Source organism: Micrasema longulum, unplaced genomic scaffold (genome assembly GCF_059751315.1).
Source record: "Micrasema longulum isolate JH-2025_06_02 unplaced genomic scaffold, ASM5975131v1 h1tg001413l, whole genome shotgun sequence".
Lineage (NCBI taxonomy): Eukaryota > Metazoa > Arthropoda > Insecta > Trichoptera > Brachycentridae > Micrasema > Micrasema longulum.
In genome coordinates, this window is record NW_028278599.1 from 36,993 (window position 1) to 181,171 (window position 144,179).

The window sequence follows — 144,179 nt, forward strand, 5'->3', positions numbered from 1 at the left end:
AAAAAGAAATCGAAAACTTCCGAACTTCCTCATTGGCTGCTTATAAATGATTTTGTTAAAGAGGCTTTGTGGCTAGAATATATATACAGGATGTTCTTTAAACCCCGTCACATCCGAAACCACGATGATCAGTATGAGCAAGAAGACATATTGGCAAATTAAATATATTTTTTAGAAATAATAAAATTTCAAAAAAAAAAAAATGAAAAAAGCAAATGGTTGCTAACTTCTGCAGGGGAGAAACGAGGAGTGGGGAGGGGGGAATCTGATACTGCGCCGCGCTCTCCTCACTTCTCCCTTGCAGAAGTAAGCAACCATTTGTTTTTTTCAATATTTTATTTCGGAAAATTTTCTTGGTTTTAAATATTTTTTTAAATATGCAAAAGTTGATAGGTCCATAAAACATGTTATGGAGTCATTGCAATTTTAAAGTTTAACATTCTGACTGAAAAAAATGTTTGGTGATATTGCAATGTTTTGTCAGTAAAGATACATGCCAATTTTGGCTTGTTCATTGCCTAAGTTAATATTGTAAGTGTTTTTACAAACTTCTTCCTGTTTGATAGTAAAAAAAACTGGACTTGTGATATTTTCCTTTAAAAAGTATAAGCCTTAAAACTGCTTTACTGAGGTTGAAGGAGTTAGAAACTTTTTTCCAGGCAAAGATATTCACGTGGAAGTCCATAACCTAAAATGTAGACTTTCCAACTTTTGGCAGTAACCGACATGGATTAAGTAAGTACATTCATAGATATCTTTAGTCTGTGCATTTAAAAAGCAATATTAATAGTTATTCCACCTATTCAGCAAAACATCAGCAACAAAAAATAAATAGGTGCTTACTCGTACATGGATGCCAAAAATATTAAAACGTTTTGCTACATAGTGCTGAAATACGCAATTTTTAACGTAAAGAAATACATGTCATGTACACATATATGGAACAAAAACAACGTACTACCTAATAATAAAATAAAATTTATCATATAATAATAAACACACTTTTAATGTCAGCTTCGTGGTGTAATGGTTAGTGCGTTTGCCTACCATGCAAGAGGTTTCGGGTTCGATTCCTGGCATGGTTGATATGAAATATCTACTTAAAAAATTATGTTTTTCGTTAAAATATTTCATATGCCCTGGACTACCTTTATGTAACAAAAATAATCAAGATACGCAGCAATTGATGTATCATTGCAGTGCTCTATGCACCATTAGATGCTTATGGGAATGATGATGCAAAATTACATGTGTTGACAGATATAAAAACATTGAGAAAAAAAAGCTGTAAGGTAAAAAAACAGTAAAGTGTAAAACGAATACCCTTATTTGCAAATAACCAAACCTTTTAATGAAAACATAAATCATTGATTTGTATTTGCATTGTAAAAAATGTTACATTTTCATACAAATAAAATATTGATTTTTATCGGGCAATGCGGTTGTTTTTTCTAATTTGTGGTATTTCTGTTGTCTGTGTACCGTATGATCTATGGTGGATCTAATTTTCTATGCTTTGTTCAGCTTTCTTACTTCATTTCTATGGATGTAATTTGTGACTAACTTCGTCATTGACAATTTACATTCGTTTGTGACTTGTGTGATGCGTGCAGATTTGTCGGCTTTTACATAGTTGCGATCCATAATAATATTTATATTATAGTTTAATTATTTCAATCTGCCTCGAGGTTAAATCCTAAGTTCTTTAGCATCTTGAATCTTGACGATTTTGACACACTATTGTTGCGAAAATATTTCCTGTTATCAATCTTTGGTGGTTTGTTATTGAGCATTTGAGAAGTTCTATAATATCGTTGTTGGATTGTGAGTAAATATTCGAGTTTAGTAACGAACCGCGACGATGAATAAAACGTTATTTATTGTTATTTTTATGTGCCTTGTGCATGCAACCTTTTCAAGGAAGCATAGATTGTATATTTCTGTGAGTATTGTATTTCTATTACCTCGACAAAATGTCAACGACTTACAGTAAATAAAACGTGGATTCTTGATATTCCACAGAATGACGAAAGACGGTATATCGCATTGAGCAAGTTTGGTTTCTATCAAGGAGGGATATTGGATATTAAATTGGAAAACTTCCAGCTTCCAGAAAATGGAGAAAATGGCATTGTTAGTATTAGTAATATTTTTATAAATTAATTTTTACTGTAAAACACCAACTGGTTTTGTATTAAATGAAATTATGTATCACAATATTTATACCCAGTTTCCATTACACTTAACATGGACTATTAAGGTAATGTATTTATTGATTCTAATAAATTTAAGTGGCAGTTTGTGTTGATTGACAAGTAAAACAAAAGTTCTAGGGGTTATCAATATGTATCTTTTTTGGGTGATCCCGTATAAGTTAGATTCGTTCCCGGTTCATTGCAGGAGTAATCTTACGCCGTCCTCTTTAGGGTAAACTGTGTGTTTTGTAGACAAAATATATGTTCATGTACTATTAGTTTGTGCACTGTTATTTCTAGGTTCATGTAAAATCTTTGATCCAAAGGCGAAAAGATATCCTGTGTCTATAAAGTGTTCGGCTATTGTAGATTTTTCAGGGTGCCCAATTTTATTAGCGCTTTTATGTTTGCCAATTCTTTTCTTCGCTGTACGCCTTGTTTTTCCAATATACACTTTATCACATCTTAGTCTTTAGTTTTTTGATAAATGGTCTTATATTTTTCCCACAGCCCCAAATGTTGTTAAAATATTTTCTTTTTTAAGTACTTTGGCTTTCCTGTCAGTAATGTCTTTTCGCTTTCGAATGAAAGATTTTGCATAAAACTAGAAATTACAGTGCACGAATAATAAAAGAGGCAACTGAAGTACACAAACTCCCAAATAACATAAACAAAGATGACAGGTGTACAAAAATCAATGAACAGAAAAAGTCTCCAAAACAACTCTGGCGAAGCCTTCAATCTGTTCGTGGTGACTGTATAGCAGAGACATCTAACACAAGCGCTACTGCCACTGATTTTGCCGACTTTTTTACAAATAAAGTCGAAAAAATCAGACTGGCGTGTAGTTCAGCGAAAAAACCTGTAATTTTAGATAATGCCCTTCAAAAATTCAGTAAATTTGAACCAACGTCTATAAATGAGGTTAAAAGGATTGTTGCGGCATTACCCTACAAACAATGTATATTAGATCCGATGCCAACATGGCTTTTGAAAAAATGCATTAACGTATTAGCTCCATTTTTAACAGATTTATTTAATACATCCATGGAGCGCAGCATTGTTCCGAGAGCCATAAAAAAAGCAAATGTAACTCCACTTTTAAAAAATTCTCAACTAGATGTGGAAGATCTTTCCAGTTTTCGCCCTATTTCAAATCTTCCCATCGTATCAAAAATACTAGAAAAAATAGTTTCTCACAGGCTCGTTAACTATATCGAGCGGAATTCTTTATTTTCGGTAAGGCAATCGGCATACCGACGTTTTCATTCCACGGAGACGGGAGTGATAAGAGTACTGTCTGACATTATAACGTCGGTGGACTCTGGTAATCTGGTGTTGATGGCTCTTCTGGACATGAGCGCTGCATTTGATACTGTAGACCATAATATTTTGCTTGAACGTCTGGAGAAAACTTATGGTATCCGTGATCAGGCACATATGTGGTTCAGTTCATATCTTAATAAAAGAGAATATGCAGTCGTGTTCCAGGGTAAAAGCTCAACCAACTTTCGAGTGTCTACAGGAGTGCCTCAAGGGTCAGTACTCGGACCACTTCTCTATCTCCTTTACACTAAAGATATAGAGAACATTATCAAAGAATGTGGATTGTGGTCGCACTGCTATGCAGATGATACGCAGATTTATTTTTATTGCAAACCAGGCGAGAGAAGTGTGCTTGTCAATTTAATTGATGGATGCATCAAGAAAATAGGAAACTGGATGGCTGAAAACAGACTAACATTAAACCCATCAAAAACTGAACAACTGTGGGTGGCTTCAGCCAGACGACAGAATTTGATCCAGGATACGGCTCTACCCAATGTAGGGAGTGCCGTACCCACCGTTAAACTACTGGGAGTTTTACTCAATTCTGACCTATCTCTTGACGCTCAAATAAGTAGAACGATAAGTTCATGCTTCTACCAGCTGAGACAAATTAAATGCATACGCAAAAATTTGCCGGTTGATGCCGCCCGTCAATTAATAAATGCGTTTGTAGTGTCTAGAGTCGATTATTGTAATGGTATCTATGCAGGTCTACCAATGAACAAAATGACTCGCCTACAATCTGTATTGAATGCCGCAGCGAGACTTATTTTCGGAATCTCTAAGTTCAGTCATATCACTCCACTACTTCGGGAACTACACTGGCTACGTTTTCCACAGAGGGTCGAATACAAACTCTGTTGGCTTATGTATAAGTCACTGCACAACTCGGCTCCGGAATATCTAAGGGAACTATGCATTCCAGATGAACTAGCTGACAGGCGTCTCACGCTTAGATCAGCTACGTCTACGGCGAGAGGAAAAGTTATTATACCTCTACGCAAACAGCGCACTAAATTTGGTGAGCGCGCATTTGCGGTCGCAGGCCCTATGGCATGGAATGCTCTCCCAGCAGAGGTGCGAGGCTGTGAAAGTGATGTGATGTTTCGGAAAAAACTTAAAACCCACTTGTTCTCTAAATCATTTGAATAAATCCGTAGCACGTGACAACAAAATAAATTATTTTATATTAAATTACAAATTTAAAAGCTTCAATTAAATTAACTTAACAATAGAATCATAATGTAAAGCGCCCTTGAGGTATTTTATTACGAAAATGGCGCTATATAAGTTATCCACAATAAATAAATAAATAAGACAGGCTGAAATTAAACTCAGCATGGTTCCTGGCACTACACACTGCAAAAATGACATGGAATGTGCCTACTGCTGACTGCGACACGGTACCAATTACTAGTAAATAAACACATATTTTTTCTACAAAACGGAGTTTACCCTGCAATGATAGCCAAAACGTCGGAATAAATCCAACTTACCAGGATCACCTATTAAAGATACATATTGATTACAGTGACTTACACACCTATGCTCTAGGGCTATTTTATGAATTAAAATTATTATAACCGAAACCCCGCTTGATTGATAGCATACAAAATTGGCATTTAAAATAAATAATTAACAAAACCTTATTCGTTTCATTAATGGTACACTAAGCCGTTCTTCCAATTTATTTTTAATATGATGAAATTCTTTCTTATTTTAGTATGGATTTACTTTGGATCGGACTATAAGTGACGCTTTAAGTCCATATTTAGATTCCCATACAGACACATGTCCTTTGGAGAATCCTTTAAATGTTGCTTCTGTTCCACAACATCCCGCAATTGTTTATTTAAAAATGAATTTAAACAAGCTAAGGTAATATCTTAAATAATTTTGTTCTATTTATAATTTTTTTGTAATTTTTCATTATAAGACGTTAATGATAACTGTTGGCTTAAAAATAAATTATAAACCATTAGAACTCTGTTTATCCAAACTCCAGTCATCCGGATTGCCAATTATCTAGATCGATATCAGGAATATCAAAAAAAATATCAGGAATATCAAAAATAAAAGAGATGTTATGGAAATAATTAAAAAAGGTTAAATGAGTTTCTTCATCAAAGCAATTAACTTTGCTGGACATGTTTAAGTAAGCTTTTAATGTGATTCCAATTGCTTTATTATGTCAAAAGCAATAAAAAAATGCTCTTAGAGTAATTTTATGTTTTCTTTCAAAAAAATATTGCCTCAACTTAGGCAATTTGGTTAGTCCGATTATCTGGTTTTCTGCATATCCGGATGTCTGGCACTCATTTATCCGGATAGTTAGAATTAAACTGTTTATTAATATATCTGGATTGAATCTGAAAGTGCCAATGGTGTAAATCACAATTTTACAACAAAGTTATACTGTAATTTTTCAGCTACTGTATGACAGAGAAATTAACAGTTTGATACTAAAATCAGTAAAAAAACTGCCAAGTACAGTAATTTCACACAGCTATGGCCTAAAAGTACGCTTCTTTTGGGGAAATTTTGTTACAGCATTGAAAATAAAACTTTGCAAAAGATTATTTTTTGCTGATATTACACGCAGGAAGACCATAAATTAGTATTAAAGTGTTTAGTTAATATGTATGTAACATAAATATATTTTTTAAACTTTGGGCCATAGTTGTGTTAATAAATCGATAAAGAACAAAAGTTGTTCGACTGGTTTGCAAATATATTATAGGGTAGTCAATAATCTTTAACACAGAAATAAGAAGTCTGCCTTAAAAAGTATTTATTTAGTAATTTTAACACTAATTACACTATATAAGAAATTAGTGCTATTTAAATTCTCGTCACCTTACTCCCTCAATCTCGTATCCGAGAAAAAATGTTTTTTCTTGTTTTATTCTTTTGGCTACTTTAATAGACGCCTCAAAATTGTAGTGAACTTATATTTAAATAACAATTCAAATTTAGCCGAAAACAACAATGCAAGTCCCTCGCATCTCACTCCCTTAATATTTGTTAACTGCAAGAAACTCGTAACGCGCAGTTAAAAACCATAATTTAATTATTGGTTGTTACACCTGAAGATTGTGTTTTTTTTAATTATCTATGAGATGGCATTCACGCACATTTAATTTTTAAAATCCGTAGGAAAATAGGTAGTTTTTCCTCCTACTGTAAACCTAATTAAAATTGGATATGAGTTTGGGAAAGTAAGGCGATATTGTATTACATCTACATCAAAATTAAGTGAAAATCAAGGCTAATATATTATTTTCCAAAATTGAACGTTCTCGTATAAATCACTAATTTGAGTTGTAATATGGCTTTGAGTTTATGCACTTGGAAAGGCTCTCTGGTGGTGCTTTTCTGCTTTGACTTACTTATGGATAGTTTGATATCCTCTTTAGAATAAAAAATGAAATCTTCATGATGATGAAAATATATATATTTTTTTATTTGCTTAATGTCAAAAAAAATAATTTAATGTTTTTTCCAATCAATAATGTGCTTTGTCTAGATTAACTGTTAATAGTTTTGGGCAGACATTAAATTGTTTTCATTATTTCTTAAATCTTACTTTACATGTAAATTATTTTATTAATTAGTTTTTCAATAGTCTATAAATGTTTTTTTTTTTACCAATTTCGTTTTTTTAATATTAGTAACGAAACTTTTAGAATTGAAGTATCCTGTGGTAAAAATTTTGGTCCTCTGCATTTATACACAAACAGAACACAAATTCCTGGTGAAAGATCTAAAAGACAATCATTTTTGCTCGTACATCGCAGGAAACGAGCTGCTACAGGTTTGTATAGTCATCACCTTAGCAATGAACTGTATTAAATAATGCATATAAAGTATTTTGTATTATATTAAATTCTAGTTTGCTCTGCATTTAAAAATACATAATATTGGTTTTCATCTTTTTGTTGCATACTCTGATGTTGATGCCAAAATAATAATGATATTGTTTATGTTCTAATATTTTTAATCGATTATGATGACTTTTTTGATAGATAGATATTTTTAAAAAGATGAAAAACGAAAATAGAAATCCGTGTATTATTAATTATTCTGTTTTAACATCCATATTTCTTCTTATCTTCTAATGCTAAATCCTAAATTTTATGGCAAAGTATTTTCAATACTACTCACCTTTTGTGTTATTTTTTAAAAGGACATAACCCTTTTTTTATATAATTTCTTATCCCTAATATGCATTTATGTAATCAGGTCAAAAATTGGATGCAAATTCACCAGAGAAAACTAATCAAGATTTAGATACACCTTGTTCAAACACAATTTTACCAATCACCAAGGAAACTAAAAATGGTATCACCTACTTTAATACAAGTGTAAGTTTTTTCATCCCAATATCTTAGTTACATGCATATCTAACTTATCGGAAATCATATTATTCCCACTTTCATTTGTATCATCACTGAGAAACTTCACATTTTTAACTGATTGTCATATTTTTATGTTTGATTGTTAATTCCTTTGAATCCTTTTTACAATATCCAGTACCAGCGTTATCAAAAGAGGCTGCATATGTCTTTAAAAATAATAATTTATTATAATTATTTATAATTAGAATCATAAATCATAAATCATAATTGATTTTAAAAAATTAAATAATATGTATTTTGCTCTGTTACTTTATTACCTGTGGTGGCAAAATTTATTATACCGCATCTAAACCTATTACATTTATCAAATGCTTTGAGTGAGTGAAATACCTACCTACTGATCCACTTTATACGTAAGTTAGCAGTTATTTTTATTCTAAAGTTAACAAATAAATATCTTGTTGATTTCAGTTTGCTATGTATGTGGCTTCAGTTGAAGAAGAAGGATTCTATAACCTTTATTTTCATAATTGTCTGTCTTCACCAAATCCGCTTGATTTTGTGGTAAGTTAAGTTGAATCTGGCATAATGCAGTTAGAGTAAAACACATTTTTGAAAAAGCTAGAATGCGGCACTTAAATTAGTGATTGGTATATTCGTTTTTTTTCCTATTTTGAATGATTTTATTTTTATTTTACTCAGTTGTAATTTCAAAAGTAAAAACATATTTATTTGTTGCAGGGACTAAATTATTCTGTTTTTTAAAACAGAAATTAATTTAATAGATAAAAAAATTAAATTAAACTTTGAGAATTAAATTGTTTTGAATAACATCCATACCTCAATTTTTTTTTGCTCTTTGTCAATATTTTATAATAATTTTAAAATTTATGTAAACATTTAATTTAGGCATTTTAATAATTCAAGAGTATACTTATATTAGCGATACTGAAAATAATATTCACCATTACATTAAGTAAAACACAGGTGAAAATAATAATAAATCATTAAATTAAAAAAAATATTTATGCAATGCGAACAATTAAAATTAAATTTAATATTGCATAAAATATAAACTATATTTTTTTCTCAAAGTTGGGAATGTTTTGAATACGGAATCTCTATAAACATCCGAAAAAGGCATATACTTGTCATCACGGAAACCCTTTTTTTAGCTTATCCACAAGTTATTCAAATTGTTATTTATTTTCTTCACAGTAGGTTATAATAAATGCTGCAACCGTTCTATAACAACATTTTAAAACTTTCTGCATTTCAATTTATAAAAAAGGTTTCAAAATGCAAACGACAACCAGATTGAGCAAAATCAGAAAGTCAAGTCTCAGAGTGATGGGGGAGTAGTGGTGGGGGAATTTCAGTTCTCGTAAAATACTACTGAGATTTTTTAAAAATGTATCAGTCTTTATTATAATTTTTATTCTGTGTTAGATTAATTTGAGTATATAAATTTAACTTTCCAGGTGGAAATATACGAGAGCAATGGAGGCAATTTCTTATCAGCAGGGGATCTCCCACTGCCTGCCCTTTACACAATGATGTCGTTGTTATTTGTTTTAAGTGCTGGTTTTTGGTGTTTCTTACTTCGAAAAAGTCGTCACCCAGTGTACAAAATACATATCATAATGTGTGTTTTAGTGTTTCTGAAATCTCTATCATTGGCTCTGCACGGAGTCAATTATCATTTCATACAAACAAGAGGAGAACATGTTCCTGCATGGGCCATACTTTACTACATTACGCATCTGTACGTATTTAGTCATAATTTTTCCTTATTTTCATAAACAAGAAGCCATATTAAGAACAATTTAATTTAAACGTACCTTGAATAATTCATATACAGTTAATTGGCGCTGTATCTTAATAAGGTTTCAAATATAGCTTTGTTTTTCTTCTATATTGCGTTGATTAAATTATTATTTTTATTTTTTGTGCTATTAAAATTGCGTTTTATAAACAATGAGCGTAATATGAGTTGTCTGTTTCCAACACCATCACCCCCACCACCTAAAAATCTTTAGCGCTAAGTCAAAAATTGGTAATCTTAATATGTGCGGAACTGCGAAAATAAATATTTAAATTAATTTTTAAAAGCTCGTGTATAGAGACAACAAGTATTTCAAATAGACTACTCATATCGTGAGCATACAAAGAAAACTGATTAAGTCACAATTTTTGTTTGTTGGCAAATCAATGAAGATTGAAGTTTTTACATAGTCACAAACTAATAGTTTTGTTTTTTAGTACACTTTTGATTTTGTCAATATTTTCTGTAGCACAGCAGTTCCCAACCTTTTACTATGCCTCCTATTTTTAATATGCTGTTTATTTTTAGAGCCGTCGTGCCCTCCTGTGGGTCACTCTACGTCCTCCAAGTGAGGTGCTCTCCACTGGTTGGGAACCTGTGCTGTAGCAGATGTTCATAGGCTAACTAGAATAGTATACAATTATCAATTTTGTAAAAAACTTTGAGATTTAAGTGGGGTTGGTTTTTTTTCAGTAAAAGATCTAAAACTTGGTGAGCAAATCACAAAATTGCAAAAATTTGACTAGGTCAGTTTTCCTTGTATGCTCATGATATAGTAGATTGTAAAAAGTATTATCTTGAAAAAATATGTCATTAAATATTTAAAAAATTATAATACTTTTAAAAAATATCTGCTTACTATCAATATATTAATTAAGCATATTTAGAATAAATTTTAGGGCGAAATGTATTTCTTATTTTGTAACATTCTTTGTTCTTTCTTACTTTTGTAAAAACTTTTGTTTTTAACATTTACATTTATCAAGTACAAAGACATAGCTTACAGTGGCAATATAATCAGGAATGACTCATGCCTGTAAACTGGCCCCGACTCACTAGAAAATTTATGTTGAGTCGGGGCACTGTAATGCATTCATAAACATACATTAACATGCATATACATACATTTAAATACACATCCACATTTTATTTATTTTATTAATATACTTAATTTGACATCTCTATATTACTTTCCATTTCCATTCAAACGAAACAATTACTCAACTCAAGATAGTATAATATGTATGTTTCTTTTCAGTTTAAAAGGAGCAGTGTTATTCGTTACTATTGTTCTAGTTGGGACAGGGTGGAATTTTATAAAATATGTGTTGGCAGACAGAGACAAGAAGCTTTTCATGATTGTCATTCCTCTTCAGGTATTAAAATAAATCAATTTGCAGTATTAAATAATAGTTAATGATTAATTAAATTTATGGACAACCTCAAGGTCGATTAAAGTATATTTTTGGTGACTTGGTGGCTACAATCTACAGTAAGCATTTTGGTTTTCGCTTTGTTAATCTTTAGACCCATTTTTTGCTTTCTTCCTCAACTCTTGATAGCTGTTTGGCCATTTCAATTTCTGCTGTAAAAATCAGTGTTGTATAATCGGCTTATCTCAGATTAGTTAAAAGTTTTCTTCTTTTCTTCACCGTTCCAGTTTGCAAGTGCTTTTCTCAAGATAGAATACATCCTTGTTTAACTCCTTTACGCACTGAGAACTTTCCCGATGAGATAGAGTTGACCTGTACTATTGCCGAACTGTTAAGATACAGGTTTTTGATGAGTTATGCAATATGTGTTGGTACTCTCATTGCTAATTCACATAATCAAAGGCCTTTTTGTAATCTATGAAACATAGAAGGATTTGAATCTGGAACTCTCTACTCTTTTCTATTAGTTGTCTAATGTTAAGAATTTGTTCCTTTACCTTTCACAAATCCTGCTTGTTTTTGGGGGATTTGCTAGTTCGTGTAGTACTTTAGGTGTTCTTTGATGATATGTAGGAGTATTTTATTGACTTGTGAAATCATTGCGATTGTTCTGTAGTTATCACATTTTTTGTAAGAACTTTTTTTTGTGTATTAGGATGAAAGTTGACTCCCATTCTTTTGGCGATTGTCTGCTTCTCCATATCTTACCGCATATCTCATGCAAACTTTTTGTATCTTTTTTACCGAGGTGTTTTGAAATTTCTGTTGGTTTGCCATCACATCCTGAAGATTTATAATTAAAAAGTCTATTAATTACTTTTAAAAGGTAGTGTGAATGTTTATAATACTGTAAAAGTGTGTTTGTTCTATTATGGCCAGATTAGCCTCTCTCTGGTTTCAATCCTCTAATATAGATTGGTTTTTAGCAAAGCTCTGCATCCCCTCTGCGCCTGTGGTCTGTTCTGTGCGACCCTCTTTAGGTCTTCATATGACCTGTAACTCCTATCTTTGCATAAATCCTCAAAGTATTCTCAGCGAGGGCGCCCCCTGTAGTTTGTCCCCTCAGACATCCCCCCTATTACCTCATGTGCGTGACGCACTAAGAGTCCAATTCATCTAGCACGTTTTTTGGAAATGGTCTTAAGCAGGTGCCTTCCTTCTTTGATTCTACTAAGGACCTCGCCATTCGTGATGCGGTCTCTAGGAAGTTCCTAGAATTCTATAGGACCACATTGCAAAACTATTTAGTCTTAGTCTCTTTTTGCCTCCTGCGTTGTGCAGCTGTACATTAAGATACTCCACACATAGGTCTTGATAAGGAGCTTGCATAGTTACAGATTTAATTTTTTTTATTTTTAAAATTTAGATGGTCTGTTAAACGCCAGTCTTGCCTGATGTATACAGCTGTTAACCTCTCTTTATTATCCCAGATTTGGATCGTACTCCCAAGATAAACAAACTCCTTTGCATTCTTTAATGGAACTGCTCATATCATTATTCTCATTTGCTGCTCATTTCGGGCCACGGCTATTACCTTAGTTTTGTCTTAATTATAATGTTATTTTCTCTCTCCTGGCAGATTAGTAAATGTTTAGAAATCTATCCTGCCCCTAAATGATTTCAAATAATGTGCAATAATAATGTAGCTGTCTTTTTTTAAATGTTTATTAATTTAATAGGTGGTAGCCAATGTAGCAGAAATAATATTAGAAGAGAGTGAAGAGGGCGCAGCAGAACACAATGCATGGAGATATGTATTTATACTAGTTGACCTTCTATGCTGTGGGGCCATATTATTCCCTGTAGTTTGGTAAGTTTTTATTTATTTTATAAAAATATTTTTTTTCATGAAATATCTAACAATGAAGAGTGATAACTCTAAAATAAATTGATATACATACAATACAAATTTATGAAAAAGAAAAACAAAAGTTAAATACAATTAAGTGATGAACCGTTTAATAATATTTTGATTTTGTCCAAATGTTTGTGAACAAGGGCCCTTGATAACACCCCCCTAGGGAGTGTTATCAAGGTCAACATTATTTAGTTGATTAAACTAACAGGTCTAAAATAAAGTATAAACATTGAAAAGTATTTTCAGGCATTGCCAAGTAGGTGAAATAATTCAGTGAAATGAATCTCACTCACATCAATAAAGGTTTCAGCTCTTTTACCTTACAAAAGTTAATAGATGGAAAAGTTGAGGTAATATAATATGGATGTTCAGTCATAATATGAACATAATGACAGAATGGTGAATGTTATTACACAGTATGTAAAAGTGCTTAAACCAACCAATGACAGGTCATAAACCCTGTATACCTAGACTTCCATATTCCCTTTTCAAAAATGTTTTTCCTCTCATTTGCAATAAATTTGATGAGCTGAATGAGCTTTCAGCAAATGTAGTTAGTATCTATTAGTATCATTTTTCTTAGTTACATTTGTTACAATAATTATACACAATTGCTTTAAGGTCGATTCGCCACCTGCAAGATGCATCAACAACTGACGGAAAAGCTCTGATAAGCCTGAAAAAACTTAAACTTTTCCGTCATTTTTATATAATGGTTGTGTGTTATATTTATTCCACACGAATCATTGCATATTTGCTCAAAGTAAGTTTACAAATGTTTTACTTTATTCATTAGAAATAAATATTTTTTTTCTACATTTGCAGAAAAAAGTGCATACATACCTCTTATAGCTGTTATTAAACCAAAATTTATAGCTTAATTAATTTACCCTGCATATAATTTATTTTATGTTTTGAGCTGGCTTACATAATTTCAAATTAAATAACTTTCATCTTATTGGCTTGTCAATACTAAGTTCGTGTCTTTTTGTTTTATTTTGCAGAAAACCGTGGCATTCCAGTATTCATGGCTGGATGAAATGTTTAGAGAAATGGCAACCTTTGTTTTCTTTGTATTGACTGGATACAAATTCAGACCTGCTTCAGCTAATCCCTATTTTACAGCCAAAGATACAGATGATGTAGAACCACAAGTGTAAGTTTCGTTTCATTTTACAATAGTAAGGTAAAAAAAACAGTCAACAATGCATATACATATATAATTATATAATATGTATAGTATAATTAATGTGTATATATAAAGTTTTATGTGAAATAAATAAATAATTAGCCCAGTGGACACAAAAGACTCAAAGTAATGGATAATAGAGGTTGGTTGTGCACGGATTGATAAGTGGATCAGGTCAAATACGTAAAAAAATATTTTTATATTTAAGTTTTCATAGGATTTTATTATGATTATAATATGTATTTAGGGCGTGTTTAAAAATAATGTAAAATGGGATACCCCGTGTAACAGACGCGGCGGATCACTGGCTTCCGTAGCAATCGCGCCAGCCACAAGAACTGTATACTGTAGGCGCTAATGTCAATGCAGAGTGGCCGGGCGTAGGCAGGCCCCGGCCGACGAACGATAAGCTCTGGGGGAGGTATCCCTGCCTAGAGATCCCTTGCGGGATCGCTAGTGAGTAGCACTGGCGGCCGTAATCCTGAAGCAGGCAACCGGGTTGTAAGGCCAGTATCTCTCCGTCGGCGGGAACGGCGGGGTGTGTTCCGGGGAAGTAGCCAAGGGTCCAATTTATCCGGGGTCCAAAATCCAATCCAAAGAGTATCCGAGTTCCAAGTCCAGGGGTAGCGGCGGTCGAATATTCCAGGTGGCGGCGAGGTCCAGTTGAAGTGAGGCAGGGAGACGAAGTGGAGAGTAAAAGCCCTTAGTGGTGTGACGATTTGACTGATTTATTATTTGCCAGGCGGGGCTATATATACAATACATTTTGCCGTGCGGCGGCGATGCTAGGCCAATAGCGGGCGGTACTAGGTTGACCAATCACGCGGCGAGAGAGATAGCGAGCACATTCGCCCGCTCTATCGGTCTCTCGCGCCACGTATAAGGACGCCCCGCTACCCGGCCGCAGTTCCCCGCCGACCGCGCGGCGATCAACATTCGAACAGAATAATGAACAAGTTTATTTTTATGATACATTAAATAGCATAGAAGGCAGTCAATAATATTATATTAAATGATTCCTAGTCTATACATGCTTCAGTATGGTGATGACCACCCCCGAAAGCGACAAATACTGGTCTTTATTGGGGAGGTAGTACCTCGCTTACACATACTGAAATCCCTATGTTAAAATTATATCGAAAGGCCCCAGGAAGGGCTGCCAAGTTGACATATGCCGCGTTACGTCGGCAACACCCTATGAGAAACATAATTTTTTATGTAAAAAAAATAAAAATAAAAGAACTGTAAAAGAATAAATAAATGAATAAAATATATACTGAGTTGGTGCATACTTGCCCTATATGGGGGGCAACTCGTATATAAGTTGCATATTATTGTCGGCCTCGTATTGTAATGATCAGCGCGTTTTCCTACCATGCAAGAGGTCTCGGGTTCGATTCCTGACATGGTTGATGTAAAATATTTATTTAAAAGGGTGTTTTTCCACTAAAAAATATTTCATAGTCCCTGGACTGGTACCTGAAGCATGAAACTGATCATCTTACCTTCATGTAACAAAAAATGATCAAGATACGCTTCCGGAGGGTAACTGTTGAAATAGCAGTTACATTTTTTTCATTACCTATAGGTTACGTGGTATTGCATGATCACCGACAATATGTATAAAATCTTCACGAAATTCACACATGGAGACCGGCACATGCTTATAAGTATTCTTATATTCTTTGTTTTATATGAAATACATTTTTTTGAAAATTTTCTAAATTTATATTTCATTATATTAATTTTAAACGCCCCAGCGGGCTTTTAAATTACGAAAAATATACATGGTAGATTTAAACTGCATAGTGATAATCAGCATAAATGAAATGAACACAAAAATACAAATGGAAATATAATGAATTAAATAAAAGCACAACAACAATAATGGGACTTGAAACACAAAATTGCTAAATGACCCAATAAATTATTCTACCATTAACAAATGTCTTTCTTTACATAAAAACATTTTTATGTAAATATTTTGAATAGATGATCACAGGTAATTTGTCAATTTTTAATACAAGAATTTTTTTTTTTGTTGGTGATTTGATTAACTTGTCAAATTTGGATCTGTATTTATAAAAAAGTACTCGAATAATTAATAGTGCTCTTCGTAGAAAGTATATTTTTTACTTTAACACTTTGTATCCCGGAGCCGTGTAAACACATGATTATATGACCACGCGTTGCGTCCCAGTCCAGTGTTTTCACGTGGTTCACCAGCTGTCTAAAAATGTGCATTTTATTGACATCTAGTGACTTTTATTAGTATTTTTTTGTTGCTGGTAAACCACGTGAAAACACGGGACCAGTATACAACGCGTGGTTATTATAATCACGTGTTTACACGGCTCCGGGATACAAAGCACAAAAAAGGAACGAGACCGTGTATACGTGCGAACATTGCAATTTGGCACTCCATAAAGGCCAGTGTTGGCAAACCGTGGTGTAGTGGTCAAGACGCTTGACTCACACACGGAAGGTTCCGGGTTCGATTCCCGGTGAGAACACAAAAATTAAAATGTGATTTTTCTCAAGCCTGGGTGCTCTGTGATGTAATTCACCACTATAATTAGGCCTCCTGGCCTGTTGTGGTGCAAAAAAAAAAATGTAAAAAAAAAAAAAAAAAACTATCATACAAAAATGACTCATCAAATTGTTTTATACAAAAATGAGAAGTTTCAATTGATTTAACCCAGTGTGTTCATAATTATGACACTTTAGAAACCCTCCACAAAGCATGAAATTTCACAAAAATGGGCCGGGCACAGGGTAAAGTCTATGTGTATTCGGCCGGTACTCAAAGTGTTAATTATTTGTACAACTGTTTTAATCTTGATTATTTAGTTGAGCTTCTAAATATTGTATTTTATAAATGCATGCTTATCTTTTATTTTGATAAAATATCAAATTACCTGTTACATAATGTAGTTGTATTACTGTATATTATAATATACAGTTATACAACTACGCTCATCATTACAAATGACAAGATTCACCTTTATGAATTAGATCTATTTTTTATTTTCAGGTTAACTGAATGTGCTCTATATGAAGGAGTATCCAAGTTATCCAAGAGGAATGAATCGGTGAAAGAGGATCAGCAACCTCTCATCCAAGAAAGTAGTCACGATTATGATTGATATAATGATTTAACACGTTCACAAAAACAGGGTTTATGGATGTCATACTTTGTTGAATGTGTTGATACAGAACGCCCATAAAAAAAATGCATGGAGTTTATGGTATTATGGTTGTAGCTAAATATAATATATCAACATCTGACTTAAGCATCAATTAAAATTACTTTTCTTAAAACTAAATAAATGCCTTAAGTTTTGTAATTCAAGATGCATGATACAGATATATAAAATGTTATATCTTGTGTTTATTAAATAAAGATAAATTGTTTCTATAAACATACATACTAGATAGTGTGAACATTTATAGTGAGGTAATTTAAATTACTTGAAATATTTTCAAAATTACATTATTTAATTAAATTATTATTAAATTAAGATTCAAAACTCCTTTTTTCTGCTTTAAAATCCTACTTGGAAAGTTCTATATCCTGGCTTCATAATATTAGTAAGTACATAATATATGTAAATAAGGCTTGAAATATAAAATAAAAGTTGTTTATTTAAAAATACCTACACCTCTATAAATAATTGTAATATGTAGTCTTAAAGAAATCTCATGTTTAAAAATTTGTTGAGTTTAAACCTTTCACAGTTCTACATATTAAATGTTCTCAATAAAATGTGACTTAAAATTATTGAAATATTTATGTTGTTAATTTATCGTGACACAAAATGTGAAATGTAATACATAGTAATAAAAAGATGGCTTTATTTAAAAAAGAAACATCTAAAATATCAAACAGATCCAATTAAGGCATGAATGTTAGGCCTTTGCAATGTCATTGAAATATATTTAAAAAAATAAGAGTCAATTACGAAAATTGTAAAAAAATATTAATCGTATTATTCAAATATATTTTTTTGGGATTATTTACCTATATATAGTCATTTAACCCATTAAAATTTACACTTATGTTGGTTGTCAGAAACACACAAAACTGTTTTTTTTGTTTTTCAAGATTAAAATATATTTCACTGAAATTAAACTAATTTGATTAAACATATCCTCATCAAACAAGTAAAAGTGACCATTTGCTAAAATGACCAAATTGAGATTATTGACTATTTCACATAGTATTAGCATTAGGGTGGTCCTTAATTTTGAATTTTTGACAGGGCACTATTTTATTTGATTTTCTACCCTTTTTTATTAAAACCCTGTATTAATCAGTAATTTTGTTTATTTATATAAAACGTTTTCACGCAAAATAAATGGTTAGATTACAAATAAGGATACTGAAAAAATACCAATACAAAGTTGCTACCAAGGTTAGAATTTGGCAAAATTGGCAAACTATCTACAGTTTCATGACCACTTATATCTTCAATTAACTTGCTATCCCAATGAATCGTTAATGGCAAATCACGTTTGAACTCCCTTCTAAGAGACTGCTATCGATTTTTCAAACGCTGCCGACGAATAGAAGATCTATTAACATGAACTTCTAAAGGGTCACATCCTGCACTTTTCAAAGTAGATGCTACAACAACAGCAGCTTGCAGCTTTTCTATCACTTAATTTAGAAACATCAAGGCTAGCAGCTAAGTGGCTATTCATTGTGTCTTTTTGAGCTCTATTTTTTGGAGGTTGAGCTTTTAAACATTCTGGCCGATAAGACAAATATTGGTTTTAATTCTCGTTAATAAACTCCTGCCACGACTTGTGGATGCCACGAAAAATTAAAACAAGTACGAATGGTTGGAAAAATAAAATGCATGTGCTCTTGTTAATGACTGCATTCGAGCTGAGGTGCGAATCTCGATGCGTAGGCACAGGAAAGAAGTTGGAAAGGGAGAGAGGTTATAACTGTAAAGAGTTAATGAGTTTTCTGTATGATATTTCACTTCAAAATAGGGTAATAAACATGCCAGAGTCAATAAGCCGGATCCATAGTTAAGTGGCCATACAATGTTTTTTTTCTGAATTTTTGACTTATGGTAGCGACCTCTAAAAACTATAAAACAAAAACGCTATCATTATTTTAGGGTAGAAAATCATATGACGGGGTGCCCATTCAATTTTTTAAAAGTCGGAAAATAAGGACTACCCTAATTAGCATAATGCTTAGCAGGTAAAAATGCCCCGTTGATACACTAAAAAAAAATTTAGTTTTTGAAAAATATGAACATTTGATGGCATCCCATAGACTTTAGACAAGCAAAACTGACCAACATGCATAGTCACTTTTAGTTATTACTTAAGGTTCCAGAAAAAAATATGTATTGACCAAGTGAGAGTTAGTAAAGTTTAGTTGTCGGTAGATGTCACATATGAAGACTTCGTAATGATTTAGCTTGACCAGCGTTACGTGGCAGTTGACTAATTTTATAACCTCTCACCATTAACTTAGTATCAAGCAGTCATTCGGGGTGAACATGCATCATTTCTATATTTACTTCCTATAATTCATTGAATAATATTGTAAACAAAAGGAGGATCTATCTCATTTAATAAAACTCGCAGTTCTTAAAACACAGTTTATTTCAACAAGAGAAAAGATGGGCGGAGCAACACAAAAACGATGCGTACGCGGTGAATTCTACAGGGGGAGAGGGAGGGTAGAGCTTCGGCTTCAGTTGCTGACCCTTGTGGCGGTGGAAGTCCTAGTGTTGCCATCGTTATACTCGGCCATCCTGCATCTTGTTTGTGACCTCACAACATAAAGCAAACAAAATAGTTAGTTCAACTTAAAAAATAAGAAGGGGTACTGAAAAGTAACCAGAATAACACAAATAACAGCCACTTATTAGCGACACATAACACAGTGCTATTCTGATAACATTTCAGTTCTGGTGATGTGCACATACTATGCAGCTCCTACTAGATGGGACATCATATTGCTGTTTCACACAGTCAGCTCATATCTGCGCTCACCTTCTCTCGAAACTACACATACAATGGGAGATAGCATCATATAGCTATTTCACACAGTTAGCTCATATGTGCGTATTCCAACAATGCGCAAGGTGGGATATTCCATCATATAGCTGTTTCACACAGAAAGCTCATATGTGCGCTCATCACCTTATTAAACTCTACATACAATGGGGTCTATCATCATATAGCCAGTTCACACAGAAAGCTCATATGTGCCCTCATCATTGCAATCCAATAACAGACAACATGGGGTCCTGGATCATATTACCGCCACATACTGCGAGATATCATATACGTGCCCCCACCATATTGTACAATATATATTAAATACAGGGGTTCGGTAAATCGTTGAACATACGAAAATGGGGAGTAGGAGGGGTCATCTGCTACCTACTCGGCCCTAGGATTTGACCTAGGCCCCAAGATTTTTTAAAACTATTTTTTATGTTTGAGGGTCCATAACTTTGTTTCTAGCAATAACATGGAACAAATATTAATTTTAAAAGTACCTACCAACCATTAAGATTCTAATAATAAATAAAAATCAGATCTGCCCATAAAAAAAGTTATAGAAGCTAAAGGTATGAAAGTTATGAAATTCCAAAACAAAAAAAATCTTGGGGCCGAGGTCAAATCTTTGGGGCTGAGTAGGTAGCAGATGACCCCACCTACTCCCTATTTTCGTATATTCAACGTTCTGCTGAACAACCTGTATATAATTAAATGCATAAAATATATTTATCTTTAAAGTTTATTTATCTCATATAGTGTCCATGCGGCTCGACTGTGGAATCATCTCCCATCCACCATCAAAGATGTTACTACATTATCTCTATTTAAATCACGTCTGAAGAAGCATCTCCTTTCTCTTCCTTAATCTCTCCTCCTTTCCTCTTTTTTCCTTTTTCCCATTGAGTAATAGTTTTGATTTAAGGTAATTTACAAACAAATACATTTATGTTCTATTTTTATATATCTTAAGCTTTTTAATTTTATTTATTTATTTATTTCATTAATTTTTCACGTCCATAAGGCTTTTACATACATGAAAGTTATACAAAATATGAGTATATAAACAACATTAAATTTAAAAAATACCATATAAAGCAACAAAAGATAGAACAGTGTTTAGAATTTAGAAGGTGACTGTAACAGACACGGCAGGTCACTTTCTCCCTCTTAACGATCGCGCCTGTCTCTAGGCACTGTATACTGTAGGCGTAGGTGTCACCACATAATAATCAGGCGTTAGGTAGCCGCAGCCGGCGTAATAAGCTCCTAAAAAGATTACCACTGTCTAGAGACCCCTTGCAGGCTCGCTAGTAGGTAGTACTGGCGGCTGCAACCTGAATCAGGCAACCAGGGTGTAAGGTCAGTACCACTTTGTCAGCGGAAACGGCGTTGTGTTCCAGGGGTAGCCAAGGTCCAATTTGTCCAGGGTCCAAAATCTAGTCCAGTGAATATTTTTTTTAAGTCCAGGAGGGTAGCGGCAGTCGAATATTCCAAGTAGCGGGGGGGTCCGGTTTGAAGTGAAGTCGGGAGAGACGTAATGGAGAGTAAAAGCCTGTAGTGAGGTTGAAGATGAACTGACTAATTATTTGGCCATTGGCCCTGTTTATACAGTAAAGTAAATTTGTCCACGCAGGTTGCTCCACTCGACCAATAGCGGGTGATGCTAGGCCAGAGGGAGAGTGAGTGCATTTACCTACTCTATTCATCCATCCCTCTCGCGCCACGTATAAAGACGCCCCCGCCCTGCTACCTGGTCACATTTCAGCGGAAACCGTGCGGCAGTTAACATTCAGACAGAAATAATATGTTAGACAGCAAATAAAAGTATTTTATTTTATATATCTAATAGTATGTATCTATTCTCTGTGCTTCGGTATGGCAACGACCACACCTAAAAGTGACAAATGCTAGTCTTAGTTCTCTGTTAAAAGGTCCCAGTAAGGGTCGCTAGGTTTTCAATATGCGGCGTTACGTCGGCAATAGCGATGTTAAAACTAGGCACGGGTACCTCATTTTTGAACCAGTTCCATAAGACAGTCTGAATGTTCTAAACTGTTGAGCTGCAGTTCAAATTTCTAATAGACGGCTCACAGCAGTACATTGTAAGTTTCATTCTAATCATACGTGTACACGACGCTTTACAGAAAATTAAATATGAGGTAAGCTGACTCACTACGTTTACGGTGATTCTGTGAACCATACATTTATTTGAAATTAAGTAAATATAACATTTATTTTTTAATTAATTTAAACTCTTTTCATTCCTCATACATTCCGGTATCTCTTTATACATTTTTGACATGGCAGTGTTGGCATCCGCTTTAACTCTGAATGTAATTGATGCATTTTTTCGTAAATACTTTGTATCCTACAGTGATGGTAAAATGAATGAATTTTAATAGTTTTATCAGTAGTATTTATGACTAATATTAATGCTTTTCCTTCCTTATCAACTTTAGTTAACGCGTTAGATACTTTTACACTTTTAATAATTTCAAAGTCTAGTATTATCCCTTCAGCTACTTCAGGATTGCAAGTTTTGATTTAAAGAAATACTTCCGATCTAGGTTTAAGTTAATAGATACATAATTATTTTATTATTTAAAGTAATGCTAATGTCATCAGATAAAATTAATAGATTTTTATGTTAATCAATTCTAGATCTATTATCCATAAGAAAATTATTTCCGATTATTCTGACATATTTAAGGTTTACATCCTTAACAAGATGAAATTTAAATCGAATATTGTTCAAATTAAATTTTATATTGATTGATCCTTCAGTTACGCAATCGATGTCAGATTTATTTTATCGCTTTTATCGTTTTAATGAATCTTTATTTTATTTAATAAGAGAAATGTTGGCACCAATGTCAATAAAAACATCATAATTTATAGAATACTTATCATCATCATAATAAGGCAATGTTCCGAATCTAGTTTAATCCAATTTAATATTATAAATGGGTAATAAATGAGTATATTTTACAAATATCTGCATCTTAAAATATTCCTTTATCCTATCGTTAAGATGCACAACATGGAATTGGTAGCATTTTAATGTTGAATATTCTTTTGATTTTTGTCTCCATTTTTATTTTTCAAAAAAGCCTCTCTTTCATGTGGATACTTAACAAAGCAATTATCAATGACATGACCTTTCTTTTTACAAAAATTGGAAAATAGAGTAGTTTTGTTTCCTAACCCGTTATTTCCATTAGGTTGTACATTTAAAACATTTTTAGTACTTTTAAAGCAATTACTGGATAAATGTTCTAGTTTGCCACACGCATAGTTTTTTACAGGTTGTATGTTCTTATTAGAACTTTGCAAATATCTAGTAATTTTTTCTTCATTGATAGCTATTTGACAAGCTTCTTAGAAGGTAGGAGGTGCTCTAATTCTGAGTAAATCAGAAAGCTTTGGATTAACTCCAAATATAAATGATTGCAATGCAAGATCATCAGCACCGCATATCTACCTTCTAATTTGATTTTAATTGCAGTGGATAGATGTTTTTAGGTTTTTTAGACGAGTATCCTAAAGATATAATTAGTAATATTTTCTGTACTTCCTTGCTTGCAATTAAGTAAATCTAATGAAAGATGTTGAGTTTTACTTTCTTCAAAATTTTGTTTTAAAAAAGATTTTAGTTGTTCCCAATTTTTGAAAATTTCATTACTACACGCTGTTTGAGCTTTGTCAGTAAGTCTCGATTGAATAAACTCTAATATAGGGTATTTCTGAATTTCACTAGCCAATTTTAGTGATCTTTCTCAGTTTATGAATAAGGGTGTTAATTTATTTCTATTTCCATTACAAGGAGTAATGAAATCTTTAAGAGCAGAGAATGAAAATGTCATTTTTTCACTTTCACTACTGCTTGCTTTGTTCATTGTTATATTAAAAAAAATTAATATTAATTTAATCTAACAAAAAATTAAAATATAAAGGAAGAAGTGGTCGAAATTATAAGACAATTATAGACTTACAAAAATATTTCAGAAGTTGACATTCCTGGTCAAATTCAGCTGGAGCACGGCGAGTTGATCAGTCTCGATGCCTTGTGGTACAGCTGCTACACCTTTTGTTGGATCTTTTCATCCCGATGAGGCAACTCTTCCTGGGAAGACGGTGAAAGCCAGATTCGCAATACAGCAAAGAGGATCCAAAGAACAAATGCCCAAAAGGAGATCCACTCAGCGATGAAGAAGTCCCTTTTTAAAGAAATATTTTTCTTTAAGTCTCTTCTATCGTGTCTTGTAGTTTCTTGTGGTGGTAGTTTTCTTGATTTTATATTCACTTCTGCCAATAAGTCATGAGCGTTAACCTGATAATTGTAAGAAACTTAGAAGCAGGCTATGTTAGGGGTAGTCTTCTTCCTCAGGATTGTCCATAAATGAATACACTTATGCAAATACTTCAATTTATTTATTAAGAAGGAAAATGGCAAGTATAAATATATTTGTATTCGTACAACTGCTGAATAATAATGATACTGCTGGGATGTGCAATGCCTTTTCACAGTTTCTTGTTTCTTATTGCATAGTTTTCTAGAATTTGCTAATGCGTATTTTTAATATGTCAACAAGATAAAGTTATCAATTAAATATACAATTAGCTCGCTTTCCAGAATTTACTAATGCGTATTAAATTAACCACAAGATGACAACAGAGGGAAGTCCAATTGATAATTATGTCATAGGTTATAACAGAGCGAAGTCAATATCACTAAAAACGTTGTCATTGTAAGGTCAAATTCTATAACTTTCAAAGGCTTTCTTTCTTGGCCTTTTCTACAGATGCCACCTTGGAGTAGGCAGAACCAAATATTTAAGTTACTTGGAATTGTGTGATGGTTCGGCCAGGGTTAGTGACTTGCCAGTTATCATAAGCTGCGGAATACGCTTTTTTTAAGGGCCCAAAAAAGCCAGTATCTAGACTGCAGTTTATGAGTGGTGTGCGGTAAGCTCAAGAGAACATCTCCAGATTATATAGCCATTTCATAAGCGGCTAAGCTTAAATATAGTGGTTGTTAAAAATGAATAAAACAACAGGTGTTTCTTTAGCAACGTGAAACATCATAAAAAATGTTGAAGCTATTCTAAGAATAATTTACAGTTCATGTACCCTGAATCGGACACAGAAGTAAAGAATCCTTTGGAGCTCCTTGCATCAATTCAATCTTCATGCGCTTGCGGGGAAAAATCAATGCTGGGAAAGCAAATATTCCAGTAGAGCATTCATGCAACAAACTATTGTTTGACCTCTTTCAGCGGAAACAATTATACTGACTATTTTTTTCCCTTGTTTCTTGGGCATAAACTTTTGGCAACTTGTTTGGAACTGCCTGCAACCCAGTTTCGTTCATGTTAAAAATATGTCTGCCGACAAATTGATGAGTAGCAATCAACATTTCAAATTTTAAAAAAATCTGTCTACTTGCACTCTGTTAAACCCAGCAGCACGTGCTAAACTTGTTTTCTCTGGTTGCCCGAGACTTAGTTTATGTCTTCACGAGAACTCTTCCACCCATGTTTTACAGGCCTGTTTGCTTCGTTTGTTAAATCACTGATCGAGTCCAGTTTCTTAGCAAGTTCAACTGCGAATCATACCAATTATTTTATTGTTACTCCATTAAAATAATTGTCCAGTTCTTTACAGTGATTGGCTAATGCCTCTTCCATTTCAGTAGTAAAAACCTTTTACAATCTACCTGGAATCAAACTTAATTTAAGTGTTTTACGAAGCGTAGCTTCATGTATGCCAATAGATTTTGCAATAGATCTTTGTCTTTCCCCTCATTAATTATTTTTTACATTTTTAAAAATATTTTCCTCATTAAGAATAATTTTTTGTTTTTTTTTTTTGTATTTTTTCCCATTTTCTGCAATTAAAGAGATAACACTGTAAGTAATTTAGTACCAAAATAATATGCTGATATTTTCATACAAGCTAAGAATATGCATGCATACTGTTTGGGTGTGTACTCTTTGCTTTAGCACCAATTTAGATTAGATCAGATTGATTTATTTATGACAAAATACATCATTTTAACTTTACATATTACATTATATTACATATTTTATTTGTACTATATATTCCCAATCAGCCAAAGTGCTGGTATGAGGGGATATAATATATTATGACACAATAGTTTTAATAAAAAGTCGATAAAATAACATCACATATCACTCAATTAGCAGACATAATCAAAATTATTTATAAAATAAAAACTAGTAACAAAACAAATACTCTTGAAAATAGTTCAATGATCACTAAACAAAATAAAATAAAACTCACTGTTGCTTTAATAGCCTGTGAAACAGATGATTTGATTTTATGGGTTTTAATATCAAAACCACAAAAAAAATAGTTAACGGTTTTTATAAGAAATGCAATCAAACACTTAATGTGAATGACCATAGACAACTGATTAAACTCGCAGTGTTACCAACTTTGAAAATGTGTTTTAAATAAATCGCAATGCGTACTCTTTGCTAGTGCATACTCTTTCATGCTTTACTGTATTTATTTTCTCATTTCATCCTGTGTATATACAGAACGAAGCATCTTATTAGAATTATCTACCACATATGTTATGTGAATTTGCAAAACAATCATGAGATCTTTGATTCGGAAATTGCGTATTAGAAAGGTGGGTAAGGAAATACAAACGTTTCTTTGGATTCTTTATTTCTTTTATATACAAATTACGGCTATTTGACAGTTTTGTTGAGTCATCATTTCTTTATTTGCCCTCAGGGCACTAAATTGATCTAATTGTAATGTTTCTTCATTAATATATAAGATCAGTCTTACGCTTCAAATCCCAGTCCAAGGATTATGAAATATTAAAGTGAAATCCACTTCAATTGATTATTAAACGTTGACTTTACTGGGAATCAAACCCGGACCTCAGGTATAATAGGCAAACACACTAGCCATCACACCACGAATGCTTATAACCACTCGATTTTCCTTTTTTAGGATTTTTACCTGATAGTAACCATCAAATTGAGAACACTAATTGTTCAGGGTTAGAGATGTTTCCTTGGAGAGATTATACATTAAATAAATAAGTATTGCAAAGGTTTTATTCACACATCAACATCATATTACATAAATAATATTTAATAAATATCTAAGGCCATACAGGGAAAAAAGATCAAGTCAAATTGTACGATTTTTATATTTTTTTACTGTTTTAGTGCTAGACGGTATCTTAACTGACGGTATCTTAATATCAAAAGTGTACTAAATAGCAAATGTATGAGTTTATGTATATGTAAAAAATTCCCTCTTGATTTTTCAGCAAACGAGAATTCCGACTTGGCCAGTTTTTATTGTATGCTCACGATATGTTAACGCAATTTAATACTACCGAATAAGCGAATACGCATAAAATACGCTTTAAAATTTATGCAAATTAAAAATTTAACCTAAAATAATAGCTTTCGATAATTTAGATAAACGGGGATACATTTAAGATGTGAAGTAGGGTACTTTGTTTGAATTTATACAAATCACAAGAATCCGCTCGCTTAAATTAGGATAATTAATAAGGCAAATCATTTCAATCTTTGTTTGAACAAAAATACATAATATATTATAAGTTGAGTTAACAATGCCCAATAGTTTCACAGGAAAGTATAATAAAGATACCAACCTGTAAAACTCAACATATTTTTTACTGAATTTCAATTTAAAAAATTGAGAGATGATTGATGTCCTATTGATTTCTCAAAAGATTTATTATAATTATCATCATTGAGAAAGTTGAATTTATAAACATATGCAATATAGCTGGTTAAGATCTCAAGAAGGGTTCTAAGAAAATAATGCCGAACAAATACAAGATAGTAATAAAATGCTGACGCTTCCCTAGCATGCAAAAAAATCTAAATTATTTCATTAATTTATCTGAACGCATGGTGGTAACATAGTTTATTGAAATGCAAAATAAATAAATGTATTTACGTAATATCAGTAATTAGATTTCATTTTTCAGATTTCTCCTTAGTTGCTTTCATGAGTTCATATAGCTGAGCTATTTGTTCATCTCTCATATGTTCCAGCAAATGTGGATCCAGGTCTTTCCCAAATTCGTTAGAGTTGGCAAGGTGAGGGTTCATGTTTTTGGTAGTGAATTGATCCTTTAAATTAATCGCGTAGTCCTGAAATGATGAAACAAAAACAATTCAATAGCTGGTTTAAAAATTACACTTTGATCAAAGATCAGATGTCGCATAGTAACAAAGTAACCCTTTATTTAGTTATGTCACCTGGCAATAAGTCCTTTTGTGTGTTAAACGTAATTGTAAGAAAACATCCTCATATGAATGACATCAATATAAGTGTGAGTTCTTACTGAGATATATTAATAAAGAGAGATAAATCAGAAGTGTAACAAACATGTTTTAGGTAACAGAATTTCCAGAATATTCATTTAAAACCTAAAGTGCAATAGTACTGAATATTTGACCACGAGGCAGACAAAATATCATATTATGGTCAAAATATACAAATTAAGCATGTATTATAATTAACACTCGAATATATTTTAAAATATATTGTTAATTGGTTATCGCCTTGTTTCTGTGAGATACACGATAAAGTTTTCAGGTCTGCCTTTTACAAAAATAAGAAACTGATCTGAAAAATATTTATATTTCTCGTATTTTCAAAGTGTCTTTTTTTAGTATCGCGTAGTAAAAAAACTGAACATTGAAATAATATATTTAATAAGTTATGGTGCGTGTTTTTTAGAAATTGATTTTTTAAGTGTTCTTTTTAAGTTCCCAAAATTTAAAATGTCGGGTCCCGGTCTTAGCAGCGATGAAATTTTGAATAATTTAGAATCAATAGACTCAGATTTTGAAATGACTGAGAGTGAAAATAGTACTGAAGCTGTTGAACCGATAACTATGATTCCGATACTGAAATCACTGTCGAGGAAGGTGATGATGCCTCGTGGATTGCAGGCCCTTTTGTACCTATAATACACGAATTCGATGATTTCGCATCAGGTATTAATCCTACTACAATGTTAACTGAAGATTCCGTAGAACTAGACTTTTTTGAACATTTTTTGAATAGAGAAATTATGACAAAAATAGTTAACGAATCCAATAAGTTTTATCAGTACAAAATGAGCACTGTTTATTTTACGGAAAAGGCGAGAATTCACAAATGGGTGGACACAACAGTTTCGGAAATGTATGTTTTCATGGCTATAACTTTCGCAATGACGAGGACTAAGCGTTTGACGATAGAAGAATATTGGAGTACAAACTTTATACTTCACACTCCGTTTTTTGGAATGACGATGTCCAGAGACAGGTACCAATTATTGTTGCAAATGCTCCATTTTAGTGATAGTAATGTCCAAACACCGACTGACAAACTTTATAAAATTAGATTTCTTCTTGACCATACCAGAACAATTTTTAAAGCAACCATGATGCCTCATGAAAATCTATGTATCGACAAAAGCATTATTGTTTTCAAAGGTCATTTATTATTTATACATTCCTACAACAATACATTCCTTCGAAACGTCACAGGTTTGGCATAAAAATGTTTGTTTTGTGCGACGTTACAACGGGTTTTATTTTCGATTTTATTATATACGTCGGAGCTGAAACTGAAATCGATAATACGCACGGTCTCGGTATTACAGGTGCTGTAGTAACCACACTGTTATCGGACTATTTTGGAAATGGTCATAATTTATGGTGCGATAACTGGTATACCAGTCCCCAGTTATTTAAGTATCTTCACGACCAAAAAACCAACGCCTGTGGCACCGTCCGAAAAAACAGAAAAGATATGCCAATTTTCGAAAAACTGAAAAAAGGAGAAGTGCAATCAAAGTCTCAGTCTCCATTACTAGCAATAAAATGGCACGATAAACGCGAAGTACACATGCTTACAACACTTCACGATGAATCTATGGCATCATCGGGGAAAACCAATAGGACAACAGGAGAACCTATTTTACAACCTCAATGAGTATTAGATTACAATCAAAACATGGGGCTGGTTGACAAAGCAGACATGATGCTTAGCAACTTGAATTGCACGAGAAAATCAGTTAAGTGGTATAGAAAAGTTGCTTTTCATATTATCGACCTTTATTTGTTAAATGCACATATTATGTTTCAAACAATAAAATCAAAAAAAATTAGCTTGGCCGATTTCCAATTGGCAGTGATTGAACAATTAGTGAAAAAATATCACAAAGTTGTACCCCATATTTTCCATCCGACAACATCAAGCGATAACTCACTTCGAGCATCCTCGTCAATAACGAATAAACATATACTCGTTAAAATTCTTCCAACAGAAAAAGTGCCAAACCCCCGTCGAAGGTGTCGTGTCTGTGCCACTTCTAAACTAAAACCGAAAATGAGAAAACAAACTTAATTTGTGTGCGCTGAGTGTAATGTACCGCTGTGCGTTGACAAATGTTTTCAAATTTATCATGACAAAAAAAAAAACTGATTTCTGTGACAGATATAATAATAGAAAACATTTCGTTGTTTATGTATTTTTAAGTGTTTTATTTTTAATCTAAGACCTTTTCAAGTGTTTACTATAAAAACTATAACGACGCCCGGCGGTGTAGTCTGCTGCGGTACCCGCGCATGGCTCTGTTATGCGGTACGTATTATTATATACTATATGCACGCATCTACTTATGTAGTCTAGCTATGGCGACGCTGGCCTTGTATGGGAGATTATTTTCGATGATTTATCGAGTTTTAGTAATGTTTGAGGTGTTTATTTACATTTAGAAACGTACTTCAGAATCTTTGTGATGATTTCATTAACACAAGATGTTAAAATATGAGCGTTATTATTGTTTAAAGTCATAAATAAGATTAGGCAAAAGGACTGCCGCGTGTGAACGTAGCAGGGGATATTTTTGTCGCCTCGAATAGGTTAAGTACCCTAATATAAATTAAAAATAATGTGTTCAATACATAATGACAAAAACATCAGAGTTTTACTAGGGCTGGCTGTTTTCTGTAAAATGCACATCTTATGTTGTGTGGTCAGCCAGACTTTTAAAATCATTAAAACTGGTCAAATACATGATTTAATATTTTTTTTGTATTATTAAAAAAAACCTACGCATTATTTATCATCTATCAAAGCAAAAGAATATTACAACTGTTGCGTAGATTTGATTTTTTACTCTTTTCAGAAAGGTGCTTATTTATTAGCTCAGTGTCACTTTTCTATTGCTGGATGTATTCTGCATAACTACGCTCAATTTTTGCTGACTATGTTTTCAAAAAATAAATATGAAATGGTTTGTCAAAATTATTTTACCAAAATTGATTTTGAAGTTGTAAGAGAATATGCCAAAATGTTATGTTCATAAATTTAAAAAAAACATTTATTTGTAATGGTAAATTATGATCGGAATTAAAAAGGTCCTCAAGAACAAGACAGATAAACCGACGAATTAAGTTACTATCGCAATAATATTAAGGCCAATTCGATTACTTAAGGCGAAAACTTTATTACTTGTTCAGTACTTAAATACCAAAATGTAATTTCATTATACATACACATATTTATACCAGAAAGTACACAATAACTTTAAATTGTTATTCGAGTATCATCTTACCGTCCATTCATTCAAAAACATAACTGCTTCAGTTTCACTACACTTTTTATGTCTTTTAAATTCTTCTCTGGCGTATTCATTTCCTAGCGATCTCAATTCTACGGGGAGACTTCTGTGTAGTCGAAGTATGGTTTTATACAATGTTCTTACATGTTTAACTCGCTCCATGTTTAATTTTATTTAAAAATTGAAGGTTTTTAAGAATGTGTCCGGTGACAACACTGCCCAAACCGTTCAGTAATATCTAAGTTGTTTTAAGTTTTTATTTAAAATGATAGGGTTATGTAAACTCCGTAGAAAGCAACTGTCATTTGTAACTGTCGTCACCATAGATAATATTTCGAGGAAAAGATACCTATAAAAATTTATGTAGTTAATTTTATAAGTTAAGTACTCTGAGTTATTAGTAACCTAAACCTCTATCAGCAGTTTTTTATGTTTTTTATTGCAGATTAAATTGTTTGTTCTACGTGGAGAATACATATTTTTATTTTGTTGCAATATTTATACAATTTGTTACAACTTGTAATTACGGTTTATGGGGGTTTATCGATTTATTTTATAAAAGATTTTTGAACAGCAAGTAATGTACATTGGTAAATGGTGTAATAAGGTTAATAAAAATAATCATTTGAAAAATTCAAACATAGAGGTTTCTGAAATAAAATTAAAGTGGAAAATTTCAAACCGCACTTAAAAAAAATAAAAAAAGGTGGATTGACAAATTAAAAAAAAGAATAATAATAAAAAACATGCGATTTGTTGCTGATAGCTATTTAATATATATCTAAATTAGTTACTATTTTAAATAAAAAAGGAAAAAAACTTTTTTTTAAAAAAACGTCAACGTCACCGTGAATTATTTTTATAAAATTTAATAAAACAAAAAAATATTTAATATTAACGCACGTAGCTTTTTTAATTAATTAAAATAGGTCGATCCCAACGTGCTGCCGCCGATGGCGATTATGGAATACTCTGGAAATAATAATTTAAACACGATAATGTGCCAATTCGTTCTTGAATGTATTCGTAAAATATTGCTGTGCAAATACCTTACAAAAATGTACAGTAGAATTCCAAATATCCATTCGCAAAACGGATAATTGTTTTTTTTTCCGAAAAAGGGGTCTATTTGGTTATATGTTGAGAATGAAAATAAATGATTGGAAATGAAGAATGACCTCTTGATTATTGAAATGAAAAGGCAAAACTTTTCCATGTTAAGCGTAGTTACAAATGTTGTACATTACTACGGTATGTACGTATCGTAGGTACTGTAAATGAAATTCATTGCTTGTTGAACATTTTGGTCAAAACAAGCTGTTTGACTGTCATCATCCGTTTTTGGACAGCCAAGTTGTTATTTTGCGAATCGCAGTACGTTTCCGTCTTCATTTTTTTGTCTGTATTTATCTACCGATTGATTACAAAGCCGGCTCCTTTAACGTCTCGATACCTACACTCAGAAATATAGTAAAACAGATGGAAAAATATAATAACTAATTATTATATTAGAGTGGCAACTTTCGTTCGCCTAGATACTCTTATATAAGATTCTGATACTCTTACATTAGATTCTGCCCTGTTAACATATGTTAATTAGCCGCTCGTTTTCAAAACTAACAGTTATGTCAGAATTTAAGTCGACTTTTAAATTGACTTATTTCACTCTCATATTTTAATCAGATTTTAAGCAAAAAGGTGACTACCTCGGAACGATTAAAAATTGAAATATATCGTAGTCAAAGGAAAACTTGCTCGGTGGGACAAAACTTTTGTCACATTTTGTACGTCGGTACAAACTGATGTACTTACATTAAAACTTGGTGAGGGGATCGGTAGTGTATTTTCGTAATTGGTCGGGAGAGTTTTATCTTCGACTATGACGTCATACTGAAGCTATGTCATTTTAGTGGGTAGATATGTGTACCGTGACGCATGCTTTCCCTTATTTCATATCCATATACCCACCCAAAACTTGAAAGTGGGGGGTGGGTAGTGTATCTTTGTGATCGCTAGAGAGAATTTATCTTCAACTATACCGTCAAGGCCTTTATTTTCCCATCATAATCGAGGACCTGAAATGCTTCTCGTAGGGTAGTGGTAAAACTTTTCAAAGAACATAAATATGTACTTACTTCAAATACGCAAATCCTGTGATGTTTCCAAAATGTGTAGGGAGGGTTTTTCTTCTTTAGATGTTTGATTGTTTTGTTTGTATTTTTATGTTCTTGTTCCTTTCGAAGAGAGTGGTGGTGTCACAGGGAAACTAGATTATGTGGTTGCGCGAGTGGTTGGTGGGATTGAGTAGTTTGTAGCTGGATGGACCGCCAGTGGATGAAGGTCCACCTATCCTACCCATCCTGTGATCTCCTAACTTTCAACGTTTGTTATTCTCCTCGTCTCTATGGCCATGGGTAGCTACGGTTGCTATGGGAACAATTTTACATATCCATGCACACATTTTTTCTTCTTGATAATTTCTGCCAACTACCGCATGTTCATAATTTTATCTGCCTGCATCTGCTTGTCCTGTAATCATCTGCCCGCATCTGAACAACTTTACATTTTCTGACTGTCGCTCCGCCACATTCATCTTTATATTTTGCAAATAACTTTAGTGAAAGTGCTGTGTTCACCAAAAAAGGAAAAAAACTACCCAGAAGCCAGGACTTGGAGATAACATCCGGATTCCTCTCCCTGATTCCCTTTCCTGTCTTCCTAAAGGTAGGATTTTTGCTTGCTGTGGTTTGTTTAGCCGCATATTGTTCGTTTCCGCATTTACCATCTCCGCGCAACGCATCATTTCTTTCCCCGCAAAAATTAACACAGATTAACAATTCAGTCAAATAATATATACGCAACTTATAATCGCCACTCCAATATGTATGGTGAATGTACTGACCTTGTACATACGTACGTATTTGATTGATCGCAATTTGTGATCAATTATTATTTTAATTGACTATATTGCAGTGATGATTAGGTACAATGGATGCTTTTAAACTTTATAAGTTTTGTTATATTTTGCGTTAGTTGTATTTTTTTTTATGTTCGCTAAATTAGTATTATATAACAGTTTCAGTAAAATATTTAGAAGATGAGTTGACTTAATTATGTAATAGTTTAGCAGTGTACACCAAGTATTTTCTAATAAAAAAAACAAAACTTAAGTAGACATGCATTATGCGTATACAGCGGCCTCCGTGGTGTAGTGGTCAAGACGATTGACTCACACACGGAAGGTTCCGGGTTCGATTCCCGGTGAGAACACTAAAAAACAAACGTGATTTTTCTCAAGCCTGGGTGTTCTGTGATATAATTCACAACTGTTATTATGCCTCCTGGCCTGTTGTTGTGCAAAAAAAAATTAAATTAAAAATTTCGCAACGATATTACAATATTCATAATACTATCGTCATTCGATGACAGCTCCATAGTTAGATCATATGGGGTCCACAAATAACCTCCGGGTATCTCTGTCAGCTGCCAGCTCCTGCGATGAACTACAAAGAGTACCCAACTAAAAAAAGTTAAATGCATACCTCATATAATTTTTTTACAAAAAAAATATGCGTTTTTAAAAACATGAACTAAATAGTGGAACACATAAAAAAACTTTTTAGGAGAGGGTCGCGGACTTTGAGTTACAAAATATAGGTACATAGGCGTGAGTTCAGTGGTTTAAATTTATTTTTATTTTTATTAGACTGTTAAAGTAAGCCAAAATTTTTTTTGTAATTTTTATATATCGTGTTATCAGCGGAACGATTTTTTAAAGTTTTGTATTTCTGAAATAACTCCGCGTGTGACGTCAGAGGTTCTTTTCCGGTTATTCTCGATCAGTTCTTCCCATTGGTCCATCCACGGCAAGCAAACCGGAAGTCTTCCATAACTCTTATATAATATCATATAAACCAGCGACGTTATTCAAAGTAGTTGCTTTTTATTAGAATGTTTTTTATTATTTTTTTCGTACGTTTTCAGGAAAGTTTGCCGTAGGTACATTTAAATACTAAATTTTTTACCGCGCGCAAGAAAACATTTTTTGTATCGAGTTTCCCGTAGGGCCGAAGTTCCTCATTTCACATAATATTAACCGTGTAAATACTTTCAAATATGCATTATCAAACTCAAATCAAAATATGTTATACTGAAAATAACGGTTAAATTTTGGTTTTACAAAACAAAAAAACATAAAAAAAACATGAGGTCTTATTCAATTTTTAAGTGAATTAGAAAAAAATGTTCATATGACTTTGATAAGATTATACAAAAGAGAGAGTATACAAAAATAAAAATAAATAAAATAATTTTTATTTTCATCTTGCTAAGGTTTTGCATTTATATCGGAAGTATATTTACATAAATTGGGCATGCTCTCTTTTTGTTAATTTATTTAAATAGACATTACGCAGCTTGCGTTTAACGTTTTACCATTAGTAAATCATAATGAGTATAATATTACAAAAAAGCTTATATTATATTTGTTAATTAATATAGTATATATTTCTGCTTAATTCTATCTTTATTGTTGTCTTATTGATTAAATGAGGGAGTTTAGTGCTATTCCAAACGATTTAAAAAATATTTTCTGACATGATAACAATGAGTACATATAAAGCATTTCATTGTATGGCGAAACACATTGTTAACGCATATTAAAGTGTCATCCCGTTTAATTATGATTACCCGTGTATGGCATAATCGAACGAACCAACCTTCGTGGGATGAAAGGTAATATCACGTTTTTGACGTCATCACTCTTGGTACTAAAAAAGCCAATTAAAAATACGTAAAAAATCTTCAAAAAAAATAAAAAATAATTAGTTTGAAATCTTCCTCTCTATTTACATCCGTAGAGCTTAAAATATGTGTCATATAACAAATTAACGAAAACCAATAAAACCATACATTTGAACAAATATTGTAGATCGAAAACAGGTTTTCATATTATATAATACAGTAAAACTCCAATCATACGGATTAATTAGTACCAGACATTATCACATAAAAACTTACTTAAACATGTTCAGCATGTGCTTTGACGACGAAACGCGCCGGCCGCCTGCGCCCTTTTATATTTTTTATTATAACACCTCCATTATTTTTTATTTGCTGATAACGATCGGGTTATTTGGCAATCCAGATGACGAGTCCGGATAAACGGAGCTCTAATATATTACGTTATATTAAGAAAAACGAAAAATACATTTTTATTATTTTCTTTTCCCATACAGTACTTAAAATATTCTCCAATAAAAGCAGGTAAATTAACATAATTTAATGAAAGTGGTCTGCGTTTTTTGATTTCAACTTATTATTTCAGAGGATAACTTGTAGAACTCTATGTTAATTATTGAATCAAAGAACCACATGTTTTTGGTTTTGATGATATACGTATTATAACTTTTCACATCAGCACATAAGAGAATTATCCAATTATAAGAGAATCGACTGCCAGCAAAGCGCTTGGAGTATTTTAAAATTTAAAAGTTAGAAACTAGGAGACAAATTATAGATATGATGTACTTGTATAATATAATTCACAATAATGTTGATTTAGTGTTTTGTATTGAAAATGTGTCGTTGTACGTTCCCCGTGGGCGTTTAAAATCACCTGATACATTTTACCTTCCAATTTTTACAAACAATATGACACATTTTAACCCTCTTGCAAGTATGTTAAGATTCTATAACAAAATAGAAAAAAAAGTTAACATTGACATTTGACATTGACATTTGATTATAAAAAAAATATTATTATGTGTCTTAAATCAAATGCCCAATCTTTATTTTTGTGTATGTAAATTAATTTTAGTCTATTTTATTACATCGTATGTTTTTATTTTCTCTTTTCTTTTCTTAAAAAAAAATGTAGTTTCTTATGTTTAACTCAATTTTATTTCTTTAACTTAATCTTTATTTGTATCTTTCACTAAACCTAATCTTTATTATTACTAAAATTGATTTTACACCTTTATTTCATATAATTTATGAAAGATGGTGGAGTTCTATAATTAAGGATATATATAAAGAATGTTAGTAATGCTTACTTAAAAAATGTACCTATTTTATGTATCCTTGTTGAACTTCCAAATAAATAAAATTTTAAAAAAGGTAAATAAAACCGAAGTTTTGTTTTAAAATTGAGTAGATTTTTCAAAACAAATTTTAATTAATTAGCAAAACGCATAACCAAACAATGGACAATAATGCTAAACTAATGATAAAACGGCTGCTTTCAAAAAATCTTAAGAAGACTCAGGAATATGCTACTAGACGTTACCTTATATAAAACAATCATAGGTCATAATATTCATATTAAGACTCAAGTTTTCCTGGTGGCCCATTTTTTCCATCACAGGAAGGTTCCAACTTTTGGTCCAAAGTCCCTTTTGGTCCTACTATTCATGCTCTATCTCTCTCTCTCTCCCTGGCTCCTGCTCTTAGAGGACTGTGGTTCGTCAAATCGTCGACCCCGGCTCGTCCTGGCCCAAGACCTGCCACGCCGTCAGTTTGCGGAGAATCCACCTTCATTGGACATCGAAGATAGGACACCCTGCTGGTTTGCATGAGTCTTTGAAGCTGATCACCCTAGGAGACCCAGTCCAGCTTCAGGGAGCTGCACTACTTGGACCCGAACAGCGCATAGTAAGCGCATTGAAACCCATTCTTTTATCGTATTGTTAGGAACTGATTAATTGCACACCATTTTACCTTTTGTCTATATATCAATAGATCTAGATTGCAAACTTTTATATCCTCTGGCTGTTAAGCCCGCTAGATTTGAATAACTGAATTCAGATTAGTATATCCCTCCTAAGTATTGGAAATTTTTATATTAATGTTCCGTGGGATTATGTAATATTGTAAATTTGTTTTAGTAATACTTATGTATTTTTAAATAATACCTTACCGGTGACAAACCATATAAAACTAATTTGCTATATTTCCTCGTCCTTCAATAATCTCAAACAAATTATCATATAATCTTATGTTTAATCTGTCCATGATTTTTTACTCACTCATAACCTGTCTGAATGATTAATGAAATATATTTATTTCTTTCGTTACACTTTTTTTTAAATAAGTAGTTTTTAGTCCCTGCCGTTTTCAGAGACACACACATAAAATATTACGACGTGGTAACTAGCCCAAAAAAACTCAAATTTTTATGTAGTTTTTTGGGTAAAACGTATTTCTATTTTATGATTACATTTTTTTTCCACCCAGCCGAGAGTAAGCAGTTTCACTTACCTAATTTTAATATTTCTCACAATATCATTTGGTTATAATGTATTACTCACTAGGGACTTCCGTGCCGAAGAACACAGTTTTTTTAAATTATATAAATTCATAATAAATGCAATCTAGGAATACATTGGGTTAGTGAGCTGTTATTAGTTGGTTTGAATCACGTTATGGCTACGTTTTAACATCAAAATAATGTTTTGTTCCAATGACCAAAACAAGAATATCTTTATTTCCCGTATGGTTTAGTAAAGAATTGATTGATCTCTTTTCCAAGAGAAAAACAGCACATAAAATCTATAAATGTCTAGAAAACGGTTTGATTATATCATTTTTCAAAAACTTAGATACGAATGTAAAAAGTTTTCTCTTAGTTGCCATAATAAATATATAAATAGTTTGAAAATTCAGTAAGCGATGTTAAAAAAGTATTTAATAATTCTAAAACTCTTGAAAACGGCATTACTTCTCGATCATATGTTATGCACTATTCTTTAAAAACTGTAAGCAATTTAAAAGAAAAAGTTAATTTTTTTAGGAAAATTTTTTAATAGTGTATACGAACAAATTAGTCAGCAAACCAATTTAACTGTGATTAAAAGTTATGCAAATTTGGACCTGTCCTGTCTTAATATTGAAGTGTCAGATATAGAAAAAAGCATTCAACAATTAAAATCTAAATGTAGTTATGGACCCGATAAAATACCATGCATATTTATTAAAAAATGTATTTATTTTCTTCTACATCAACTTCATATAATTTTTAATAAATCTTTGTCTGAGGGATATTTTCCTGAACTGTGGAAAAAAAGTTTTTTAACCCCGATTTTTAAGAATGAAGATAGAAGTGATATTACAAATTACAGACCAATATGTATACAATCCGCTATTCCATAACTTTTTGAAAAGATTATCTTGAGTAAATCTTCTTGTGTTAGCCAGATAGTAACCACTTCTCAACATGGATTTAGTCATCTAGATCAACTCTAAGTAACCTTATTTTATACGAACATATTATTTCAGATACTTTTATAAAACGAAAACAGTTTGACTCGATCTGTACTGATTTTAGTAAAGCCTTTGATAAGGTATGTCTAAAAATTCTTGTGCATAAATTATCAAGCTTGGGTATAAGTGGACCTATGCTAAATTGGTTTACTAGTTATTTAACTGGTAGAATACTTACTGTAAAAAAATTATGACATTCAATCTGATTCCTTCTTTGCCACAAGTGGTGTTCTCCAGGGATCCCACTTGGGTCCAATACTGTTCATTATCTTTGTAAATGATGTAATAGACATATTTAATGATGTAGAGGTATTGTTGTTGGCTGACGATATAAAAAGGTTTAAAGTAATAAAACCTGTAAATGATTGTTTAACTCTTCAGAAAAATTTAGACAAATAATTTATTTGGTGTTCGACTAATAAGCTGCAACTAAACATTAAAAAATGTCAGGTCATGCGATTTTTCAGAACAAATAATCCTATCGAATTTGATTATTCGATTGGGAACAACAAACTTCTTGCTGTTTCTGAAGTGCGAGATCTAGGTGTCATTTTTGATCGAAAGTTCTTTCATCAGTCACATAAACTGCATAGCCAATAAATCCTTAAAAATGTTAGGATTTATTTTGCGAGTGACAGAGGACTTTACAAATATTAATACTTTGAAATTGATGTATACAGCTTTTGGCCAATTGGAATACAACTCAACTAGGTATGTGGACTCCGTATTATAGTTCACACCAATATACTCTTGAAAGAGTTCAAAATAAATTTTTAAGATACGTTAATTTTAAACTCGGAATTCGATGTGAATTTTTTAACTATGATTTCCTTTTAAATACTTTGAACTTGTTAAAACTAACTGAGAGAAGAAAAATTATAGATTTATTGAATTTATTTAAGATTGTCAACTTTACATGGGACTGCCGAAATCTAATAGCGCTCATTAACTTCAAGGAACCCGGACGAATGACTCGTCAAGTACCTCCGTTTAGTTGCAACAATTCACGTACAGTATACTCGTATAATGCTATTATGAATCGACTCCTTGTTCTCGGCAATAACTATTCCGACGTTGCTGATATTTTTCACTTATAGCTTATACCAGCGTTTTTCAACCTTTTTCATGACACGACCCCCCTAGTGTCAAAAAATATTTCGCGACCCCCCAACCCTTTTTTCCATGTATGTTAAAAATATATAATACTTACAAAAATTTTAGACGTTTGCGTTATTTGCAATCTGATATAAACATATAATTAAGTATTAAGTACGTAAAACACATAATTTTAAATTGAATACGTGGCCAATTGATAACTAACAAACAAATACAAACATATTAGATGTATATAAATTAATAAAATATATCGTTAGGGTTAGACTTCCAGCGCCATCTGTTGGTTTAATTAATTTTTAACCTAGACCAGTTGATTGATTTTTCTTAATCAAACAAAGAAAAAATTAGTTATACTGTGCGTAAAGCGATCACTTGAACCTGGGATGCTATTCTAAACCACTCTCGCAGCACGAGAAAACAGTTTTTTTCGTGTATTTTGTGTGTAAATACACGAGATAATACGGCCGCGAGAGCGTTTGGAAAACCAGCCCTGCCTATAGCATATCCTAAGCCCTGTAAACACCCATACTTCCATATATTATTGCCCTACAGTTGAAATTTCTACATGTCTTGGAAAACTCCGCAGGGGGGCAAAATACAGTTAAAACATTAGGACACATTTAAAATACGGTTTTTAATAATCAATTTAAAAAGTTAAGTGTGTTGGCAAATCCATATTGGTCACGGAACGTGGCGGGCAATTTGTTGTTTTTGCTGTCAGTCCTTTTTTCAGTAGTTTCGATTTCCGCTGCTTACTTTTTTTCTCAAACATTTTGTCGACAGCTTCTGTAGACAAAAAAAAACATTTAGTAAAAAAATACATTTGTCCATGCGTTTTGTAGCTGCAAGATGTTTGGTAATCTACTCGTAGCTTCCACAGTGTACGTGTTATGACTTATAAAATTATTTCATACTTAAATTTCATAATACGGGCTAGAATACCAACCGCCCATACGCTCTGTAGCTGCAGGACGAGTAATTTAGTTCATATTTTTAAACGATACGTACAAAAAAAAAAATATAAATTTTGATTAATTTTTAAAATCATGTAAAGAGGGACTAGATTTTTTATCGGGTATGCGCTATGTAGTTGAAAGACGTGTTCGGTTATTTAATCTACAACGCTCTTGGCACTATACAACATTATTAATATAGTATATATTTTATATAAAAGTAATAAAAATAACATAAACGTAGGTACCTAATTGGTAAATAAGTAAATATGAGATAGCTTTGATATTTAAAGAGAAAATTGGTTATAAGTAAACAGGGGATCGCTATAATAAGTAAAGAGGAGATTACTCTAGTAAGTAAGTAAAGGGAGGATTGCTATAATACGTAAGGAAGAGATTGCTACGATACGAAAAGAAGGGATTGCTATAATAAGCTATGATCGGTAGAAAACTGCTATAATAAATAAATATAGTTACCTTGCAGGACTTTTACGTCGTCTACCTGCGACTTGTATAATTGAACGACGTCGTCTAGGCATTTTACTGTTGGTTCGTTCAGCGACTTCATGTCTGCAATTAATACTGTATCCGAAGAAGCGTTATCATCATCCTGCATAAAAATAAGACAAAATAATATTCGTGATAGCGATGACGTTTCTAGCGATTATGGTGATGTTAAGTCAATATTTTGTTTATTTATTGTTTTCTTTTCATTTTCATTTTTTTTGTTCTTAATTAGTACTTTATGCCCAAAACCCGCAAGATTTTTGCTCTAAGGCTCCTTTATCGCACCGAGAGTGTATATTATTTTAGAAGAGCGTGTTAACTTTCCAAAGAAATATTCAGGACTGGATATCTCTTTAGGGGTGCAATTTCAGTTGCAAACTTTTAGATGATATTCAATGGTATAATATATTAGTGTTTAAAATTAAAAGTCATTATAACTGATTTTAAAAAATATTTTGTGGATGATGTTTGTTGTACCGTTTTTCTATTCGTCCCAGCTCGATAGAGCACTTCAATTCTATTTAGTTGGCTTGTGACCGCATAATGTAAAAAAGGATAATTTGGAAATTAATGAAATAAAATCAGTATGTGAAAATATAGCCGCTATTTAAACATTAAAATCGTTATTAATAAAAAATTTAACTGTAAATAAAGGCTGAAATTGACAAAACCAATTGTTCTAAAAAGAAGAAAAAGATAGGCAGATGTTTAACGCCTGCACAAAAGGCAGTTCGCCTAGCAAGAGCAAACGTGTTAAAATACTTATTTACAACAAGCAAGCTACAAAATTTGGTATTTTTTTGTGAAATTTTTTTTACGGTTCAGCAATATGTAAACAAACAAAACGATCGTGTATGGTAACAATGCAAATTAAAAGACAATTTAGACCAGCGAATTGCTCTGCAAAAGCAAACACCCGCATCAGTGATGGTTTGGGCCGCGGTAACTGCCGCAGGACCCTCACCTCTCGTTTTTATTGAACAAGGCATAAAGGTAAATCAGCAAATCTACCGTGTAAAAAGATTTTAAATTATGGCCTTAGACACGTAAAAAAAATGATAAAAATCCATTGGACATTTCAACAAGACTTGGCACCATCCATAAAGCTTGTAAAACCCAACGTTTTTTACAAGATATAGTTCCCTGCTTCATTTCATCACAATAGTGGCCTCCATATTCCCCAGACTTAAACCCAATGGACTTTTCCATCTGGTCCATTCTAGAGGCCAAAGTATCAGCTAAAAAAAATGAGACGGTCGACGCCTTAAAGATTGCTCTTCGCCGAGAGTGGGACAAAATACTATGTGCCCACATTCGTGCAGCGTGTGAAGCCTTCTTGGACAAACTTGATGCTTTTATCCGCGCTAAAGGTGGCTTCATCGGACAATAACATACTTTAAACCAATTTAACCAAATAACAGATTTTAAAGTAAACGAGAAAAGTCTTTCATGTTGAAAACGATATTCGAAAAATTGTTGTTTCCATATATGCCACGGAAAACTCCGATATTGACCGACGATAAATTCACTTTTATTATTTTATGTATAGAATCTTAAAATCATAAGCATTAGTATTTTTATTTTAACAATAAAAACAACATAAATATGAGTTTTGCTCCTCGCGCAATCTTGAAATCTGAATCGATGCGATGTTTAAAAAATAAAATAATAAAAATTAGGACATAGTATTGGAGGAATTTTGAACAAACAATGATCTTGTTTGTTGAGTTATATTATAAGCAAATGCGTTCAATATTTAATTTTAGAACGTAAACAGTAAAATTACTGTGCTTAATATCCGTATGCAGAGACAAAACTTAAGGTGAGGAAAGTACATTCTAATTTCAAATACGGAGAATAACCCGAAGGTGAAGACAATAGAATGTACTCTCCTCACCTTAAGGTTTGTCTTTGCATACGGGTATAAATGTCTCCGCGCTGTGTCCCATCAACACATTCATAAACACGAGTGAGTACTTGTAGTATAATGCTAGATCTCTGTTCACAAATCGGTTAGAACACTTTTATTTGATTGATTATTGATGTAATTTATTTGTGTACACATTAAAACTTATTTGATTATTGAAGTTCAAGTATTTGGGAAGATAACCAAACGATAAATTATACGGATAAATGCCTTTGTCTCCTATAACTAAACTCTCAATCCGTGATTTTTAGCGCTTAAAAATATGCCGCCGCGTACGGGTGTCGATAAACGTAATCTATGCTGAGCGGTGAAAGAGTTAAGAAAAAATTTAAATGTTTTTACGATATACTACAGTTTTTTAATTCAAAAATCCAAATTGTTAAAATTACAAAATTTTTAATAGGTAACACTTCGATCGCCGACCTCTGTATATACATATACCTACTCGAAAATATTAAAAAATAAAATATTACAGGACTCAACACGCCAATTTATATGCCTTGTTGGTGAATATTATTTACATTAAAACATATGATAATGATAATAATATCTTTATTGGGAATTAAGAAAAAAAAAACATTTACATCTGAAAAATAATATTAATACAATGCGTATTAAAAAACATTCATATATAATCCCTAAGACTATAATGTTGTCTATATATTTCCAATATCATGATTTTTTTGTTGCATCTATCTGTGTAGGTAAACCCGTACCAAGATAGATGCAAGTTGTAACATTATGGTGTGGTAACGGTAGGGTATCGCATCCACAGGCAGCTCAGCAAGAAGCGACAGCAAGGCGATCTACGGTCACTCGTTTTAATATTTTTTATTTCTCTATAATAAGATTCTTTGCATGATCTTATTACCAATTTGCAAATATTACGGTAGTGTACATATTTTCTCTTGAGCTCGATATCGTGGGGATGTTTTTGAATGAGCTGTATAATTTATCTCTCTTTTTTAAACATTTGGGGATGCCACCCGTTATCCATGGATTGAGTTTAATTTTACGGTGAGGTATAATTTTAGAAGATGTATTATTTGAACAAGGTTTCTATAAATTTGTTAAATGCAGAATTAATGCATTCATCAGAAAAAACTTCATTCCATGTTTAAGAAGCTAAATTATTTCCTAAAATATCGTAATCAGTATATTTTACACTTTTATTAATTAAGTCCCTTCTGCGATTTATGTAATGTTATTTTTTTATAAGGATTCCAGTTGTATAATGATCCGTTATATCTTTTTGAATGACAAACGTATGAACGTGATTAAAGCCTTTTGTAAATACATGATCGAGGCAAGTCCCGGATTTCGGTCTAATAGGTACATTTAAATTATTTATGAAACCATTTTTAGCGAGCAAACATAGATAGGTAAGTATTTACACGCGTATTCAAATGTTTTAGCAAATCGAGTTCCATATCCCCGAGAAGCACAGCATTAGACTTATTTGTTTCTAAAATATAACCAAGGGTGTCAAAGAACTTTGACACGTTATGTTTTGATGGTGATCTATACATGCAGTACCTACAGAACAATGTGTTCAATCGTTCTCTTTAAACAATTAGCTTTAATATGGGTTATTTCTACAATATTTTTTATATTTTTTTTTATTTAATTTTTTGTATGAAATGTTATTTGTACATGGGCTTATTGCCAAATGGCAATTTCTTCCAACCAACCAATAAAATAAAAGTTTTATTTTTATAATTCAAGTTACAGAACATATTCAACAGAAAAAAAAAGATTAAAAAGTTAATAATATATAAAAATAGAAATAAACGTATTTGTTTAAAAATTACCTTAAATCAAAACTATTACTTAATGGGAAAAAGGAAAAAAGAGGAAAAAGGAAAGGAGGGTTTTGCTATAGATTTAATACTTATATGGACTAATACACCATCATTTTGCAGTTTGTTATTTTGTGTATAGTGCACTGTGTAGGATAGTAGGTTTATTAGGACGAACTGTACTGTATTACTTCTGCATTCAGAGAATATAAGTACCTAGTAGGTATGTCAAAATGAGAGGTAAGTTCGTTTGTAACTGCCAGAAAATTGACCAACTTTTTATTTATGCAATGTATATTTTGATGAATAACACGCAATGATATATTATTTGTGTTGAGTAATGAATTGTTAAATTCAGTAATGTTTTTGTAAGTTGAAAAGGAGTTTTGTGTGATTGAGTCAATATCATCTTTATCTTCAAAAGTCATAGTAGAAAAGTATAAAATGTGTTCCTATTGTTAATCTTCCAATGAAGCCTGTGTTAATGTAAAAATGTATTATCCCAATGACACATAAAAAAGTAGTGCAACCCAGACGAAACAAGTATAATAAAAATATAGTAAAGTTGCTAATCGGAAGAATGTTTACAATAAAAACAAAAACTTTCATATACTTGTCATACCTAGTTACATATAAGATTTCATTTAAGAAACAAGTGACATTTGAGGAATGCCGAAAAACGACATCAGAAAAATATAAAGAGTAAATTAAAGGTATTTGGGATAAATATACTCCATACAAAATAACCATACAGAGTCTGTCATAATATATACTACGATTTTATCGTAGTGCATGCAATACAAACCATTATTTGTTGTTAAATCCTGATTAACTAAACTTTTTCTTTTAAAATGTAGTTTTCGGGATGTTAAAGTCTTAAAATCACCAACGTATTTCCCTCTTAAGCAAGAACGACATCTATTATTTTTTTGGTATACCAAAATGTTTGAATTTATTGAGTCAAAATTTAATAGTTTATTTTTAAATGCCATAGGTGGCGGGAGTGCTGTTAAAGCAGTTTTCTATAATGTGTTAATATTAGAACATAAAAGAACTGTTTTATCGATTTGACATAATTAATTAAACCATGATTTGTAAATTTACAGATAAAAACATTAAAAACGTGTAGTTTTATCAGACTGAAATTAGTATTTAGACTATTTAGGCTTAGGTTTTTACTTGAATAAAGACGCCTTCTACATATGGCTATTGAAATATAAATGATAAACTGCATTATAAATTTGACAGAAATAATAAAACGATGTTTTGTATAAGTATTTACAAAAACATAAAAATCGTGTTTTTTTGGATTGATATTAGTTTTTACGGCATAGTTTGGGGTAAGTTTTTTTTTAAAAATAAGGAAATGAAAATAATATGCAGTTTTGTTAAATTCGTAAATAGTTAATATTATACTACTATAACAATTATTGCAGATAAAAATGTGACGTTTCAATGAAATCACAAAGTTTGGTTTCCTATAATACAATTAGCAAGTAAAAATATACTTTTTTATGGGGATTACAGGTATGATGAAACTTAATTTTCCAAAATGTGCCTAAATAAAAAAGCACTCAAAGGTAACCTGTTACAGTTTCTGAAGTTTTTCTTCGGAATCGATCCAAATAATTGGAGTCCCAGCATCCTTTCGCCGGAATACTCTCCCATTCTTCGTCCAGACAAATTTGAAGGGTTTATTTTGACTTGTTTGTCTCGCGAGATAGTACCTAAAGGCGTTTCTCTTGAAAAGTTAGGTGTTCCGTGACAAATATGGGTGTGGATCTATCCAGTCCGATTTTCGACGAGTTGAGCTTATCTTTGTTCGCATTAAATTTCTTTTCATCTTTAATAAACTCTTCTCGCATTAATTTGTTTTTGAGTTTTGTAATGATCGACTTAGGATATTTATCATCCTTTCTTGTCTTTGTTCAATAAGCAGCTTCTACGCCCTCTATACATATTGTAGTTTTTATCGTTGGAGAAGTAAATATCCTTCAAATTTTCGTTTTTTACTTCCTGTTATCCTCTAATTTCTATATTACATTTGATGTTGTCTCTAGTGCGGTTTTCTTTTGTATTTTTACTCTGGCCTCCAATTCAATATTTTTATTAGTTAATTTTACAATTGTTTTATCGGCCAAACTAAGTTTTTTTTTAAACTGAGTCCTCTAGTCACTAGCTTTACTTATATATTTTTTTCAAGAATTAACGGTACAAGTACCTTTTACATTTCATACATACAAAAGTATTTACAGTGGAGTATATACAGTAACAACTTTTTTAATGCTTACTTAGAAAGAACATAATTAAAATATTGATTCCACACTAAAATGTTTTACAAGTAATTGTTTATAAGCTGGAAATTTCAATAAAAATATGTCACCTAAATCCGAATGTTTATTACCCAGCGCATGTAGACGATTCAGTACTGAATTGCTAGAATATATTGAGATATGATTGTTGCAGTGATAAAGTTGAACTAGCCTAGTCACTCTGACTGGTACTTTAAAACCAATAAGGGCCAAAATTTCAGGGCTGTCCAATACTGAATTAACGATTTAAAATAGAACTCATAAATCATTAATAGTTCTCCTGTCCCTTAATTTAATCAAATTTAATATATTTAATACATAATCATAGTTACGAAATTCATTACGTATTCCTAATTTAAAATTAACATATCTCAAAAACTTATTCTGAACTCTTTCTATGGTAATTTGGTGAGAGGCATAATAAGGGCTCCATATTATAGAATTATACTCCAAGATGCTTCTCACCAAGGAGGTGTATAAATTTTTTAAAGTGTTTATATTTTTAAAGTACTTAGTGATGCGCAAAATAAACCCAAGCGTCTTCAAAGATATACTACTTATATCATTAATGTGACTGATAAAAGACAAATTCTGATCAAAAATCACACCCAAATCCCGCATCTCAGTAACTGAATCTAATGCAGTGTTACCGATTGAGTAGTCAAATAAAAAAGGATTTTTTATCCTGAAAAATCTCATGATATGGCATTTTTTTTATATGCAATTGAAGGTTGTTAATAGAACACCATACATATAACTTATCTAAATTATTTTGCAATATAGCACAATCATCAACATTGTTAATAGTCCTAAAAATCTTCATGTCACCTGCAAACAATAATACTTCGACTCCTTCAAATATGCCAACTGTATCATTTATAAATATTAAAAACAATAATGGGCCCCGGTGCGATCCCTGTGAAACCCCGCTGGTAGCAAGAAAAAGATTTGACAAAGTATCACAAATTTTCACTGTATAGATAGATACACTTTAAGCTCGTCATAACCATATTTTAATCGTTGCATTTCTGTTTAAAGGTTTGCAATAGTATTGCTCACCTCGAGGTTAGCCGAAAACGGGATTGCGGTGTAGACGGAAGATTTGTGACTTTTTTTTGAGCCATAGTGATGTTATAGGAATGTTAAAATGAAAAAATATTTCACTTACAAAAACAGATATTTTGAAGCAGATCACTTAAGAAAATATACTTTTTTCTATACACTTATTACTTCTTGTATTATAAACTTCCACTCGCTTGCTTATTTATTATTTTAAAGCGGTTTTATTTATTTATAAATGCTTTTTTCGGCTATTTATTTCATTAGATACCTACTTGTTTTCGTTGTTATTGTTACGTTCATATGATAACAGTATTTGTATAATAAATACAAAACAGGAATACCAAAATTGAAAGTAAAAATGTTAAAATTTAAAGAAAAACATTATTTCTATAAGTTTTATTTTATTCATACAAAAAATTCTGATCGAATTGCCTTTCTCTTATTTTTCTCTTGGCTCTTTTAGTAGTGTCATTTCTAAGATCGTTCGGCAACAAATTCAACACAACCCTAACCACATATTTTAGAGTTCTTTTTACATATTTGTTGCATGTCTTTGGGATCATTTAACCTTCATTATGTGTAAATCTAGTATTATAACAATATTCTAATATATTTGTGAATTCATCGCATTTTCTTTGTTCTGAAACGATACAGAATCACAGAATTCCTCGAACCGGCAGCGCCTTAATATATCAATATAGTGCAGTTTTATTTCTCCTCATTTTGTAGATTTAATTAGAGATTATTTTTTTAACGATACTGTAAACTTTGTATTATTTTTATATTTGTGATTGATGAGCGATCCCATGCTTTGAAACCATATCTTATTACAGCCTCCACCAACGAAAAATAAATAATTTTCTATGTACTTTTAGGCAGAATATAAGATAACTTATAAAAAGTGCTAACTAGAGTCTGCAATCGATCACAAAGGTTGATTTTGACAATTTCACTTAAAATACCAATATATTCCTAAATATTTATATTCTCTTTCCAATTTGATAATATCGCAGTTAAAGAAAATTGGAATTTTATTATGTGTAAAATGTATTTTTAATACAATCACAGAAAAAAACTAATAATCTCGTCTACTATAAATTTAAAAAACTCCTTTGAACAGACAAAAACGAGCATAATGCAGAAATAGTCACATTATTGGCTGTTTTCTTATTAATACCCTTTCTACGGGTAAAAAATGTCATTTTCCTTTCTGTGACATGTCGAAATCCACTGAAAAGTGCTCGGACCACTAATGCCACGCTATAAGCAGAATGGTCAATGTTATACTCTTACATCTGTACTCTAAACTCTAAGGTAAAGTCATTGTATAATCCAGCCGGTCACAGATCGTAAGGTCTATACCAGTAACGAGTACGTCCATATTTTCAACAGCTTCATCTATATTGAAAAATATATTTGACAAATATATGAACCTTTGGTTAGTGTGAAAAAAATAAACAAATGAACTCAAGAATTTTAAAACATTCAAAAAAAACTTCATTCTTGTAACCAAACTGAGAAAAAACAAATATAATATGTAAATTATGTTTTTTTATTATTTCATATAGTAAAGATTGGCTCTGCACTATAAGCTATTTTACTAGAATAAAAAATATTTTTATATTTTTTTATTAAATAAATAAAACACTAATTTCATCGTATTTTCGATACTTACGGTTTTATTTATGACGCTCAGTTCTATGCATTCTTTTTTTTTATCCTTTTTCTGTGAGCATTTGAATATCCCAAATATCTAAAAAGACAAAAAAAAAAACAAGTTTTATAATGACATAAAAGTAAATACCTCATCATGTTATACCTTTTATTTACCAAATATTTTTATTTATTACTTTTTATTTTAAAATTTCATTGATAAACCCTGACGGGTTACATACATTTGATAACATATTTTTACTTTTAAAATTCACATTCTATTGTTAATGATAATATGTTTAACATCTTTTGTAAAGGTTGTCTGAGTTTTTTTGCTTAGGTTTGTCTGGTAGTTTATTGTATAATTTCATCCCATGGTTTATTAGTCTCGACTGTCCTTGTCTCGTTTAAGAAGGTTATATATGGTATTTTTCTGATATTCTCGTATTGTGTATGTTAACGAAAAGGCGGACTGTAAATGAAAAACGAATTTCATTCAGTTTTGTGATTTGGAAATATTTGAGAAAAGATAGGAACATGGAATGGATACCTACCTTTAATATGATCTGAATGTTCTTCCATTTCTGGCACTGGATGACAAAATGAACCATAAAATATAAAAATATTTTCCACGAAGCGCGACGATTCCAACCACTTATTATCCGATTTTATGTCAAGTCAAAAATGTTGTTTTGTTTTTCTTCTTAATCCGAATCTTCTAATTTTGAATATCTTTTATCTTGATGTTAGGTAGGTACCATAAGGATGGGTCAAAGGAAGGATGGGAACGAAAGGTAATCGGCCAGGAATAGTATCGATAAATGCTGTTATTTACTTAACAGTGTCCATGTTAGCAACATTTTATTTCAAGTTTTAGTTAAATTTTAAGGATTGTTGTTTAAAGAGTTTAGTTACATTTAATTGCTTTGTTTGTTTAAACAGTTTTTTAGTTGCTGTTAGATAGGGTAGGTAATATACTAACTTTAATGTTTTATTTTGCTGTCTTTGTAGTCTGTTAATGTCGTTTTGATTTCCTGTTCCCCATTGTAGTTTCATATAACATATTTTAGTTTTTACATAGGCTTCGTACATTACAATTTTGTCAATTTTTCGAACAAAGTTTTTGATTTTAAAAAAAGACTCGACAATGTCCCCACTTTGCTAATGAAATTATTTGATTACAATTTGAATACACGAAACATGGAATTAAGAATAGTCCAGAAGGAGCGTAGAATCATATTTGAATACATCGAACTGTGTCCAATAATACCCCCACTTCGGCTTACTTTCGCCGCGCGTATTCGTGAAGTCGCCAGGTAATGTTGCTTGATGGGAAAAAAAAATCATAACACAAATGTAAGGTAAAAAAAAGGTAATCTGTTAATTTCTCTAAAATTTTAATGTGCACGCGGAAACATTGATTGACACAACAGAGTAGATAATTAAAGGGTCATTTAATAAGAGTAATTTAATCAATGAACTTTGAACTTAAAATATAAAACAAAATTTATTTGACATAAAACGGATATTTTTATATCATGTTAAATAATATGTGATGCTTTAAAGATACTGTTGTTCAAATATCCCCCACAGCGTTGTTAAATCCGAGGTCTAATTTTTATTAGTTCTTTTATTAGATGATCAAAGTAGGGTAAAAAAAATTCTACCCTGGAAACACTAACGAAATTTCCATTTTGTTTCTTCGACAATCTGACAGATGGAAAAATAATTCAATTTTTAAGTAATGCATTTGTTATATACACATTCATTTGCAAATTACAGATGAAATGTGATTGCATCCTGTTTCTTTTAGATCCTAGCAGTATTTCTAAACTTTAATAGGACACAACACGGCATAGTTGAATTCAAATCAGGAGTTGCGTACTGAGCAACGTCTACAATGAAACTCATTGGTCAAAACGTAAACCTACTCGTTTATGAGTAGTTGAGTCGCCTTCTGTTTGATGCGCGTATGCGGTTTCTGGACTATTCTTAATTCTATAACACGAAGTGAATACGCAAGTTAGGTTGCAGTTTGCTACGTCTTACCAGTTCGCAATGTTTTTGTTTGCCCAATTTACCATTTATAACTGTTTTACTTCGATTAGACCAGTAGCACGGAGAAAGTGAAGTAATATTTACGTTTTCGTCAAAATGTTTGCGTGAAAAAGTTATCTAAAGCAACCCGAGTCGTCCTTTCGACAAACAACTTATTAATTGGGTATCTTCAATTATAATTATTTTTACTTTAAACTTTATAAGTGTTACGAGTTAAATCTATAAAATAAAAAACTTTAGTTTTGGGAGAGTACTCCCAAAAAAGTTTTTTTATAACCCGTCCCGTCGCGTCGATAGGACGAGTGCTCTCTCGAAACTATAATTGTGTTATTTCAATAAAATAAACGTGTGAAATAATAACAAAGTTTTTCATTTTATAATACTTCATCATGAAGTGTTACGAAGTGAATCCAGATTCAATCAATAACATTGTGTCTTTAACTTAATTTGTTGTTATTAACAATTAATGGAAAAATAGTTTGTAACACATTTGTTTTGTTTTTAGTTGCTGTTGTTTATATTACTTAAAATATAATGTACTTTTTCAGTTATATAATTTGCATGAATTACCTTTGTTGTTATTCTATTACTGAAATGTACTTTTATGTTCTTATACAATACATAAAAAATATATAAAATGCAGTTTTTAGTTTGTATTTAACTAACAATTTAAGTACTTGCATTTAATTATAAATCTACATAATTATCTTTATATTTTTTTGTGAATGCCCCATGGGCGTAAAATAGTAAAATAAAAAATAAAAAAACAATATATTCTGTAATTCTAAACTAAGATAATATTCAACGAAAAAGGCTAAACATAAATTAAAATTTTACACCGGGAAATAAGCGTATTCATTGTATTTGTACATTAAAAATATCTAGAACCAAATACTCCACGAGACTGAAAAATGAAAACGTCATCATTATCATTCGTTCTTCTTTTTGCGATACCTTGTCAGGTCCTGCCGTTGCCGATCTTAGCGATCACTACAGTGAAAGCATCTCGGTCCTGCGCTACTCTTATATTTAGCAGCCAGGACAACTGCTCATTGGATGTACTCTCCGTGGCGGTTCCTGGGAACAGACGACCAGAGTGGTTTCCCGTAATTCCTTGTCCGCACCTAATACTGGTGCATAGCGCAAAGGGCACAGTTCAAAGCGTACCTACCTAAATTTTAATGAAAATGTTCTCATGAAAATCTTCTCGGATGGCGTCTAACATCTTATATGGCTGTCGCCGACGCGTGCACCCGGACTTGAAGAGCCCGTGTATAGTATCGAAAATATCACCGATATAAATATCGCTCCCGTCCCCGTCTTCGGGTCATAAATCCCGAGCCGGCACGGCGCGCTGCTGGGACACGCAGAACCCTAAACCTGGGGCGGGACGGGGACCGTGAGCCAGGTGTCGACCTTTCTTTTCGTTGTTTTCCCCTCGGGCAAAGGGTACTCCCGATGTCGGGAATTACTCAGCGCCAGCCTGCGTCGCTACCCGCGAAGGACAGATTCTCCATATTCCACTTTGGTGAAAAGTCTATGTCACCCGTATGCTCCCGACACCCTGTCTGGGACCCGGCATACACAACGGTCTGGCAAACTGAGGCGCTTTCGGCCAAGTCCAGACGGGGTGAAGCTTGAGTCTGCAAGGCGAAGCTTCGGACAATTTTTTGACTGGAGCCGGAGAGCAGCGGAGGATGAAGCCAAAGATGTAATTTAACTAGTTGTTTGACCATGTTTATTCAGAGATGTCGAGTTTCACCCATAAACTTATTTGTACCGCGCCGCAGTCGAGCAAGGCACAGTTACAACAAAATGTATGTTTTGAATTTTAATCAGTTTCAATTATCAGTTGCAAAATAGTTTTTTGTATTGTTTTATTTTACGCGATTTCCAAATTTTTACTTATTTTAATTAATACTAATAACAGCTAACTTTAAGAGTGGAAACACCCATATCTTTTACTTGTAAGTTGATCTGGAATCCCCAGTTAAAACCTTTTTATAATAAAACTCACTTTTCTGATCCAATCGTGCATGTCGCATGAAAAAATATTTTACTGAAAAGAAGTTATAAGACCCGAAATTTTTCAGTCCTGAAAAATGGCATTCTACCCTCCGAAGTTTGATTCCCGTGTCTGCGTAGAAAATACTACCTATCTAAAAATTCTATTATGCTTTCGATCAAGCAAGGATAATTTGTATGGAAAATATTATTTTTAAACTTGTAAGATAATTCGTTAAAAATAAGGTTAAAAAGATACGACGGTAGTCGAAAACCGGAACGAAATCGAATGACGGATAGTAAAGTTATTGTAATTTCAGTTATTTTCGTAACTTTAGAACTGGAAGATTTTATTTTAAATTTCACTGAAATGTATTGAGTGGAGAGTTCCTTTCCTCAGTTTTCCGTGATCAAATAAAAATAGCTTTTTAAGGGTTTACTACTTGTTCGATCTTGCTCTGGTTTTCGACATTATCTTCAGCATTTTGCCAAATATCTAAATCAAATAATTAAAAACCTGTCATTAATCCTACATACCTGAATGTATAAAATCTCAAATAAATTAGATTATTCGCGCTATTTACAATGTACGCAAATGTTTAAATAATAGCTATTCGCCGTATTGATACAATTAAATTTTTAAAAAAGCAAATTTATGACGTGTGGAGCGGACATAACATTATTATTTATTAAGTATTTCTTTATTATAAAACTGAACACGATTTGGTTATAATGTATTCCGTACCCGGAAACCCCTTGCCGAGGAAGACATATTACAGTTTTTTTTTTACTAAGAACAGTTTTTTTTATTTATATTGTACAGGTAATATAATGCACAAATAGTTTTCGGCACAGTACATAACGCTGTTGTCAAAATATGAATTATTAGTGTTACGATAAATGATTTTGAATGAATAATTTTGCTTTAGGTGCCAGCCATTTCCTAAATCTTCTGACCACGAGGCGGACAGTCTAGGAATACTTCACCCAAATGGTTGTACGTAACGGATTTCACGATATCGTCATTTATTATTTGCGATTATCATACTTTTTAACGTCACTTTCTTAACTGTAGCACACGTAGCCGCGCGGCTTTATTTATTTTTTAAGCCTATTTGCATTTCAAAAATGCTGCAAAAGTTTATATTTTTATTAACAAAAATAATGGGACTACCTATAGCTATTTTTGTTTGATAAATGTCGTAATATTTGAAAAGTTATAGGTAGATATAAAAAAAAACCTTTTAAATTTTTTTTCCGTTTTTTACTACGACTGGTTGAAAAATGGTTTTAGAAATAAATTTCTGGTCCTTAATTTATAATGAAAAGATACCAAACTTGACCTAATAGCTAAAAAAAACTCCACTATTAAGAAATGGAGTGACAGTAGGAGACAGGTGGGAGGGGAGATGTTTCATGAATTAGACTTCCGATAAGATACTTGTAACATATTAGACGATGATGATGATTGATTGAAAAATCTGTAGATTTACCGAAAAAATCAGTAGAAATAACAACGCAAGTCAACCTTTCGTATTTTTAAGGTGGAGGTAGAAGAATTATCGTCAGCAGTGCATGTTATGAGTGTTAAAAACCTTGATGCATCTAAAGTACACAACACTCTAGAGAGACATCTATAGTATGTGGCCCAGCCAACTGTATCGCCTCAGCTTGCATTGTACACCTAAATTATAGAGTGAACAAAGTATTTATCTACATAACAAGGTTTTCTCATGCAACACTTTGTTTGATTGCTGCGATATGACTTATGACCTGTCATTGGCTGGTTCAAGCGATCATCATATTTACAAGACTAAAAAGTATAAAAATTGATAAGCATTTTCAGGCGTTTTGTTGTTTTTAAAATAATCTAAATAAAATATAATGTCTGTCCTATTTTAAAACCAAATAAAAAAATAATAATTTTTAAGAATTTCACCCATATCTATACATATTTCACGTATTGTACTTTTAAAAAATCAACACATAGAAGGATTGAAAAAAATGTGAATATTGATATGTAGGCTGAGTGAATTTTATTAGTAATTTTAACCAGCATTTTCAGGTCATTAGCGCATTACTTGCTTTGACTTACATATTACCTTCTTGAAAAAGGCCTCTATCTCTGTTGAAATGCAAATATATTTTTTTGTAATTGTAGACATTCACGTTTGACAATACTTATTAGGAGGCCTCCTTTGACAAGGTAATTACAACCTGTTAAGTCAACAAACCTTGAAGAAAATAATATTATACTCGGCTATTGCCGACAGTTACATGGCAGAAAATAAGGTCCTTCGGGCCACATGGATTCGAACTTTGGTGCCCCGTTTTATCAGCCCTACGGGCCTCAGTTATTTAGAATCTCGGGCACCTAAAAATTTCGCCTCTTCGGGCCTTAAAATTAAATAATGATACCAAAAACCACACAAATTAAATAGATATATTAAATTCCATGTAAAAAGATTGTCAAATTAAACAATAAAATAATAAGAGTCAGCTAATAACATAGCACACATAACGCAACTATAATAAACAATAAAATATTACTTCTTTATCAAGTTATAATTAAGTGATTTATCTTATTGAAATTTTAATAATCTCTACTTAATATTAAATGAAACATATGTAGCTAACAAGTCAAATTCTTTTGTCATGTTCTTGTAAATACAGGGGTGTACCAAAGGAAATATTGTTTATTTTCTTTTTATAAATAGTTTTTTTGATTTAATAAGATTTCCGTGTTTTTGAATATCAATTTTTAATTTTCCGCATGAAGAACTAGTAAAACATTTAAATGCATTCGTATATATTTTTAAAGGAATAACCCGCTAAGCCTCTATTTAGAGCCTTGTCAGCAGGTGGGATAGAGGGGATGTGGAAGGAGGTATTGAAAAATACACCACAATACCCAGATTAATTGAGAAAAAATCTTTCTTGGATTTTTTCTTGCAACTGGCTGGAATCGAACCCGCGACGCCAGTTTCACAGTTGGCCGTCTAACCAACTGCGCTACGGCGCCTGTCCACACGTGGAATATTTTGGCATTTGTTTTGGTTTGTACCTGAAAAAAAAAACACAAACTATATTAATATATCTATCATTAAAATATTAAAAAATAAATATATGATATACTGTGACATGCTTTCGACATATTTCTTATTTAAAAAGTAAAATAATGATGTATTTTGTAAAAGTCAAGATAAAAAATATTTATCATTTCCTACCTCTTTATTTTATTAACTTTTCGTTACTTTATTTCCACATGGCTAAGATGGACATCCATATTTATTGATTGCAACTTTTTTGCAATTGAAACGTCTTAATTTTATAATATTTCAACTAAAAATTCGCTCTCAAAAAATCACAACCAACTTCCAAATGTATTAGGCGACCATGCTGTTTTTGAAGAAATTTTAGTGTGTAATTGGCTGATTGGGAGATTTATAATTATGCTTCACCAACTCAATGGAGAATATTAAGTTTGCGGTGTGAAGTATAATTGAAATCCGTTTTTGTTAGATGTAGAGACGGTTTTAAATTATGCCATTATTAACGTAGGTAGGTTTTTATGTACAGTTTATTTTGGCTTCGATAACTCATTTTCTGTTTTTAGTGGAGATTTCTAAGTTTGCTTCCTAATACCCTCATATATTGTTATGATCGTAGAACAACGACGCATGTGATTTTCTTTAACTTTACATGAGATCGGTTTAAGTTTTTTTTAAACACTTTATGTCATAACTCGGCAAGTACCAACAAAAGAATACATTATGATTTATATTAATTTTTTTAAACCTAAATTATAAACCTTTGCAACCCTTTTCAACATTAAATATTTTTAAAAAATAGGACGCATTTTCCAGTCACATTGAACTAAATGTTCAGAAAACAAGATTTAGTGATTATGCGATTTCCAAAACATATTAACTTTTGAACCAAATGAGATAATATCAATATATATAGAACGTTCAATGTAAAACAATTATTGTTTTAATAATAAAAGTACGTAATAAAATAGCGCGTCTGTCAGTAATTACGTTTTTTGCATTCACACAAAGATTTTTATCAGCTTTGAAAAAAATATATACGTCGAAAATGGACTAATTATAGTGATAATTTTTACATTTTTTACTTTAAAATTACAAAAAATGGTTGTGTTTTATCCCTTAAAGTACAGATTCTTGGAGACCTTAACGTTTTGTCAGCAAATAATAAATAAAAACAAAAGTACATTCAAATATCACTATATTCGTGATATCCTCTGCATATGAGATGAGAGTGTATTTTCCGTAATAATATTATTCTGAATACGTACTACATCGTTTAAGGTATAGACTCATTGCAGTTGTAGACCAGTTTCAAGGTTACTTCCTCATTATTAGGACTTAAACTATATATAAGTCCTGATTAGGAAGTAACCTTAACAACAGCTGACGAATATAACTAAAAATTAATAAGGTTTATAAAAAAATTACAAGCACAAATATATTGTATTTATATTTATAAATATATATATGTATATATATATATTTATAATATTATATGGCGAGTTCCTTTAATGGTTCGAAAAGTTAAATAATGTCATGATAGTTACAATTCAATTTTTCACCCTTTTTAAACGACGCTGCAATCTCCTTATCCACTCAGTTCAGTTGGACATTTCTCTTCTTTGCATATCCTGGTCATTTGTTGGTGTAAAGAACCAACAATATCAGAGGTGCTGTTTTTTAGAAATTACGATTCGGTTTGATTTTGATAAATTGTATTGTACTATATAAGCAGTTTTTTATCTAACGTTAAACTAGCAACCATTAAATCATCTAGAAAACATCGCGAAAATTATATTAGGTTCAAATTATAAACGTGGCGGCAAGGTAGTAGACGTAGGAAATGCGGTGGTAAAACACCCTTAAACTTGTCAAAAAAGTGTTTTTTATTTTCAGTAAAATGTTTACATGATGCTGATTTTTTCAAATTATTCCGTGGTTTTAAAAAAAATATATTATTGACTATCACATAAATGCATCATCACACGAAAAAATGCAATTTATCGCTTTATTTGAAGTATTTTATATTTCAACAATGTTTTGAGTATGTCCAAATGCTTGCAGACTGGCTGGATTTTCTCCCTAGGGAGTTGTTCATATTAAAATTTGTTGCAACAGAGATGGAAAATATTTTTGAGAAGGGGAATTTGGGAGCATAGATATTTACAGGGCTTATGACCTGTCATTGGTTGTCATACACACTATGTAACATTTACCATGCTGCCTATGTTTGAACATCCACATTTCCTCAACTCTTCCATCTGTTGACTTTTGTGAAGTAAAAGAGCTGAAATCTTCATCATGTGGGTGAGATTCATCCGGCTGAACCAATTCACCTACTAGGCAACGCCTGTAAACAATTTTCCGTTTTTTTATACTTCTTCTATTACCAAGAGTTAATTCAACAATGTTTTGAGTATGTTCAAATCAAATTGCAACAAATTTAATATTTTATGTTTATTCGTTTTTCGCCAACTGCTTGGCCACATGTATCATATGGTTTGTAAAATATTTTGTCTTATAATAAAATCTATAAAATATAAAATCATTGCAATTATGGAAAAAAAAAATTTTTTTTACGAATAAATCGGTAAACAAGGGGATGAAAGGGTGTAAGGTGGGGATAGGGGACGCGGGCACGGTTCGCAATAGTTCTCAGCTGAATTTAACTCGCTTACAATGTTATAAGGTACGAGTATTAAAATAATCTATATTAAAATAAGATATAAAATATACAGCATACTAATGATTTAATTTACGTGTCCTGGCAGAATAAAGAATGCAGTTCAAAAAGATATGCAGAATATTTATAAGGGAATATGAAAAAATCTAGGCAATCATAGGGCTAATAACCTGAGACATTGCGTAAAATTTACCATCCCGCTAGTGTTTAAAACATACATAAATTATTTATTTATTCATTAAATTTTACACTCGTTTAAATATTGATGAACTTATTAAGACTTAGTAGGCTGTGCCTGTGTCAAGCCATAATAAATTAACAATAAAAAATGCATAATAAAATAAAATTATAATGACATGTCATGCAAAAGAATAACAATCCAGAAAAACAAGGTACAAATAATAAATAATAAAATTCCAAAGAAAACTTATATCAGAAAAAAATAGTCTGATATAAATATTAAAATATAAATTATACAAATTTAGATTCATTCATAATTAAATATACAAATAGTATCATTGAAATCGATCAAAAATCGGGTTTTGGTCCTGTAGCTAGTGTCTCGGACTCACGGACCAATGCTCCGTGGTTCAAATCCAACTCTACTCCAAATTTATTTCTATTTTCTAATAGTGAGTTATTTACAACTCGTCGAAAATGGCCGGAAAAATGAAATATTTGGGTAATAATAATAATGTTTGGACAATTTATTTAGCCCCATTTTTGTGAAAATCACCGCAAGGGCGCTGTACAATAAATAAATATCCCAACACGTCTTGCAGCTACAGAGCGGATGGATGGTTGGGATTCTAGTTCCTCGTCTCCAATTATGATATATATGGGCTAGATAACAGAACGTCTTGCAGCTACAGAGCGCATGGACAGTAAGAAATCTAGCCCCTATTTACATTTTTATTGTTAATTTTTTTTGGTTTACAATGAAGTTTAGAGTTAAAGTGATATTTTAAAAACGAAATAAAAAGCAAATTTATAAAATTAGAAGTTAGATAGCAACAAGTCTTGCAGCTACTGAGCGCATGGACGGTTGAAATTCTAGACCCCATTTACTAAATTTAGATATTTGATAGTTGATAACATTTACATAATATGATAAAAATAATATGATAGCTAACATCACAAAAAGTCTTGCAGCTTCAAAACGCACCGACTAATGGAATTTCAACAACATAAGAATAATTTTAAAAAGTTAATAATAAAAAATATTTTTTAAAAATGCAATAATAATACATTGAGCAAAGAACTCGTAAGTATGGCAATTAAGTGAACATGTAACAGCACAAAAAGTGAAATATAAAAAAACTAAACAAAGATAGATAGCCATTCCTTAACTTATAATTAAGGTTAACAAGACAATAGACGATACTCAAATTCAAACTCGTCCCTGTTTTAATGTAAAACTGTTGGTAAATCATAAGAACGCAAATATTTCTTTAAAAAAAAAATATGAATGTGAAAAATGATAATTGGACGTAGTTATACAGAAAGCATCCAACCATCAGAATTTCTAAAATGAGTTGTGCCGGATTCGATAATATACTATCATATATTTATGTGCTGAAAACGTAGAAACTCCAAGTGCTATACTTTATTTTCCAATTAAGCGGCTCTTTTTTTTCATGTTTTTTAAAAATTCTTTAATTTGCAAAAAAGTATAGCACTTGGAGCTTGGACGTTTTCAGCACATACAGATGTCGTAGTATGCTATCAATGCCGGCATTAAACTTATTTTTAGCATTGTAAGGATTGGATGCTTTCTGCATAACTACGTCTAATTGAGATATGGTTTCTAGAAACTCTATTACTACAACTACTACGACTACCATCACGCCATTTCTCTGTAGGGGTAGGCAGAGAGAATGGACCGCCACGCACGTCTATCCTGGCATATATTCCTAGCTTCTTGCACATTCATACATCTTGTCATACATACCCTTCGGTTCTGTCTACTTTTGAAATTACCAAACTTAAGATTTTGGTTTATCTGATCATGTCACGTCTTCCTTGGTTGTCCTCGTCTTACGTTACCGTTAATTTTCGCCATATATACTTGATTTACCATTCTTTCGTCGTCCATTCGTTATCCGTGACCAAACCATCTCAGAGACCCTTTCTTAATCGTATCAATTATACTTGCTTCAGATTTACACTCTCGCCTTATTTCATCATTTGTAATCCTGTCATACATTGATTTCCCACACATTCGTCTAAGATATCTCATTTTAACCGCGTTCATTCGGCTTTCATCCTTCCTCTGCCAGTTTCACTTCCATACATAATAAGTGTTGGGACAAAAACTCCACGGTGCACTCCATTGTGCGGAAACTCACTCTTATCTATATTACAGTAAGAAAAGATAGTAATAATTAATGTGCCAAAGAACAGTGAGTACTAAATTGAATAATACAAAAATACATAATGAAAATACATCAAAATAACAAGATATATATAAAGCAAATAGAAGTATGGAAGGAAAGCAAATTAGTAAATTTTCGCTAATTAATATATCTTATATGATTTTATTTGTTGATTTTCGTGAAATTATACTGTTTTAAAATTTTGCAATTTTAACTGTGTATATTGTGATTGCGCCGGTGATATTTGATAAACATTTTTTTAAAAATTTAGTGAGACAATTTAAACGATGTACCTTTTGATGGTGGATTAAAAAAATAAAATATTTGTAATAAAGTAAAAACGAAAAATACGAATTTTTTATATTTTTTTTGTAGTTGCTAATTATTTGTACCTTGCTTTTGTTTTGTGCAAGGTTTTATCGAATACATTTATCTTTAAATTATATTCCGTTGACTTCAACATTTTTCACCGTAGACTTACAATAATAAAAATAAAGCAGAATCAGAATAAACAAAATAATTCTAGAAATATTACATTAACAAATAATAAAAAATAAAAATAAAAAATCGTTAAAGTTGGACACAAAAAACAAAAGGAGCTAGATACCACCATTGAATAACTTAGCCTGCTTGATCGTCCCTGTAATGAATCGAACAGTCTCTCTTCGTGTATCATTACAGTTCAGTTCAGGTACAAAATACGAAATTGTCTTTCGACAGAAAATTTAAGTATATTTAATTGAAACAAAATAGTGTAATCTTAATGAGAAATCGGGTCGTGGTTTCGTGGCTAGTGATGCGTACTCACGAATCAGAGGTTCGAGGTTCGAGCCCCACTCTACACCAACTTGATTACCATTTTCCAATAGTGAGTTAGGTATTTACAAATCGTCGAAAGTGGCCCCGAAATCGTAATATTTAGATAAATCGTGAAAACGCAAATGTTTAATTATTTTTTAAGAAATAAATAATATTTTAAAAATTACACGTTGACAAGATATACAATAAAAAAGGTACACTTTAACCTAGAAGAAAAAACAAATTGCAAGGATATAGATGTGCGCGAGCAAAAAATAGTAAGAGTCACATTTAATATTGCACAAATCAGCCTGATGGATTTTTTATTGTTTGATAAAAAAAATGTGTTAACATTACTTAAAAATAATTAAGATCGTTAATAATGTAAAAAACGACTGAATGCCATAATTATTGGACTTAAAGATGGAAATAATATTTTTTTTATAATATTCTTACAACAGAGATACAAAAACAACACATCATCCCGCCGTTTCCCCGTAGTGATAAGCAGAGAGGATAAAACGCCATACCGCTATGTCTTTGCGTACATACCTTGCTTCCTCTACATTCATACATCTTATCATGTACGCACGCCGATTATTTTTACTCTTGTGACATGTCCATCTTCAAGTATTTGTAGGATTTGATCGTGCCATATTTTTCTCGGTCTTCCTCGTTTTCTGCATCTATCAACATTCACATCGTAGATCCTTTCATTCTTTTGCTGTCCATTCGCTCTACATGTTCAAACCAACGTAGCACCCCCTTATTAATTTTGTCAATAATGCTTCTCTCAGCATTAGATAGTGCACGGATCTCGACATTTGTGCATTTATCATACATCGTCTTACCACACAGTTGCCTGAGAGATCGAATTACAGCAGCATTTAAGCAACTTTCATAATTATTTTTCCAAGTCCATGCTTCGCACCAGAACTCCATTGTGAACGGCTGATTTTGCCTGCTGCGACAAACATTTGTTTGCCAGGGTAGATTTCAATGCACCGTTCACCCTGTTCCCGGCACTCACCCTCTTTTAATTCATTTTTGTTCGTCGCAGGAGGCAAAACAACAGAGATAAAGAACATTTTACAGAAGGGAATGCGTAAGTCTAGGCATTTTCAGGGCTTATGATCTGTCGTTGGTTGATTTAAGTGGCCACTATACACATGTGTAACATTTACTCCTAATAAACATTTATGTTCCTTTATTCTTTAAAGATCAATAGATGGAAGATTTGAAGGAATATAGATGTTCAAACATAGACAGAATGGTAAATGTTACAGTGTGTGAAGTGAACACTCAAACCAATCAATGACAGGTCAAAAGCTTTAAATATGCCTAAAATTCCATATTCCATTTTATAAGATGTTTTCCATCTCTGTTGTCCAATTTCAATCTAGTTCTTGTCTACAAAATTTTAAATATACACAAAATTTTGTTGTTACATAAATGTTTAATCGTAACTGAAATTGTAAGTACTTTTCGAAGCACAATGATGTTTTTTGGAGGAATAGCAAATATTAGTGTGGGTATGTATTTTTTTAAAAGGTAAAAGAAAAAGTGAAAACAGTTACGTGGCAAAAAATAAAAATGTTACCGTTTTTTTATTTCCATTTAAAAATAACAAGGTAAGTTCATGGTCGCAAAACATCTTTAGTGTTTGTTTTATTATTATAATATTATTAAATTAATATAAATCTAGACATTGAATCAAAAGAAAAACGCCCAACTTGTAGATAATTTATTATTTTACAGTTTTAAAATGATCTGTTCTGTGTATATTCACCGATAACTTTTTAATTTCTTAAAACTTAGTTTTAACTTCCGAATTCACCCGAAGATTACCGATATAAGCGAAACTCGTAGACATTCAGAAGTGTGGATTTAGTTGTTGAAATTAATAAAATATTCGTAAACATACAGGCAAAATACGAACAGTAAAAATACAATAGTGTAAATGATTCATCATACATTCATTAATTTTACGGCAAACAAAATAATTTTTGTAATGTTTCTAAATTCTATAAAATTGCGAAAATCCATAAAAATGTTTTAATAATTCGAGAAACCATTACAAGAAATGTAATTTAATTTAATTCCATGTTATTAACGATAATTCAAATAGAAAAATATTTTTCCTAGACAGCGGTTTTTTAGAAAGGAATGATTTGAAAGTGTGGCATTTGACATATCATAAGCCCCACAAATTCTTCATCATTCCCTTTTCCGCACCTAATAGTTTATAGGGCACTGTATTAATATACAAATCGCAGCGCATCTTGATCATTTTTGTTACATACAGACAAGATGATCAGTCTTATGCTTCAGGTGTCAGTCCAAGGACTATGAAATATTCTAGTGTAAAAACACCTCTCCAAATATATATTTTATGTCAACCGTATCGGTAATCGAACCCGATACCTCTTGCATGGTAGAAACACGCGCTGACTACTACACCACGAGGCCAACAGTAGAAAACCATATCCATGTATAAAAATGTTTTTATTTTTAATGTATTTTCCTTCTTTCTCTTTCTTTTTAATGTTTTTTGACAAAAAAAACCCACACATGATAATTAGAAATGAACGCATGTAGGAATTTGCTATAGGTATGTAAAGTTTTAAAAATATATGCAAATAAATTTAAAAAATATAAAATTTACCTCTAAAAAACACAGGGACATATTGAGAAGATTTAATTAAATTAAACTCGAAGTAATTTGTCGAGTACGCGCTGCTGTGTGCAATGGCTCGTTAACAGAATAAGACTGTTACCAAACGCTCCTGATGCAGACGAAGGGAGGGCGGTGTTATATAATATTAGAGAAAATATTTAAGTTTGTAAGTGAAAAACCTTGATGGAAAATAAAAGACGCGTAATACTCGAGTTCACACACTTGGAATAATCAATTAAAGGTTTCATCGGTTTCGTGACATGTTAGTCTTTTGTTTCGAAAATAATTTTTAAGAAAACCTTTGCCAAATAAGAAAAATTAATAAATATAGTAGGAATCAGCAGTTCTTACGAACTATGCCCAGAACTCTCTTTCCCTTTATTGATCCATTTGATTGTAAAAAAATAACATTTAAAATGCGAGTCTTAAAACATACTTTTTTGTCTTATACTTAGTTTCAATAAAAAAGTCTCATTTTATTTTATTTTATTTTATCTCTAATTCTTATTATTTTATATTTTCGACACTTGTGCAATAATATTTACACACATTTTCACCCTCATTCCAATATAACACCCACTCACCCACCCTCTCACTCACTTACACTCGCACAAACACACTAGTATGTATTGTACGTGTATTTAATGTATTTCTGTGGATATCTGTCATTGGTTTTATTCTCTGTGTATTTTATTTGTTATATTTTTGTTACATGTATTACTGTATCCCCATTAAAAAAAAAAAATTAAAAAATCGTGGTGTAATGGTAAGCGCCTTTGCCTACCATGTAAAAGGTCTCGGGTTTGATTCCCGATTCCTGGTTAATATGAAATATTTATTTACCCGGTACCTGAAACGTAAGACTGATCATCTTACTTTCATGTAACAATCGTGATCAAGATGCGCTGCAATTGGTATACCAATGCAGGGCCGTATGCACCATTAGGTGCGGAAAGGGAATGATAATGATAAATAAACATAATTAGGGGAGACCCAGGCAAAGCGAATAAACCGGAAAAAGCGAATGAATTGAATATTTCCGAAAATTACTACTAGATTGCGCTAATAGTCTTTCTATCTAAGCTAAGTAAAGGCTTGTAGTACCAAGGTTTGTAAACAAGTATGGTCAAAGAACACTTTATTATACAATTCCTTAAATTTTTAATAAGATTCCAAAGCTGATCTTAAAAGGAAATGTTGACAAAACTTTTAATAAAAAAATAATTAAATGGCTAATATGTAACAAGTCTTTATATTGATTATTATTTCATGTTAACAGTCATCTATTTAATTTTTTGTAAATAAATTTTGTGTAAGAAATACGTATGCTTTTAGTTCTTAATAATTTTTATAATACTTTTTAAATTTATATAATTTCTCTTACGTTTTTCTTTGTAAAGGAAAAATAAGAAATCTGCTGACAAGCCGGTTTCGCGATTTAGTGAGTTTCATTATTTTCCCTTTTATATTTACTGTTCATTATTAAATAAAAATAAAAACCAATAAATTTACAAAAAATCGGTTTAGCGCATCACTACCAACAGTGAATCATATTTGTCGTTTGACAAGAATGTACACTAGGCTGGATCGTTTTCTTTTTTTTGAGATTTTCGAAATGGCCATATTCGGAAAAGATGATTTTTAAACACACAATCTGAAACGCGTAGTTATCATTTTGATATTTTTACTATAAGTATGGCCACAAAGGAGTCAATTTTTTTTTTAAATAAGTATTTCGGAAATATTTCAAATTACAGAAAACGAAATAAAAACTCATATTTTTAAAGCAACAATACTTTCATTGTATTTAAAACATTACATATACTATTTTAAAATGAAATAAAAGTACTAGTTTATATAAATATATAACTTTTAATAAATATAGCTATAAAAAGTAGGCACAAATTTCTAAATTACCCAGTTTTGTGTTGTTTTTTGTCTCAAATACAGGCATGATATTCCTTGATTTGAAAATTGTTTTGATCAAACCATCACGTCTCATGGGTTCACAAATAGCAACCGAGGCTTCAGTTACGATTTTGACGAATCTTTCTGTAGCTCGAGTATGACAAGATATTTACTAATTTCGGGAAGTACGACTTTTTCTAAATCAGAATGATCGGCAATAGCTTGCAAAAGAGTATTATCACAAATAAATCAAATAAGTGGTGTTTCATTTATTTTACTCAAGTTTATTAAATAAACGTAATCAATTGCAGAAAAATCAAGAACAGGAAGTTTAAAGACACAAATATCTTTTGAAATGCAGTCAGTGACTTTTAAAAACCAGGAATATGGCCATGCAATCGAAATGCATTTAGTGACATCGATTATGCTCCTGCTACCGTGACAGATCGTCCTTTACAAAACGTTGAAACAGAAAATTCTGAAAGCCGCACATCTCCAACGAATCAATCAAAAATTTAAATACATGTATTTAAATTATCCTCGTTTTGAAGCAGGATGTTTTTAAAAAGTGCTTGCACTGCCATCTGTTGAATTTTAACCATACTACAATAAGTTTCCACATGACCGTGAGCTTTTATGATGGAAAATATAAACTCTTCAAATTGAACGACTTCATAATTACTTTGATGGTGGTAGTCTAACGAAGTAAATAGATGTCAGTAATGGTATATTATGAATGTGTCGTATACTTAAATTAAATTAATCAAAAATAAACATTTATTGATTGATTATTGAAGGCAGCCTCAAATTCTTTTTCTTTGTACCACCCATCTGACTTTTTCCGATTCCAAAGATCTACTTTCTTACTTCAACTGGAATTTATTTGTAGAATAATTCGTAATTTATTTGTCTTTGGGCAAATATTGTCTTCATTTGAGGAAACCGCACGACTACCTTTAGTTATGGCCCTGGTTCTTTTGAAGCGTATTTTAACTAGGTTTTTTGTCATTTCTTCTAAAGATGAACTTCGTTTTTTAAAACCAATTATATAAACATGGAGAAATATTTAAATATTTTTTGTGTTACTCCAAGCGCAAGTAAGTGAAAAAAAAAATCTAACTTATTTACGGCAAAAAACGTGATTTTATGATTAATAAAAACACAGGGTGACTGAAACAAATAGCGATGGACAAATATTGGGAAGAATGGTAAATGTTGTACAGTTACAGAGTAAAGTAGTCATTTATAGCAGCCAATGGCACGTTATAAGCCTTGTAAATGCCTAGTCTATCGTGTTTTCTTTTCGATGAGGTTTTCTTTACTGATGAACAAACAATTGAACAGAGATTTGAAATATTCCATATTTAGATCGTCAATATTTTTCGATCTTGATATTTTTTTGTAAACACAGAAGACGTTCTTAGAAGTACGTATTAAGAGAAAAAAAATCATTCAAAATTAAGTTTAAAAAAACAAAATCGTTTAACACAACTAGGAATAATGCGTTAAATATAAAATAACGAAACGAAAATATTTATTTATTAAATTAATCAACAAAAATGAATGAATTTTAATTAATTTTTATTTTTGTATTTGATCAGTAATCTAGCTTCAATAGGTAAATGTTATCAACTTTCAAATATCTAGATTTAGTAAATGGGGTCTAGAATTCCAACCATCCATGCGCTCAGTAGCTGCAAGACTTGTTGTAATCAAACTTCTATTTTTGTAAATTTGTTTTTTTTTTCGTGTTTTAAAATATCATTTAAACTCTAAACTTCATTATCAAATAAAATAAAATGAAAAATGTGAATAGGAGCAAGATTTTAAACTGTCAATGCGCTGTGTAGCTGCAAGACGTGCTGTAATCTGGCTCCTATCAATCATAACTATAATTGGTTACGACGAACTAGAATCCCAACCGTCCATGCGCTCTGTAGCTGCAAGACGTGCTGGGATATTTATTTGCTGTACAGCGTCCTTGAGGTGATTTTCATAAACATTTTACACATTTTATATTAAATTCTTTTGAGTGGCTTTGAAATGGCTTTTTAGGCTGTGCACATGTTAATCTATTCAAATAATTACATATCAAAAAAGGTTATAACTCTGCCACTTAACAAAAGACAGCAGATGATATATTTGAAGAAATATGAATATTTAAACGTAAGCAAATTGTGAATACTATCACAGCAGGAAGGATATCGGAACCAAGTTGGACAACATTTTTGACAACGGGATATGGTAATCTAATTGATCACTTTTCACGCTGTATGTTTTTGTTTTTTTTTTAAATTTAAAAAATAGAAATATTTTCGTTCTTATGATTTACCCAAACATTTAGTTTTGAGGGCCATTGTCAACGAGTTTTAAATAACTCACTATTAGAAAATGGAATCAAGTTGGGGTAGAGTGGGATTCGAACAGATCACAGATCTTTGGTCCGTGAGTCCAAGACACTAGCCACAGGACCACAACCCGATTATATTTACGATATTTACCATGCTTGGTAGTATAATTTAAAAGGTAACTAATCTGCAACAATTCGGATATGTTTTAATCATGGATGAATTTAATTTATTTGATAAAAGCTTGACCTGGGTAATTTTGGTGTTTGTAACAAAAGACTGATAAATATTTGCATCGACCGCTTTTCCTAACCGCAACGGCACAATCAATGCCTGCGGTATTTTAATTAAAATGCTTCTGGTCATTTATTGCGTCTATATAATAACAAAATAATTTGATTACAGTTTAATTAAAAAAAACGGCCGATTGGAAAATCGTTTATATTTTCAATGTACCCAATAAAATACGATTCGTATTTCGATTCCATTTCCAGATTTTTTAAATTTCACATTGCCTTACATTGGATATTATAATAATAATTTCCCTTAAAACATTTATTTGCACTTTTATACCGTGCATGGCATACGTCTTTGTTTCACATTTAAAAATTGTAAATCAAATTCTGCAAAGAATTTACCAATCAACCTAGCAATTATTATTTATTCCACTGAAAATAAACAAGGGTTAGATTGAAACTTTAATGACATTAATGAAATAAAAAGATCTCTCCGCGTTTTTCAAACTTTTGATTTTTAAATACGCAAAAAAATAAAATGGTAACTGACCGTATTATTTTTTTCTGTGCGACGTCAGATAAATTTTCCACAAAGGTTTAAAATTTTTATGTTTTACATTACTCGAAAACTAGATGTTTCGCGTCATGTGGGACAAACGGCACGTATGATGTATTGTCGCCAAACTTGTAAGCAATGTTTATTAGAAGCTCAGTAAACGGTCACGGTGACGTCAAAATGACATGATGCCAACTGCGAGCCATTTTGTGTGTACTTATTTGTAAACCAGAAAATTATAATAGAAAACTTGTTTTCAATGCATTGTTTTATATACCTACCATTAGAATCGTAAAAAATCGCTCTGAACATATAATATATTTTTAACGTTATTCTCGACTTGTAAAAATACCCTATTGTGGAACCTTTTGGTTAAATTGTAATCACAGCTAAAAATGTCCACACATTCGCACTTCCAAATTTTTCAATTACATATTAGCATGATTATGATTGGATCTAATATCAAAATTTACAAAAATGTTAAGCAGAATGAATCAGCAGGCTTATTGGGACTAAATTTCATTTCGTAAGTTCGTTCGTTCGTCATATATCCATCTCAATCTAACGCAATTAAAATCGTATTTTGCTCTCGTTCCCTCTCATACGATATGAATAAATTAACGGGACGAATCCCTTACAGAATAAGGCCACAGTAACGCAACCTTTTTGGCATATTGGTTTATTACAGATTTTCGGTACAATGTTTAATATTTGGTAAAATATTTATTTCTAATATTTTGTCGAGTTCCTCTTAGATTTTATTACTGCCTTGATTTTTTTTAGAAATGGTGTCAATCAAGCGCCAAAAACCTTCAGGTATGATAACTCTAAACCACACGTGATTGATGGCCTCGATAACTCCCTTTTATTGCTTGGATTCAGAAGCGACACCACCATTTTAAATTTCAACCACAAATTTTCAATGGAATTGAGGTCAAGACTATTGCCGCGCCCACGGCGGATGGTGATACGATGGTTACTGAACTACTTATGAGTGTTTCGTGCGGAGTGACATGGCGAACCATCCTGCTGAATCTTTATGCACTACTTAGAATCCGCTTTGAACAAATCACCAATAGTGGGAGGTAGTTTTGGCCTCACGACCCAATTTAAACATTTTTTAGCGTTGATATTACCCTCAACATCCAACGCCATGCTTTGCTATGCTGGCCCATACCGTGCACTTTGAAGGTTGATTCATTGTTGCCGTGGTGAACTCAGACAACAATTCTTCGCCCAGTCGACGACGAAAAAACCTAACGCCATTACTACCAAACATTCAGATTTTCGTTTCGTTACTTTTAATTACTTTGACACAATCATCTTCCGTCCAATTATGCGTTCGGAAGCTCAGTCCAGACGATTTCATCTCTGTTTTTGATTAAAATATGTCTTCGTTCAAGGAATTCTCGCATGCAAACTATTTTCACAAAGTTTCATCCTGATCGTTCTGTCAGCAACTTGCACTAGTGACGTCTTCAAGATTGTGTTAATTTCTTTAGACGCTTGACGACAGTCAAGTAGAGACAGGCAGCAGACTCTGCGAACATCTTGATTCGTTAATTTTGGGTTTTTTTAGGTTATTTTGGCAGTTTTCGTTTATCCAGTCATTTGTGGCTCTGCCACTCAACCTGTTGGCGATATCTTCATAAGAATAATCTTCTTCGTAAAGTATTATCGCCATACTACTTTTTGGTGACCGATCAGCCCGTTTAGGCACATTTGGGGTCATATTCTCAATATTCGAATTTTCACGGCACTTAATTCAATTGACATAGGTTTTTTTTTTGCTTCAATAACATTGGTTGACTAAAAAGACAATAAAATTTCTTGTGAATGTTGCTAAAACTGTCATGATTGGTGGAAACAATAATCCTACGCGCCCTGTCTTTAGTTCACATGGAACAAATGACATTTTATAATGCACACGAATCCTTGGTGACGTTCCGGTTTTACTTTTTTATTGAAGACTTTAACAATTTTATTTACAAAAGATGCTAAATAAAAAAGTAAAAACATAACAGACTAAAATAATAACATAAAACAACTAATTTAGCATAACGGAATAGAAAATTTCGAGTAAGATAGCGAATGAATTCCAATTTTGCTAAAAATTTCCACAATCAATGCCACTAGTATTTTTAATGATTGAATGGCAGTACACAAAATGGGCGGTTTTGTAATAATTATTGCTTTTCCCATTAATTTTTAAACTATTATTTATTATTGACATCGATTCTTAATTTAATTATGATTACCATTTTACCTATTATATATACCTACACACAATATTAAGGTTTCCCCTTTTTACTTTTACCCTTATAGTTAGCGTTTCAGGGAACATTAAATATTTAGAAATATGATTTCGTACTTTAATATTTTATTGTCCCTGGACTGCCTCCTAAAGCGTAAGACTGATTATCTTAACTTCATGCAACAAAAAAAATACTAAGATACGGAAATAATGATGATGATAATTTTTAATTCATAATCATTATTCCCTTTTCCGCATCCAGTGGTGCATAGGGCACTGTATAAACAACGAAGCATTGTAGTCTAATTTCGAATTATTTTTATTTATCGTATTTTGGATTGTATTAACCGATATTATGTATTGTCGCAAGAATGTTTTCTTTTTATGTGCCGTCCCAAATGAGTTTTTTTTAAGCTCCTGGAACTTTAATTGTTTATGTATTATATGTTTTATTAATAATAAAATTTAAAAAAATTGCTCACTTTCAAAAATTATATAAATTCAAACTTGTTCAAAAACGGCTCTCGTTTAAAAGCGGTTAGGAGTAAAAATGTAAATAATGGAACAATATTTCAGGCGCCGCTTTCCTAATAAATTAATTCGACACTTAACTGAATGTACTCAGGCAATACCTACATCCGCTTATACGAGGGGTTTTCCTAATCCGAAAGGTAAAGCTATACTTAGCCAGCCTTTAGCCATTATCTAGTCTGGGTATACCGTTCATTCGCATGGCTCCCCCGACAACTTTGACCCGTGGCTTAACACATCGTGACCTTCCTACGAGCCGAGTCACAAACACAATATCTCTGGATTCAAAAGATTAATAATTATCACACGCGAAGACTGAAGCACGAAATCAACTATCATCATCATCTCCCTTTCCGAATCCTGTGGTGCATAGGGCACTGCATTGGTGCACCAAATTCTGCGTACATTGATCAGCTAAGCCAGGACTAATGGAGTATTGAATTGTAAAATCACCTTTCAAATTGGTATTTCATATCCACTTTCCGGAAAATCAAACCCAGGATCTCGAGAACGGAAGGCGAACGCGCCAACCCCTACACAACGAGGCGTACATAAGTCCACTCGATTTCATTATTCAGGATTTTTACTAGAGACAAATCATCTAGTCGAAAAAACTTTTCCAAGGTTATGGTTCTATTTCACACATAGAACTGTATTCTTCGCCCCATAGACACACAAAGAAATTAATTATACAAATATGTAAAGGTATTATCAGCAAATTGAGAGTTGCAATAATAGTGCAATGTAAATTATGTAGATGAAAACATGAAATATATATATATGACCACGTGGTCATTTTGTGTAAAACCATTAAAATAAAATTTAATATACGGACCGGTTTCAGAAAATGCCTGTTCCTTTGTTGAAAATCTTAAGGTAAGTGCCACACATATACATTTTAGAGTTGAGCAATTTGTACCCTAGCTTTCTTTATTTTGTTAAATTATTGTATATTATTTCTAAAAAAAATAATGGTTTTTTTTTGGTTTTTCTATTTCGTAAGTTTATTTTGTTTATACATCGCATATTCGCTATGTGAAACTATTGTGTTTTTTAAAAAATATCGTACGTTTTTAGAAAAAACGTATAAAATCAGGCACATATGAATATAAAATAGGTATTGTACTGCGTGAATTCTGTCAAAATGAATAACTATAAAAAAACGACAAATGCGTCTTCTATTTCTAAAACTCGCTATTTTCGTATGGCCGCCATAGGGAGAGGTTTTGAAAATCCCACTCAACGAGCCCAATCCCAAATCCACTAAATTACTCCCAATGATCTCAAGATCCTATTTTAAGAAGACTTATTACACGACAGCCAATGTGCTGGTTTATGTGATAACTTTTTAAAATATAATATTTGCCATTTCATTTTTTTTTTAAATCTTTATTTCTACGGTTCTAACAACGAATATTTGGACACCACTTGATTCCCACATTCACGTTCTGTTTGAAATATAACAAGTAGTTCCAATCGCCAACACGCACCCATTACAATTTACGGGGTTAATGTTATTTAATCATTTATAAAATAACTGTATTGGTATCTTTTCATTTTATTTCTTTGCATAGTAAACAATTTGAGTGCGCCCATATATATCACCACAGGAACCCAGGATATTGACGCGGGAATAAGCGAGAGAGCAGGTTCGCGATATGTACTCATTAACGTTTCATTGTCAATATGAGTCGTTCAACTTTCAAGATGTTGAGATTTTCGATGCATAATTCTAAACACTTCGCAGAATTGAAAACCATCAAACTTTTGTATACAACTTTAGTGCGTAGCATTCTGGAGAGCGGTGCGGTGGTGTGGGGGGCTGATGAAGCCACTTACTCACTAATGGTTGAGAGAACACAGAATAACAATAGTACAACAGAAGTGCAATAATCTTTAAATGAGAAGTTAGAAAAATAATAATTTAAAATACAGATAAAAGTCAATACACAATATAAGTATTAACCTACCTAAAAGGGTAATAATCTATTGTGCTTTTTTTTTATTTTTATGGTTACCTAATGGTATAATTTATTTAGATTATAAATAGTAGCAGTGCTGTATTGTATATTTCTTTTTTTATTTTAAACAAAAAAGAGAAATACTTGAGTTTTTATTATAAACTCAAATATTTTAATTTTTAGACTATTTCCTAAAAGTCATAAAAAACTTGTGTAAGAGTGGGTTTTGAACCTCGGACCTTTGGTTCGTGAGTACACAATACTACCACGGGACCACAACCCGGTTCAAATAAATAAATAAAATAAATGAGTATGGATGTGGAAAAATAAAGAACAAGAAATAACTAGAGCCTAATCATCATTCGCACCCAATGGTTCATAGGACACTGCACTCATTCACAAATTACAGCGCATATCGATGATCTGTTACATGAATGTAAGGTAACTAGCCCTACACTTCAGGGGCCAATCCAGGAACACGTAATATTGCACTGGAGAACCCCCATTTAATCAATATTCATGTAGTCCTTTACAGGCATCGAACCCAGGACCTTAAGCGTGGTAGCGGAACGCGCTAACCACTACATTACGAGGCGGAGATATCTCCACTCGATTTCAAGGAGAGTTTTTTTTTTTTTTAATTTTTCATTTAAAATTAAAAGCATTTGTCCTGAATTTTGGTCCTTTGTATTTTATAGACAAAGCTGTATTCTTAATCCACCCGGCTACGAAAAGAAGTAATCCCAATCAATTATTAAAATTAACCTTCAACTAAATTTTAAAAAAACTTAGATAAAACGAAAATGCCTGTAAGATTTACAAAAACTGAATATATGTATCTTATATTTTATTACTTTGACGATGGTCACTGTTTTATCACAAAAAATATAATATTTGTATTTACTATGCTTTACGTTTATTATGTTCAACCATATCTATTAACTACGTTTTCTTTTTACAATGTTCTACTATGTTTTTCAACTGTGTTATACAATTTGAACAAATTAGCTTCGGCCGTTAGTAAATAAAAGCAACTAAAAATAAAAATGCGGTTTGGATTGAAAGTGTTAAGAGGAAATGTAAACGGACGATTCCTTACTTTTAAGAGCCCTTTATCAGCAATGGTTGTCTTCGTGTAAAATAAAAATAGGTCTTTTTAAAGGGGAAACATGAAAATGGGGGCAGCATAAACAACCTCCTTAGTACAAAAGAACACGGCCTCGTGTAGATGAAGTATGTATAATATGCAAAACACGCATTTCAGAAATAAATTAGGCATTTTCGTCGGCTGTCAGCCACGTGGTGAGTGCCGAGATATTGGTTTGTTAATAACTTTAAGTGCACCTAAGACTCTAAATGTAACAAATTTTTAAAAATCACTGACATGCTTGACACAATATCTGTATGCGAGAGATATAAACAACAATAATTTATTTACTTAAAATTGCCTCTGGTTCAATTGACTGTCCTGAACTACTTTGCAAACTTTCTATCAATGTTCCTTCCAAAGTTTTAAGAAATAACCCTCTTCTTCACATACCTCTTGTTTCATCTAATTATAGGCAAAATTCATATTTATGGCGAACTTTTAATAATTTTAATGTACTAAATAAATCATTCAACATAGATTTATTTGAAAATAATCTTAATAACGTGCGGCATTTGCTTTCGAAATAACTCGTAGTATTTTTTTTCTTTTCTTTTAAATTTACATTTAATTACTATTCATTTTATGTTCGAGAATCTTTTTTAACTTACTGTGATGCTACTTGTGAAAACCTGTAATTGGCTTATTTGTTATTTGTTTTGTTATATAAATATGATATAATTATAGCTGTTGGTTATCCAAATAAATAAAATAAAATAAAATAAATAAATAAATAAATCCTAAAACCCAACTTTTTTTTAAATAAAAAAATTGTGATTTTTAAAGCTTAAACATATGTTTTTTTCTTAATGAGAGGCTTTAAGGTAATTTTTTTTTCAATTATATATATTATTGTTTACATGTTCCTAATGAAGTTATACTTTGGTTTAACGTTTTAGAATTTTTTAATGCTCAAAATGGAGATACATTTGTTTTCCCCTAAATTTTACCTATTTTATGACGGCATCCGTGGTGTAATGGTTAAGACGCTTGACTCAGCAATGAATATTCTGGGTTCAATTTCAGGTAAGAGCACAAAAATTCTAATATAATTTTTCCCAAGCCTGGGTATTCTGTGCTGTAATTCACCACTGTAATTGAGCCTGCTTGCCTGTTGTGGTGTAAAAAAAGAATAATTACCTGTATAGTACAACATCAAATGTTGTAAGGGAAAATAATAGTAAATCCAAATATTTTTTCTCCAGAATAGAAAAAAGCACAATTTTTTTACATTTTTAAAATTCATATGTCATTTTTTAATCACATCAATATTTTTTGGACGGATAATTCAGTTAAATGTAAATAATAACAGGCTAAAATGGTGTCCGTCATTGACAAAATGTTTTAATTTTCATGAGTTTATTGTCGTACATAATTTGGTTGGGATTTTTTAATCAACCTATAGCAAAGTACTTTTTTTTCGGAAATCAGGGGGGTTTGGAGTTTAGAGGGCCAGGGATAGCACTTTGTTATTTATTTAAAACTTACGGTTGCTATGGCCACAAATAAAAGTATTTTTATTTGCTATAATGGGAGGTAAACATTTGTATAATGGATTTATTGTTGTTTACCTCAAATATGGCGTAAAGTTAATAAAAAAAAAAAATTGTCTTCGCTATCAATGAAATGCAATTTAAAAGACTGCCATTTATCTCACAATAGAGAACGAAACATTTGGTTTCGGCATAGTAATAACTAAATTTCATCATATTTGGAGTCATGACCCGACAGACGTTGTCCTGCCCGAACTCTGGATTGCCTGCTATTAGCTGTTTGAACATTTTTTTCGTAATTAATAAACACACGTTATTTATTTTATTATTTTTGAGCTATTTAAATATTCGTAAAAAAGGTTTGTTTTTCGTTTTATCTCCACATGTGATTGGCTAAGAGGCCTCATCGTGCTCAAATCAAAATCGTGCAAAAATAACTACTCTAGTGTAACAATCTATGGAGAAAATACGTGAATGCGTGTGACCGAGTCATCATCATCATTCCCTTTTCGCACCTAATGGTACATAGAGCACTGCATTGGTACACCAATCGCAGTGTATCTTGATCATTTTTTGTTACGTTAAGGTAAGATGATTAGTCCCACACTTCAGGTACTAGTCCAGGGATTGAAATATTCTAGTGTAAAAACACATTTAAAAATAAATATTTCCTGTTAATCATGTCGGGAATAGAACCCGAGACCTCTTGCATAGTAGGCAAACGCGCTGACCACTACACCACGAGGCCAATGAATTACTAATTTAAAGCCATATATTTATTTGTTATTATTATTACGTATAAATTTATACTGTGTCCTGGCGGATGAGGAATCAAAACCCTGGACGAGTGTTTTTGACTCGAAGATATCGAGTGGAGATAATTCCACCTCGTAAAATATGGGTTTGGGGGTTCAACTTCCATGCTTGTTCCTGTTCTTGGGTTCAACTTATGACAAGGTAAACGTAAAATAATGTAACAATGTTTTGAGTATGTCTAAATGCTTGCAGACTGGCTGGATATTCTCACCAAGGAGTTGTTTATATTTAAATTTGTTGCAACAGAGGGAAAACATTTTTGAGCAGGGAATGTGGGAGTCTAGGCATTTACGGGGTTTATGACCTGTCATTGGCCGGTTCAAGTGGCCACACTTATCCAGCCAGTCTGCAAACATTTGGACATACTCAAAACGTATGTAAAAAAAAAAGTTTTTTTCTCTCCATAAATGCAATGATTTTATATTTTATAGATTTTATTATTAGACAAAATATAATACATGTGGCCAAGTAGTTAGCAAAAAACGACTAATTATAAAATAATAAATTTGTTGCAACAGAGAGGGAAAACATTTTTGATTTGGACATACCCAAAACACCGTTGAATTAACTACCCGGTAAAAGAAGAAGTATGAAAAATTGGAAAATTGTTTTCAGGTGTTGCCTAGAAGGTGAACTTGTTCAGCCGGATGAATCTCACAGACATGATATAGGTTTTAGCTCTTTTACTTTACAAAAGTAAAAGGGTAAAGTGATTTGTTAAAACTTAACGATAGAAGAAAAATTATTGACCTTTTAAATTTATTCAAAATTGTAAATTCAATATGGGATTGCCCTGAACTATTATCTCTCATCCACTTCAGGGTGCCTCGCAGAATGACTAGACAGGTGCCACCGTTTTGTAGCAACAATTTACGGATAGTGTATACTTGTAATGCCGTATTAAAAAGACTTCACGAACTCGGCAATAGTTATTTCCACGTATCCGATATATTTAGTGTAGGGTATTGTTCCTATAGAACAAACCTTTTGAACTTTTTCGAAGATGGTGAATGGTAATTATATTTATTTATTCATGTATTTCATAATAAACAAAGTTTATTGTTCACTTTGCCCAGCTGTATGAATTAGTTGAATTACTGTAGAATGTTTATTACTTAAACGTTCTACTGAATATGCTGCATAATTTTTCGTTTAATTTTATAAATATAAATCTTGTGTAATTTTCAGGTTTAATTTTTTTTTATATAAATCTTAGGTATATGGAAATTTATGTTTTTAAAAAATATATAAATATATACATTAAGCCAAATATGTAGTATTATAAATGTTTGTACAAGGCAGATTTGCCGTTTATGTTAATAAAATAAAATAAAATAAAATAAAAGTCAACAGATGGAAGAGTTGAGAAAATGTGGATGTTCAAACATTGGCAGAATGGTAAATGTTACACAGCGTGAAAAGTGGCCACTTAAACCAGCCAATGACAGGTCATAAGCCTTGTAAATGCCTAGACTCCCACATTCCCTTCGCAAAAAAAAATTAATTAAATAACGTTTTTAAGTTAGTTCTACATTGCAATATTTATTTTTTCCTAGACCGGCATCTGAAGCGTAAGACACAATATCATATATACGAGTAGTTATATGGTTCAATACTTATAGTATAACTATGCATCCATTCAAATCTATAAAAAGCTTTGCCTCTTTCTAGAATATGCTTTACAATCACACTCAAGGACATTGTTAGTTGTTTATAGTTATGTTTTTAATTTGGACTATATATATTATATACTATATATATATACTATATATATTGGACTATATATTTCTAAGATTTTTAGGCCACTTGCACGTAGATTGGGTTTTTTGGGTTATTGCGCCGTGTTCTTGCAGCTCCCTAAGCATTATTAGGTGCGTTTATGGATTGAACCTGGATGTGATTCTAAGATATCGAAGTAGGCAAATGTGGTTGAGGCCTTCGGAAGTGATCCGAGATCCGAACTACATGACCCAGTTAACGAATTCACCTCCGCTTGTTGTCAAATGCCACCGTAGTTTACCGCGTCCGTTGTCTCATCGTTTATTATTTTATAAATAAATACTGTGCTAGTGAATGCACTGTCACTCTCACAGTGACACAGTAGCGAATGTGTCATGGCCGACCACTCAAGCGGGGGTTCGGCCTCCAGGTGTGTTGCGACAGTAAGTTAATAATGAAGGGCTGAGGAATTGTGACGTCACCACAGAGAAAGGAGAGGGAAGGGATGAATCAACGCATATCCTGTGGGGATACCCGTGACAATATACGGAATCATAATAAAAATACCATCCCCTTTTTATACATTTCTAACAAATATTTATTGTCTTTAATTTTTTTTCCTTGCCGTGCGATAAGGTTTATTTAATTTACCCAAGTTACCTAACTTTTTAATCAAATTTAAAAGTTTAATGAACAAATCCTTACCGTGACATTATGCTTTGCAACTCGCGAAAATTGTTCATCATCAAAACTAGCAATAAACTTTTATGTTTGTAATGAAAACTAAGCAGAGGTTCATTGGAAAAGTTATATGTTTAATTTATTGACTTAACCACCATTGAATTCATAATCATATCAGATAACCGTAACAACCAAGTGATTAATTATTCCAACAAAACAGCTCGTAGCAGGTAGTCAGTAGTATTCTATACATTACTATTCCCACTTGATTTTATTATACGTGAGCTTCAAACTAAAAATTTACTGTATCTCAAAAATACCAGTCTATACGAGTATTAATTTTGTCTTCTGGAATAAAATTATGCTTACAGGAACCCGAGGAGTTATTTATCAATTAATTCATTTATTTATTGAAAATAACGTTTCATAATTTTTAAAACTTATTTTGGCTATAACTTTTAAGGGTTTGCCCATGTAAAACCATAATAATTAATAAGAAATAATGCATAATACAATAAAATAAACTATAATTACATGTGATACAATAGAATAACAATCCATAAAAAAGTATAAATAATGAAGAAAAATAATTAAACAATAAAAAGTAACAATAAAATAAAAAAAATACCAAACATAAATGAAATATTAATTACCTATACAAATTAAGTTACAGACATCATTAAGTATACACGATATAAACTACATATTTTATGTCCTGGATAAATATATTAAGTTATCCAAAACGAAGGCCTTTTTCAGGAGAAGTGTACAAGTGTCGGTTTTGTATTAGGGAAGAGACCATTGCAGGAGACCGCTGCGAGACATTGCATAGTGGCAGCGGCCTCCGTGGTTTAGTGGTCAAGACGCTTGACTCACGCACGGAAGGTTCCGGGTTCGATTCCCGGTGAGAACACAAAAATTAAAAATGTGATTTTTCTCAAGCCTGGTTGTTCTGTAATGTAATTCACTACTGTAATTGGGCCTCCTGGCCTGTTGTGGTGCAAAAAAAAAAAAAAAATTGAAATTGAAATGAAATTGAAATAGCTTTATATATGGTACTATTAAGCGTGTTATCCAGATGTTTATTAAAATTTGTGTACATGTTATATTTTTTATTTGTTGTATTCTTCAGTAATATGCATGCTTTCACTTTCTATTTTGTTGTATCTTAACTCAACACAGGGCTCTAGGCAGCATAGAGTTAAGGATACGTTATGTTTTTAGTAAAATGTGTCTTTATATGAATAAATTAAAAAGAAATAAATATAATCATTCAAATCATCAAAGAATAATTCAAAAGTATAATTAAAATGCTATTTGATATTTGGTATATATAAGGTAATAAATTATATGCCCAAACAACAGTGAGTTACAAAAAAAGTAGTTGACACGCGAGACCGAATCATTGTTTTAGCGACTGTCACGTCAAAAGAACTTTGAATCGAAACTTGATGCATCCTTGATTTTGAATTATTATTAACAATATTATATTTTCCATGTATGCGAATCTGATGTCATGTCTTGTATCACATACAAATACATTCATTTTTAGGTAATTATACATTTACGCACGAGCGGCATTTACAAAAATAACAATAGTACACACAAAGTAAGGAATAATAAAAAAAACACGCTCCAATGCAATAAAAAAAGTAAAACTAACTTTATGGTAAAAATATAAAAATACAAAGAAAAAAGTCAAATAAATAAAGATATAATACGACTAAGTCATTTGAAAACGCCGTTTTTATAAAAAAACGTGCCATGAAAAACTTGAATAATTAAAAATTTAGATAAATAAAATTATCTTATAAGGAATATATTGGAATAAATTTACTCAAAAGTTTTATATAATTTAAATATAATTACTTTTCGACTGGCAGATTCGCCTTTTGAAATTTTTTTTATTAAAGTTAATTAAAAAAATATATTTATGACTACAACTAGGTAACTTCATTGACTGGTTCCACTCAGTCCAGCAGCACTCAGTCCTTGTTCAGGACAGCTCCCAACATAGTAAGAGTTTCAACCTCCGTCGGAGAGAGGAAAGATAGGAAGAAGAAGACAACTTCAAAATCAGCATTTGTGAGTTTTTCAAATTTTTTTAATGAGAGATACTCGCGTTCTTATTATTTACTCAAATATTTTAATTTTCAGACCATTTCCTAAAAGTAGTAAATAAGTTGTGCTAAGAAAATGGAAATCGAGTTGTGGTGGAGTGGGATTTGAACCTTGGAGCTTTGGTCCGTGATTATCACGGGACCACGCCCCGGTTTTTCATGCTCCTTCATGATTGCTACAAAGAGACGAGACAATGACAAACTAATGAATCACGACTTGCTTATTCGTAACATTTATGGAGGAAGATAAAAAAGTGTTTTAAACGGGTAACTCATAAATAATGAAGATTTTTCAGTTACACTTAGTTGTTGTAATTACAGCACAAATTTAAAAAAAAGTCGTGAAAAAAAGGAAATTTCCAATGTTAAAAATATATTTTTTTTCTTAAATTCTGGGTTGAATTATTTTATTTTACTAACATAAACGGCAAATCTGCCTTTTACAAAAATTTAAACTACTAAGGTATTTGGCTTAATATTTTTTTTTTTTTAAAACATAAATTTCCTTATACCTAAGATTAAAAAAAAAAATTAAACATATAAATTGTACTAGATTTTAATTTTAAAAAAAATACACAACATATTCAGTAGAAAGTTTAAACAATTCAAGAATAAATGTAAAAAACAAATTAAATAATAAAACATTCTCAAGTAATTCAACAAGAAAATCATAAGTACTGTTTCATACAACTGAGCAAAGTGAACAAAACACTGTATAATTATTTATTTATTAATGAAATCATACAGTCTTTATATAAAACAAGGAACAAAAGAACAATTAAAAAAGTAAGAACAATTACAGATTTCACACTAATTTATTATGAATGCAGGAGGAGAGGGGAAAAATAGTTGAATTCGAAAAAAATAAAAATATTACATAAAAAGTACACAAAAAGGCCTACAATAATCGTTAAAAAAAATAAAACATATAAAATAGAATACAACAGTTTATACTTTTTTAAATGGAAATATATATATTTAAGAAAAGTGTGTTGGTTCTATGTTTTTAATTTCAACAGTATGTGTTTAGCAAAATATTAATGCTAATATCGGCTATCGAAAGGATATGAACTAAAAAGTTTAACTTTTTTTTAAAAGCAAACTCATGGAAGGCATTAAATAGCACAAAATTTATGTAGTTTGCATGTTCATGTTTTTTTCCAAATATATTTCAATTTATTATTGTATTTATTTCGCTTTAACGTTACATATTTTTTTCAATTTGATTACCAGCCTTCAAAATGGAATTTCAAGTAGACGAACGTGAGAATTTTCGACAACTCCTTCTGTTCGCGTTCATTGTCGGAATAAAACTGCCAAAGCTGTTCGCGATATTTGCGCAGTGTTCGATGAAGATGCTATGATACTCTGACTAAGTTATTGTAAAATAATAAAGGCGAAAAATTTATTGATTATTCGTATTTTTTTGGTTCTGTCCTTTTGTTCTCATCATTTGGAAGAAAAAAAAACAGAGATAACTTATGTCAACATCCTATGTATAAAACTTTTTATTACATTTTTTATCAAACATTACTTACAAATTAATTGTATTAATCAAATATTTATTTTAATTTTAATTCAACTTATTTTTTAAAGGAACGATTTAGAAAGAAACGGCGTAGAAAGAAATGGCGTTTTAAAATAGCTAAATCGTATGTCGGCCTCGTGATGTAGTGGTCAGTGCGTTTGCCTACCATGCAAGAGGTCTCGGGTTTGATTCCCGACATGATTGACGTGAGCTATTTATTTAAATTGGTGTTTTTACACTAAAAAAATTCATAGTCCGTGGTCTGACACCTAAAGCGTTAGATTGAACATCTTAACTTCATGTAACAGAAATGATCACATTACACTGCGATTGATGTACCAATACAGTGCTCTATGCACCATTAGGTACGGGAAGGGAATGATCATAATGAAATCGTGTGATTTAATTTTATCAAAATACAGCTTTAATTGAACTGAAAGTTGGTCTAACCTATTTTATAAACAAAGTGTTATTAAAAATAAATAATCATACATATAAATTTGGTGAACATATTAATAATAACATGTTATAGTCTGGTTAATTTCAGAATCTTAAATGCTAACCAAAAGATTATGTTTTTATGTATTCATGAACAGACGTGTGGTTAGGATTATGAATAAGGAAATATTATGTTAATACAACATTTGAGGTATAAAGTATCATTGCTTTCGATTGCTAACACTCCTCCAATCAATCACAAAACTCCATCAATCATATTTCTGACAATTTTCGCGTCTTGTATTCATATGTACTGTTGCGAACAAAAATCCAGCTCATATGAGAGCGTTCAGATTATGTATAAAGACGTCGGACATCAGTCGTCTACCGTTTTTATACATTCATTGGTAATAATAATTATCAGAAGTATTCCTATTTTATAATGATTGATATTATAAACTTAAAATTAATGACTTGATGACATTTGTCACTTGGTTGTCATCAATATATCAGTAATATTTGCGAAAATCCTGTGGCGAAAAACAAGAAACTCGATGTAGTTGGGTTGGAGTGCTTTCTCACCGATTTGAAAATCCCTTGACAATCAAGTCATTAATAAATGCAAAATGAATATAAAATTTTCTGAAAATTAATGAATTTGATGGACAGATTTTAAACAAATTCAAAGGTTTGTAAAATTTCAATATTTCCGCTGATAAAATTAAAATAAGTAAACGTTATGGCAAACTAACTCGGTAAAGTAAGGTTTTAAGAACAAATGGACTTCAGACAAAAATCAAAAACAAGAAACAGCGGATTCCGCTTTTCAATTAATCAAAATAGTTTTTGTGAGAAAACTACACACAACGATACATCGCATGGCTACAGGACTGACGAAGGTTATTCGCAAGGGTAGATTTTTTTTCTCCCATCGGGGGTAGTATCAAATTAGAGATAGGAATGTGACCAACCCACGGAGACTACAAAAAATAAGTCTTGTATCATTTCTATACAAGCTGGTATACATTAAGCACAAACCTATAAACCAGCAATATCGACTTCCCTGAATGGAAAAACCAAAACAAATAAAGTAAGAATAGATTCATGGCTGTAAAGTTCTGGCTTAACATTTTATCCATGGAATATCATCTGGTTTCTTGAATGTAATTTATTTAATCACGCTTTACACAAGTTTCGCTACTTCACTAACATTTAAGTTACTGAGTGAAAAGTTCCTCGCCATACTGTAATACTAAATATTCAATTTTAATCTAACTGTTCGGTCTCTCGGGCCTCCAAATTCCAAAATTTTCCGTTTTGTGCTTACTTTGGTATCATTGTTAGATTAAAGAAATAAAATTAATTTAAGTTATCACATTTTGTACGTCACGAGTTTTGGTAAGTTGCAATTCAACAAATCGTTTTCAGAATAATTAAGTGTAAGAAGAGATTAGTTAAATATTCCGCATTCGTTCAAAAATATTATGGAAGAGACGTAGGTACCAGATTTTCAAACTGATTTTATTTGAAATGGTATTGTGTAAGTTCTTAATACAAAAGGCTAAATAATCAGTCTACAGAAAATCACAGATTCGATCTGGACTTTAAGCCTACTTTTAGATTTTTACTGAAAGTAAGGAAAATAACGAGAGATCTTGATAGGCTTTCGAACAACTTTTGTTTTTTATCTTTTCCGTCACCTCCATTCCTTTTTTTAAAAAAAAACTTTAAGTTAGTTTCAAATTCAAATAACAAAACTTTTTAGATAAGAAAAGTGTTCACGAAATAAATAACAGATCTATAGGCAGTTTCTCGGGGTTTAACTTAGGATTGGTAGAGCTTTGCTCCATACAATGTGTTGTAAGTAAAATCAGATTTTAATCGTTATCAATTATTTTTAATATTTGAGTAATTTTCTATGGAATTTTGCTGCTAATATTATTATCTTAATGTTTTCTATATTAAATCAAACGCCGATATGAGTCAAGTACAAAAACGAAGTTTGTACGAATTAGATTAATTTTTGAAAAAAATCTGACAATAGTTTCTTAAAATGTCAATGATTATAATATACTTGTGTTGCTTCAATGAGAATAAGCGCAGAAAATTAATAATGAATGAACGATAAAAAAACATTTTATTTAGCACAATTAATAAGCATTTTCAGTATTTTTGATTATCAATTACCAAGTATTATTATTAGCATTGGAATGAAATTAACATAGAATAAATTAATCAAGCTAGAATTTTCAAGAGTATTAAAAATAGAGCTTTCCATGTGATTAAAGGTAATTGGTTTTTGTATAAGTACTGAAGAAAAAAACATTTACATTGTCTTTGAATCTTTTAAATGAGTAAAATATAAAAATTAAAAAAAAAATTTGAGTATGTCAAAATTTTTAAGGACTAGTCTTGGATTTTACCCCCTTAGATATTTTTGAAAAGACAAAATGGGTGTCTAGGAATTAACAGGGTTTAGAGTTTTACTCAACATTTATTTTTTATATATAGTCAGAACAGGATAGACTAGACTGGACTCATCCTATTTTTTTGTATATTTTTACTGTCTGTAAAATAAAAATTATTTTAAAATATTAACGATATGTTTGGATACAATAAAATATAGTAGTAATAACAACGCCGCGCCAGCATTGATGTCGAAAATATAACAAAAACACGTTATTTGCTTCACTAATTAAATATCGTCATGAGTGAAAAGATTCTGATTCATTTATCGCATGACAGGAAAAAAATAAAATAAAATTAGAAATACAAAATAAGGGGGTTCGAACTGTTAGTATGTTTGCAGTGAGTCACATCTTGCTGGAGGGTGTGGTTCTATAAAATGCTGCCAACGCCCAGTTGTATTTTACCGGTAACACTACTGATTAGTCTAACTTGTAGGCGTCCACGTCACGAACCCTGGGCAATGGGATCACACTCACAACGGTGTCATCACAGTATATAACGAGAGGATAAAAGGCGAGTTTCTGGTGCCTTCAAACCAGAACCAATCAGCTAAGACAGAAAAATCTCCCCGTTCATCACTATGGCGAGTACATCCATTAAGCAGTTGTCCTGGTTGCGGAATGGAAAAGTTGCGCAGAACCGAGATGTTTTCACTGTAGTGATTGCCAACGCCGGGAGAACCTGACAAGGCACCGCAAAAACAAGAAGAAAAAAAAAGCAAAACAAAATTAAGCCGCCCAGCTCTAGGCCAGTGAGATACGAGTATTATATCGATTCAGGAACAACAGTCAAGAAGTCTGGTGAATCACCAGAGTACTGTCTTGCTGGGTAACCCTCGACGATATGCTTGATGGTTTGCCATTACAGTCACAAACGAAAAATACCTTATACCTGTATCTTTTTTTTAAAAGTCTGTTTTCAGAAATTCCTCGTTTTATTTTTATGTTTTAAGTTATGAATGTAAATAAAAATTTATATTTCCCAAAATTTTCACAAAGCCAAGTGAATATTGGGTCCACGAAAACCAGGTGTCTTTATTATTAATTATTACTGTAATACTGTAATATTGTAACTTAAATTAAGCAACAATATTGTGAATTAACGCCATTGAATGTAGGTATTTATTCATATTATATTAAAAAAACTTTATGCTGTATTTCAATGAGGTGAGTAATATTTCTCAAAGGTTTCATTAACGTACCAGAACAAGTCAATTAATAATACATTTTTTTAAAGTATGATCCTATTGTAGCTCAGTTATTTTCACCAAGACGGTGATACAATACATATATACATTTATGCTCCGGTAGCAAAACTTCTGTTTTGAAATTTGTTTACCTTATTTTACAAATTGAATGTGTCTGCTTTACACGTCCATTTCTTGTGTTTCTTATGCGTGTAAAACTTTCAGTGGGAGGTGGAGGGGAGATGAAAGGAAGGCATTATATACATCCCTCACTATCATTTAGCTCCAACGCAAGATCCATTATCCCTTGCGGATGTTTTTCTCTACTCGAGCCCGTGGTTGGTATCAAATTAGTGAGGAATGCGATCTGTGTAGTAACATCTGTCGTTTCGGAACTAAATGTTGGAATGTGACTACATTCTTGGAAAATTAACTTTCGTTTTCCGATACTTGTTTCATCCTCCGTAATGAGACTGATTCATGATGTTGGGAAAAACTTTATCTCAAATAAAAGTAACGAAAAAGTAACCGGTCGAATTTTTTTCCTTATAAATAAATAAAACAAAAGAACAAGAATATTTTTTAAGCCGTATAAATCTTTGTAAAGAGTACTATATGTATATGTCAACGAAACGTGAAAGCTTTTTTGAGAAGGGAATATAGGAAATTTTTTAATGTTATATTAAGAGATTATTTAAACCAGTCAATGACATGTCATAAGCATGTATCATGTAATAAAGAGTTTTTCTTTGTTTACAATAAGTAATATAATTATGTAATTTGGCATCGACTTAACCCTTGTATATCCAATTTTTTTTCTCAGGATTATTCTTGGAGCTTTGTTTTGTAATACAGTGATTTTTATTCAAATCTGCCTTGGTGTGATAGGATGAAGTGCTGCTGATGTGGTTGGTGTGTAGTTCAATGATTGTATTGTAGGTGATTTTACATAAACCCATTTCAAAAAATCTTCCGGTTGTTCCCAAATTTAAATTGAAACTCTTTTGTTCTCTGCATTTTTTTCCTCATAACTTGCGTAGTAAAAAGTGTACATTATATGGCTTAGAAATGATAATATTAAGTATCTAATTAGATATAAGTTAATATTAGAACAGCAAACGAGTGGAGGCGTATAAAAAAAAGAACATTCAAATATAATGTTTTCAGACTAAATTAAAAAAAAAATAAGCACTTTAAATGACGAGAGATGTTGATTAAGGTGGGCCAAATTTTATGTTTGTATTTTACTTTTTTGATTTAACATATTTTTCTGTCTCCGGATTGGCTTTGAAATAAAAAAAAAACATTTTTTAGTCAGTTTTAATGTTTCTGTAATTTTCTTTATTTTCATAGTTTCATGGACTTAATATAGTCCTTTACGACTACAGCTACTACTACTACCATCACACACGTCTATCCTGACAAAAATTTCTAGCTTCTTCCACATTCATACATCTTGTCATACATACCCTTCGGTTCTGCCTGCTTTTGACATGACTAGACTTAAGATTTTGGTTCACCTGATCATGCCACGTCTTCCTTGGTCATCCTCGTCTCTTGTTATCTTTCATTTTAACAGCATATATTTGAGCTACCATTTTTCGTCATCCATTTGTTCTACACGACCAAATCATCTCAGAAACCTTTTCTTAATTGTATCAATAATACCTGACTCAGATTTACACTCTCGCCTGATTTCATCATTCGTAATACTGTCATACATTGATTTCCCACACATTCGTAGAAAAGATCGCATTTCGACCGCGTTCACTTGGCTTTCATCCTTCCCCTGCCAGTTTAATGTTTCACTTCCATTGTTGGGACTAAAACTCCGCTAAGCAATGCCAGTTTAGCTTCGATTGACATATTTTTACATTTATAAATATTACCAAAACACGCTTTTGTTTTGACAGAATACTCTGACCAAACTCTGCTCTTGCGCTACAAATTGTGCTTTAGTCATTTGACAGAGTGCTCGCGTTTTGGGCATATCATCAAAGTTTGTGCTGGATGCTATTCCTAATATAAACGACAGTGGGTTGCCAACTTATGGAGAAGTAATTAAATTTCTAAAGTAGACAAGATATGGGCTAATAAACTCGATAAATATTAATAATTTTCGAAAATAGCTGACATTATACATATGGATAAATAAATATCATCCTTTCCTGCTTCGTACTTTCGTTTTGCATAGAAATTGCTCATTTTCCTGAGATCGAAGACTGCCCGTGTAATAGTAGAACATCTTAATAGATCAGCGAATATAAGAAAGTTTGCACTTTATTTATCTGTTTTTTCTTTAAAATAAATTAACTTGTAAATTATTAGTGTATAATATAATATAATTGCCTAGCTTGGAGCGGGATTACGGAAACGGGGCTCTCGCTAGCTGGGCAAAGTTTTTTTTAAAAATAAATACATAAATAAAAAAAATGTTAGTAATACACATATAACTGGAAAATCGAAATTTTACAGAAAATAACCCAATTATAATTTAAAAAAGACTCTTTTTGTAATTTGTTTTTTTTTTCAATTTTATTAAACATGATCGGCTGAATCTTTGTAAAGTGATGTCTATGCAAACTGAAACTGAAGATTTTGTCTAATCTTAATTTATGTTTTTTTTTTATGTAGTTAAAATATGTTAATTAGCAACATTTTTTTCTGTCATATTCGAAGAAAAAAAATCCATGCATTGCTGGCCCACCTTAATGTTGAAATTTAAAACATATCAAGCCATAAACGGCAGAACAACGTAAGCGACACCTTTGGCGAATTGCGTTTTTTTTAAGGAAAAGTGTTCCTTATTGCCCCATGCACAAGTGTTAAAAATATCATAGCTCTAAAAAATTCACCTGCCACATTTCAGGATATTTATTTTTATTTATTTGATTTATTTAAAAAAACAACAGCCACTATAACTGTAAAAAATTAATATTTAGAAATAAACTTAAATTATAGGCAAATTATAGTTGTCTATGTATTTTTTCGGGCGTAACTTATAAACCTGGGCACTTTGATATGTGACAGATGGCAGTAGGCATAACCATAGAAAACCATAACAGTTGAACTCTTATGCATCTTATTCAGAAATAAAGCAATGTGAATGTAGCTATGGTTGAAATACATGTAATGTCAATGATTCTAATAACAATAAATAATATAATTTGGCCATTCGGATTTTTAGCACGTCTAGGTTTAATTACTTTTAGCGATATTTTGTTATTATTTGTATTTTGTCACGGGTCGATTACAATTTTTCAATTACCTTCTCTTAAATGTTCTTCATCTCTGTTGCAGTATGTAAATATAAACAGCTCCCCAGGGAATTGAATCCAGTCCTTGTCTACAAAAATTTGGACAAACTCAAAATATTGATGTAAGGTATTGACAACATGAATTAAGTAATTATGTTTATATTTGTATTTATTTTGTGTGAATTAAAATTACTTTAAAAAAAAAACAAGTTTTAACAAAATTGGTAATTTTTTTCCTACCTTTATCACATTTAAGGTTAATTGATGATTGAAAAATTAAATTATTTGATATTGTTTAACTATATTATCGTAAAACATATATATGAACATCTGTATATCATAAAACTGTGAAAGAAATAAATAAATCGAAAAATACAAAATGTATTGTCTACTCGAAAAAAGTATTATTTTTTGTTTGAAGTATTTGTTTTCATTTTTATTTGTCTATGTAAATATTGTATCTTTCTTATGACATGTTCAACCATAGTGTTATTAATATCCAAAATATAATTATTCTCGGTTGAAGTAATCAAGTTATTAAATTTCAAAGCAACGGAAATAAGATATAATTAATCACAAGCTCGGACCACTTGATATAAGTTGGGGGTTATGATCTGCAAATCTGGATAATTCAATTCCAAACAACGTGTCCAAATCAGTAGCCAGATATTTGAGTAAATAATTGAATCATGAACAAACCCCGGGTTATAACTTAGGTGAGTTAGGGACTTTTTTGTGACCGACCCTTCGTAGGCTTTGTAAGGGCGGAAGGCGGGGTTAAGATGTTGTCCGTTTCGAATGTCTTCAGGGTGGGTAATATATATTTAATGTACATCCATTGTCTACAAATCTGAACAAGATCCCTTTCTAGGTTTACTCTCTCTCAGTAGTCGGTATATATTATTAATTACGATGGTCTCTCCGTCGCGCGTCGGTCGGCTGGTGGTTATTTATTTATTTAACGACGACAAACTTCTCAACGTATTATCATTCCATGTTCGCTCCATGTTGGGGCATATGTTGTCCATAGATAGCCTGCAGGCCGATTCGTTGGCATCGGCAACTCTTTCGTGTCTTCCTATGTCAGCTTAGTACGACTCAAACAAAATATTAGCAGTGGACGTCCAGAATATAAAAAAAAACCTATTGCTTTGTAAAATTGACAAGCGTAGAAAAGCCCCTCAACAGATATCCTCCTCTGGGGCAGTCTCCTTGGAAAAGTAAAAAAAAACGTGAAATTACGATCATCAACTGCTTTTCCATTTCCACTCTATATATTTCACCCCCAGAAGTACACTGTGGTAAGCCTAAATTGAACATTTAAATTAATTAGCATGTATCGACATTATATTTCCCTGTTTTTTTTTGTATTTGTTCATTTGATTGTAAGCATATAACTATATTGTGACAATACTATTGTGACAGGTGCGAATGTTTAAACTTTACTCCTCGAAATTAAAGTTTTTTTATCATTGAAAAAATTATCCACAACACTAATGGCTCCTAAAAAAGACATGAGAATCAAGGATTTGGTAGTGCAACCTAATTTTTCACAACCACCCTTCTCTATAGACATAGATATAGGAAATGCAAGTGCTGACTCCTGCGATGAACTAAAACAGAACTTGGCACAAGATGGGGATAGATGGAACAAAGTCCCAGAAAATCTCAAAGATACGGAAAAAACCATTCATAAATTGAAATGAAAAAATCTCGAACTGAAAAAAAGAGTGCATAATTTGAAAAAAAATGCCGAGATACAGGAATAGGAAAAAAACCTGCAACATCGAAGTAACAGGGGTAATAAAAAACAAAAGCGAAAATATCATGAACAGCTTCACGAAAATATGTTGAACTATCAAAACATTGATAACTGCCCTGGAAGTTGAAACTGCTTATGGAGCCAATACTAAACAATCAGAAGACAACACTCCACGTCCCATTATCAATAAATACAAAATTGAAGAAGGAAGTGTTACCGAAAGACGTTAGTAACTACAATTCAAATAAGAAGCTGAAGAATAAACTGAGCTCCAAGCAAACAAATATATCTACGTTACGTAACAACTCGCATGTCGGACTAAACACTTTTACTACCTGGCAAGGAAAGCTGGAAAAAACCGAGAGTATAAATTTGTTTTGACCAGGAACGGCCAGATATTCATGCGGAAAGATGTCGGTGGTCCTATTATTCCAATTTTATCTGAAGACAAACTTCCCAAGTAGTTCCAGGTTAGATTTAAATGTTATTTCTAAATTCACATTGTTCATATTTATAGTTAATTAATATTTATCATTATTAGATAGCACTTAAAAACTAAATAAAAAAAATAAAAAAATATAGAATTATCTTTTTCACACTTAAACTCACTTTCAATCCAAACCAGTTATTATTACCCAAAAAGACCTTTTTTTTGGAATTTACTATATTACTTTTCACAAAAAAAAAACATTCAACAATCAATGCCAAATTTTTCAAGTTTTACTATTTAAGTGTTACTATTTAAACATACATTACAAAAAACAGTTTTATCAAATTTACACTGAAATAAATACACAATCTACAAATAGAAAAAATAAGTGCGCAGTATATCAAATTCAGATAAATTAAAGTATACTAATAAAATAAATAAAAGAACTTTGTTTTTTACAAATAATTAATTATTTTTTTCCTATTTTTTTCACCGACCAGTTTCAAAGCAAACAAGTTCCTTCGCCAAGGTTTATGTAACTAATAAATTCTTTCCCATATTATTTTTATCATGTATAAAATTTATATAAATATAAAATTAATATAAAGTATATTATATCCTATAATTCATAGAGGTCCTCTACTAGTGCTTCATTTTATTAAAAATACTACTCGTATATATTTATCTTTTCTAGTTCATTTTTAATATGCTGGCACATTTTATATTATATTTCTAAGGACATATATAAAACAATATACTTCCTTTTATTTTCGATACTCCTAAAAATGCTGTTTTTGGCATTTTGATATCGTTTTTATGTTGTAAATTGACGATTTATAATTGAAAGCAGTGTTCAACAAAAGAATGTTTGTCTAAAACTGTACAGAAACGTATTGCTTAATATCGTTATAATTTGTATTTTCCATTTAAGATATCATTGGCGATAACCCACTTTCTACAATTGCATTTTTTTTTAATGTTTAAAAAAAATAAAATATTTATTAATAACAAATAAAAATACAATATAACAACTAAATACAATTTTTTACATTTATAAAATACATATATTTACAATATTTGAGTTTGTCCAAATGATCGTAGACAAAAGACTGGATTTCACCCCCTCGGGAGTCATTACGATTAACAAATCACAACAGGGATGGAGAATACCTTAAATAAACTAAGGCAAAATGGTGAATGTTACACAGTGTGTAAAGTGGCCACTTAAACCAGCCAATGACAGATCATAAGCCCTGTACATATATTTTCATTAACGTTTCCCATTACGTAAAAGAAATAAACAATTCTTGTGTACATGATGGGGAGTGACGTCTTACAATAGTTTATTTTATTTTAATTAATAATATTAACGATGTGTTCAATCAGTGTTACACAAAGAAGAATTAACGATGTAATTTTTCACTTCTTTCTTAAATATATTGCATTCCTGACTGTACTTTTTATTATCTTTGTTCATTTCATTAAAGAAGTGAATAAAGATAATTCATTATTTCTTCTAGTATCCATGTATCAAAAATGAAAAAAACTATTTATATCTTAAACAAAATGCGACATCTATATACATACGGAACCACAAATTACTATGTCAGCAAAGTATTTAACCAATTGCTTTATTTTTATATTCAGAGATGTACCTGCTTCTCATATATATTTTGTAATGAAAACAAAAAAGGTTCACTAAAAAAAACTTTACTTAACTTGAAGACTTCTTTACTTTGATAAAATCACTAAGCTTAGTAAAAAACATTGAATGTGATTACACGTTCAAAATTTTTACTTTTCTTTTTCCAGCTGTCACAATGAAAGAACTATAATGTTAAAATATTTCATTCATACAAAAAAAAATATCTAACATATTATAATAATAATAATCTATATAAAGGTTCTTGTATAATAATAAATATCAATAAATACAAACAGATATCTTATTTGTATATCCATAACTCTATTGTAAGCCCATATTTTTGCTGTAAAGAATACATCATTTCTTAATTTTAACATATTCAGGATTGTATTATAACTGATTTGAATATTTAAAAAACTCTACAAACAAAATAACATTAAAAATAATTAAAAAATTAAAGGGAAAACTTGCATTTAATCCATTTCAATAAATCTGTTGAGAGTTTTAATTGACATATTTAAACTGTTACTATTCAATGTAACTGCTTATTTACATGACTTGTACTTCCCTATAGTCTTATGTTAAATGAAGGGTTTGCTACATTTATATTATGATTATCTTAGAAATTATTATAAAGTTTTTTACAATAAATTTAAGCTATATTAGAATGAGTAAAAAAACATAAAATATTATATTTTCATTAACACTATTGAAAACTCAAACACAAAATGACAGTTACCAATTAACATTGATTTCAAAATCAAGAATAGTTGTGATTCGTATATTTTAAATAGTATATTTATATTGGCAACCATCAATGCAACCTACATATTAGGGTGTCCCAGACTATAAGGGCTTTTTTTTTTACAGATTGAGACACGCATGCCCTCTTATTTTGTTCCATTTGACCTTAATAACTGAAATAATAAATATTATTGAAATCGGATAGCGATAACCCGTGCCGACTTGATGCCAAACTTTGAATATAAAAGTTTGTATGGAAACCATAAGGGAATATTTAAACTTAATATTTATTTTGTAAATAAAACAATGGTACTTTGATTATTGTATCATATTTATTATGTTTTACACATAATAATTATTTAAAGGACATTATTAATTAAATTTTCTTTTTAAGGTTTGTTTTTTACAGTCAGGATATACTTTTCTCTGTTCTTGTACGCAACGTAATAAATATTGTTTTTGTTCCTCGTCCACTGTGATTAAGTCATGAAAGTCTTGCATCAACTTAACAGCTCTTTCAGCCGTATCATTAACTGCTTTCAGTGACTGCACCTTCATTTTAGCGTGTTGAAACGAAGCATTAGCAGGCCACGAAGTAGGACACTCCATGAGAAATCTGTCATTAATTTTGAGTCGCCTGAAAAAGGATCTGCTGTTCATGGAAACAAAGTCATCGAGGTTTTTTGCAAAAAGAGGCTCGCCAAGTTCTTCTCTCGATAGAATGTAGCGTTTATTGTGGACCGATGGATTTTTTTTGGCCAAATTTGCAACTATTTTTACCTTACTTTCTTGATTAATATCTCGCAGATGACAATAAAATTCCTCAAATAAATAAAAATACAAATTACCGTTTGTAACTTTAGTCAAATATTGATCCTTTTAATAAGTGGCGCAAATCCAGAAACCTAGAATCAAAAAAAAAAAAGTAAAATCATATACTTTTTAAGAGTTAAAAAACCTACACATCACCATTGTTAACAACATCTAAAATATTTATTTAGATGTAGTCAAGTCTATTAAAAACTTCGGAGTTATCATGGAATGTAAACATACAAACTTTTGTGGATACCATATGTTCCAACTAGGGAGCGGACATGGAATGATGATAATGATGGTAACATTAAAATAAAAATTTTGGATGAACTTAGTCCGTTAATAAATAAATAAAAATAATAATTATAATAATTATACATTTCGTTAACATATTAATACTATGATTAATGATTCTTTAAAACGCATTAATGAATATATTTATGACATTAACAAATGTTTTAAATATTGTAGTTCATCTCCTTTGCTGATGACATGAAAATTTGCGCCTGCATTAAATCTCACTGACTGTGCAAAAATGCAAGAAGATCTCGACAAAATTTTTCAGTATTGTATTCAAAATTTACTGGAGATAAATATTATTAAATGTCACTCATTTTGTATTTCGCCAAAACAAACGGCGATCAGCTTTCCTTATTCTTTCAACAACACCCCAATCTCTATAACAGATAGTCAAATTCGCGACATGGGTGTTTTTATTGATACAAAACTAATGTTTAATGTTCATATAGAATCAGTCCTGAATAAAAAATATAAAATGGTCGGACTTATTATGCGCGGGTATCGAAACTATTTAAGCATGCAGAGACATATGAAAAACTTTACAAAACATTTGTTCGTCCCCAGCTAGAATACTGTACTTCTATTTGGTCACCTTACTATAATGTAAGTATTAATAGACTAGAAAAGGTCCAACAATTTTTTTTTTAACCAGGTCGACTACCGGTCAAACATTAACTTCTCTAGCCATGCTGAAAGTATGCAGTACCATGAAATAAACTCTCTTAAAAATCGAAGAATTATATGAGACCAGTTATTTTTATTCAAATTAATAAATAATAAAATTGATTCTCCTAACTTACTTGAAAGACTTCCATTCCGTGTGCCATTTTGACCGACAAGACAAAATCTTCTGTTTCAATAGCCTCTTTTATTATTTGTGCACTGTAATTACTGGGTTTATGCAAAATTTTCGTGTGAAATACACATACACCCAAATAACATAAACAAAGACGACGGGCTGAAATTAAACTCAACATGGTTCCCAGAACTACATACTACAAAAATGAATAGAATTGTGCCTACTGCCAACTGCGACACGATACAAATTACTAGTACTTAAACACACTTTTTTCTACAAAACATTCAGTTTACCCTGAAGGTAAAAATGGTAGCCGAAACGTCGGAACAAATCCAACACACACGGTATCACCCAAAAAAGAAGAAACAAATTGAGTGGTAATTATTATTTAACTTTTGTCCTAGCTTTAATGTTTTAAGTAGTATTTTAATTGTACCTGTAATTATTATAAAAAAATGTATATATCGTTATTGAATAGGACTCCACCTGATTGGAGGAGGGCAGTTGTTATGCCGTTATACAAGGGAAAGGGTTCTAAGGTGGAGTGTGGGAATTACAGAGCTATCAGTCTTCTGAGCGCTGTCGGCAAAATGTATGGAAGAATACTGATAGAAAGAGTAAGAAACGTGACCAAGGAGAAAGTATGGGATGTACAGAGTGGATTTATGAATGGTAGAGGATGTATGGATCAAATATTTGCATTACGCAATATGACAGAAAAGTTTTTGGCGAAAAACCAGAAGCTTTTTTGCGCTTTTGTTGATTTGCAAAAAGTATTTGATCGAGTTGATAGGAAAAAATTATGGATGGTTCTATCGGAGTATGGAGTGAGTGACAATCTTGTCCGCGCTATTGCTTCTTTGTACAAAGATAGTGTAGCGTGTGTAAGGGTAAATGGGTCATTAACTTCCTGGTTTAACATCCCTATAGGAGTCAAACAGGGATGTGTAATGTCACCGTGGTTATTCAACATATACATGGATAAATGTATGAAAGAATTGAAAAGTATGGATGTGGGAGCGAAAATGAGTAATCTAACTGTCAGTTGCCTTCTGTACGCCGATGATGCAGTCCTCCTAGCTGACAGTGAAGAGGAACTGCAATCCTTGGTTACAAAGGTTTACGAAGTGTGCAAGGAGAGTGATTTGCTAATGAATGTGCAAAAGTCGAACGTCATGGTCTTTGAAAGAAATGTAACTATGACTGAATGTAAGATTGTAGTAAATGGAGATAGTTTGAAACAGGTCGAAGAATTTGTATATCTGGGTAGTATGTTTACTAGAAATGGAAATATGGACAAGGATATTGAAAGGAGGGTTAGTGCCGGTAACAGAGTTAATGGTGCCTTAAAGTCTGTCGTAGCAAATAAGTGTCTATCGCAAGAGGCTAAATTAGCAGTTCATAATGGAGTTCTGGTACCAACCCTAATGTATGGAAGCGAAGCATGGAGTTGGAAAAAAAGGGACGAAAGTAGACTGAATGCTGTTGAAATGCGATCCCTCAGGCGAATGTGCGGAAAAACAATGTATGATAGGTGCCCATTATCGACAAAATTAAGAAAGGTCTTTTGCGATGGTTCGGTCATGTGGAGCGAATGAATGATGAAAGAACGGCTAAAAAGATTTATGATGCGAATGTGTCTGGTTGTAGAAGTCGAGGAAGGCCGAGAAAGACATGGCATGATCAAGTACAACAAATTCTTGAAAGTGGTCATGTGAAAAGTCGGAATAATCGACGTGCGTGCATGAGAAGATGTATGAATGTGAAGGAAGCAAAGGAAGTGTGCCAGGACAGAGTGGTGTGGCGTTCTATCCTCTCTGCCTACCCCTCCGGGGAAATGGCTTGATGGTTAGTTAGTTAGTTAGTTAGAATAGACTGAAGAAGTCTGTAAATAAATGTTTCACTTAAAAAATTGTAAAGATCAGTCAGTGGTCTTCTAAGAAAAAAATGTGGTTAAACTGCATCTACAAATCAAAACAGCCAAATTCAGACTAACAACGTTATACTTCTGTTATTATATTATGGAACATACGCGCAAAACGTTCATGTATTTTATTATTCTTCTAAATTTTTTTTTGATTTCTTTCAGTATTGTCTTTATTTTTGTGATTCCGGGCATCTGGTTAATTTAGTAATTGGACCCGGTAGGTTAAAACTGGTAGAAAAGATAATGATATAAAAGTTCAAGTCAAAAAAAAAAAAATGGAAAAGTTTTAAAGACGTGTTAACCTTCTTTTACCTACTAGGCATTTTTTTCACTCATTGGCGATCCTTGGCATCCCTGCCGGATGGAAATATTGATTTGAAATGTGGTTCTACACGGCAATATTTCATTGTTATTGGACTGGCACCTGGAGCCGAAAACTGATCACCTTCATGTTACGAGACATGCTACATTTGATTTTACAATGCAGTATCGCATACAACACTAGGTGCTGAAAAAGAAATTGTGATGATGGCTAGTTGAGAAATGTGAAAAAAACTGAGAATATATGAAGTTTTGAGTAATATTTTCAACAACATGGTTACAAGTTTTTGTGGCTATTACGACTGAACACAGAATAAAAGAGGTCGTTCAGTTTTTCTAATCGATACACGAAAATTTTCTTGAAAAAAAACCCTGGAACTACGAATAAGATTATTTATCCAAATAAAACTTTGCAATTATTTGAGTATTAGCTTATTACTTAAGAAAAGAATTTTTTTTTTTACCTACTCTCGTATTTTTGTTTAATTTTACTTAACAAAGAAAAATTAATTCCAGAAATTAAGTATTTATAAGTTACTTTTTGGAACCGGTTGTACGCACTAAACAAACTAATTGAAATTACAATAATACCAAATGAATTAATCCTTCCATCAATAAAAGCATTTATAATAAAAAATAAGTAAAATCCTTAGGGCATTCATGTTTAAAATATGGGGAAATTCGAATTGAAATAAAATCTAATTAGAGTGCCTAAATTTTGTTTTGTGAAACTCTATCATAACATGGTGTTTCGAAAGATCATAAAATTCTTGACTAGCAGGCAACAGTCAGCTATTGCCGAATGTTTCATGCTAGGACATTCGGCCTTTCGGGTCTAATGTATTCGGCCCTCCAGGCTTCGTTTTATGGCCCTCTGGCATAAATTAATCGTCCCCTCAGGCCTTAGTTGAACGGCCTTGGGCCTCGGTTTTTGTTTTTGTTCAGTGAAATCTAAATGTGATATAGAATAATTGTCACTCAGAATAATGCTACTGAACTAGCACAACATTTTCAGGTATAATAAATTCAATATCTACTCAAAAAGTTCGGTTAATAAGCGAGTAACAATTAACAGTGAAGAATCGGTAATATAATATAATAACAGACAGCTATCGCTGACTATTACACTCTAGTAAACTTAACTTATCTGGCCTAATATAATAAGCCCTGCAGGCCTTAATAAATAATCAAATAAAACATCAATAAAAAAATATCATTATCTATTTTAATCTACTTAGATTTCGTTAAATGCTTGAAATTTCTATAGTTAGTTTTCTTTTGCTACTAATACGAATTACGTGTTAGTATTTGTAACTAAACAAGATTTCTAGTAAATAACTAATTGAAATTTTGGATATTATATTATATTACAAAAACCACTCTATCTCAGTAATCCATAAAAATAAAAGTTTAAAAAAAGTATATTATTGTTAACATTATTGAGGATATTGAATTTTTTTCGAAAATTATCAATTTCATAATAAATACATACACAAAGGTAGGTACTTACATGAAGATAAATAAGTCGCCTATGTTCAAAACCCGCTATCTCCCTATGGCCGCCATAAGAAGATAGCGGGTTTTGGAAATAATATTTTATGGTAGGTACGACGAGTACTTGTGTACATAATAATTATGAATTCTGAACAATATACAGTATTTTGATAGATAAAGTAGACAAATTATTTTTTAATATTTCTGTTCATTGTATAACACAAATACTGGGAAACACTTCTTGTGACGTCTTTGCGGTCACTAAGTCTGTGGTTATCTCAACTCCCGACAAATGAAATATGAGGGATACTTAGAGCTTAAGGGACGACCTCATGACACATTCCTTTATGATAGCCAGCAACGTTACTTTATTGCTTGTGTTATTAAGGAATCTTAGTTCCTTGCTCCTCATTTCCTGGGACGGTTTTATAAGACTATGATGTCAAGAAAAAGTATTACCTTTTTTAATATATTAGTACTCGTAGCGATCCACGCTTGACGTTACCCGAGATTCAGATTAAGTAAAATAGATAAACAAAAAAATCTTCCTTTTGATTTCGTCATAATAAACAGAAAAATACATATTACAAAATAGACGGAGAACATTTTAGAAATTCTAAAAAACATTCTGGAAAAAATCTAGTTAATTGAAATAAACAATCACATATTGCATAAAAACAGTATTAAAATTAACAATCCATATAAATAACGTTAAACACATTCTTAATTTATTACAACACAGACGAAACAAAAATGAAGAAGGGAATATGTAAGTTGAAACATTTACAGGGTTTACGATCTGTCGTCAACTGGTTTAGGTGACCATGTTACTTACTGTACAACATGCACTAGTTTAATGCTTAAGCATCCACCTTTTCTCAACTTTTCCACAGCAGATTGGCCTTTTGTCTATCATTTCCATGTAAGAGGCAATCACGATCGACGGTGGATGCTATTCGATTTGCCAACAATAAGAGTGTCGTGGAAGAAAATACGCTTGTTGACTCTCTTTAGACTTATCTGGCGCATTCAATGACGCATAGTGGTCTATGTTATTGATTAAACTAAAAACTAAGTGTTACCTCAGAAAGTTATTTAGGATTTTTGAAATAAATGAACCATCTCCGTGGTTTTTAGATCGTCTGTGACAACCCCTTAATAAAGTAGATAAAATCAAGTTTTCAGGTAATCCTGTTTGCAATTATTATACCCTGATAATTGTCAGAATTTAATTCGATCTCTCAATCGACGAGTTGTTATCCCTAGTAGGGAAGACAGTGATGGTTGATTGATTGACTTTCTTTTCGCTCTTCAAATTAAGGATAATTATTTACTTGAAATATTTACAGTATAACTACTTAAACATGTCATTTTTGATCAGGAGAGCAGATAATTAAAGTATCGCGTTTTTACAAATAAATGCGTGTTAAAATATTTTTGTTTTTCAGGATGATTAGTCTTTTTTTCAATAAGGAATAAAATATCAGGATTTATTAAATAAGGCTAGGCTAACCTTCAATGTTACTGTATAAGATATTAATGAAACATAATATAGAATGTCACTTCTTTTTGCATTGGATAACTTTATTTATTTATTCTGTCACCTAAAATTGCATATTCATGTAAATAATTACACATCCCGCAGTTTGTTTTTTTTATGTATTAATATAATAATTAATTGAAACATTATTACCGTATTGATTTATCGGTCCGCTTTACCGTGATAACTTGTTAGGGGGACTGAAGTGTTTTTTTGTTCATATATTTATTTTATCGTATCATCATCATTCCCCTTTCCGCATTCAATAGTGCATAGGTTGCAAAGCAAATGCAGTGTCCCATATTTTGATCTTCTGTTACATGAAAACAAGGTGATCAGTTCTACTATTCAGATGCCAGTCCAGGAACAATGAAATTAAACCCATATTTCATGTCCACCCTGCCAGGAATCGAACTCAAGACCTGAAAGTAGTAAGCAAACGCCTAAACCAATCGATTTTCTTATTCAGGATTTTTGGCTGAGAACAGCCATCGAGTCAAAACACTTGTCATCGGTTCTGGTGCCATTTTACTCAGAAAGGTGTATTCTTCATCCGTCTGAGTACATAAGTTTTAGTATCTAGTGTAAATTAACAATCGCTTAGGTAAACCTAAATATTTGAAGATAAATTACGGATTTTCCATCAGTTCGTTATGTGAAATATTGTTTCAACAGAGGGAAGCTGTTAGGAATATTCAATCTGTTTTAAATAAATTGACCCTTTTCCAAAAATAAATGTCGATAGTTTTCGCAATACTTTCATTTTCTTTATCAGATCACTTCGCATGTGAAATTTAATCAAACCAAGCATATATAGATAATCGATTTATGCCGTTTGTAAAAATTATATTCTACTACCTAAAGGCAGAATGGTAAATGTTACTACCTATATAGTGTGTAAAGTGATTAATTAATCCACCCGATGACAGATCATAAACTCTGTAGCTGCTTAGACTTCCTTATTCTCAACAGTTTCATCTCCGTTAAAAAGTATTTAGTAAATATTAGTAGTTGTCAGCTTCGTGATGTAGTAGTCAGCGCGTTTGCCTGCTATGCAGGAGGTCTCGGGTTCGATTCCCGACATAGTAGATGTGAAATATTTATTTGAAACGGTGTTTTCACACTAGAATATTTCATAGTTCCTGGACTGGCACCTGAAACGTAGGAATTCTTATCTTTCCTTCATGTGACAAACATGATCAAAATACGCTGCAATTGGTATGCCAATGCAGTACTTTATCAGGAAAGGGAATGAATGAATTAGTAGTTTTTACTTCGCTGTAATCCAATGTTAATTTGAGCATATGTCAAACAAAAAAGGCCATATGCATTTGCTGATAAATTTATGTATTATAAATAATAAACATATTTATTTGCCCTAACATACAGATAGTATATTTGAAAGTCAGTATCAGGTATTTCAACACTTTAATGCTTGATATTATGATGATGATGACAGTAAAATTATCTCTATGAACCACATTTGTGCATTTGTGTTATTTTATGGAGTAAGTTTTGTTTAGTAGTTAAGTAGCTATTTTTTTATCACGTTATTTATTACAGCTAGCAAATCCATACAAGTAAACCTTAAGTAAAGATTTTGTATTTTATTTTACTAAATATGTAGGTGACAAATTAGTAATTAATTTTTTATGAATTTTTCTATCCGTTTTTTCCATAAAACAGCTAAATTGTAAGTGAAAAGCGAAAGCAAAATTGACAGAACCGTAACTGAATCATATTTATATATTTTTAAATACCCCCGGAAGAGACAAATTTATTTAGTTACAGCGGAAACTCTATAACAAAAACCACAATGCATTAAAACGATCTAAAATATCAGCTATCTAAGGTTAAAGAAGTGTAATATTGTAGGATTTATGTTACGAGGATTTGTGAAAAGGTTCTGAAGACGGAGTAGGGTAAAGCAGATATACCAAGCGGTATTTTAAGGGAAGTGTTCCATACACCAAATGTGTGGAAATTTGTTTCAATAATGTTAGCGTTATCTCCGTCTACACTTTATGTGTTATTTAGTACTTAATATACAGTGTATTTACATTAAAACTGTTTGAGCATCTGGATTATTATTAAAACACGAAAAATAAAATGTGTTTTATAGTCAAACAACTATTCGAATTCACATAAAAAATAATTTTGTGATGTGAAATAAACAAAGGTAATTTTAAGTTTGAACGCAATAAAAATTAAATTGTCATTATTGTACTTTGTTTACAACCAGCAGCAAAACGATTGTATTTTTTGTTGAATTTGACATATTCGTACAAATAAGGCGAAACAGAAAACTTACCTAAAAACCTGAATATGGAAACCTATTAGAGATTACTGTACTCGGAATGGGCTTAATAAAGTGGCTAATATAGACTTAAAAGTTTTTAAAGAGTGGTTGGATTAAAGTTACTTGACAATGAATTCAGAAAAAAAACCCACTAACTAACATTCACATTAAACAATAGAAATAGACATAACCATATAGACCTAAAATCTCACGACAAAAACTGCGGAGACCATACAAACTGTTTTTCTCAATGTGTTACCCTGACCGAAAAATCTAAGATGAAATATCTGGGAATGATAATCGACCAAAATATTAAATAGAAAGAACAAATAGATTCAATGTGCAAAAGTCTAAGAAAATTATTCCACATATTTTTAAAGCTTAGAGGTATTTTATCGACGGATCAATTACAGACAGCTTATTATGCTCTAGTACAGTCAATCATTCAATATGCAATAGTTGGATGGGGTGGGGCTTATAACGCTCATCTTAGTTAAAAATTCTACAGAAAAAAATCATTAAAATAATACTTTATAAACCATCCATGTTCTCAACTACCGAACTGTTCAAAGAATTTAATGTTTTAAGAGTGGAGGATATCTACGGAAAGTGCTGTATGCTCCAGGTGCATAAGGAGAGTCTCCCATCGGACCGTATTACGGGAAGGTTGAGAACAAGATGCCTCGCTCTACCGAGAATTAAAACTATCACGGCCAAACATCATTATACTTTCATAGGATGGAAGCTTTTCAATAATTTACCACAAAATCTACGTCAAGAAATAAATTACGGAAAATTTAAGGATAAATGAAAGAAAAGCTTCTTGACATAATTAACATTAACTGTATTTAAAAAAAAGGGATGTATGTTTAATATGTGCCTGTGTTTATAAATTTTGTGTTTTTATTTAATATTTTTAAGTGTTATATTTTCTCAATTTTTAAAATTGTTTAATTTTTTATTTATTTTATTATTTTGTTTTGCATTTTATGTTTCTTTTTTGTTATTTTGTAAACTTGCCAAACACAAGAGCTAGACTCTTTTTGGCAAGTTCAACCTTAAGTGTTCCATTTTTTTACTTAATGTATGTGTTTATTTATGCTAATAAAGGTTTTTATTTAAAAAAAAATAAAAAAATTAGTCCGCCTGGTGGTCAGTTCAGATTTGTTGCCTTCATGTCGGAGATCCCGGGTTGGATTCTCTTTGAGCTTAATTTTCACTGTATATATACGAAGCGTGTTTAGAAAGTGTACAAGATTTTTGTATATTTATTTATTCTGTTTTTTTTTATATAGAGGCAGATAAAAGTCACGACAAGATTTGTTGTATATAGTTGGAGTATTTTTGGTTATAATATTAGACCCACACGAGTAGAGTTTTCCTGCAGCTTGTCAACAATTTTCTGAAAATCACCAATAGACTTTTCAAGAAGAACCGCATCGTCTGCATACTTCAAGTCACACAACTTTAAAGAGGAGTTCACTTCTATGCCTCGATAAGGTGGTATTGATTTTTCATAAGATAAATTCCATCAGTATGATGAATAAGAACGGTGCAAGGTTGCAGCTTTGTCACACTTCAGTGGAGACCCCGAACCAATCATTCAAAGAGCTGCCGATTCTTACTCGACAATTGCTGTCTATGTGGAGTGATTTTATAACAGCAATAATCGTGGGAGAAATACTATACGTATCAGGTATTTTTCAAAGAGATGATCGATGCGGACTATCAAATGATTTCTCGTATTCAATGAAGCAACACGCAAGGGGTGAGTTTATTTTATTGCTCCACACACATTTTTGATATGGTCCGCACACGACTTACTAGGAATAAAACCACTTTGGTTGACTCTTAGAATCTGCAGTACAGGAGCTCGTATTCTGCCCAAAATTATGTGTGCAAGAATTTTTCCTGGAACGCTTAGTAGAGTTATTCCACGGTAATTATTGAACTCCAAAGGATCACCTTTCTTGTGAAGTGCTATGATCGTACCATTAATCCATACCATTATTACCCATTATGGTCACAGTACACTTACTTTCTGAACATGCCTTGTATTTTCAAAATACTTGAATTAAATCTGATTACGTTACCTTCGGTTAGGTCAATCATGACCAAAATGATAGTGAGCTACTAATTTTATTAATTATTACATCAAAACTTGAATTTGTTTTTTCAAACTATCAGGATTTGATTTATTCAAGGTATTTTGAACACATCGCAGGGGAAATTTTTGATATTTATCTGTCAATGTTTATATCTAAATGAAAACACAAATGGATAAATATGTTATGTGAAAAAAACTCAGAGATATCAGATGTTAAAGTTTTGAATCCCAAACTCGCTTTCGCGACATCTTCAAGACTAGTGAGATAAGATGTTGCGAAAGCGATGAAATTGGTTTTTGGTTATTCCAAATTTGTGTATTTAAGTACCTATCACTCGTCTTTAATTTCTATAATTTTATAAAGTTTTTATCGTCGATATTTAATCGCAAACTTTGTCGAAATGTAAAATTTAAATAAACCTGCGAACTTTAAACAAAATTACACTTGAAAGTTAATAGCATCTGGAGCCATTAATCATAACCCACCCTTTAATCATTAATCGTCTTGCTTGAAAAATCAACCGAATTTTTTAATACAGCTGAGAATATTCTCTAGTAACTCTCTCACATATTTCAAATCTTAGAAAAGGAGTAGTTGTTAATTTTACAACGTATTTCTGTTTCCTCGGCACCGTTTTGGTAACCTCACTAATAAATACTGAGACTGGCTGTAGTTCCATGGGTAGTTTTGCGGACTCAAAAAACATATAAAATAATATGTTACCTATGTGCTATATACATAATAATGTGGCGATCTTTCTCTTTTTGATTTCGCAATAGACTTTGAAAGTTGTTCAATAGTTAGTGTGTTTGTTTGATAAGTAAGTTTTCAATGCAGTACTCGTATTTTACTATCCCTGGACGGGCTTCCGAAGTCTAAGACTAATAAGCTTCCCTTCATATTTATTGCATCGGAATTTCTAGAAGAGTGCGGTTGGAGTGTCAATGCAGTGCCTTACGAACATTTTTGCCTGACACATTGGAATTATGAGTCCATTTCACAAAATGACAATTCCGTGGACAGGGCAATTACTGTTGTAATTGGCTATTGCAATTGGGCCTTTTTGCATCTAATGGTGAAAAAAATAGTCAAGAAACGACAAATGATAAAATCCTTCGTATGCTTACTATAAAAATATTACATTTAGATTTGCAAATTATAAAATGATCTTCTTAAGAGATGTGCATACAATCAGTACTTCGTTCGTCGTTTATACTTCATAGCGGAGTTTTATTTTATTAGGGGTTCATGTTACCACGTACGCTTTATCGTTGGCAAAATTTATACGCCTTAACTGACACTTTATATTGAAAGGTAACCAATGAATGTGGAGTGTTTAACACCCAGGTGTGAAATTCGGTCCTGAATTTTATCGAGATATCCGTTTTCCGTTGAGATATTACGGCTTGTGAACACATTGCTTAGATCTGTGGACCAGCGAGGGAGGACTACTAACATCAACGTAATTCATAACTTTACTTAAAACGAGATTTTTATGTTTTTTATTCATTGTAAACGTATTTGAAATATTATCAGCTTTGTTTATACATCTTGTTCACAATATTAAAATAATTAAGTGAAGTATATAGGTACATATACACCTAAGCTTTAACTTTTATTTGATCTTATTAAATATATGAGTTGATTGTTTCATATAAATCGTACATATGGGTCTTTGTTTATTGACAAACAATGTGTTTTTTTATGATGTATTTTTTTGTTTAATACTGCTCTTTTACAGAATTGTTTAAGTATGTATGTATTATTTGTCCCAACTCAACACAAAACTTAAGTCACATGGAGTTAAGAAAATGCTTGTATCTCAATAGAATTTAGTTAATTAATAACTAACGATTTAAAAAAAACACGTTTGGATAAATACCTCCGACCTACCTCTAAATTAACATCGACAGAGTTGAGAATGAATATAAACAGATGGATGTAATAACTTATATTTACACAAAAGTTATTAATTTAAAAATACTTGGTACACTTTCACTTATTTATTTGACCAATTAGCGCTTTCACCCTCTAATGGGCATCTTCAGATTGGTCTGAAGATGTAAGTGGAAGTGTACCTAGTATTTTTAAATTAATTACTTTTATGTAAATATAAGTTATTACATCATTACAATGGAATTCCATCAATAATTGTTAGTAAATAGTTTAAATAAAATAAACAGATTGATTTATTATAAATATTTTCGACATAAACAAATAAAATTCACGAGATCACCTCAAGGGCGCTGTACAATTAATAAATATCCCAGTACGTCTTGCAGCTACAGAGCGCATGGACGGTTGGGATTCTAGTTCCTCGTTTTCAATTAAGATCAATAAAAAATTATAACAGATAGGAGCTAGATTACTGGACGTCTTGCAGCTACAGAGCGCATAGACAGTTAGAAATTTAGTCCCCATTTACACATTTTAAACATTTACAGATATATACCAATATATATATAGATATATATATATAACAGATATATACTAGTGTTTTCTAGATTTCTACTTCTATTTTCTAGTATTTTCTAGTATACAAATATTGAAAAGTGAATAAGTCAAGATCGATATATTTCTCCCATTAAATTAATATTCAGTTTTTGAAATGATCCATATTCAAAAACGCATACAAATTGGAACGTATTTTACATCGTTTAGTTCCTAAAATTATTTGGAGTGATTTCATGGTATATTAATACAAGTTTCAACCCTTTTATTTTATAGCTAAACAATCACTAAATAAATAGTCTTGATCTTGTCTCAATGTCTCTTATGTTTGTCAATGCTTCTTTTATTCATTTTTAATGTTTTTAACAGTTCTTATGTTGTAATATTTATCCCAATGAATCGTATAAATGGACAATGTCCGTAAATAAATGAACAAATGAATAGGTAAAAGATTAATCATCAAATGCAAAAATTAAAGACAAATGGATTTTCTAAGACAACATTGTAAATATTATAATGTACATAATAAAGTGTAAAGTGATCACATTTACAGAGTAATAAAAAAGATGTGTAAACGCCTAAATTTTGAGATAACATTCAGTAAAATTTTTTTGGTACTTTTGAAATATCTGTATATGTATAGAGGCATACATGTTTTACTTTTGAGACAGAATCTTAATATTTTAGGCAGCTCTAAAAAATAATAAAAATACGTTTCTGGGTATAAAAGTTTGTTTTTCATTTATGGTAAGAAGAAAATATGATGTTGAAATATAAACAAATGATTTTCGTGACCTGTGGAAAGTCACAATTTTTGATTCACCCGGAAAAAACCTTGTTCCTAATCTCGTCATTATTGCTGAGAAAAAAAATATTATGAGTCATTGAAAAGGTGGGAAAACGAGTTTCAAGTATTCCAAAACTTTATACCGAGAATAAAATTTTCTTGAGTTGATATGGAGTTCGAGGCATTTATTTACAGGGCTTATTAAAACCTTTATTTAACTTTTGTGACAGCCGTTTTGCTCTATATAAAAAATACATTCCATGTCCGGTTCCTAGTTGGAGCATATTGTGTCCACGAAGATCCTCCAGACATCTCTGTCGGCTGCCAGCTCCTGTGCATCCTCCCAAGTCAGGTTTGTATCTCGTAATTCTGACATGAACTGTCAGAACAAACAGTCAGAAGTGGACGTCGAGAACCCGATGCCTTGTAAAGTAGGCAAGCGTGGTTAAGGCTCTCAGGAGGCATCCGCAGTACATGGTTAAGCCAACAGAGTCAAACTACCGCGCACCCAAGATTCTTCTGAGACACCTATTCTCAAAAATCAGTATTTTACTGTTTTGGGCCCTAGTGAGGTGCCACAATTCGCATCCGTAGAATAACACCAACTGCAGGTGTTATAAATGCGGCATTTGGTTTTCACTGAGTAAATACATATAAATAAACGTCTATGTAAAGTTTTGTAAGTTATTCACGAATTTGAGAACCGCTTAAAACTTATTGATAAAAATATGCTAACGTTTTCATTAATTTTGTACAGTAATATACCGCTTAAATAAAGTATTAATGTAATGAATTTATTTGCTGTAGAATACATACACATTTGTATATACGAGGTTTGAGACAAGAAAAAAAAAGAGTGGAAAAAAAATAAAAAAAGTAGTATTTCTTGTTTTTGATAACACTTCAATACCAATTTGCGTTGCAAAATATAAACTTTAAATATATTAAAAATAATAAAATATGATTAACAGTATTTTTCGGACCATAAGACGCACTTTTTTACTGTGAAAATTGAACCTAAATTAGGGTGCGTCTCATGGTCCGATGCGTCTTATTGTTCGAAGCATTAAAAAAAATATACATACAAATACATTTTGGGGTGCGTTTTTTAGTTCGATACGTCTTATCGTTCGCAAAATATGGTAGTTGAATTTTTTCCCTCTTTTTTGATCAATTTACACTTCGTTCCTTACTGCATTTTGAATTACCGCCGACTAAACTATTTGGTTAGAAAGTTTGATTGATTTAATTTTCTTATATTATAATAATATCATCTTACAGCACAAATTTGATGCCAGTTAAACTGCTTTTAATATTGGTAAATTATTGTATACATGCACGAGCCAAAAAAATCATATATTTTATTCGTTTGGAAAGTCGCCCTCCACTGCAACGCATTGACTGCTAACGTAACCTTTCCCCTATCACGTGGATACGTGTTACAGGAAAGGTTGAACCAGCTAATGCCACATCAAAATGCCCAACTACGAGGTTTTAAGTGCGTGAACTGAATCACATATCAACTTCAATCATGATGTCCCCTTTTCAATCATTTATTAAATACCCATATTATCAACCCTTTTCAAATAGATTTATTCGAGAAAAAACATTTTTATTATGTTTTGTGTCTGAGAAAAGACGAAACATATTTAAGTATGTTAGAATCATACTTACAATAATAATATTTATATACAAATTGATACAAAAGAGAGAGAGAAATCTTCTTGATAAAATAACTTAGAAGTGTTACAGAAGTGTACATTACAAGGCATGAAATTAAACTATAATTACCAATGAACTAATTTATTAAATACATTTTCTATACAATTTAAGTTTTAGATTTAATTGCTTTAATTAGGTGCGTAGGTTTTTACGGTCACTGTTATTAATATGTGTCTTTTTTGGGTTATCCCGCGTAAGTTGGATTTGTTCCGACGTTTCAGCTACCATTGTAGCAGCCATCTTCAGGTGACTGCGGACTGCGAAACGGTACAAATCGCTAGTGCATAAACACATATTTTTTCTACAAAACACACAGTTTACCCTGAGATGGCTCCTGCATTGGTAGTCGGAACGAATCTAACTTACATAGAATTATCCAAAAAAGATACATAATGTTAAATACTTTAATATAAAAAAGTTAAGATTGTTCAACCCTTTGAAATTGTACTTCCAAAGGTGAAAAAAAAAAATATTGGCTGCTAGATTTTTAGAGTTTAAATCGATTTTCTAAATTAAAACACGATTTTATGATGAACAATTTATATTAACAATCAGTTCCTTTCATATTTGTAGTTCATTAGATTGATATAAATCAAGGATTAATAATCATTAGTTGTTTATGGTTTTAATTATCCTCTGAGAATTTTGTTCTGAAAAAAAACTCAGTAAAATTATTGATAGAAATAAAGATAATAAATTAAATAACAAAAGGATAAATCAACCTTTATTTTTTTTGCTGAAAGTAGAAATTAATGTACTATTATGATAAATTACGTTAGAAAAATGTTTTACTTTAAGTCATTAAAACTTTTTGCAATACTATCACAGGTCTTAAACTGGATTAACTTTTGAAAAAAAAGATGTTTTTTTATATAGAAATGAAGTTGCAAATATTTAATTCGGAAAATTATTATTTTAAAAAAATACGTACTTATAATTGTACTGGTTTTTATTTAAGATTTATATTATTAATTGTAGTGCTCTTACACCGATATATTTTATGGGGATGCTCTTTAATTCTCAGATACGAGGTAGGTATTAAATGTTTTGAACAAAAGGACTGAGTCAGCACAACTTACGCAATCAACAAAATCCAAAAAATAATGACAAACATTTCAAATATACTCATATCTACGCGTAAATCTACCCGAATCCTATTGACCCCCTATGGGCAGGCGTCGTGGCGCAGTTGGTTAGACGGCCAAATGTAAAACTGGCGTCGCGGGTTCGATTCCCGCCAGTTGCAAAGAAAAATCCAGGAAAGGTTTTTCTCAATTGGTCTAGGTGGTGTGGTGTATTATTCAAAACTTCCTTCCATATCCTTTCTTTCCCACCTGCTGACAAGTCTCTACAATAAAGGCTTAGCGGGTTATTCCTTTAAAAAAAAACAAATGTATGCCTACAATTATTCCTTTAGTAAGTCTTCATTACTTATGAAGGGGTTCTTATTACCACTTCAAACGATTTAAAATTGAAAGGCAGAAATATGTTTGCCTACTTAAAGCATCAGGTTCTCTAGTTGTTTTATCATCATCATGATATCATCTATTGCTTTATTCATATTCTATGGGTTCTAAGAAATTGAATACCAAACTTGTTATTTTTGTGGTGAAGAAAATAACGCCTGAAAATATTATTTTTTTAATTTCTATACTTCTTCATGGACCAGGTAATTTATCAACAATATCGTTGCCTAGTATGTAGGTGAAATAATTCAATTAGTTGAATCCCACCTGCATAAATAAAGGTTTCAGCTCTTTAACTTCACAAACATCAACAGATGAAAAATTTAAGGAATATAGACGTTCAAATATAGGCAGAATGGTGAATGTTACACAGTGTGTAAAGTGGCCACTTAAACCAGCCATTGACAGGTCATAAGCCCCGTAGATGCCCGGACTTCTATATTACCTTCTCTTAAATGTTCTTCATCTCTGTTGTAATATGTTAATGTAAAATGTATTACCCATATGTAGTAAATGTAGTGAGAATTAAAAAAAATAAATTATGCAGGATAAAAAAGTGAAAAAATGACAAAACGTGAAAAAAGTATATTATGCAGTAAATGTAGCAAAAATAAAACATAGTAAAAAATAATGAAGTTAATTTTTTTTTTTTTTCTTAACACGTATATAATATCTACAATTATTCTTGAAAATATTAACTGCTCATCACAATCCGATGTCTTATCTCTTTTGTCATCAAGCACGTTACAAAACAAATCACTGTTTTCGGTGAAATCATCAAATGCAACGTCCCGTTCCTAAAATTAATTTTCTATTTTGAATACATGCCTGCAGGAATTATTCTACTCAATGCTGGTGATTGCTGACGCCTTTTTTTTTATACCAAATATTCGACAGAACTCAACGTCATTCCAACATTTCTAGATGATACATGTCCTTTTATAATTGACCAAGCCCCCGAAAAAAAGGGACATAATATTATTATAATATACTAATATGAAAAATTGACCCTTTTTATTTTGTATATAAAAAACTACATTGTTGCTTAGAGAAATAAAAATAAATGATAAAATTCTCCTTGTTTAAATATTTTAAAAATAACTTTTTTTTAATATTTGGATTAAATAATATATTCTTTATCTATAATAATATTACAAAAAATGCATATGTTCTTAATTAAATGAATATAAACATATAATATTTACCTCAATCAACGCTTCACGTTCATTCTGAATGTATTTATAAATATTTACCACAACTTACTTGGTTGGTCCTTCCTTGTTCCAACTTTGTAGCTTCAGACGTGGTCACTGAATTTTTCTTGAAACAAACAGACGTGCGGTCACCCCGAGAGTTAGAAACTCTTACTACCTCTTCCTTTTTTACACCGTATCTAAATACATGTAATTGATAAGAAAAAAGCAATATGGGTTCAATCATGGGCAGTATAGTAAAGTTACAGAGCGTGGATATAAACTGTTTACAACCAACGAATAAATAATAAGTTCCGTGAATGTCTACGATTTCATGTTTTTCGTCTTACAAGGAAAAATTGCTCGTTGCCGAACAAGAAACGCTATCCAATGAGCTATCTTTAATCTGAGACCCGTGGCATCTTTGTGCTGAAATAAGCTAATCCAGCGTGTAATTTGATAAAGCCATTTGATTGGTAAACACATTACAGCCTATCTTAATAATTTGTATCATGATCGGATTGCAAGACTTTCTGGCCCCAGAAAGTTGAGTAAAAATAGTGTTCAACCAATAATTCAATTGGGGTTCAAACTGCCAGTAGGGTCGCAGTGAGTCAAACCTTGCTGGAGGATGTGATTCTATAAAATGCTGTGAACGCCCAGTTGCATTATATCGGCAACACTACTGACTAGTCCAACTCGTTGGCGTCCACGTCGCGAACCCTGGGCAATGGGATCACACTTATAACGGTGTGATCACAGCAGATAACGAGAGGATGAAAGGCGAGTTTTTGGCGCCGCAAAACCAAAACCAACTAGCTAAGGGAAGGTAACCCAGACATAAAATCCACCAGAGAAGGCAACGGGAAACTACTCTGGTCATATTTTCCCAGGAATCACTACGGCGAGTACATCTATAAGCAGTCGTCCTGGCTGCAAAATGTAAAATTAGCGCAGAACAAATACATATGCTTTCGCTGTGGTGATCGCCAACGTCGGGGGACACGGCAAGGCAGTAGAAGAAGAAGAATAATTTAATTGAAATTTTTACGGAATACGTACCCCTTCATATTTTCTTTTCAAATATATATCTTATCTTTTCTGTCTGTAAATCAGAGTATTTTATTTCACCGGAGTTATTTAAAATGGATGCATAGTATTCCTCCGAGATGCGGATGTCAGTTGGGAGATAAGATCTTGCTAATGAGCCCACCTAGGTAACAAAAGGGACCAGGCAACCCCCTCTCCCGATTGCTTCCCCCACTGCTTTATGCCGAGGGAAAAACATATTAACACAGTGAGCCTTCCCTATCTCGATTCCCGGGTTCTTAATTATTCTATTGTTATGGGGAATTTTCCACTCCCAGTCAAAGATAAAGGGTTTACTAGACTGTAACTGATGCTGTTTTAGCCAGAATCTCTGATTGTTTTGTAAACCTAGTTTAATTCTCTAGATTAAAATTATTTCCGTATCAGACGTACGCCTAATTCATATTTAATAACGAAGTCCTAACAATTGCGGTGCATAATGGTAATACAGATTCACCTTACATTATTGCCTTATCACAGTGGGCACTTGATAGCTTACTTGAGATCCGACCCAATAGGTTAAAAAAAAATAAAAAAAAATAAAGAAATGTTTTCATTGATCTTAAGCTTTATAACAGCAAAACTTTACTACTTTATTATTTAGTGAATGAAGAATACAGTTCAGTGTGTAAAATAGAACCAGAATCCTGGATTATCATTTTCGACAAGATGGCTGCACTCAGGTAAAAATCCGGAATCAGAAAATCAAGTGGAAGTAAATCCTCTTTGTTTTATAGAAGTGTGTTCGCCTACTATTTTTGGGGTCTTGTGTTCGATTTCTGGAAGGATGAATGTGAAAAATTTATTTTAAAAGTAGTTTTTAAACAGCAATATTTCATTGTTCTTTGACCGACACTTGAAACGTAAGACTGATTACCTTATTTACATGTAACGTCTGATCAAAATACGTTGCATTTGGTTTACCAATGCAGTTCCCAATGCACTACTGGGTGCGGAAACTAAATTAAAAAAGATGATGAAAACACCAAATTTACACAAAATGCTATCGTAATGTTATTTGGGATATTACAAATAAAGTCCTAGATTTTATTTAATTTTTGGTTCACTATAATATATAACGATTTCGTTGACCATACTGCAAGCATTTAAAACAATATTATAGCGCTATTGTTAAAATATTACTAAGCGATGACGTAATTGGGTTGGAGAATAATGTATAAAAAATATTATATTTAAAAAGAGTTATAGTGGTAAAATCACCATTTCATTAAAAGCGTAGAATATTTTTTGTAATAACATCAGGTTGTATTTTTTAAGTTTGTCTAAAAGTTTGTTTATTAATGAGTATTTTTTTATCAAAATTAAAACAAAACATTCCTAATTAGTAATTATTTTCAAAACAAAAATTTGTGTCGTAATTTATTCTGCGTTATAAACATTTAAAAGTACGCTTCGAAAACTTTTCCAGATATTCTGTAGCTACTTAGGAGTATTTTTTTCCGTAGATTTTCGTGAGTTATGTATTAATTCCTAACAAAGTTTTACAAAGGTTTTACGAAGAAGAATAACGGAAAATGAGGACGACGATAAAGCCTTGGGAATATGTTAAATAACGTCCAATTAAAACGGTGTTATTTTCGAGTGCAAATTCCGCAATAGGTAAGCAAGCAATGAGCGACTACGATGTTAAGGGTTTGTAATATACTGAAGAGCGAACTCGACTGAAATGGCCAATAAAACCTAAGTGTGGTCACTTAAGATAAAACCTTCGATAGAGATCACCAATAGAACGCGTAACTTTGATAGAACGTCGTTACTTCTAACTGTAAGTGACAGGGGTATGGGCCAATAGCGCCTACATTGTTACCCCACTAATTGTATGAAGGTGATGTTTAATAAATATCGGCCGTACAGGGCGTACAGCCGTACAGTTGTGTGCCCGCTCGCCGTATACGTGACGCAGGCTACACCACGCGACTAAAGGATATAGCGAGTACTCTGGGTACTCTGAGTTCAACCCCCCTCCGCTAAAACATCTTCCGCATTATAACGCGGACGTCGTTATGGCTAAAGCAGGGTCGATAGTAAACTTATTACCGCGTTAGCCAAGCAGGAACAACTATGAGTACTTCTCTAATACGTTTAATTTTATTATTTATTTATTTATATATACGGTTCAAAGAACCTTTTACAATAAAAAGTTTTACAGAAATAATCACAGCAATGAACAATTCATTATGTAATATATAACATGAAATATAACTATATAATTCAACTAAATAATTGAAACTAAACAAATAAGTAAAAAAAAAAATTAAAACAACTGCAAAAAAGTAAAAAAGAAACATTCAATTCTAAGATGACAAATAAAAGACAACAATTAAAGTTAGGAAATCGTATTTTCTACATATAAATATAGCAAATTAAAATTGAGACTAATTTAACATAAACATAATAATACACAGGTAATAATGGAAAAGAAAAATAATGCTACAATAAGATTTTATAAATAATACGTTTATTGGATCAATATGAAAGCTTATTATCTTGATATAATGAATGAAAAATAAATGGTACCAAAGTTTTGTAAATTTACATTATAGAAACGGTAATCATTTTAGAAATTTGTTTTTAAATATCATGTACACAAACCGGTTAAATTTATTTTATTTATTATATTTTAATTGATCACATTTACGTTAAAAAAAATTCACAACGTTATTTGTTTGTCAATTTCGGAGTATTTAACGTTTATATGATCAATTTACATATTTAGGAAGCCAATGCATGATATATGTATATCATACTAAACGATTTTGTATGTTTTATGCATATTTATTTTTGGAATAATTAGTAAAAATATTGAAATGAAACTCGCTATTAACAGTGTTTCATTATAAAGGTACAAACTAAAATATATTTTAACAATTAAATTACCTGAAGACATTAATTTAGTATTATGCAATGCTCGTCTTTTTACAAAGAATAATTTAACTATCTGAACTCTCAATCAATACCGGAAATTCGATCACAGAAAATATTTGATTATTCTTTAAAACTTTCTAATTAATAATTGAGCCTAGTTAGCTCATGGAATACAATCTCCAAATGTTGTTTTATAAAAGGCTATATTTTGGGAAATAACCTTCCTCGTATAAGTAACTTATAGGCTCTCAACAATTTGAATATTCCCATTGATGTAATGGTTTACCTGTGAAAAGCCACAGTTTATGCCAGAAACGAATCCTCACTTTAAAAATCCATTTTTTCAGTTCTATTTTGTGAATACCAATGAAGCGAATATAGCTGTAATACCTCCCTCTCTTAACAGAACGTTCCATAAAAAAGCAATAAATCTGTGAAAGCGAACCTTATGAAACGAGGTCAAAGGGTTTATCAGACGATTACGGATATTTGTAGATTATGTTCAAATAATTATTTTATTTTACACGCATTTCTAAACTGTACCCAATGTGAACGTAATTTAAACATATCTCAATATTAATTTCAAGCATCGACTTTGAGTTAAAACATTTGACTAAAAATTATTAAATATTTGGATATAACTACTTACTAACTTTTCTATGTCCACCGGTTTTGAGACGTATTCGTCTCTTCGTCAGGACACCGATTAAACCAACATGTAAAACCTACTATACACCTTTACCATTATTATTTCACAAAAATATAAAACCGACACGATATGCATTTTAATAAGAAACCCTCACGTGCATTTATTAGGTTATGAAAATATTTTATGTTGTAGGAGCAATAGTTGAAAAAAGAGGGAGGGTATGAATAGAGAGGCGTGACTTAATAGGTATAGGGTGACCATTAAAAGGGAACATCGTATAATAGGCCATATCGAAAAGTTGTTTGATTATTTATCAAAGGAACATTATTTTTTAAAGCTTTCCTACTGTGAAATATTTCCATATTACATAATGTTAATCCTTTATAAGTTGTATCTAAGATTTACACTCCTGTATTATTAAAATTGATTAAAAAATTTGCGAATTAGGAGAAATTGTTATTGTGAAGACACCTCGTATGTTTTTTAACACGAATATATATTTAAAAAATCTCGGAATTCGCAAATAACCTGATCAATTTTATTCATGACTTTAATCTACTGAAATTAATTAATTACCTATCAAACTTACGCCCCCTCCTTCTTCTTTTTTAAAAAACTATTTCTCCCAATCAGTGTATGTAAGGGTAGTTCATTAAAACGCATGTCGTTTTGCTTTTATATTTTTGTGCAATAACTATGGTCAAGGTGTATAGAGGGTTTTTCATGTTGGTTTAATTAGTATCCTGACGAAGAGACGGGTACGTCTCAAAACCGGTAGACAGAAAAGTCCGTGGGTAGTTATGTACAAATATTTAATAACATTTTGTATACTTGTATCATTTAAGTGAGCTTTGAATTGGTAAACATGTAATTATACATGTTAATGTAGTTGGGTTGTTTCGGATCAACACAGCTCGTAATGAAAATTCACATTTAAAATGAAAATCCCTTGATTTATTTTGTATGCTCACGAAATTTGAATCTTAGTTTCTTACACCTTCACTATAGAAAAGTATTTAGAAATAAATAAAACGATAAAACCTTTTTCGATTCTGTTTTTTTTTGTAGATACTTAGATTTCGTTTTCATAATTTCGCTATTCGCACCTAGTGGTGCATTAGGCACTGGACTGGCACTCCAATCTTAGCGTATCTAGATCATTTTTGATACTTGGAAAGAAATGTTGAGAAGTGTTACGCTTTAGGTATTAGTCCAGGGACCCCTCTAGAAATTGAACTCGGAGCCTCAAGAATGTAAGGCAAATGCGTTAACCACTACACTTTCCCTTTTCAACGAAAAAGAGTCGATAACGCTTATCCAAGGCTCTGGTTCTATTTGACACAGATTTGCAAGTCTGCCAACTTGAACAAGTAATATTAAAAAAAAATAAAAAATTAACGAATAACAACAGAGATGGTGAGCTTTTTAGAGAAGAAAATATGGAAAATATAAGTCTAGGCATTACAGGGCTTATGAGCTGTCATCGAGTGGTTTAAGGAGCCACTTTTTTGTAAAATTCACTCAGTCCTATCAATTTAATCCCAATTCGATAAAGTGTTTATCGTGAGTATACTGGCAAAAAGCTTTTACTCTGAAATCCCTGTTTGGAGAAATCAAGCATTTAAGTTTTTTTACAATTTCAATTATCATCTTACTTTATTATTCAAATAAAGTCAGATGATAAGAGCTAATTTAAGAACAGGTTTTTATTTTTTCATTTTCTTTATTTTATAGTTATTTAAAGTAAAAATTAAGTTATTTAAAGCTTTTAGCCTGAATAAAATACCGGGTATACGACCTAACCTTAAATTTATTTTTAAAACTTAAGATATTATGAAATTGAATACTTAGTGTGTTTTGATAGTTTGTAGAGCGTTAAAAACTTTACAAAACTGCATCATTATGTCAAATCCGCATATTTTTGAGTTAACGTTTTTGCCAGTTTAGCCACGATATTATGTACTCCTGGATTACCTTCTTTTAGCACAAAGATGCTAATGCTACCAGATTACAGATAGTCCCTTTGAGCAGCTTTTCTTGTTTGACAACGAGCAACTTTTCCGTGGATGTGGGCACCGCCAAGGAGACTCCTGTCTTCAGATGCGGTGTGCGGTATGTGGTGGGCAAGCTATTACATTTACTATTTTGCAAATGTTAATCTTGATAACTCCTTAGGAGGTAAAATTCAGTATTTTGTCTACAACAATTTTGACAAACTAAAAATATTGTATTTAAACAAAGTGGTCTAAGAAGAAGTATACAAATAAGAAAATTGTTTTTAGGCGTTAGCTTGTTTGTGAAATAATTCTATCAAATGAATTTCTTCACAACAATAAAGGTTTCTGCTTTTTAGCTTGGCTAAAATCAACAGATGGAAGAATCAAAGATATATGGATGTTCAAATTGTTCTAATGTAGGCATAATGGTGAATGTTACACAAAGTGTAAAGTGGCCACTTAAACCAGCCAAAGACAGGCCATAAGCCCTGTAAATGTCTAGACTTCCGTAGTTCTTTGAAACATTCTCCGTCTCTGTTGTAATTTGATAATCTTACAAACTCCTTAGGGGGTAAAATACAGTTTTTTGTCTGCAAATATTTCGTTAAACTCAACATTTATTTGAAATATAATATTTAAATTATTAATCAACAAATCAACAATTATTTCGTTGATACCAAATAAAATTCATATGCATAGGTTATTATTGTCAAATATTTTGAGGTCATATATACTTTATTATGGCGTGGCGGTCGCGGCAAAGCCATAGTAAAGTGGTTATATTGGTAGGTGGTCATACAATTGAACGTTAACCCTTCACAGCCCGATTTTTATAATTCTAACTAAAAATATATATATTTGGGTATATTTTTTATGTACTATTAATACTGGGAACAATGATTAAGGAAAAATGTATCTTTTTAGTTTTATTTTCATATTTAAGGTACGTAGACAGTATACTACATCGGGCATAAAAGGTTAAAAAACAAAATAATATAAGGGAAACATGAACATACGTTTTTTGTAAACATTTTTTGATTTAATAATTTCCGAAACAATTCTAATTTTTAGTCTTTACGAAAATATAAAGAAATTATTATTTAAACACAAGCTAAATCATGCTTTTGCCAGAACACGTGCAATCGACATTTTAATTGAAATTCTATGGAAAAATTTTACCTTGCAGCAATTATTGAAATGCATTATAAAAGCTCTTATAATACATGAGTGGACGAATGATAAACATTTTTGAAATCACTTTTATACTTTAACGAGCTAAACCCGGCAATGCTTTGCTATTGCTAGTTTTAAGTACATACTCGTATATGGATTTAATGGACACAATCGAAACTTTGATATCAATTATTGTATTTAGTCTAAATTAAATATTTTCGGATGGATTTTTATTTTTACGTTTCGGTTTACATAAATTATGAGGACAAAGAATTTTGAAAAATAGGTATTTGAACATTGTTTTCCTGTCACTGTCTTGCAGATGTGTCCCCAAAACTCTGCGAAAAAGATAACTGCATGTCAGACCTTTTGTTAGAATAGACAAAATCGACGTTTCGCTGTACCGTTTTCCGCACCTCAAAACTGAACCGATTTTGTTTATTTTTCTCATGGACAAAGTATCAGAATATATTTTTTTATATCGGTACGTTTTGCGTTTTCCAACAAAAGTTGTATTTGTATACCGTGCGCCTGAAGACAGCATTTGAAGGAAAAATCTTTAAGCCCACTATCCACCCGCAGCTGTTATAGTCCTGTGGGACTCTCTGTCAGCTGCGCATAGAGAAAAGTTATTTTAAATATTCCTAAAGAATAGAAACGCTTTACAGATTAGACAAACAATGAGGACTCGCCAATGATAAATATCTGTAGTGTTAAAAAAGAATCACTGCTTTAGTGCCATAATCTAGAGAAAAAATACGGAAATACGTTTTTATGAAGAAAAGTCAGACCGCATTTTCTCTTAAAATTAAACATTGTTAAGTATACTTACAAATTTTACATCATAATTATTTGATGTAGTTGAAGAAACAGGTTCGGTGTTCTTAAATAAATCCATTGACCTTTTAATACACATAGACGCACCCGGAACCCGCTAAAATTATGTCATTTAACACATGTTCACACGTTTATTCCTGTCTTACGTGTATTTAGTCGTTTTCTAACCACCAGCCAGGTTTTGACGTGAGCTGGACATTTAATTAGTAATTGAAATGCTTGGTTGTGTCAAGAAACCGTGTAAAAAATCGTCCGGAATAACGAAAAACAAAATGGCGTAATTCTTAAACCTAGATATTTGTGTGTGATTGAATTCCAGAACCTAAAATATTTTATTTTCAAATATATAATTTAAGAAGGTACCTTGGTACTTGTTTGTGATTGAATTCCAAAACTTACAACATTTAATTTTTTACCATGTATTTTTTTTTGCAAATGTCAAACTCTGCTCTCCTCAACAACAGGGGTGCACTTTATAAAAGAATTTGTTTTTTGAGAATGTATTAAATGTCGGTCAATATAATTTTGTCATTTCTGAAAAACCATTAAAAAGAAATAAATGGGAAAAAGTTACAACTAATTCGAGGAAATAATCTGATTAGGATCCACAAAAAAACGAATGTTGTTTATAAACATTCAAATATAATTTTAAAAAATGAACTAAAAAATAACATCCGACCATTTTTGTGGTATATGCATTCTCACCGAATGCAGCCCCGTGAGTCGACGAATAAGACAAATTAGCTTCAAACATTATTTTCAAATCAACAAATTTAAGATTTAAAGAGCTATAAATATGCACAGGTCAATGCTCGTCATTTCCCAAAAAAACAGCAAGTTAATCAGTTAAAAAGTTATTCAGTCTATCGAGGATACACATACGAACATTGCCTTTTATAAATATAGATTATCGACATGTTGCAGATTGTCTACATTGGGCAATGAAGGGTTAAATCGCCCACTGTAAGCACACAACTTTTTGCATACCGCCACCGCGCACCACGCCGTTCGATTTGACCTGCGTAGTTAAATTTTAACCAACTCATCTATTGAGAGACAAACCTATTATTTGATTTTCACAGAAAGTAGAAACAATAATATGAAACTAGCGGGCAACTGTGACATGATTACAGACTGTTACATGCTAGGTCATTTGGCCCTTTAGGCCCAATTTTATCAGCCCTGCGGGTCTTAGTTGATTGATTAGGATCTCAACCACTGTTAGATTTCGTCCTTTTGAGCCTTACAATTTATTTTTTGCTAATAGGAGCAATCTAAATATAATTAAGAACAATTTCCTTCTCATAATAGTGTTACTAGAATCACACAAAATTATTAATATAATACGTTTAATATCTACGCACAAAGTTTGGTAACTATGCGATTAACATTTAATAAGGAAGAATCTGTAATTTAAAATAATAACAGCCAGCTATCGCCAACTGTTACGTGTTTGTAATCAGCACTTAATGAATCTGTCCTAATGGCCCTATTGAATCGGCCCTACGTGCTTCAGTTGATCGGTTCTTAAGGCCTTGGTTAATTAGAATATCGGATAAGCAATATTGTTTTTTATTATACAAATTAAAATCAATATTCATGAATCTCGGCGTTTTAAAGGTAAGTTTTCCATTAATATGATAATTATAATAAAATACATATCATTCTATTTAGGATACCATTTCATTATACTATAATATAAAAATGTTTGTACACCTCGTAGTGTAATGGTCAATGCATTTGCCTACTTTGCATGCAACTTACTTTGCAAATGTCTCGGAATCGATTCCCGACATGATTGACATGAAATATTTAAAAGTAATTTTTACACAAGAATATGTTATGATCCCTGGACTGGCACCTGAAGTGTAAGACTGATCATCTTATTTTAATGTAACAAAAAAAATATCAAGGTACGCTGCGATTGATGTACCCATGCACAGTTAGATGTGGAAAGGGAATGAAGATGATGATATTTAAGAGTATAAATATTTATTAGTTTTCTTAAGAAAAATACTTACCACAAACAGATAAAATCTATTATATGTTGGTGTAATAATTTCCTGCTCTCACTTAATAAACCAGTATGCATTTTTTTTGTAAATTTCTTGTAATTAAAGGAATAAGGTCCTAAATATGTTGTAAATAGTGTAATAGAAGATTTTAACACACCAACTTGTGTATATAAATTGCTTAAATATAAATATGTAAAAAACATGAAAAAACAAAACAAAGCACTACACTGGATAGAACACCCCAGTGCAGTAGCACGGTCAAAAAATCCACAAAAAAAGAAGAACAAGAAATCGGAAATTCTTTTTGTTTTAATAAAAAAACGAAAAATATTAGTGGTAGAAGATACACAATTTTGATTTCGTATTATTATTTGAAATAAAACGTTATTTTTGAAAGTAGTTTAAAGTTAGAAATTATTTTATTATCATGGAAATGATTTAATTTGGTTCAAAAGTAATGACGTTTTTGGAATTGCACATTTAAAAAATCTTGTTTTCTAAACGTTTTGTTCAATGTGAGTCCCGTGGTTTTGCTTTAAATACAGATTTTTATGATTTTGACAGTTGCATACAAAATATATGTTTGACCATTTTTGTTCCTCCAATTTTTTAATATGTTGATTTTTTTAAAGGTTTCAGCTCTTTTATTTCACAATTACAAGTCATGAGTTTTACAATTGCTTGGACTTCAGTATTTTCTTTTCCAAATTGTTATCCGTGTAGGGTCCATAGTCTATAGTCGATGACACACACGTGTTAAATTAGTTCACCTGAAGTAGACTAATGACCGACGATGCAATGTCATCATTTTCTATCGAATCCAATACAAATTATATTTCAATTCTAGCAATATTGCACATAAAGACGGAATCGTCGCCCTGCAGTACATTCACATCGTCCCTACCATTAAGAAATAAACTACAAAGGAATATGGTCTATAAATAGACCACAGGACGCAGCCAACATCAGTCAGTTCAGTTCACGTCAGACCAGCTCGACGACATCACACAGTTCCAGCATGTAGTTCAAGTGCAGTTACTTCAACCCATCATCGCCGCTACGCTCGCGCTACACAACCAAGTGCTGTATCTTATTCGCCATGTAATAAATACGCATTGAACACCAACCTCGTGTCTTCTCTGTCAATCTCTAACTGGGATAGGAACTCCAACTAAAACCCAACTACTTTATCTTACACCCGTCTCTGTTAATATAGTTTCGTTGTTCACAGATGTTTGGAATCACGACTTTATTTCGTTTGTTAACAGAGAATCGATAAAATGTATTTTAGTTTCTAAATCAAATAACCAAGAAAGTTATGATTGGGAAAAAATACTATAATATTAGTCTTGTTCAATCTTAGTTAAGAATAAGTTTTCTCTCTTGATAAAGTATGAATTCAGTGCAGTAAATACGCTTGAGAACAGTTGTTTTACAAATACAAAATAATAACATCATGTTACAAAACTTTTGTCTAATAAGATTTTGAAAGTACTTAAGAAAAATAACCAGTGCCTTATTTTTCTTGCTGTACTTACTTATCGTACGGGTTTGATTGCTGACAGGGTAGAGGTGAAAAGTTTATTTTAAAGGTAGTTAATTCGACATCCGCGTTTTTCATTGTCCCTGGACTGGCACCTGAAGTATAAGACTGATAGCCATAACTTGCATACAAAAAAAATAATCCAGATACATTTTAATTGGAGCAGATTCCAATAGATTTCACCATTCTCCGTTGAATGCGAATGTGGATTTTAAAAATTATTTTATCAACAAAAAAAAACTTATTTTTGCAAGAATCGAAAAATTATATTAAAATGATACAAAATGAACGTAGTTATGCAGAAAGCAGCCAGCCGACGATTTTGGAAAAATGAGTTATTGATGTTTCGGATGCGCTAAGGTCAATTCTATGTTCTTCTAAAAACAGCCACGCCGCGCGCCACTTGCATACAAAAAACTGTAATAATTAGTCCTTTGTCAGCGCGTTTGCCTACCATAAAGACGTCTTAGGTTCGACTCCAAAAAGGTTGACATCATATATTTATTTAAAAATATGTGCTTACACTATAACATTTCATAGTCCCTGGATTGGCACCTGAGCCGTAAGACTGGTCATCTTACCTTCGTGTAACAAAAATGATTAAAATATGTCGCGATTGTTGTACCAAAATAGTGCCCTATGCACCATTGAGCGCGGAAAGGGAATGATGGTGGTAAAAATAGTAAATGGCATTTCTCAATTTGCAGGAAACACTCACAGCACTAAGAAAATTTTACGGTATAGATGCTGGAGGGAAGATTAATGCCTCTTATAATCTAGTTTTATTTAACGTATTAATGTTTGTAAATAAATAAAATATATAAAAAATAAAGTGGATACATGCATAAGTGTTTGATTGTATGAATTCATTAATTTGAAAATTCGTGTAATATAAAAATCGGTTTTTAAACATAAGGTCACCGCATAGATTTAAAGTTTGAATGAGGTATTATTTAATATTAGATCTGGCTGTTTTCTGCAAAATGCATGTTTTAGGTTGTGTGGTCAGCCAGACTAAAAAAAACAAGAAAACTGGTTAAATACACAAATTATATTATTTTTTCTGTAATAAAAAAACAATTGATAACATTTTGTATCATTTACCAAAATAAAAAACAGTCTAATTGTTGTGTAGATTTAATAATTAAGTCTTTTCACAAAAGTGCCATTATCTCAATTTTACTTTTCTGGCGGCAGATTTCTGCACAACTACGCTCAAATGGCGTTCCAGATTTAACTTCCGGTAAGGTCACTATTATCTAATAGTGTTGTTTTTTATACAATTAGGTATCTTAGCCTGGTAGGGTAAAAATAATTAAATTTGAAATAAAAATAAGTCTGCGTCATATAAAAATACGTATAACCATCAGGTTTCTGTGACGTTGCCTTTGTCTAGAAGAAATTTTAAGCATTCATCTTAAGGTATCACAGCGACAAACGCGTTATACATAGCTTTTTTATTTACCTAAATGCAGAACAAATTTTTCAAAAAACGCTACGATTAACCGTCTAATGGAAACTTATAACGGGAAATTTAACAACAAAGATTCATGCTCAATGTGTTATTATTGCGTTTTTTAAAACTATTTTTTATTATTAACTTTTTAAAATCATTCTTATGTTGTTGAAATTCCATCTGTCATTTTGAAGCTGCAAGACTTTTTGTGATGTTAGCTATCATATTATTTTTATCATATTATGTAAATGTTATCAACTATCAAATATCTAAATTTAGTAAATGGGGTCTAGAATTTCAACCGGCCATGCGCTCAGTAGCTGCAAGACTTGTTGTTATCTAACTGCTAATTTTATAAATTAGCTTTTTATTTATATTTTAAAATATCATTTAAACTCTAAACTTTATTGTCAAATAAAAAATGTAAAAATAAAAATGTGAATAGGGGCTAGATTTCTTATTGTTCATGCGCTCTGTAGCTGCAAGACGTGCTGTTATCTAGCTCCTTTATATCATAATTGGAGACGAGGAACTAGAATCCCAACCGTCCATGCGCTCTGTAGCTGCAAGACGTGTTGTGATATTTATTTATTTTACAGCGCCCTTGAGGTGATTTTCACAAAAAAGGCGCTATATAAGTTATCCAAACATTATTATATTTATAAATAATATTAATTTTGTCAAAACTACAAAAAGTAAACAATTGTCTTTGTCCGCATCATCCTCTCCGTCCCTCTTTATCCCCGAATAAAGATAAGTTTTATAGTGAGAAGATCTTTTAACATAATTATGTATCTCCGTACCGCGGGCCAACTGTTTGTGACACCTGATTTTTTTCATTCGAATAATTTATATCAAACTTACACTATATTCTTATTTATATATTATGTGGGTGCATTTAATATGTATTTGCATGTTCTATTTGAATTAACTTATGCGTATTGTCATACCTATTATGATTTATTGTTGACATTAAATTGTATTCGCTGTATTTTGTTGTTACCTACCGTATTGTATGAGACTCGTTGCATATTATTGATTCAGTGTGTATCAATTAAATTTTAAAATAAACTGAATTTTTTTCCAGAAAAAGGTTTAAAAATTAACCACACTTTAAACAATATAATTTATAACATTTTTTTACTTAAATATTTACAAATAGGTTTCAAGAGAACATATAATTTTTTATTTTTTAATTTTATTTTTTATTATCAAACTTCTAAGCAAACTCTTTCTTGTATACTTTTCAATATAATTACAAGTTTATTTTTTTATATATATATACTTACGCACCCACACACGCACCCTCTCCCTCATTTATTCACACACGCACATGCACACTCTCCCTCATGCATTCACACATACACACATTCACATACACACACATAAATACAAGCATCACACATATACAATAACGTAAGCTCTTGTTCTTATATGTTAAGTATTATTAAATTTACAGTGGATTTTTTTAATTGGCTCTAGTATTGTTAGTATGTTTATACTTATTTTTTTATGTCATAGATATAAATATCCCAAACAAAATATAATAAACTAGAAAGATCAAAATAATAAAAATTCTGTAGATGTACATCTTTAAAAACATCGAGCAGAATGGAAAATGTAATGAAGTAAGTAAATTAATCATTTAAACTAAGTAATAACTGGTCATAAGTGCTTTTAATGTCTAGACTTAATTGTTTTATCTCTTTTTTAACAAGGAAAAAAATGACTTGATTTGAAGAAAATCTTATACAGAACGACTTTTTATCAACGTTTCGCTGTCCTATTTTCCGTACCACAAAACTGAACCGATTTTGTTTTTTTTTTATATAAAACTTTTAGTTTATGATAAAAGTTATATATATAATTATAGTATACAATAAATAACATTTTCTGTATTGGCAAGTTTTATATTTTACTAAAATAGTTTTTATATTTGTATAAGGTGCGCCCAAAGACCGCAAATAAAACTGGTCATTTTTATGGGTTTTTAGATGGTTCTAGTTTCCAGAATAAAATAGTCATAAATAAAGCAAAACTATTGAGACACGCTGATGGTACATATTTATGTGCCATAATCTAGGGTGAAAATACGGTAATACGTTTGTATGAAGAAAAGATAGACTGCGATTCCTCTCAAGATAAAACCAAATTAAGTATACTTACAAAGTTTGCTTTATAATGCCTTTATTTATTTATAAAGGAAATAATACAGTCTTTATATAAATCAAGGTACAAAATAACAATAAAAAAAAAGTAAGACCCATTACAGATTTCACACTAATTTATTATGAATGCAGCAGGAGAGGGGGAAAATAATTGAATTCTAAAAAAGTAAAAATATGAATATTTGATAAAAAGTACATAGAAGGGAGAGACATTGTATAGCTCCAACCTTAGAGTTTATACATCTATATACTCTAAGGCTCCAACTTTACTTTCCTCCCTATAACATTTATAACCTATAACATTTTCAGGCGTTGCCTAGTATGTAGGTGAAATAATTCAATTAGATGAATCTCACCCGCATAAATAAAGGTTTCAGCTTTTTTACTTCACAAACATCAACAGATGAAAGAATTGAAGGAATATAGATGTTCAAATATGGGCAGAATGGTGAATGTTACACAGTGTGTAAAGTGGCCACTTAAACCAGCCATTGACAGGTCATAAGCCCTGTAGATGCTTAGACTTCCATATTACATGAGCATGTTTTTCATTCTTTATTTCAATTCTTAATTTTTAATTACTCTTACAAATTTTCTTCATCTTTAATATTATTTTCACTTGTAAATACTCACTACAAACTACAAACTTTAAAATATCTTTTTTTCTCTTAAATTTTAATTTTTAAACAACTTTCATTTATCAATATTATGTATCTTTTTTAGGTGATACCGTGTATGTTGGATTTGATCCGACGTTTCGGCTACCATTGCAGGAGCCATCTTCAGGGAAAACTGTGTGTTTTATAGAGAAATGTATGTGTTTAAGTATTCTACGACGAGCGAAGCCTCCAATATCGAACTTGTCAACATCTCAACGACAAGCCCTAAAAGAATTACGAAGAAATTCAGACATTGTTATATTACCAGCAGATAAGGGCAATACAACTGTAATATTAAACAAAACGGATTATATACAGAAAATGCGCGTACTAGTAGAAACATCTACATACAGGAAACTAAAAAGGAACCCAACCGATAAATTTGATAGAAAAACGAGAGAATTAGTGAAAACATCAAAAATACCCAAAGAAGTGCAACAGACACTATTTGTGAAAGCCTCAAGGACACCCTCGATATATGGCCTTCCCAAGATACACAAAAAGGATATGCCCCTTAGACCTATAGTTAGCAATATAGGAGCTCCAACTTACAAACTGGCGCAGTATTTATCGAAACAGTTGCAATCACATACTGGAAAGACCAACTCGTTTGTAAAAGATTCGGCTCATTTTGTAAGCCTTCTTAACAACATATCTGTGACAGAAAAGGACATTTTAGTAAGCTTTGACGTAGTATCGCTGTTTACTAATGTACCAATGGGAGACTCGATGGCTCTTCTGAGTGAAATTTATGAAAAAGACATGTGCGATATGTTTGAACATTGCCTTAAAAGTGGCTATTTTTCATTTCAAGGTGAAATTTATGAACAAATAGAAGGAGTGGCCATGGGTTCTCCACTTTCGCTAGTGATAGCAAATTTCTTCATGGAAAAATTTGAAGATACAGCATTGGATACAGCAACTCTTATACCGAAAGTGTGGCTGAGATACGTAGACGATATCTTTGCAGTCTGGCCACATGGGATGAATGAATTAAATACCTTTCTAGATCATTTAAATGCATTACATCCTCTGATAAAGTTTACAATGGAATTACAAACGAACGACTCTCTTCCATTCTTGGATGTAGAAGTAAAAAGAAAACCAAACGGCAGTCTTGGGCATACGGTATATAGAAAACCAACACATACGAATCGATACTTACACGCTGATTCACATCATCATCCAGCCCAAAAACGAGGATTAATAAATACACTTCTAACAAGAGCGACTCGAATATGCGAAGATTCCGAAAAGAGCGAAGAGTTCAACAAAATTTCACAGGCATTGGAGCATAATGGATATAAGAAGAAAAAAATTGACAACATTATTAAATCGCAAGGGACAAAGAAGAACAAGGAAGAAGATATTACCAGAGGGACTGCATACCTACCATATGTACAGAATGTAACTGACAGGATAGCCAAAGTGCTGAAGAAACAAAATATTGCAACAACGTTTGGGACTGTGGGAAAAATAAAAGACCATTTAGTAAAACCAAAAGATAAAAATCCTCTGGAAACTGAAGCCGTGTACAAACTAAGTTGCCAAGGATGTGAAAAAGTGTATATTGGACAAACAGGGCGCACAGCAAAGATGAGAATTGACGAACACAAAAGAGCGTGTAAACTTGGACATCCAGACAAATCCGCAATAGCGGAACACTTTATAGACACAGGACATTTTTTCGCCTTTGAACCAAAAATTCTACATAAACCTAGTAATTATAGTGCACGAATAATAAAAGAGGCAATTAAAATACACAGACATCCAAATAATATAAACAAAGACGACGGGCTTAAATTAAATTCAACATGGTTCCCAGCACTACATATGACAAAAACGAATAGAAATGTGCCTACTGCCGGCTGCGACACAGTACAAATTACTAGTACATAAACATAATTATTCTTTCCTACAAAACAAGAAATGTGCCTACAGCTGACTGTGACACGGTACAAATTACTAGTACTTAAACACATACATTTCTCTATAAAACACACAGTTTTCCCTGAAGATGGCTCCTGCAATGGTAGCCGAAACGTCGGATCAAATCCAACATACACGGTATCACCCAAAAAAGATACATAATATTGATAACAGTGACCGTGAAAACCTTCGCACCTATTTAACTTTCATTTATGTTTTTCCTTTTCCTTCTCTTTTTTATACTTTCATAATTAACCTTACATATAATTGCTTTATAATATGGAAACTTCCATGTCCATTAGAATTAAGTCTAATTGTGTAAATTATTAAACTTTGTAACTGTACTGTCTATTTTCTGAATAAAATAAAATAAAATAAAATTACCTTTTCTTAAATGTTCTTCATCTCTGTTGTAATATGTTAAAAAAATAATTTCTTTTCAACTATAGGATTTCTTTTGCGAATGTCAAACTTTGCTATTTTACCAACAGGGTTTCACTTTTTTCTAGGAATGCAATTATCAAAAATGTATTTATTGTCGGTAAATATTTAATTTAAATAAATATTATACGGTAAAAAATAAAGAAAGGCTATCATATTAATATTTTAAGTATTATTTTATTATTACTGAAAATCCACTTTAAAGAAATAAACATGTAAAAATTATAAGGAATTTAATGGAAGAATCTGATTGAAATTCGCAAAAAGCGAATGTTATATATATATTTGGATAATTTACATAGCGCCGTTTTCTAGCGAATCTTTTTTACACAAAAAAAACATCCTTCAATTTTTTGTATACACATTCTCGATGAATGCAGCTCTTGTTAACGATGAAAAATGTATTTAAGCTCCCAATTTTTTTTCTGCTTAACAGATTGAAGATTTTAAAATATAGAAATATGCCTTTCGCAAAGACCTTTGGCTAAAAACAGCACGTTAATCGGTCCAGTAGTTATTCAGTATATGAAGGACAAACATAAAAACATTGCCTTTTATATATATATTGATTAATCTGTAATAAATAGGTGCCTTTGTTCACACGATCAAAATTTTGTCTTTTTAATTTAATCGATACCAGAATAACTACTGTGACATATTTATATAAAATAAACGAGAATAATAATGAGACATATTATAATACGATCAAAGATAATTCCATATCATGGTGTAGCGAGATTAGAGACTTAGGAGTAATTCTTGATAGTAGATTGCTGTTTAGGTCTCACATAAATTCTATTCTTGAAAAAGCTCAAGAATGCTGGGCTTCATTTCAAGAATTTCCAAACTCTTTAAAAAACCAAATACATTGAAAAATTTATACAACACTTTTGGACGCAGTAACTTGGAGTTTGCATCCGTTGTGTGGAGCCCACAATACAAAACAAACATAGAAAGGATTGAAAATGTTCAACAAATTTTTTTTAAATACCTAGATTATAAAAACAATAAAACGCTTTGTACTTACAGCCAATCTGCTAAACAAAATGGATTTTTACTCTTGAAAATAGACGCACTTTATCTGAATTATGTTATTTATATAAATGATTAAATAATAAAGTAGACTTTTTAAATCTTCTCTACAAAATTAATCTTAATATCCCATTTCACATGACAAGAAAAAAGTATTTATTCCATCTGCCAGTCTGTAGCATTAACCATGCACAACACTCTTTCCCCTATCGTTCGGGCTCTAACTATAATGCTTTTTTTTTCATCTAATTGATATATTTAACACGCCCCTTAATTTACTTCAATATAAATTAAGACTTACTCTTTCTGGCTGCGATACGATCTCACTTGCTATTTAATGATGCTCACACTTACACACACCTGAACAGTTAATTCCACACAAATACACACAAACACACCCATACAAGAGTCAGTATTCTCATACAAAAAGGTACACATAAACACACCCTTTTTTTGTACCACAATTTAATATGTATGATTTTTATTTAGAAACTTCGCTGGTCTGTCTTTAAACCGTATTTTTTTGTGTTATTATACCATTGTCGACTGTTAGTTTCTGTAAAATAAATAAATAAATATCAAATTATCTCGTTTTTATTTTATTTTATTTTATTATCAAATACGGCGAAAATGCCTTTTACAAGAAAAAACAGGGATGAAAGTAGGCTAAATGCTGTCGAAACGCGATCTCATAAAATAATGTGTGGTAAAACTATGTACGATAGATGCACAAATGTTGAGATCCGCACATTATGTATGGTTGAGACAAGTATTATCGACAAAATCAAGAAAGGAGCTCTGCGCTGGTTTGGACATGTAGAACGAATGGACAGCGAAAGAACGGCTAGGAATATTTACAATGCGAATGTTGATGGATGCAGAAATAGAGGGAGACCGAGAAAGACATATCGTGACCAAATCCAACAAATACTTGAAGATGGACATGTCAAAAGTCGGAATAATCGGCGCGCGTGCATGAGAAGATGTATGAATGTAGAGGAAGCGAGATCTGTATGCAAAGATAGAGTGATGTGGCGTTCTATTCTATCTGCCTACCCTTGCGAGGAAACGGCGTGATGGTTTGTTTGTTTCTTTGTTTAACATATTTGGATTAATTAACGCATACAGCACTTTATACCCAAGATTTAGAAACAAAAGTTCAACTTAAAAATTATATAATGCATTCAGTTGGAATTTAAAACATTTATAAATAAACGTAAAAATAAAATTTAATATTAAAATATTTCAACGGATAAATATAACAAGAAAATCACAAAGCACTTTTTTGTATAATAATTATACTAAAGGTTTAATTACCATTCACCATCTTTGAAAAAGTTCAATGGGTTTTTTTGATGACAGATAAGGGAGTTTGTAAATCTGTTACATCTAAAAGGGGACCTTTTCTTAAATAAACGTTATGTATTTACGGACAAATCAGTTAATCTGAAAATGAGGCATTAGCAGTTTTCGGATTCCTTATTAATACGTACATACTCAATAATTTGAAGACAAACATAATATTATAACGTTTTTTACGTAACGAAAACCATTCTAAATATACTAATATTTCCTTTTTATGTTCACGTAATGTTTAGAAAACGAAAATGGCTTTCCTTCTAAAATATATCATTCAACACATTTATTTGTTTATTTCTTACCAGAAACGTATCATTCTCAGAAATAACTTAAATAATAACAATCATGATTTATTAAAAAATATAACAATTTATTGATCTACTACATATTTTTGGTTGTAGATTTCTCTGGATTATATGAAGTCTAAATGATACCTTCTTTTAAAAAAATAAACAACGTAAAAAAAACAAATGTTTATATTTAAGTACGAGTAATTTTTTTTTTAAGTAAAACGTTTTTTTAAATATATTTTTTAAATCTAGAAATGAATTTGAATAGACATTTTGTGATCATCCTTATGTTATTTATTTATTAATGGACTTAGTACATCAAACAAATGGCAAATACATATTATTATAATATATACAGGTATAATATATATAGCCATATCTAATCCCTGAACGAATTTTGCTCAGAGGCACCTCTCCTTCGTCGCATGAGAGTGATTTATATTTTGGAAGAGCGTACTAAGCTCTCAAAAATCAAATTTATTTTCAAAAGAGATTTGGATTTGGGTTTGAAACTCTTTCATGATTTTCCAATTATTTGAGTCGGTTGTTATGTTTAGTTAATCAAAAGTTTGTATGTGTTTGTTCTTTTTACATTGATGTGCTTTATGTTATTTTTGAATGATGTTCTTATTTATTGTATTATTATTGTTGTGCTACGAGAGTATGGTGAAAAGTAATGCACACATTCTTGTAGAATACAAACAAAAACAAATATCAAGATCGGAAATAAAGAAAAAAAAAAAACTTTATAATCACCGAAGGTCAAAGAAAGAAAGAGATTTAAGTTACTAGTAAAAATAAATAAGCAAAGGGCTGGATTGACGTGGGAGGAGGCGAAAGTACTGGCTGGCGATAGGGTCTCCTGGAGGCAACTGGTGATGTCCACATGCTCCAATTAGGAGCGGACGTGGAAAAGAGTAAGAAGAAAAAATAAGTTCAATAAATAATTGAAATTTTGAAAGTGTAAGAAAGTAAATTTATATTTATTTTTCAACATAGCCATTGTTAAGCCTTATACATTTTTCCCAACGTGTAAAAAGTTTTTTCATTCCGTCACTGAAAAACTCTTTCGACTTTTCTCGAATCCAGAACTTAATAGCTACCTACATCTCATCGTCTGATTCGTAATGATTACCCTTGAGGTCTCTCTTGGGTAGAGGTAAAAAAATCGCATGTCGCAAGATCGGGGAAGTAAGAAGGGCGTGGAATCGGCTGAAACTTCAGGTTTTGCGGAGCGAGCTCAATCGACGCTGATTGTTCACGTCTGTGAGACGACGTGGTACCCATCGTACACAGATTTTTTGGTATCCCAATTGTTCAATACTGAAGCTGACACGTTTTTTGGATATTCCAATATGGTTTGCGATACGCTTTTGAGTGATTCACCGGTCATTTTGATTCAAATCCTCGAAGAGTTGGCGATGTTTATCGTCCGTGGCAGTGATCGGGCGTCTGCTGCGTGGTTCATCAACAATTAAAGCTTTTCCAGGATCGCAACCGCACGATTTTAATACTCATCGATTAACAGTAAATCTATTAACGGCATCGTTACTGTAAATAGCCTTTAAACGACGATAAATCTCAGTAAGAGTCACTTTTTCAGCAGTTAATGCTTTCGCTTCTCAAAATACACTAGATGAACGCAACGCCTTAAATCCTGTTTATGGGTACAAAGCGGGAATGTTACTTCTACATGTCATCTGGCGTGCTTCAGAAGATTATTTTGCCCAGAAGATTATTAACGTTTTACAAGCATAAGTGCATTAGTTTTTGGCCTATTATTCATTATTCGTCCCAATGCAATACAAAACTTTTGTCCCATAGAGTTCGGACATGTGTCTCAATGAATGTAAAAAAAAAAATATTTTGCAAATAATTTTTTTTTACATAAAACACGAATTCTTTTGGATTTTATAGAAATTACCTAAGCACAAAATGGTAACTCATTTAATGGCCATTGATCAAACCCTGTTGTAAATTGGTTTCTGTTTAGATAAGATAAACAACCTTTATGGAGACCAACAGGCACTTAATAATCCGAGTTATATAATGGATATGTGAGAAGGAAAAGCTTTTTCGGATTATTATGACAAAGCTTACTAATATTAATTTCCCCCTTCTGAAGGCGATAAATTTAATATTAAGCCGCGGAGGTTCTTTATAAACCATTCGGGAGGATTTAATATCATACTTATGACAGGCAATTTCAGCGCCACTTTGGTTTCTCTGCCTTTGTTTGAGGCTGTACTGACAGAACACTAATAAAGTATTCATTTCAAATAAATGAAGATGTTTATTTGAATTTATGCGGCGAAAGGTCCTGTCGGAAGACATCTATTGGATTTTTATTCATATTAGTTCAAACAAAAGTATTTTCAGTTTAATATAAGCTCATGCGAAACATGGAAGGCATATTATATTATATCACCGTTGTTAATTCATAGAAGATGAATACTAATATGAATTTAATCGTTTTTGATTACGTAGGACTGAACTGAACTAAATCGTTTGAAAACACACGCAAGTATAGAACGGCCCTCATTACGGTCCAATTATAATGTTTACCATGTTTCAAATTAGTCTACTGACGTTAAGTAGTCAAATCGTCGTCAAAGTTAATGTTTATAATATTAATAATAATTTAAACTTCGTTGCCAGTTCATTAAAAAATATCTCACATGACAGCAGCGACCGTAAAAACATACGCAACTATTTGTTTTATTACTTTTTGAAAAAAATGTATTTCTTGCACAATAATAACGCAATTTTTTCGAAGTGAAGAAAAGCGCTTGAAAAAATAATTGTCTGCAATTTTCTAAAAACAAATCCGCGTGCTTTTTATTTGTCGTAATTTTAGCAACGAAATTACTTTGGTCAAAACTCTTACCTCTATTATTTACTAAATATGAATCTAGGCGTCATACAGCTGGTGCTAATTGGATCTGAGCACGAAAATTTGCGTTCATAATCTCGATTCTACGAATGTACGATTTCTTAAGGAATAAAACCAAGTATTTAAAGATACCTATCTTGAGTCATATACAATATTTTTCATAAATATTTGTGGTTTAATGTTTTTTTACCATTGAATAATTTAAAAAAAATCTAAAATGTAAATTTCTTTCCAAATAAAAACGAACCCATCACTCCGTTTCCACATAGGGTAGCAGAGAAGATAAAATACTACTTGAGTCTTTCTTTGCATAGATACCTCGCTTTCTCTACGTTCAAACACGGACGGTTATTTTGACTTTGAAAATGTCCACTTTCAAGTGTTAATGATGAGTGCAAAGTGGGCACTTAACTACAAACAACAGGGTATAAGCTTTATAAATGCTTAGACTTCCATATTACATATTTTGAATGTTTTCCATCACAGTTGTAATATCTAAATCTTGATAAAACCCTAAGTGGTGACATCCAGCCCATGTCAACAAATATGTCAAATTAACATATTACAAGAATATTTAAGAGAAGGTAATATATAAGTCTAGGCATCTACGGGGCTTATGACCTGTCAATGGCTGGTTTAAGTGGCCGCTTTACACCCTGTGTAACATTCACCATTCTGCCCATATTTAACCATCTGCATTCCTTCAATTCTTTCATCTATTGATGTTTGTGAAGTTAAAGAGCTGAAACCTTTATTTATGCGGGTGAGATTCATCTATTTGAATTATTTCACCTACATACTAGGCAACGCCTGAAAATGTTATTTTTTCAATTTCTATACTTCTTCATGGACCAGGTGGATTTATTTTATTTTATTTTTCAAAAATTAACGGTACAAGTACCTTTAGCATTACATACATACATAAGTATTTACAGTGGAGTATATACAGTAACAACTTTTTCAATGCTTACTTAGAAAGAACATAATTAAAATATTGATTCCGCACTAAAATGTTTTACAAGTAATTGTTTATAAGCTAGAAACTTCAATAAAAATATGTCACCTAAATCCGAATGTTTATTACCCAGCGCATGTAGACGATTCAGTACTGAATTGCTAGAATATATTGAGATATGATTGTTGCAGTGATAAAGTTGAACTAGCCTAGTCACTCTAACTGGTACTTCAAAACCAATGAGGGCCAAAATTTCAGGGCTGTCCAATACTGAATTAACGATAGAACTAATAAATCAGTAATAGTTCTCCTGTCTCTTAATTTAACCAAATTTAATATATTTAATAAATAATCATAGTAACGAAATTCATTACGTATTCCTAATTTAAAATTAACATATCTCAAAAACTTATTCTGAACTCTTTCTATGGTGATTTGGTGAGAGGCATAATAAGGGCTCCATATTGTAGAATGATACTCCAAGATGCTTTTCACCAAGGAGGTGCATACATTTTTTTAAGTGTTTATATTTTTAAAGTCCTAAGTGATGCGCAAAATAAACCCAAGCGTCTTCAAAGATCTACTACTGATTTCATTAATGTGACTGATAAAAGACGATTTCTTATCAAAAATCACACCCAAATCCCGCATCTCAGTAACTGAATCCAATGCAGTGTTACCGATTGAGTAGTCAAATAAAAAAGGATTTTATATCCTGAAAAATTTCATGATATGGCATTTTTTTATAAACAATTGAATGTTGTTAATAGAACACCATACAGACAACTTATCTAAATTATTTTGCTATATAGCACAATAATCAACATTGTTTATAGTCCTAAAAATCTCCATGTCATCTGCAAACAATAATACTTTGACTCCTTCAAATATGTCAACTGTATCATTTATAAATATTAAAAACAATAATGGGCCCAGGTGCAATCCCTGTGGAACCCCGCTAGTAGCAAGAAAATGACTTGACAAAGTATCACAAATTTTCAATGTAAGTGTTCTCTCAGTCAAATAATTTTTAAACCAACACAGCATTGGACCACTTACACCAAACAATGATAATTTTTGTATGAGAATCTTATGATCTACCTTATCAAATGCCTTACTGAAATCTGTATATACAGAATCAACTTGCTTCTGCAATGAAAACGATTTAGAAATATAGTCTTCATATAAAATTAGGTTAGAGAGAGTCGAATTTTACGACATTAAGCCATGTTGGGCAGAACTTATGATATTATTTA

The 144,179-nt window shown here is 31.6% G+C and overlaps 2 protein-coding genes and 1 long non-coding RNA gene across 3 annotated transcripts; 2 read left to right on the forward strand and 1 right to left on the reverse strand.

The window, feature by feature from the left end:
- Positions 1-1,533: 1,533 nt before the first annotated feature.
- Positions 1,534-17,953, forward strand: LOC148275491 (protein GPR107). Its single transcript, XM_088235650.1, has 12 exons — positions 1,534-1,942; positions 2,023-2,133; positions 5,248-5,402; positions 7,211-7,338; positions 7,767-7,888; positions 8,354-8,446; positions 9,364-9,647; positions 10,966-11,083; positions 12,820-12,950; positions 13,620-13,761; positions 14,003-14,154; positions 17,222-17,953. Exons 1-12 carry the CDS (start codon positions 1,862-1,864, stop codon positions 17,331-17,333), a joined length of 1,629 nt encoding a protein of 542 aa, XP_088091776.1. The 5' UTR covers positions 1,534-1,861; the 3' UTR covers positions 17,334-17,953.
- Positions 17,954-24,637: 6,684 nt separating this feature from the next.
- On the reverse strand, positions 24,638-32,181 carry Sdhaf3 (Succinate dehydrogenase assembly factor 3). The gene is made up of 3 exons (XM_088235649.1): positions 31,865-32,181; positions 28,204-28,400; positions 24,638-26,110 (listed from the first exon to the last, which is right to left on the reverse strand). Exons 1-2 carry the CDS (start codon positions 32,030-32,032, stop codon positions 28,224-28,226), a joined length of 345 nt encoding a protein of 114 aa, XP_088091775.1. The 5' UTR covers positions 32,033-32,181; the 3' UTR covers positions 24,638-26,110; positions 28,204-28,223.
- A 15,539-nt stretch (positions 32,182-47,720) lies between these two features.
- LOC148275493 (uncharacterized) lies at positions 47,721-86,246 on the forward strand. The gene is made up of 3 exons (XR_015824013.1): positions 47,721-47,771; positions 84,701-84,838; positions 86,107-86,246. It is a non-coding gene; the product is annotated as an uncharacterized LOC148275493 (long non-coding RNA).
- The last annotated feature ends 57,933 nt before the right edge of the window (positions 86,247-144,179 follow it).

Bases quoted from the DNA above. Each gene is read 5' to 3' on its own strand.
- Sdhaf3 (XM_088235649.1), bottom strand. From the start codon at position 32,032: ATGGAGCGAGTTAAACATGTAAGAACATTGTATAAAACCATACTTCGA. The intron at 28,401-31,864 runs GTAAGATGATAC...TCATCATTTCAG, and splicing joins TGTTTTTGAATGAATGGACG to GACTACGCGATTAATTTAAA.
- LOC148275491 (XM_088235650.1), top strand. From the start codon at position 1,862: ATGAATAAAACGTTATTTATTGTTATTTTTATGTGCCTTGTGCATGCA. The intron at 1,943-2,022 runs GTGAGTATTGTA...GATATTCCACAG, and splicing joins AGCATAGATTGTATATTTCT to AATGACGAAAGACGGTATAT. The intron at 9,648-10,965 runs GTACGTATTTAG...GTTTCTTTTCAG, and splicing joins CTTTACTACATTACGCATCT to TTTAAAAGGAGCAGTGTTAT.